Source organism: Ascidiella aspersa, chromosome 1, assembly GCF_963924565.1.
Source record: "Ascidiella aspersa chromosome 1, kaAscAspe10.2, whole genome shotgun sequence".
Taxonomy (NCBI): domain Eukaryota; kingdom Metazoa; phylum Chordata; class Ascidiacea; order Phlebobranchia; family Ascidiidae; genus Ascidiella; species Ascidiella aspersa.
Window position 1 is genome coordinate 19,203,272 of NC_139447.1, and position 140,833 is coordinate 19,344,104.

General features: G+C 35.6%; 2 protein-coding genes, 1 non-coding gene and 2 pseudogenes across 5 annotated transcripts; 3 read left to right on the forward strand and 2 right to left on the reverse strand.

Moving 5' to 3' along the window:
- Positions 1-14,137: 14,137 nt before the first annotated feature.
- On the reverse strand, positions 14,138-14,212 carry Trnap-cgg (transfer RNA proline (anticodon CGG)). The gene has a single exon. It is a non-coding gene; the product is annotated as a tRNA-Pro (tRNA).
- Positions 14,213-17,222: 3,010 nt separating this feature from the next.
- Positions 17,223-86,730, reverse strand: LOC146168176 (integrin alpha-6-like). 3 transcript variants are annotated; one of them, XR_014494551.1, is made up of 28 exons: positions 86,631-86,730; positions 76,794-76,892; positions 69,000-69,133; positions 67,274-67,353; positions 63,011-63,149; positions 61,196-61,327; positions 60,619-60,723; positions 57,825-57,935; positions 57,669-57,768; positions 57,484-57,603; positions 51,929-52,109; positions 40,636-40,787; positions 38,457-38,588; positions 38,317-38,398; positions 38,107-38,256; positions 37,891-38,046; positions 22,480-22,586; positions 21,708-21,873; positions 21,465-21,631; positions 21,247-21,404; positions 21,057-21,187; positions 20,643-20,769; positions 20,333-20,400; positions 20,150-20,266; positions 18,792-18,920; positions 18,626-18,724; positions 18,308-18,512; positions 17,888-18,272 (listed from the first exon to the last, which is right to left on the reverse strand). XR_014494551.1 is itself a non-coding variant. In XM_083382268.1 (28 exons), the coding sequence occupies exons 1-27, from the start codon at positions 86,702-86,704 to the stop codon at positions 18,405-18,407; spliced, it is 3,324 nt and encodes a 1,107-aa protein (XP_083238394.1). In that variant the 5' UTR covers positions 86,705-86,730; the 3' UTR covers positions 17,893-18,031; positions 18,384-18,404. The 3 variants fall into 3 exon arrangements, 2 of the variants coding, with proteins under 2 accessions (XP_083238386.1, XP_083238394.1); XM_083382268.1 differs by having other exon boundaries at positions 17,893-18,031; positions 18,384-18,512; XM_083382260.1 differs by lacking the exons at positions 18,308-18,512; positions 60,619-60,723 and adding an exon at positions 60,357-60,476 and having other exon boundaries at positions 17,223-18,031.
- On the forward strand, positions 26,800-29,410 carry LOC146168177 (uncharacterized; annotated as a pseudogene).
- An 8,109-nt stretch (positions 86,731-94,839) lies between the features above and the next one.
- On the forward strand, positions 94,840-101,360 carry LOC146168178 (uncharacterized; annotated as a pseudogene).
- A 17,315-nt stretch (positions 101,361-118,675) lies between these two features.
- Positions 118,676-119,080, forward strand: LOC146168179 (uncharacterized). The gene has a single exon (XM_083386230.1). It carries the CDS (start codon positions 118,676-118,678, stop codon positions 119,078-119,080), a length of 405 nt encoding a protein of 134 aa, XP_083242356.1.
- The last annotated feature ends 21,753 nt before the right edge of the window (positions 119,081-140,833 follow it).

Below are 140,833 nucleotides of genomic sequence, written 5' to 3' on the forward strand. Positions count from 1 at the left end.
ACTCTTATAAAAACATAGGATTTTCTCTGTTAAAGCCTGTTATAATCTATTTTTCGGTTTTCTTGTGGATTTTTTTTTATTGCACTAAAAAACTCATTGCCCTAAGTTAGGTCATTCCGCTCGTTCGTAAACTCCCAAATTCGCTTGCGCCCGCATTAGAGTGCTTTGGGAATTCCCCGGCTCTGACCAACTTACCACGCGCGCCTCTTGATTTCTTCTTGATTTTATTTTAAGGGGGGGGGGGGGGGGTCTTTGGGGAGGTGAGGTTAGTTTTCTTTTGTTCTGTGTGGTGGTGGTGGGCCTAAAAAACGTTTTTAATAGATTTTTTATCTGGCAGGTGCTGGGAGATATATTTTTGAAAGGGCACTAGAAGTTTGAAAAAAAAATTAAGAGTGGACAAAAATACTTTTTTTAAGACGGATTATGTTTACTTTGAATATTTTTTGGTGTTCCCTTAGGAACCTTTACTTGGGGTACAAAATTATGAAAATTAGTGTGCAATTTCGTTGTAATGTAGTGGGTTTTATTTCAGCGCTAAAAGTAATATTATTATGTTACGTAGCCTACTTATATTGTTACTATGCGGATTTATGCACGTAACCATGGTTAGTATTCCTTTTCTATATAAATTCAATGTTTTGCTCATAACATTAATACAAAAAAAAATATTTTGCATAGTATTTGCCTAAAGATCGTCACTCGAATTGTATCCCTTAGCACAGGGGTGTGCAACCTTTCATAGTGCCAGGCCAAATATGTTTATTCGGATGCGAATCAACGGAAAAGATTTTAAAATCACTTTAATGTGAGATTTCAAGCTGGCTTGCTCTCCCAACCACCCTATCCAGGTTCTCTTCAACTGAAGTTTTGGCAACTCGAAGTCAGGGACGTGCAGTCAGGGGAGGCAGGTGAGGCACTGCCTCACCTGGCAACATCTGACAAAGCAAATGTTACATCAAACAGATGGTTATTACAGAATATATATTACTTGCTAAAGTATAGTAAAGAATGCACGTTTGAGGTCCTTTAATTTCTATGAATTGCTGTTGTCGTACTACCTCTTCCCGCAAATTTTACGTTTCCATACCTAAAGCGTGGTTTATTTGTTTTCTATTTTTGTGGCGGTATTCATACCAAGCCTCACGCGGTTAAAATCGTTGAAATATTCAGCACCAAGCCATCTACCCAAGTGCCATCTACTGCATTATGCGTGTCTTTTCTTTCGCATATTCTCTCGGAAAACATGATGAACTATTTATAGGCCTACCATACGTCCTCTTTTAGGAGGATTTGTCTTCATTTTTCAAGAAAACTGAATGGTCCTCCGAGGACGCCGAAAAATGTCCAAATGTTCTCTTTTTTCGCATTTCGAGTTACTTACTTATACTTTTAACAAGACTTTTAGGCGAGACGTTTTATTTATTTACAAAAATACACTGTAGCCATGAAACATGCTGAATTGCTGGTTTAAAACAGGCTTTCCAACAAACTGCCCCCAGCCCTACCTTCTTAATTGTTATTGCAAACATTGCGCCAGAAAAAAAGGCAACAGAACCTCGCATCTAAACAGGCCCATTAATAAAAAGGTACCGTACTGTATGAGTTTTGTAGGCCTAGCCTATACCATCAGTGTTACTGTATGGTAGGCTCTGTTCTTATTTATCACAGAAGCTTGTCTAGTTAGTCTATAACAGCGGTTCTTAACTGGGAGGCACCAAGCAATTCTTAGGGAGGGGGGGGGTAAATTTTAATTTTTTGGCAATGATTCCAATGGTTTTGTTTTGACCACTCCTAGAGCGCTGTACAAATTCTTTTTTTGCCAACTTTAATATTGAAACTGCAAAAAAATTTCGCGCTACGTTTGTTAACGGCCATATTTAATAACAATTTTGCTAACTTTTAGATAAACGATAAAACTCATCCACCGTTCGAATTAACTATTTTTTATCCATATTTTATTAATGATAACAGGCTCGCAACGGGGGGACTTAAACTATTTTGCGCGAATCGATAATGTTTTTGGTATATTGCTGTTGTATTGTGCGTCGTCACTGAGTAAATAGTTTAGCGCCAATTCAACCAATTAAACTCAAATTTTTTCGCGCTTCGCGCCACCGACGACTAACTTTACTATTTTCAAATATTGAAAGAATTTACTGTTGCTGCGAGGCATTATATCAATTATAAAAAAAGGTTCTTCTGACAAATATTTATTCTGTGCCGACTTTCGATTACCTATTCGGGCAATCTTCTTCAGGGCAAATTAACTTGTAACCTTGCAGAAAGGTACGACGAAAAAACAAGATGACAAAACGAGGCGAAAAAGGAACCATGGCGCGAATAACGTGAGAACGCGATAACCGGCTGCAGCCTTCTAATGGCCGCTACTGCACAGAAATTTATAAGAAGGTGCAAGAAATGTGTCTTGCTTAACCGTTCATGGTGTGATTGTGTATAAGGTGAGGTGTGTCGCTTCCAGACACAGCTTTAATCCTGTCATAAGGTCCTCGTGCAACCACTGCGATCTATATTTGAGACTGTGGTCATTTTTCAGCCACGGGGACGTTGGTGAATAATGACACCACCTCGAATGACACCAGTGTGTCATCGGACGACATTGAAACGTTGGTGATAGCTTCTACAAACTCGGTGGAGTATCGGACGGTTCTGTCCGTGTTGCCGATAAGTGGTGAAATAATCCTAGTCAAGTATTTGGCAAAATGGTACGTTGGGCTGCCAACAAATGATACAATGGGTCGCAAGGCATAGGAAAATTACCAAAGGGGGGGCGCGGCCGATAAAATTTTAAGAACCATTGGGGTCATGGTACGCCCAAAATTTATAAATATTGTACTCTTAATAATAATTTGTTTTGTAGCATTTATGAGCAGTAGCCTACCACAACAGTCGATAACAGTTCTGGGCGATGAGGGGATTTCGTGAACCCCAGTTCGGAAAAATGTACACACGTACATTGAACCAAAGAGATTATAACCATGAGGACAAACTGTGACGTAGCCCATTGTTCTACTTTCGACAGCGTTCCGCTCTAGTGCATAATAGTAAAATATAAACAACTGGACTTGACTTGCATGTTGGTGAGCTAAAATTTTGGCGCAACAGGCTTATATATATTAAGGTGCGACATTTCTGACAGGTTAAAAGTTTTGGAATTGTCAATTGCCGTTTGGAATTGTCAATTGCCGAGGAGGTGTCAATTGTTCGTGTAAACACACCTAAAAAAGCCTGTGGGGCATAAAATATTAGCTGACCAAAAGTACTATATAATATGGTAACACACGGCGCGCCAACGTCGTCCAGTAAATGACTGCGGCAGCGTACAACGCGTTTCTGTAGAGTAGACCAGTGGTTCCAAACCGGGGTGCCGGAGAGGAATTTAGATTTTGTTATTATTACTTGTAAGCCTTTTGGTACAACTTTTTGTGTTCGATTATAGAGTACAATAAACAAAATATTACAATATTGTTCAAAGTTATTTTTATTGCCCCAGTTTCGTTTATTGTAGCACCACAGTAAAAAATCTTGTAATATATTTAATTATTCTTTAGTTTTGGTGTTAAGGAATATTAACATTACACATTTTGGTACCAGGTTAGTGGATAGGGTTCGGTGAACGCAAACTTAGTGTGTAATATTGTTCATTTATAAAAGGAAAGCACCATGCAGACTATATTGACTTGTATGCTTAGCAGCTTTGTAATCTGGTAAAATTAAATGTTATAATAACCTTTATTCTTTTACAACCAGCAGTTATCCAATAAGTTTTTAAATGAATAACGATACATTTAAGCTGTTTACAAGATGTCACCTACTTCTGTATGGTATTAGATATTCATTCAACTCCAGCAGTTAAGCTACAAATTTTATGATCAGCTATTAGGGAGAAAAGATGAGAAGCACTCAAGGTAAAATATGCTATTCGCAAACTTACATTGAAAATGATAAAATATATATTTCAAGCAGCAGGTCTGCGGAGTCGGTTAAAAATAACCCGAGTCCTACTCCGGTTAAAGTCCCGAGTTCGGCCCTGACTAAACAGGGGTGTCGTATAATTCATTCACTCATAATACATGGTTGGAAAATATTCCACCACATGCTATATCTTTGCAATTTTCAGTTGGCTGTCATATTAGTTTTAAAATTTGGTAATGCGCATGTCGGACGCTGGTAGTTTTACGTGGTCTTATTCGAGGCCCGGGTCCCGACTCCGACTTCAGCAAAACAAACCGACTCCTTGAGTCCCGAGTCCGACTCCGCAGCCCTGTTTTTAAAACCTGTACAATATGCTACCTAGTTCTGTGTGGATTTTTTTATTTACTCTAAATTAAGCCACTATACTTTGAAATTTATTTAGAATAAGTAATAACTCAACAACTCTTTTGACAACAAAGTAAAAATTTATAAATATTTTATTCATATAAAAAACGTTTACTTTCTAATACATACTTTGAAATATAAATATAATAAATCAGTGTAAAGAGATACCTGATAAAACTATAAAAAACATTTGTAATATATTGGTCGATAATTTGTGTTCTTACAGAAGCTGTACTGTATAGTTTGTAAACACTATGTATTAATTTTCAGTTTATGGTATCAATTTCAATGTGTCTAAATTTCTAACACTGGAACAAGTATAGGCTATAGAAAACTATTTAGAGCAGCAGTACAGCATAAATTTCATTTGCACACTGAACTGGCATACTAAAGAGAAATTGAGACATATGGAAAAATATTCTTTAGGATAAGGATACATTTGTGTAAAGAACATTTCCTAAATGAGCGATGCCTGTTACCATTTACCAAGCACAGCTAATTTGTTTATTTAAATAACTTGGTATACAACCAAATATTATTCCAACTAACTGTATGTAACAAAAGCTGGTAAATTATTAATTTTTAAGCTTAGTACCCCCAAGGGGCAGACAAATTTTGCACTAATTGTTCGCAAGCTGCATTGCAGCACTGCGCCCCATCGCTAAATTTGGAATCTTATAAGTAGTATAGAAGAAGATACATTTGTATTCCAATAGTAATGTAAGGCAGTGGTTCGCGAACTTTTTTTGCGACGCCCTCGAAAAATAATTTTGATTTGCGGCACACTCATCAATTTGGAATTCTACTAATTTTCAATAAATTTGTACACCAAAGCCAATTCATTTATTGGTTTGTTTTAACAAAAGTTGCTTTTTCTGTAATGGGCTCTGTACAATGTAAAATAAGTATATTGTTTACATTAAGAAGCTTACAACTTACACCGCTATACAGTTAACTTTAATGAGTTCGGCACCTTGAGTTTTACAACAAATTAAGTGGTATTCATTTAATTTATAAGGCAATTCCTCATATTAACGCCTACAAGTGGAAAGCAAGGCGCTCCATCGATTGGGTACGTAGAAAGTAACACAAAAAAACGGTCAACAAATACCGCATACTGCAACGCACATTATTTATTTGGGTTACGGTGCAGGTTCGAGTTTGGGTTGGTCGAGCATTGTTATTAATAATAAATATAAAAACACTTGACACAAACATATACGCTAATCGACAACCTAACCCAAATAATGTTAAACAGAAATTAGGACTAGGGGTCATTAAACAACAAATTACGCCAAAGCGTTCATTTTTATAACAGGCTTAAACAGTTGTGGGATTCATATTTTTTGTCAGGCGGTTCTATCTCAAAAGTCATATTTTTCAGCCGATTCTGTTACTATATTTTTTAGTAGTCGTCTGATGACTTGTACTTATGACGCAACAATTCGATTTTTAGATAAACAATCACAAAGGAAAAATACTATAATTATAAAAATTAACACAATGTATAACTGTTACGTGCAAACTTCACTATTGCATTTAAAAAAACACACTCAAAAATCGGTTTATCTGATAAGATGCAAAAATCCATTGACAGTAACCCGTAGGCCTTATTCTACCCGTAGGCCTAATTTCTTGAGCCATAAAACCGAGATAAGAACAACATAAACGTTAGAAAAAAAAAACTACAAGTAATACCTAATAAAATCGGAATAAGTCCTAAATCGGTCCCAGAGGCGTAGCTAGGGGGGTGCGGGGGGTACATATGTCCCCGGGCGCCAAGGTACAGGGGCGCCAAAATAAGGCTTACAAAATTCTATTTCACAACAAGCAAAATACGATCATAAGCAAGATCGCTCCAGCGGCTGCGTGGCAGACGACATCTGATACGCCACCCACACCCAGACTGATGCTGTTGCCAGCCATCCACAGCAGCCAAGATACTAATTCTGCGTGCAGCTGGTTTCCTCTAGCTTATGTTTTTTAAACTTTATTAAACCGAGCCCCCCTTAGGTAATTGTCATGCGCTTTGCGCCCCCCTACAACAACCAATTGGGTATTTTTTAATTACATATTAGTTAGACAACATAAAAAATAGTAAAGTGTATCGTTGGTCGCACGTAGCGCGAAAAATGTTCAGTTTATTTGGTTGAATTAGCTAAAAACAGGTTCGTGTCTCCGTGCATGTTTTTAGCCTGTTATCATACATAAAATAGTTGGAAAAGGGCATAACTTTTATCGTTTATCTATAAGTTAGCCAAACTATAATTTGCATAGGACCGTTATATCTTCGCAAAACATGCAAAGGTACTCACAACGACTTTGTGCTAAAAATAATTGTCAACGAAACAGGAAAAAAAACAAGTAAATAAAAGAGACCTTTTTTGAAGTTTTAATCGTAAAGTTGGGCAAAAAAACAGAGTTTGTACAGGCGTAGTAGTGGTGCCCAACCCAATTGCACAACTTACAAATATACCATATTGTTCCGACTAAACATAGCCGTAATTTGTCGTAAAATGTAGCATTCATAGTCCAGCAACTGAAAAACTATTAAAAATAAGTAGTGAAGCTCGCAAATCGCAAATCCATGAACAATGTCTTCAGTCATCTACACGTGTAATTTTAATGAACAGGATATCATAAAAAAACAGAATGAACAATTCCTCACCATAGAAAAACACAAAAAAAAGTATTATATATTTTTGTTTGTTACTTCGATGTACTCCGCTGACAAAAAAACAAACCTAGATGGAAAATAGTCGACAAGATTAATTAAAATACGTAAAACTGCAATAGACACATCTGCCCCAAAAGCCAAGACTCGGCGACGTAAGAGAATGCCTGGAGAACTGGCAAATTATGTAGGACCTTCATCAGAAGAAGAAATTGTGCGCGTTTTAAAGAATCTATTTGATCGGTTTCAACATGAGATGTCAACACGTTTTTCACGACTAAAATACCTGAACAATAAATTTGGATATCTGCTGGACGTAAATACTCTTCTATCTGACACAGACCAGGATGCAATATGCGTCGAAATTGTGCAGATTTTGCGAATTTTCACGAACATCAATGGCAACGATTTTTTCATTCAAATTGGTGATTGCCGAATGCTTACTAGTAATCGAACTGAAATTCTACCAGAAACTCCTTTTGGAGTCCTTAAGAGTTTCTTGGCTTTATTGTGTTTTATGGGGATGACGTATTTTCGAATCTGCGAATTTCACTACAAATTCTGTTAACAATAGCAGTTTCAATTGCAAGTTGTGGCCGGTCGTTCAGCAAATTCAAACTTATTTTGTTGTATATTTTTAAACTTATATTTTTTTGTGCAGGATTGTCTCAGTGATCTTGCTATTCTTAGCGTTGAAAGAGAAACATTGAAAACAACAGATTTCGATGACGTAAATCACCAGTTTGCGACAGTGTAATAAAGAACAATACATCTATCTATTGTAGACTATGTAAATCATTTTATGTTTGACAATGACTGAGTGAGTCATATGATGTAGTTTGCATAACGCTTCTTCTTTAAATACGGTACATTGTTCTACTAAAATTTGAATTGTTTTCCGTATGAAGTAGGGTATATTATGTTAATTTAATAAAAAATGTGATAAAACGTGGAGGAGGGGCGTCAAATTTATAGTTTGCCCCCGGGCGCAAAATACCCTCGCTATGCCTCTGATCGGTCCTTAGTACATCTCTAACTCATCTAACAATTTTCACTCTAACCATTTTCTTACCCCATCAATCACCCTAAATCAGGGGTGTCCAACAAGCGGCACGCGTGCCAAATGTGGCACGCGACCTAATAAAAAATGGCACGCAAGCCCTCCCCAAAAAATACTAAAATTGTTATTTAGCCAATTGCCAAAAAAGCTCAATTTGTTATTCAGCAAATTTCCAGAAAATACTAAGTTTGTTATACAGCCAATTGCCATTGTTTGTTCACAATATAAAACAATCGCGGCAATCACGACAACCAACAATTACTTTTGATATAGTAAACATTATACTGTGTATAGGCTAGCATTCACATAATATTATATAGCTTGGTGTGAAAAAACAAAAGTCAGCTTACCGAGAGACACTTTGATGTAGTGATGCGCATTTCTACTAGACAGTTTTTTTTTCAAGTTTAAATAAACGTTCTTATTATTGGTAAAAAAGCGCTTTTATGATTAAAAAGAATTGGTTCGGTTACGAAACTTTGGCACGGGAAGAAGTTACAAGTTAAAAATTGGCACGCCGGCATGTTTGAGTTGGACACCCCTGCCCTAAATAGAGCCAAAAATCCGGTGCCTTTTTTTACCGCGGGCCGCATGAGAAACAAAATGTTGTGACGGGCCAGGTCTAAAATAGGATCTCAAATTTACGTAATATGACGTCATACTATGACGCTATAAATCAAGTAAGCTAAATAACATGTTATTACGTTGGTAGTTGTGCGCAAATGTACAACTGTAGACGATTTGAAGGCGACAAGACATCGCGCGAAGCGCAAAAAAATCGCGGCTATTTGGTTCAAAATGTTGTAATTTAGATTTAGAGGGGGGCATCACACATTGATCACAGATAATTAAATATATGCACATTTCTTGATATGTTGGCATTAACCAAGTGATCAGGGGCGTTAAACTCATGCAGCAGCCCAAGGTTATAATACGTGAAAATTTTGCACACAAAAACGAAAAATGCCTTGTTTGCTTCTTGAGGCATAACGTTGCCGATGTGTTTGCTATACAATTTGACATTTTGCAAAAACGATATAGATCGGGAAAAACGAAAACAAGGCGTTAACCAATTTGTTTTTACAAAATGTCGGTATGTTTCAGAGGGAAAAACGGCAGGTACTAATTTTCAATGAAACTTATGTACACACATATGTGTTTATGGCTTTCAGTGTACTAATTTTGGTTTATATATTTTTAAGACGGAATGTTAGGCTAAAGTTTGACAAACTTTCGTTTACAGAGGCACAGTACAGGAACGACTTTGTCTAAAAAGACATCTAAAAACGCGTGGAACTTAGAGAAAAACAAAAGAGATTAGCGCGAAACGCGAAAACAATTTTCTTTTTAGTCTTTAAAACAGACTAAAATGGAGTTTGGCGGGATTATAGTTCCGTCCTGGAAAGAGTGTTTATTTATGTTACAACCAAACATGTGAGTCACCCTTGTTTATATTTTAAGAAAAATGAGCCGCGGGCCAGTATAAATGGCTTTGTGGGCCGTATTTTTGCCCAGGTCTGATCTATGGGCGTCCAAACGTCGACAGCAAAACGGCCGATGCCAGACCGACGTTCCCCGATCGTCCCAACCCACTACCTACAGTTTCATGCGTTATTTTTGCCATTTAGGCCATATTCAGATGCATATAGGACTTATTCCGGCATTTAGGTCTTATTTAGACGATTTTGATCTTATATTGTACTGAATATAGCCTATACTGCATATTTGACCTTATTATGGCGTTGGTCTATTACAGGGGTCGGCAACCTTTTGTATACAGTGTGCCAGTTTATGAATAATTTTTAAATATCAACAACTCGCGTGCCAAACATTTTTCTATATTTGGTTTTGGCAACCAGGGCCGCGGAGTCGGTTAAAAACAACCCAAGTCTGACTCCGACTCTACAGTCTGTATTTAACCCATTTACGTAACTAAATTAAGGTGAATATTCAGCCATCCACTTATAAGGGTCATGGAAAATATGCCACCATATTCTTCTTTTCAACCATAAAAATTTACAGTTTGCTGCCTTATCAGTTTCAAATTTGGTATACTGTACATGCGCACGTCAGACTCGGGTTGTCTTACTCGAGTCCTGAGTTCCACTCCGCAGCCCTGCTGTCATCTGACATCTAATTTAGGAATCTGTGGAGACGCCATTAAACATAATTTCATAAGTTAAATTCTGTAAAGATGCCCTAACCCTGGTGAATAAAACGAACTGTCACGAACACAATACTGTGCTCGCTATTTTGGAATATACTTCGAAGCTTTTGTTTAGATACCTGGAAGTGTTAGCTATCAATTTCGCTTTTAGCTTGGTTTCTCAGTAGCACAAAAGCACACGTGCATACCGTGCTTTAACGGCAGTAAACATCAAGCCAAATACATCGCATAGTGACGTAATACGAACGGTTAGTCGTAAACAACAAGTTTAACACGCACAAAAAATAATGTTAAATACAACAGTTAAGACACTTATTTGTGACAAGAACACTGCCAAAACATTTGGCGTGCCCTGAAAAATCATCTCGCGTGCCACTTTTGGCACGCGTGTCAGGGGTTGCCGACCCCTGGTCTATTAAATACTTTGGTTTTATACATTTTCTGCTTAAGGTATTGTTGCGTTTTTGGTCTTATTGTGTGTTCCCATGCTAACCGGTTCGCTGATCTCATATAATTTCGTGAGACGTTTCTATAGAACCTGTGCGAACCGGCTGAATACCACCACTGGCCTTAAATGGAAAAGATGATGTTGTTCTTATTATGAATCAGACCGTGACGGCTGTCGAAAGTAGAATGAATTGCGTAAAGGCAGAGAAAAAAGGCAAAAGTGAGAGTTTGTCCTCATGGTTATAATCTCTTTGGTTGAACCGAACAATGCCATCTTTAAAGCGACAATTTTTCTCAGCTGTGAAAACCTATTTTAAATCGAGATGTTTGCGGTAAAAAACTACTTTTTGAGTGCGCAGAGAGGAATTTTTTTTTTTACAATTCAAATGAATATTGAAATTGATTAAAAGGCAATGAAATTTCATATGAGCGAAAAAAATCAAACGGCCATTTTCTATTATGCTTTTGCTACATGGACCACAAATAGCTATTCAAAAGCATTTCAAGATAGATAGATTTTGTTTTTTTTTGAACCGAAACAAGAATAAAAAATAATTGCAGCGCTCCACTGCAATCCACCCAATCAACTTTCACACAACTTGTACACTTTCAGCAACAGCATCCAAAACACATTTTTGTAGTTTTAAATTATTAACAGGTCAGGTTACTTTCATACTACTTTCCCTTACTGCTTCCGTCAACCATCGATTTTTTTTTACTTTTTTTAAATTATGAACAATTCCATGGTTGTTTTGAAACAATAGCACAACAAAAGGATATTATTTCAAGCGATTTTAAACGTGGAGGAATTAGAATTTGCTTTACGGTCAAAATAGGAACAGTCAGGAAGTTTCAATATTTTAACAGTTACTCAGTTAACGAATGTTTTGTGTTGCGGGCGAAAAAACAAAGCACGCCGCGGGCCACATATTAGGTTCCACGAGCCGCATTTGGCCCGGGGCCGCGGGTTGCACGCCCCTGCCTGATACAATGAACCAAATTAAAATATATATTTTTTAATAAATTATTATGAATAAAGCGCACTGTCAAAAAGCAAAACATGTTACACCGATCAATGATGTATTAGGCCAGGGGTTCCCAAACTGTGGGCCATGGCACAAAGACTATTTTCATTGGGTCATAGAGCTATTTGAAAATATTGCAACTAAATATTGTATGTTTTACGAAAATATAGCTGTTAGCATATTTAATACTAATAGAAAGGAGGCCATTTTTTGGCTATTTGTAAACTATATACGTAAAGGCAAAATCTCACGACATGTTTGTTTCGCTACGCAGTTAGAACGGCACTTAAATTTAAATTCAGTTTATTTTCATCGAGATATTTAATTTCAATCTAAAATGAGCCCGAACTAAAAAAGGATTATTTGGATGCTGTTAGAATCAATGTGTTTATTGGGAAATTGTCCTACTATTTAGGCGTAAATTGGGATTACAAAAACGTAACGGCAAATGGTGGGCCACAAACTGTTTTATGAAATAAATTATGGCCGATGGGGTTAGAAAATGGGCTAGGGTTAAAATTATTTGGGGGTTAGTGATGTAGGCCTACTTAGGGGTGGAGTTTGGGGTTAGGTAAAGTGTTGTATATGCCTGATGCTGGCCATTTAGACCATATTCCGACGAGTTTAGGACTTACACCGATTTAGACGGCATACTACGACTATTAGGTATTAGCCTATATTATAATCTTATTCCGAACTATGTTTTATTCCGACTTTGATGTTGTTCTTATGGCTGGAGTCCGTTTTGAACTCGTGAAACGCAATCCACTATGATAGGCTAGTAAACCGGGTAAAAACAATTAGACAAATTGCAACAGAGGATTTTTTGTTTGATTCATGTCTCATGAGTAAGGTGCAAGGAAAACCCAATAAAACTTCGCGGAAAAATATTATCTCTAACATGACATAATGAGGTAATAATTATTATATACGGCTACAAAATTCAAAATACCGATAGACTTGAGATGGTCTGATTTGGAAAAATATACTCAGGGAAACAAATAAGTCAATTGGACCAATCGATTAGTTCAAGTTATGACATCATAAAGGCGTCACCAACATAAAGGTGCTATAAATGATATACAAAATAAAAATCGCTTTTTGCGAAAAATGCTATTTGTGGTTACATATTTTAGTTAAGCCGTATACATTCAATTGACATTCCTTATATTTAATGTTAAGTGGACATTTCGACAACATCGATATATATTTTTTTAGCCGGTGCTATAGGCCTACTTTCCACTAATTGTCGAGTTTGGGGTGTTTATGGTGCTCAGTCTTCCTGTAATCTACTGTATACTTCGTTTATTGCGTCATATTTAGGACTCTGAAAAGTTAGCCAGAGACTAGTAATTAAGCAAAGACTAGCCTAGCAAATAAAATAAAGTTTGGGTTATTAATAGTAACGTTTATCGTTATAGCTAAAATACAGTTATACGGTAAAACAAAACCGATTTGGCCATTAAGGGGCATTCCCTAAAATGCAATCAAAATTTGTTTTTGCATTTATCAAGCAATGAAAGAATTGAAAAACGTTCACTCCACAAATATAGGCTACTCATGTTTTCGGCTGGAATTTAGTGACGTCATATATAGAGGAAGATTTTAAGAACCCTTGTGAAAAACAAAAGTCTGCGTATATGGGCTATACGCGATATATTTCCGTTGCCCAATTGTGCTTGAACTTTAAAGATGTGTTCAGTGAAAATAGAGATTTAATGTTGTAGAGGTGCCAGCGTCTGTATTTGCTATTTACCGTGTTAGTTTTGCGTGCCCATTCAAAAAGTCTGTCTGTAAAAGGCGTTTTCCTTTTCCCTGTATCCTGTTCGTTAACTTAATCCCCAACTTATTCGTTTTTCCTGGACGTTAGTCTTATCCGAGTTCTACTGCAAACCAGTCGATGCACGATTGCACGCCTTACTGGCGACACATGTTTTTCCTGCGCTGTAAGCTGTTTTATTAAAGGCGAGCTATGCTGAATTTTTTAAATTTACAATAAATTTATAAGCGACCTGACAGTATGACCTTTGAAATCCAACGACAGTTCATTTAGTTTCGATTTAGTGTAGTTCAGATAGTACGGTAATCATGTCTCCCCTGTTGAAATATACATTGGTGACCCCGACGTGATGAACACGCAAAGTTAATGATCAACATAAACAACGAATAATTAAGATTATTACTTTGTAGACTACTATCTATAATCAGATAGTTCTTTATTTTTTCGAAAACGCAAGAACCTTGTTTTATGTGTTTTTAGTGTAGTTGTGCACAAATATTTAAATAGCTGCTTTAAAAGGAAATGTTAATCATTGGTATTTCATTTTTTGATTACTATAAGTCATTGCCACAGATATACACTGAAAGCCATTGCAGACTCCGAATCTGTCGACCAATGATGCAAGCAGAACAGCGTAGAAAACAACAGACTGCAGTGAGGTTCGAACTCACGACCTCCGGTTAAGCCGGGACCGTCGCTCTACCAACTGAGCTATGCAGGCACAGAGAGGTTGCCATAGATATGTTAGAAAATGTTTTGCGATTAATTGTTATAAAAAACATTGGCCTACTAGGATTGGATATTGTGCATCCGATTGAATGCCACATGAAAGTATTACTATGCTCAAATAAGCAAATTAGATTCAATTAAAACTTCTAAGATGATTCTTTTCAGGTGTGTTAATTAAAACTCGCTCTAACATTAAGAAATGAGTTCTTTCAAATTTTAACTTTCTATAAATTTACCTTAGTAGAAAAAACATTTTTAGAACATATATTAAGTGTCCCAGAACCAGTGCAGATCACAGTAGACTTGGACAAGTATTTGAGAGGTGTCCAATAACGTAGGGGAAAGTTTTTAAGATTTTTTTGTGATGGTAAGGATGAAAATAAAGGCATCTTAAGAGTTTTTTTCATAAAAAAGAAGATAAAGCAGATGATTCCAGGTTGTCATGGGACTGGCCCACAAATCTTTTTGTTTGACGTTAATTCATAATGACGTCATAGAAAAAGTAATGGGTATGACGTCATAAAATGGTAGTTCGTAATGACGCCACATTTCGACGCAAAGCAAACACGAGCGTCGTCTACACGCCTGCCAGGCGCCAGCTGCGAAACCGCTTTGTGTGTAATTGTTAACTTAAGGCGAGCAACTACACCAAGACCGTGAAATTTGTGCGATTGATTTTAGTAGAATCATGTTTTGACTATTAACAGCGCAGTTTTGATAAGTTCCATGTAAGGGACTTTTCCGGGTGTAATTACGCCACGATTAGCGCAACAGCTGTGTGCCAAGTTATTTTGCGGTAACTATCATTGCATAGAAATGGTTAATATCGCTTACGAAAAGGGGGGTTCGAACCATACGTGTAAAGCTTGAAAATGATTTCCATATAAAAAAAAAACAGGCCAAAACAGAGGTAAGGAATCCGTAGCTAGTAAAAGTGGCGTATATAACAACTAAAAAACATTATGCGCCTTACTGAACTAAAAGTAAACATTTCTCCAAATAGTTAACATTTTTTTCTAACGTGGATATTTCTTTCGCAGAAGTGTTGTCAAAATTACGCGCAGAAAACAACAAAAAAGTGTTAAAAAAAAGTTGCGGGCCAGATAAAATTGCTTAGAGGGCCATAGGCCCTACTTTGCCCAGGTCTGATAGAACATATTTTTTAAAACAAGATAAACGCAATGTAAGAAACAAATTCAAGCATTTTTATGTGGTCTCACTGTTGTGTAACAGACAAAGCAGAATCACTTTTGTTACGGTATGATAATATTATTAATTATCTTAGGTGGCACAAGGCACAGGGAAAGTACAAAAGACACATGATAGAAAAAAGTTATGATCTACTATGACAGCTTAGTGCAACAGTTTAACGATCTTTAAATGATTTAAGCGTCACCAGTATGGCAGCATTCTGGCGCCTTTGCGACTACGCCAGCCAAAGAATCAGCCATAAAACCGAAGAAATTGGTGCCAAAAAAATACCATTAACTTTTTTTTTTGAAAGATCTATTTTACAAAAAACTTTGTTGTTTCCACACATATTTAATTTTAAAGTGTACAGCTTGTGAAAGAGTTTGCGGGCAGGATGATTTTCACTGGAGGGCCGGATCCGGCCTGCGGGCCGAAGGTTGCCGACCTCTGTTTTAAGACACGATGTAACGAAGAGAACAACGTGCTTACGACGCTTTGGTTACAGAAATGGGATAAAATAATGAAAGAGAGTATTTTTTAAAACATATACCAAGAAGTAAACCCAGATTGCGGTAAGCAGATCAGTTTGGAGTGGTAATGGCCAAAATAGTCTTGGATTGCAAGCGCTCTTTGCCATCACCTGGATCGAACGAACACTCACGACTTTTTACGGGGCTTAGTGTATATATTTCGCGTGACAATTTTAGTCGCGCTCAAAGTAAGACGGCTCTCTTGTATACAATTCAGTGTACTTATGGAAACAATTAGAAAACTTAAAATATAGGCCTCTATTAACAAGCACAAAATACAGGCCTCCATTAATAAGGCTTTCGCGACCCAAACAGAACGGTCCCGCGACCCAAATTGGGGTCGCGACCCCGTATTTGCGGACCCCTGTCATAGATAACCTGTTTTTGGCAAACTTATGTGCAAACATGCTGCTTAAAACCAGTTGAAATGTCAAAGCACGAAAACAAAAGCTTTTATTTGGTTAAATTTGCCCCAAAAATTAAGAGACATATTAAGCATTTAATAACTGAGTTTCGCATATTGCTTGCTAAAGGCATTTATAGTCAAATTTAATGGAAATTAATTGTCAAAGTTCACACAGCACACTTTCACGCATTGACGAGTTGTCGAGACAAAGGCAATCACAAGCTTCACACTGACTGCTAAATGCATTGACTCTTATATTTTAAATAAAATATTTTTTAGCAAAGTTCATGATAAATAGGACAAAGAGGAATACTAGAGGCTGTATAGAGCTTATAATCGAGAGTTTAACTTCTGTTCAAAGAATTAGATTAAAATACTAATGTAGACGATATTTTAGCAAACTAAATTTGTAGGGGGGAATTAGATTTGAATAAATTCTAAAATGGTGCACAGGACAAAAAAGGTTTGGGACCACAGGCCTATGTGGAACAAAACTGTCGCACAATACCTCGTGGCTTTATATAAAACAAAAGATTGTAGTTTGCCGTGCGGAGAGTTAAAATTATGTTCCCTCCTAAAAATATCCTCCGAACGTTGAATATCCCCCAGGCATACAATTGGAGAACACGAAATTTGTATGACAACTGTAACTTTTTTAATAACTGCAACAGCACACAGTTTCTTAAAAAAAATATATAGATATTCAAGGACTTTTCAAGAATTCATTTTTAATTGTTTTAACGGCACTTTCGAAACACTTATCTTAAGCTGTACATAACATCTATTCTTAAGACTTAATATGTTTTTTTTTCAAAGACTTTGTCAACCCTGTAAAACATATTTTTAAATCCTGAGATAATAACAGCACGATATGGTTGGTATTAAAAAAGATTTTATTTGTTATTGGTTTACAGAGAATAAATTTCACACACCAAGTAAGCACAAAATGTTAACATAATCAGAGAAACAAGTTACATGCAATAATGTGCAAATCTTTTGACTGCAAATTTTCAATTGTATTATGATTATTAATATTACTTCAGTAAACCACTAAAGCAAGTTAGAGAGAAAAAATAACTAAGTGACATACTTCTTAAACTGGGGTCCATGGACCCCTTGAGGGTCCGTGAACTAATTTTAGGAGGTCCATGGAGGCCAAATTGAAATATTAGTATATATTTAAGATGTAATCTAATTTTCATAGAAAGGAGTTTAATTAAAAATCAAACGCTTTAGCACTGATATATTTTTGACTCCACAAAATCATCAGCAAATTTCTAAAGTCTATTTTTATTCTGCCGTAAATTTATAACGTCATATTTGACAAACTCTTGTGTACCGTAGTCCATGCGAAGCAAAAAAAAATAGGGGTACGCGGTAAATAAAGTTTAAGAACTCCTGTTCTATAACAAACACAAGTAAACTGGTTAGTTAAATTCCAATAGAACAAAAATAAAAAAATTATTAACAAACTATTAGCATTCCGCGGCGAAGTGTAAAGTATTTGCAACAGTTTTCAATCATGTTTTGTCAATAGCTGTTTTCAGTTGGAGTAAACTTGCCAAGAAGTTTGGTGTTGCAATATTCGTTGGCTCACAGCTCGATTAGCTTTTATATTGTCAACACGCGTTGCTTTGTGTGTCGATAAATTTTGGTAGTTTCGATTTCTTTCAAAAAATCCAACCTACCATAGAACTAACTAGATAAATCAATACTATAATAATTATACATCTATAATTATACATAATAGATGGTATAAGCGAAGTGACGCGGAAAATAAGTTGCTGAACAGTAAATAGCCTATAGTTTTATACTATACAGGTTTTTAGATCGTCCCTAAATAGTTAACTTGTGGGTGAACAGGTCAAGCTTACCTACATATAATGTATAAATAACACACCGAGATGTTGCTCATATTGTTCTGAAAGAACGCCGGACTAAATTGTTACTGAAGTTGGTTAAAACTTAAACGTGCTTAAACGTGTTGGTGTATGTAATTTTATCCAGCAAAAACCGAAAGTAAACGGCATAATTACCACAACGCTTGTAAGTGCAAATTAATACAGCATTCGGTCAGAAATCTCATCGGCTTTCTTGGATGCTTGTTTATGGCGATGTGCTTTGTGATAATCTCCAAAATCACGACGTCGTTTGAAGAAGCCACACTAATTATTTTATATAATTAAATTAAAAAAGAATAGTAAGCAGTTGTCATGCAATTAAAAAAACACTCATTTTATTGAACGCTACTAGAGCAGTGGCGTAATTGTTTCCTTACCCGCCATAGAACGAGGACAATAACAACAAGTAGAATAACACCAGCAAGAGTCGACACGGCAATAATCCACCATTTTACCTCTTGTTCAGGTGGAACGACCTATATATCGCAAAAACAGAAAATTATAAACCAATGTTTTTTTAGTTTAAAAATATGAAATCTTGACCTGTTCAGACAGAATACTGGTCGAGACTTGAAACGTAAGCACAGAAGATGAAGAATAAAGGATATTGCCGCGATTAACAGCAACAGTAGCACTGGAAAAAACTCTGATTTCAGCAACACCGTAGTACTCCTACAATTAAAACAAGGTGCCTTTGTTTGAACTTTGAACACATTTACGCCACCGCCGGTGTGGGGAAGCAATATATGATTGGGTATAACATTAAGAACAGTTGGGTCAAACAATGGAACCACAGTAAAAAAGTAGTTTATGGTTAAAACTTTAACCCTTCATATAAAAAAAAAAAAATTTTTTTTTTTTTTAAGAAAACTATTTTGGTTACATAAAAACACAGGGAGCTGCGTGTAACTTTAAATATTTTAATTCTATAACTGCAACCAAAGCTGTAGTGTACAGTTATCATTGAAAACCTTTAATACAAAAGGGTACAGCTCGCCAACCATAAATTATACGGATATATCCTGTCATCTATACGCCAGTGGTTTCAAACTGTTTTGATTTCGCGACAATCTTTTTAGTTTTTTGAAACTTCCCAATTTTTGTATATCTATAATAATCTATAAATATATTTGGTTAGTTTGTCTACAGGACGGCATTTTGTTCGTATAGCAAGAAATATAGAATTAGATTGAGCGTCAACATAAAATAGATTGAGAGACAACATAAAATAAGGCAAAATAGTGTAATGTTGGTCGCGCGTAAAAATTTCAGGTTACTTAATTGAATTGGCTAAACTGTAATTCAGGAGGCTTTTCGCATGAGGCGCACAAAAATTGCTCGTGCTCGACAAATTGATCATCACTTTGGATAGAACGCAGTGTTTTGCAGCCTCCTTTATAAGACCATAACATCAGCGGGGTTCACTTGACTACTGTGATTGCAAATACCGTATCTCAATTTATGGTTGTTTCTTCCTCATCAAAAGTTGCTAGTAGCTGACTAAGGGCGTCGGCGTTATTAATGTCGGAGGATTTTCCATAGTCAATATCGTAGCTGAATTGAGAAAGTAGCGCCCATATCGCCAAACGATTTGCTGCGAGCGTTGGAACAGCCTTCTTTGTTCTTTCTTTGGTTTGCTTCATGAGCCTTAACAAAAACTGTGGTCGGAACCCCCAACCCCCCCTGGATACGCCACTGATTTAGATGGATGAGTTTCGGGCGAACGCTCACCCCACTATGGTCCTAGCGTTTTCGAAAGAACTAGGTACAGCTTTCTACAGTTTTAAAATTTATTTATAATTTAACTTTTCAGGGTTGAGTTGTATGGGTGCGCTTCCTCTGTTGTATTGGATATAAATGTAAAATAAGTATAAATGTAAAAACAACTTCTGAAAAATTACCTCAATGAATGTGCTATTCCAAACAACAGCTTGCAATTTAACAAACACAGTTTCTTGAGGGGCCAGGCTACCAAGATGGCATGTAAAGTAAACACATCGTGCTAAATCGGAACATTTCTAAAAGAATTTAGAAGAATTATAATAGTTCAAAAAAACAGTCATACATAATATTCGTTGTATTACCAGTATTTCACTTGCAGAAACTTTTGTGTTTGTCTGCACGTCTCTGCTGTTCGTCTTAAGGCTGGGACCTGGATGGAATTTTATAGCTTAGTTTACAACAATATTTAATATTTACACCAAAACAGTGTTCAACTGGTTGTCAATGTAGTCTCTGTGGTTTATCATAATTAAGTTCTATTAATGAACTAAGCAACTACTAAAAGCTTAAGGAACAAAAGAGACACATAAAAAAGCATGTAATATTTCTATTTTGACAACTTTCAAAAATGGGCATTAGGTCTATGATGTGTTTTAAAAGATGCGGACAAACCTAAGTCTCGTTTTAGTCTTTTAGAAGTCGAAGAATGGCGATTAAAGGTTGATTTTAAAAGAAGGGGATTTGTTTCCTGTTGAGGGACTGCACATGTTGACACATTTTTTCTACCCGCTCCGGATATCTAAATAAGCACATTTAAGTGGTTTACACACCACAATAAAACAAAGGCTTCGCCACAACCATTCTTTAGCAAGTATCAAACTAAATTTAAAATTAATGTTATTAGGAAACAAATTTACATGATCTACATCCAATTTAACCATGGAATAGAGATAAATTATGGAATAAAGTATTAGCATTATAATGTAATGTACAAAATGACGTTTAGTTCTATAAATAATGTGGTTCTGAGATAATTGATAACTATCATCAGTATATAAGTTATTAAAGCCCAACAATAAGACTCACCTCTGTACCAAGCAAATAAAACAACCACTTTCCATTATGTATAAGTTGTGGCCAACTTACATTTACATAAACATCATTTATCTCACTTGTTCCAGTGTTTTGAATTTCATATGTATGGCCAATGAAAAGACCTTAAATAATAGGTTGAGATGAAAGGACTTAAAAAAATTGGTTTTATGAAAATGCTAACCTGCATCTTCTGGGTTGTTTACCGCCGATTCCCCAACAACCTTTCCACCAAAGTGTATCTGATCAACTGTTGTATAACCTTCCATGTTAACCTGAGCTTGCACTCTTACCATCACTTTATATTGATGGGTAGCATCTATACCTGGTTGTATACTTGACCTAATTGAAATGATTGAGTTTTTCAGTATCACAAAATTATTTTGGTATTAACTAACTTACGTTAATATTTTGATATCAGTAGAAAATTCACTAAGAGAATATAATCGTTCATCATTTTCAAGTCGTACAATCACTGACAATAAACTGTTAGTCCTGAAAGGATTACCAAGCTTGCAAGTAACAACAGACGAATTTCCAGGTATTGTGGTACAAGAAATAGTGGCTGCCTAAAATAATTTTATAATTAATTTGAAAATGATAAAAAACTTTAACTATACCAAGTAGAATGTTCAAACCACACACTGTTGCATTAGTTTCTGCAAGGCCAATATAGTGCAAAAAAGGGGGTAGAAATATTTCCATTTTTGCTTGATGTGCATCTTCACCACCAGGATTAGCAATGTTTATTTTCAAACCAATTTCTTTTTCTGTTCCCAAGAGTAACAACGGTGGTCCATTAACTACTTTTCTAATAAAAACAAGTGCAAAGTGTTGCTTAATTATGGGGCTATATTTTTGCTGTAAAGCATGTAAAACCATTTGCTGACTTTTGCTAAAAACAAATAATCATAAAAACTTGTTAAACAAGTAAACTAACAAACTAGAAGTGACAGGTTTAAGTTTTGATAGTTTCTGTAAATACAAAAAAGTTTTACATAAAGATGATAAAACTGTTGCAACCCTGAACACTACTATGGATACTATTCTTACAATGGCCTTTCAAAGTAATCAATTAGACTTGAGACATGAGGGTCTCTTTATGGATTGGGCATATTAACCTTGACTAATATTAGTTGGTGGCCAACAGTAGGAAATTTTACAATTAGGGCCCAAAGTTTAGTTGTTTTATGCAGTCCAGTGTTAAATTTATATTATTTCAACACAATTTTAGCAACAAATATATTACTTTCAGTGGGATGTAAGATAAATATCAAAGCAATACACCATAGTTGGCAGAATGTACAAATTAAATATTAAGGCATTGGTGTAAAACAACAATAGCATATTAGCACAAAAACTTTGTACTAAATAAAACTATCCAAGGTAGTAAGAGCTATTTTATATAAATACACACTTTAAACTATGCCATAGATCGTCTTCCAATAAAACAACATAATGAGCATTCATTTGCAAATTGCTTCTGCAAACTTCATCCGGTCCACAATCCTTGGAAATGTTGACCTTAAACACATTTACTTCATATTTAAAATAAGTAAAATTGTTGATTTATGTGCGGCAATCAACCTAAAAACAATTTTTTTTGAAGTACTGTAATGTATCATAGAATTTAATATTTATCTTCGGTTCTAATTTTTTCAGATTTCAAACATAATAATTTGTCTCCTTAGCCTGATTATTATTTTACAAAAATATTTAAATACAATACATTCAGTGACCACAGAAGTTTACAAATTTATTTGCATTCCAGCAAAGTAAAAACAAAATACTGCTCTAATCAGTTTTATTCAAGCTATATGGAAATAAAAAAAGTGCTCAAATTAGTTTTATGCAAGCAACAAAAAAGTTCCTAATTTAATTTTATTCACGTTTACCTAGTTTATCTGACGCCTTCATTGTAGCTTTTAATTATTCTTTTCATGTATGAGTTTTTATTTTATATTTTAATAGATGGAACTTCTTGTGTGGCTCAGTTTTTACCAGTTTAATTTTTACTGGTAAAAGACTGCTGGTGTGTCTTCTGACCCCCCGTTTTGTAAGTGATATTATTGTTTTCTATTAGTTATGTCAGGGTTTAACTCACTGCCCGAAGCGGAAATGTTTTTAATGTAATTGGGTCATGCATTTTAAGCTAATGCCAAACCAAAATTAAACGCAAAACGCCAGTTTTCGTCTTCTGTTTGCAACAGTGTTGAACATAACATCGTATATTTTTCTATTTTGCCTTTAGTTATTCGTTAGGTTGGGTGATTAGCAAGTGCGTGTTTAACAATTAAAGATGATAAGTCCAGCCTTTCTTTTTTTCTTTCTAAAAACATTGAGTTGGGTACAGCAAATGTTCCACACTGTTCGCTGTCTGCGCTAATATCAGATGTTAAGTACCAACCGCATTTTTCTCAAACAGATTGTCTTAAAAAATGTGGTCAACTGTGACTGTTGTCGTGTGCATTTTAAGGTCGCCATTTTGTAATAATAGTTACCTCTAAATTATTCTCCTCAAGCATATTCTAAAACCATGTGTTTAGTGTGCAGCTGACACAATTTATTTTCCTCAACCGTAACTTGCATTTTAATTATTGATACACAGTCTGTGCAGATGTTGCACTAATCGAGACAAAATAACATACGGGAAAAAAATCTTCGTTCAGTATTGCAGGTGAAGAAAGACATGCTTGTAATTTAGCGAAGCTCCGACATGGAACATGGGTTACTGTGTTGCTGATCTGTTTCTGATTGCACTGTAAATGTCATCACAGCAATAGGCACCTAAAAGTTGAAATTACCCAATATACAAATTAGAAGCCACCTCTGAAACGAAATGTGTTTTGCATGTCATTTACATGAGTGTTCAGACTTTTCGAAACACTCTTTAAATTGCTTATATGAAGTTTGAACAACTTTAAATGTTTTATATGAGGTTTAAATGACTTGCTTATTAAAAATAAGGTGTTTTACACAAGTGGCTGTAGGAGCAGCACACCAGGAACACAAAAAATGTAATATATCTGCGAAATAACTGGCAGGTTTAACACTAAATAAATGTACACTTTTTTTCATATTGGAGCACTTTGTGGAAGTTAGAAATTGCTAGTTGCCAACCACAAATTTTGAAAGTGCCAGAAACCAATAGAAGTAAGAAAAAGGAAGGTTGATTATGAAAGGCAGAAAGTTCATCAATGAGTGGTGTTTATCAACACAATCAAGATGTAGTTTGCCTGGTTTGTGCAAATGCTATCCCAGTATGAAAGAGTGCAATATAAAGCGACACTATTGTACAAAACATTCTGCTAATTATGATAGATTTGTGGGTCAATTAGGGTTGACAAAATGCACCAATTGAAAATCTTTAAACAAGCAGTACTTAATAGCGAAATATGTTTTGTTGTTAAAAAACTGAGCTGGAAAGTGGTACATTGACGGTGAACTCATTAAGAATTGTTTGGAGATGTTTATTGAAAATGTGTCTCCGGAGAAGAAATATTTAATTCAGCAAACAAGTCTGTCTTAATTTACAGTGGCTAGCTAAATAGATGATTTTTTGGAAAATATCAAATTTTTTTCAAGGAGAGTATAAGCAAATGCTCTACTTTCAGTGTCGCTTTAGACAAGAGTGCAGACCAGTGTTCATACGGAGGAGTGACAGATAATTTTAAAGTACTTAAAGAATTTTGGTCTGAAATCAACAACACTGGTCAACATATTTGCGAGGAGGTAATAAAATTAATGAAAAAATTGAAATAGATTCTTCTAAGTTGGTTGGTATCACCATGGATAGAGCTTGGAACACCATCAATGGTGGGGAGAACCAGTATGTTTGTCAAAACATTTTTGGATATTCAACACCCATGCTTTATCCCACTGGGAAACTAATTCTGCAGATGTCAGATCTGAAGACAGGCTTCGCAGCAAAATACATCGCCCAAGTTCAGCACAAAATGGTTGGGATAATTAAAAGATTGATATTTAGCTCCATTTAAAGAAAATCCTTGCAATTGAACTTTTTGTCTGCTCCGGCTTCTGTGGCTATCTCACGGGCCAAGCAGTCTTTAACTCGTACTTCGTGTTCTGCCGTTGCTCCTATTGCAGCACAAACTTCACCAAGTCATTACTTGCAAGTCACATGTCCTTTCCTGCATTGACTATCTTGACCATTTTCTGCTGGCTGAGTGTCATGTCATCATACTCAGCGCTTCTAGTGATGTTGTCCCTCAGTTATTGATTTTTCTGTCTGCATTGGACTGCGAGCAAGGCTATGGTTAATATCAAAGCGAACAACAGTACCGACTTCCTTTGTGAGGACATGTCATTTGATAGGCATCGACCAACTGGTAAAAAGTAAAAACAACTTTATTTACCATCTCAAAAATTCACTCTTATTGTCAGCATTATGTGTTCTGTTGGAGGCGGTGTTCCCTTTAAGGCAGTGCTTCACAACCATTTTTAGTTCGCGACCCACTTTTAATGCAAGTTTTATTGTGCGACCCACAATGAGACCCACAATGAGATATGACCAAATCGTTTAGCAATAATTATAAATACAACTAATTGGAAATAAGGTTAACAGTTACACAAAAACTTGCATCTCTACTATACTGGCGTACATACTAAGAGTTAATGCGGCAAAACACACCTAATGATAATGCAATAATTTACCAATCTAATAGAAAACTGCAACATATAGAAACACTTTGCGGCTCACCTGAAGTAGCTTTGCAACCCATTGGTTGGGAAGCACTACCATAAGGTGCGCAGCTACACAACAGAATTTGCACAGTGAAATTTGCTTTTCACTTGATAAAAAAACAAAATATATATTTTTATTTTTTTCGGCCCAACCGTTTTTAGCATTTGCCACCTGGCTTTAGATTAAAACTTGTACTAAATTGAAGTCCACAGGGCCACAAACTTTTGGAATGTCGTTTGGGTTGTAACACATTTGTCAACTATAAATTACCTGGACTAACTGGCTTTCATTATCCATGGGTTTCTTATCTGATGTGAAAGTGAAATGTCCATAGAGGCAAAGCCAAGCTAAAAGTAAAAAAAATAGATTGAATTGGCTTAAAAAACAGAAATTTATCGGCTAAAGAACAAACTTCTAGACTGAAATCTACCAGTATTCCGCATTGAAGAATGTGATAGTTTGCAAAGTTTGTCAGAGAGTGGCACCTGATAGTTATTTTGGAAAAGGCAAATAATGGATTTAATGGAGAGTGGACTACCTAAAACACCCTGAACCACAAGCTTCATAGCGAAGTATTCAGTGAATTGGCTCAAAAGTGAAATTTAGAAAGAGAGTGAAGTTTTATAAACTATGTCAAGTGAAATAAAGATCCTCATAGATAATGACCTTCTTAGTATCAAATTGAACTCATCAATATTGTCATGCCAAGTGATAAATATTCATATATCAAATTATGTTCATATGTTCATGGCAAAGTAAAAATTATGCTGCTGAGTTTCTTAAGAGCATAGACTATGTCACCAAAGAAGAAATAATACCAAGCAGAAGGAAAGCAAATGTTATACTCTGATTATTATTAATGAAAGCAAACGTATTTCATCTAAAATGTTTTTGAACATAAAGTTTTGTACAGCAGACAATGTCCTCTTTCTGGTTAAGACAATATTTGTAGGTTTTATAGTCCTTTCTGCTTGTCAAAGTCAAACTAATCTAGAAGAAAGCAATAAATTTTACAAAATGAATAACACTGATATGCAAAGAATGATAATGTTCACAAGTGATGATGCTGCAGTCATGCTTGGTAAGCACAATGGTGTAGCAAAATTATGGCAGAATTCCATTCCCCACCTGGTTGAACAGCACTGCGTAGCTCACCGCGAAGAGCTGGGAATCAACGATGCTTGGTCAAAGGTGTCTCTTTTGTAGGACATTGAAACATTGGTAAGAACCATCTACACCAGTGACTCTCAACCGCGGCTCTCAACTGTACATTTTGCGGCTCTCACTAACCGAGTGAAAAATCAGTTAGAAGTATCAGAATTGCAACAAAGTAAGTAAGAGAAATCAAGAATTAATGAATTACATCACCAAGGATCCCGAGTACGAAGTACTAATGTTACCGGGTACTTCCATCCAGCTCTTTAAAATAATTTTGTTGTTTATTACGTCACAATATATTTAGTCCTGATCGACAAGCTATGGCAAACACTGTTAATTAGTTAGCCTAGGCTAGCGTAATGTATATTTGTTGTTTTCTAGTTGCTTTCTCAATGTTTTTTAATTATATGCCTACTGTTGTTTTTTATGCGGCTCCTTGCAAACCTTAGGTTTGAAATGCGGCTCTTGCTCTAAAAAAGGTTGAGAATCACTGATCTACACTATGTTTAGCAGATTGTCAGTAAAGAAGCAAGGCTTTTAGTATATTGCTCAGGCAGCTGATCATAAACTAATTTCATTTAAAGCCATACATGATGTAAGGTGGCTGTCCAGTCATTTTGATGTACAAGCACCAGTAAGAAACCATGATGTACTTCTTGAATACTGCACAGAAAAAGGGAATCGTGATCCAGTGGCTGTTTTCTGCATTGCAAAACTGGAATCGAAGCAACTAAAAGCTGCTTTGTTTGTCCTGAATGATATTTTAACAGAGCTTGCACATTTATTAAGGACCTTCCAAAAAAGCAATAACACTCCTATGGAAGAACAAGCAGTCCCTCACAGCAAAATTGTGAAGTTTCAGGTGCAGTAGGCCTAATTAGGTGAACACAAACATTGGAGTGTAACTATTATAATTTATTAGTTAGTATAGAGCAGAGGTTCCCAACGTGGGCGGTACCGCCCCCTTGTGGGCGTTGGCGAGTTACAAGGGGGCGTTTTGGGTCTTTTTCTTATCTGGGGGGCGCTGAACGCACATAAGGGGGCGTTACATGAATACACTTATGGCAAAATTTTATAAAAAGTTCACATAAAATAGTAATAAACAGCACTGTAGAGAAATTTTAATCTTAAATGGCAACTTTCGTACTGCGAACTTGTAGTAGTTTCCCTACTATTGTTACGTAATAATTGGCTTTCTTTTGTAAAGGTGTTGGTTTCTGTTGCGTTTCACCGTTTTATACGCGGCAAAATATTTATATATTTAAAGCAGGGGTCGCCAACCTACGGCCCACGGGCCGGATTCGGCCCGCCGACCCTTTGACAAATAGACACGAGTCCATTTCAAGTACTTTTTCACTATTTAACTTAGTACAGGCCAAAATTTTTGTGCTTCGCGCAAATGTTTATCATAAGTCCGGTTTGTTTACGTTTTGATGCTGCCTTTTCAACTAGATCAGCGATTCTTTACCGTTGCACCGTGGAAGGCTGCAAAGTACGTCGCGCAAAAACGGAAAACGTATTACAAAATATTAGACATATATTTCTTAACAATTTTTGATTTTTTTTCGGCAATGTAATAAAACCTAGCAGGAAATTTTAAGAAATGCCGGTATACCCCCAAAAAATCACGCTCCCTTCGCTCGTCAGGTGCTCCCGGAATTCTATTAAAGTTACCGCGTTTTCTCAAAGTAGCTTTATTACACTTTTAATTAGTAGTATGGATGAAAAAAATCCTAGGCCCGCCTGACAAACAGTTGTCTTAACATTTGAATAACACAATTTCTTTTAACACAATTCACATTTTGAGACCTTTCAGTGTTTGGTTTGGGCTCGCGACTAGAAAAGGTTGCCAACCCCTGATTTAAAGTCTTGGTGCAGAAAGTTGAATTTTTCCTGGTAATGACATAACCTGGCGAATTAATGTATCTTTTAATTCCCATAGTCAATTCATGTCAGACAACCTCAAATATGACTGACAGCTTATCGAAACGAAAGTGAAGACAATATGATGTTAGACAACGATTAATATAATAATTTACTCTAAAGCAAGATGAGGGGGGCGTTATGAAATAATATTGAGCCCAAGGGGGCACTAGTGTAAAAAAGGTTGGGAAACACTGGTATAGAGCAAATTGCAAGAGAAGTTAGATTTATTAAACGACTGTTTGCTCATTTGACAGGTTTCCAGATAATAACAAACTAAATCTTACTGGTGTATATTTGACTACACCTGCCGATTTTAATTTTGGTCTAAATGAATTTAATGATCTCTTGAAGCAGTATAGCTTCTTCCTTCAGTGTCAAGGTCCTGGGAGTAAAAAGGATAGCAGAAATGCCTACGATAATTTTAAGTTTTTGGCAAAGGAAAAGTTTGAGTGCAGATTGTTAGAGAGGTTTTAGCCTAATGAACAGAATAAAAACACATAACAGATGCAGACAGGAGCAACATCATCTGGACCAACTCATGATGGTAAAATCTGTTTGACTTCCAAGTCAGCAACCCAGGATGATAAAAGTGATAATGAATCAACTCTTTGTCAAAATTTAGAAATAAACTTGGACAAAGTCTATAAACATTGGAAGAGGACAAAAAAAGAAGCTGTACGAATTATATAGGCCGAAAACTTTTTTTGAGACATATCTTGTTTTTGCCGTTATCAGTGTTTCCGCTAAGCGCACTTTTTTTGCACATTTGCGCAAAATTTTGGGCACTTGTGCACTTTTTTTTACAGAAGTGCGCAAGCAAAAAAATAAAATAAAAAGTTGTTTTTTTACTTAAATTCGACCTCCAGTCGTCTCCTGAAGCCCACATTATCACTATTTTGCAAAGATTATTACATATAATACCTAATGTACTCCATTTTTGATTCACGAAGTTTCGAAAAAGTGCCCAAATTAGTTTTATTCGATCTACGTACGGAACAAAAAGTGCCAAATGAATTTTATTTGATTTACGTAAGGAACAAAAAGTGCCCAAATCAGTTTTATTTAAGCTATGTACGACCAAAAAAGTGCCCAAATTAGTTTTAGTCAAGCTACGTATGACAAAAAAGTGCCCAAATTAATTTTATTCGAACTACGTACGGAACAAAAAGTGCCCAAATCAGTTTTATTTAAGCTAGGTATGGACAAAAAAGTGCCCAAATTAATTTTATTCGAGCTACATACGGAACAAAAAGTGCCCAAATCAGTTTTATTTAAGCTACGTACGACCAAAAAAGTGCCCAAATTAGTTTTAGTCAAGCTACGTATGACAAAAAAGGGCCCAAATTAATTTTATTCGAGCTACGTACAACAAAAAAAGTGCCCAAAGTAGTTTTATTCGAGCTACGTACAGAACAAAAAGTGCCCAAATCAGTTTTATTTAAGCTAGGTATGGACAAAAAAGTGCCCAAATTAATTTTATTCAAGCTACGTACGGAACAAAACGTGCCCAAATCAGTTTTATTTAAGCTACGTACCGACAGAAATGTGCCAAATGAATTTTATTCGAGTTACGTACGGAACAAAAAGTGCCCAAATCATTTTTTTTAAAGCTACGTACGGACAAAAAAGTGCCCAAATTAGTTTTATTCGAGCTACGTACGGCACAAAAAAGTGCCCACATTAATTTTGTTTGAGCTTTGTACGACCAAAAAAGTGCCCAAATTATTCTCAGGGCGTCGCAAGTTCTGCTATAAATATTTTATATTTTGTGCAGTAATTTTTATGGCTACATGTTATGCCTGGTATGATTTCTGCCTATATTCGGTGTCTTATCTTTTACTTTGAAATTACACGCATGTGTAGTTTCAGCCGATCTGTCAGAAATTAGCCGATCTGTTCAGAAATTAAAAAGGTCTACGACAATTAGGGCATCCAAAGGCAGGAGAGTCTGACCTTTAGACCTTGAGGTTGCACTAATTGGATCTTTAGGTAAACTTCCGGCAGATATAAATGAAAAACATTGGCTAAAACAAAAAACTATGAGATAGATTTAATAATACTTGACCCACCCGAACCCAAACGATAACCAGTTCCCTAACTCAAATAATGTGCGTTAATTTAATATATATTTAAACGCTGGGAAAAAGCCCAAACTCGGGTGAGCATAAGATAATTTCTAGTCCAGGTTATATAGGATTGTTACGTCACACATTGATGTATTCGGACCGAAAGTGTTTATTTTATTACTAAATCAATGCACATTATTTGGGTTAGGGTGCTCGTTAGCGTTTGGGCTTGGCTGGCAGGTATTGTTAAACTTCTTAAGCATATTTGTTAAGTCAAATTAGTACATTGTCCCAAGACTTCAAAGTCGAAAAGTCAGACTTTTCCATCCTTTGGATGCCCTAATTGCTGTATACTTTTACTTAATACTGCACTAATTCCTGACGGATCGGGTGGTAGTTTAGTAACTGTAAAATTTGGTTCGTGGTTTTGTGATTGGCAAGTTTTTGAACTACTAATTTTAATTAGTTCTCGGTTACTCTAATAGGCTCACTTAACTCATATTTAAATCTTTTACGACGGATTCGGGCTTAGTTTGTCTAAACAAGGTAGTGCAGTTGACTGGAATCTAAGATTTGCATAGAGGTTAAAGAAGTAGGTTAAATTTATGTCAATATGAACAGGAAAGCTGAAACACTTTAGAATAAACAGGAAAGAAGTGAAGGCCAAATTTGTCTCTAATCAAACTTATCGCTTTAAAAAATGCGTAACCCGTTTAAAAGTTAAAATACTTCTGCTAAAACCGCTGCACTACGTACGATAATTACCTTGACCATTAGGCGGTTACACCGCGCTACACTTCACTAAGTCCAAGCGAAATCACATCAAGCGAGCGCAATTATCCAAATAAAGAGACACATTTTTATGTCTGGGAGAAGTTAATTAAGATTATTGCGACGCCTCTCGTGCTCTCCCGCTCATATTGTTCCTCTCCATTGCAACGAAAGCATCCGTTCGACAAAGCTAGCAATAATTACAGATGATATTTATATTTACAGATTATATAAATACCTCCGAACTAATTATTATTAAGGACTTGCTAAATTGGCAACTTCGCGAATAGTGAAGACCAAAAAAAAGGCCTCCCGCATATCCAATTTGGGCACTTTTTTTGTTGACAATTTTGGGCACTTAAGAGATTTTATGAGTCTGCACGCTTAGCGACCTTTAATTGGGGGACAAAAAAACCTAAAATATTTGAGACATCGTTTTAGCTCTGTAGCTATCATGTAGCTATCGACTCCTATCTAGCGGTAGAAAAACTATAATACAGAATTCGGCATATTGGCTTGCTCTGTTCAGCTCGCGAAGCGACTGGATGCCTGCTGCGCTTTATTAACCCGCAGTGTGATTTTCAGTCTTAGCAATTCACAGGCAAAAGTATATTATACCATAAGCGTTAAACCAAATTCAGAGAATGATTATATTTGCTTTTTAAACATGTTAGCTGTAAAAAATTCAATAACATGGCCATACGAATTATCTTAGTAAATTCTATTGATCAAATATATTTATTGATCATTCCCAAAATACCTCCCCATATTTGACTTTATCTAAGCCATAAGTTAAGGCGGTGAAATTTCGGCCGATATCTGTAAGGAAACTATAGAACATGCAACGAATATACTAATCCACGAACCTAAGTAAAATTAATAATATTCAAAATTAACCCAGGTAAGTATCGCTATTTATAACGGCCACTAACACAAAATTTTAATTTGAAATAAAATAAACACTCAACCCTGAAAATTTACTCCCCGACAAAAATATATATACAACAAACTGCACCCCCGTCTAGTTAAATTTTGTACATAATTAATTACGTCACTACAGTTACTGGTTTAACAGCGAATAATGACAAAATAAGTGTAAATTTACAACTAAACCATTCATTCGCAAAGTGAACAACCATATGCACCAGAGGTTCTGTGCTGCGCAACGCGCTATAGTGGGTTGTTGCAATTTTCCAAAAAACAGTGGTTTTGATTTGTATCTAAACATAATTGTGATATAAAATATTCACAGACGTTTTTTTTTTGGTTGGTTGACAGCTATGAAGTTAAGAGATCGCAACAACGTACTTAGGTAGACTAATTGCTAATTTTTACATGTAGTTACACAAGTAAACAATATTTTAAAAGTAGTTGTAAACACAAGTAAACGATATTTTGTTTCGGTCCCACAAAACATCATTAAAAATACAAACAAATCAATAAATACAGAAAAGTAAAATATTCTTATCGCTGGGTACATCGCAAGTCCAGTAAACTTTTCCAAAGGCGTCAAAGACCGGGATAAACATTTAAAAATTAACAACGTTATAGTTAAACAATAAACCTCATAAGTTCATAACTATTTACCACTGCAGCAATGACGTCTTCAATTTGTTTGCCGGAAAACGATTTTTTTAAATGTGACAAAGTGTTGTTATTACGAGCTTCAAACAGGACTTCTATCAACCTTATTATTTGTATAGTGTTGAATGTATTTGCGCCTTGGTGTTTAAGGAAATAACTGGCGCTAAGTAATATTTTGTTGTTCTTAACACTAGTTGTCTTACACTAACTAATTAAATTTCATTGTGGAAGCAACTCGCCAGTAGGCGAGTGGGTGTTAATCAGCACTCGCCCAGAGCAATTTGCACTCGCATTGGCGAGCGAGTAAGTGCTTCATCCCAACACTGTTGTTTTACAAATCTACATATTCCTTGCAGGCCACATAAAGTGCTACATGATTTTCATTTGGCCGGGACATGAATTGTTTAAAGATGACACCACAAAGCATCAACAAAAAGTAACGTCTAGGGCCCGCAAAAGTCAATAAAGTTAAAAATTTAAGGACCTCGTCTGTCCACGAATCAAAGAATAAAGTTGTTTTCAGCACCTAGGGGACTGTTTCTAAGAAGTTTATAGGTCAAAATAAAGTTAGAATTTACAATAAAGTTAAATTTTTTTAATAAAGTCAAAATTTGTCAAATTGTGGCTTTTGACAAAGTTTTTGTGTTTCTTGCGAGTAATTTTTGTAAAAATTGTCGTGGAAGCATTGTAAATCAGGAACTGTGACACAATTAAACCATATTAACCCACAAAAGCAGGAAATATGTCACAATGCCCACTTGAATCAGCAGTAACTTTTATCGCAAATTGTCCATTTTTTATTTATTGTTACGTATTTAAATAATTCTTATAAAACACTTCATCTTGATAAACGTGGTCTTTTCGAAGATCAATAGTTCGGATTTTAGGAATAGCCTACTGACATTCTGTAATACAAAAATACCTAAGCAGTAAGCAATTTAAATATATCGCCAAAAAACCCGACACACTTTTTATAATCCATAGGCTAAAACTCCTTGACTTTGCGACAAAATATTACGTTTGGGTCTGAAATTGACAAAATATTATGTTTGGGTAACTGGCATCAATTCAAGGAAGGACTGTAGCCTCTACAAACAAGCAATTTCGTTAGAAATTAAGTTGAAAAATTTTTTTGTAGATTAAAATAAAAATGGCCCTAGTAACGTCGAAAGACACAGAAGCTCTCAAAACTTTCTACTACTGTCTACTCTAACTTGTGCGCAAATGAAATCGAATGATAATTATTATGAGACTGGCAAAACAGGGCTTGCAAAGCGCAAAAAAATTGCGTATTTGACAAAACTTTTAATTTAAGTTATAAGCGTAGAATGTTTTTAACTAGATCAATTTGGCTGAAATGACACCATGAAAGGGTCCGGGCGTTAGCCTTTAGTCATATTGAGAACAAAAATTTCAGAAGCGCTATATATTTTATTGTTTATTTACTTTAAAGTGGCAAAAATAGTAATTTATCTAGGGCTTTTTATATTATGTTTATATTAAAAAGACAGAAAACAAACGCCAGTATATAATTATTTAGGTTTGCAAAACAGACATTTTAGAAAGTTGCATATAGAACATACTGCGACTTTCAAACTGGTCTAACACATATTAAAAATTAGGTGTTCTTGCCACTATCTGGACCCGAATTTGGTGAGCAATAGGAAACTGGTTTATTTATTAGTGTAACCGGGAAAATGTGATCATAAGCAAACAATTGCAGTATGCTTGCTGATCGTTAGTCATTTTTGTTTCTTTGATTAAACCCTCAACTGTACGCATTACAATAATTTAACAGTGCTTCGCAGGCCACGAACAATGTTGTCGCGGGCCACATCTGGCCCGCGGGCCTGGGTTTGGACCACCCTGGTCCACATCATGAAGAGCATAAAGGCCCTATTCAAGTTACAAATTTAAAAAAATTAACAATACAAATGTAGGAATTTCTAGGACAGTTTTTGGTGAATTTTTTATGTGTGTCCATTGGACAGCACCGTGTGGACTCAAAAGTTATTAGAAATCAACGCATTGTATTTTTTTGCATTCACAATTTTTTTTTAGGTACAGTTGCTGTGCAGCCATATAGCTGTGAAGTTATAAGCCCAGTTTGATAAAAGCAAATAATCAAGTAATACATGCCTATTGATTGTCTGCCAAAGGCAACACATATCCTACTTGAAGTAAAATTTGGCAATAAGTGCAATTTTTTTCATGACGCTTGGTGCGATAGTCTTAAATAAATTTAAACTCTTAAACCTTGAAATGAATGTGTCTTGAGCTTGCTTGTTTGATGACGTCACATTTGTGAAGTCACCTCATTTTTTTACGACCCAGCCAGTGTTCCCTCTAATATTTTACCATTTGCTCAGGTGCCCAAAACTTTGCGTACAAGCCGAAAATAAGTGCGCAAAGTGCCCAAAATTTCCAACAAAAAAGTGCCCAAATTGGATACACAGAACACCTTTTTTTGGTCTTTACTCTTTTTAGTCTGGTAATACCGCGCTTTTTCACTAATAATTAGTTTGGAACATCCATTTGTTTATTTTTGGCTTGCTTTGTCCATCGGATGGATGTTTTCGTTGCAATGGAAAGACAGAGCAATATGTGCAGGAGAGCATGAGAGGCGTCGCAATAAACTTAATTAGTTTCTTCCAGACATAAAATGAGTCTCTTTATTTCCAGTATTACACTTGCTTGAGACGCGATTTTGCTTGGTAGTTTATGTGGCGGACTTAGTTAAGCGTAGCGCGGTGTAACCGTCCAATGGTCAAGGTAATTATTCGCATGATGCAGCGGTTTTAGCAGTAAGCATTTTTAACTTTTAAACGGGTTATGCATTTTCTTAAGTTGATTATTATAATTAAAATAAGGTTTCGCCCTCGCCTCTTAAATGCTTTAGGTCCCAAACCTCAATTTGTGATGTAACAATCCTATATAACATGGACGACAAATCATCCTATGCCCACCCGAGTTTGGGCTTTTTTCCAGTGTTAAAAAATAATTCTTAAATCAACTCACATTATTTGAGTGAAGGTGCTGATTAGCGTTTGGGTTCGCGTGGGTCAAGTATAATTAATTCTATTTCACATTTTTTTATCTTTTGTGAATTTTCAGCGAATATTCTCAATTTATCTATGCGGTGATTTAACCTATAGGTTCAATTTTTTGTGCATTGTCGTGACCTTGAGGTCTAAAAGTCAGACTTTCCTGACCTTGGATGCCCTAATTGGCATAGACCTTTTTGCTTAGAACGGCACTAATTTTTGCTGGACAGGGGTGTAAAAGTAAAACATAAGACAACGAATATAGGCAGAAATCACACCAGGCATAAGAACAAATTATGAAATATTTATGATGCCCTGAGAATTTGCCGGCGCTCTATTTAGAGAGCACCTCCCCTAGTTAAGAACCACTTTTTTCACACGTATATCTCAAATACAAAACTAATTTTGGCACTTTTTTGGTTGTACGTAGCTCAAATAAAACTAATTTTAGCACTTTTTTGGTTGTATGTAGCTCAAATAAAAACTTGGGCACTTTTTTGTACAAAGCTTGGATAAAACTAATCTGGGCACTTTTTGTTCCGAATGTAGCTCGTATAAAACTAATTTGGGCACTTTTTTGGTTGTACGTAGCTCAAATAAAACAAATTTGGGCACTTTTTGGGTCGTACGTAGCTCGAATAAAACTAATTTGAGCACTTTTTTTTGTACAAAGCTTGGATAAAACTAATTTGGGCACTTTTTGTTCTGTACGGAGCTCGAATAAAACTAATTTGGGCATTTTTTTGTCCGTACGTAGCTCGGATAAAACTAATTTGGGAACTTTTTCGAAACTTTTTTAAAGAAAAATGGGGTACCTGAGGTATTATTATGTAATAATCTTTGCAAAATAGGGATAATGTGGGCATCAGGAGACGACTGGAGGTCAATTTAGTAAAAAAACGACTTATAATTTTTTCCCCCAAAAAATGGGCTTAGGGGAACATTGGACTCAGCCATAAAATATACCTGCACACTAAAAATAATATTTTGTGCATTACAAAAATTTCTTACTGGTTTAAGGGCAAGATTCTGTTGTGGAGAAACGTACTAAGCTCAATTTAAATGCTTCGAATTACCTATCCACTATGGTTTCTAGCTTTAATCAAAGCAAACACTCTGAAATAGTTAAGCAACAACTTAGTTTTGTAGAAATTTTTGGAGGCAAATTGCTTTGTTTTTATGGCCATGCATCACTTACCAGGTGGTAATCAAGGTATATTATTTTTGATTAAAGCTTCCATCTTATAACATTGTCAAAATTAAGCACACAACCATTACAAAAGAGAGTATGAAAGCATTAATGTTAACAAACACTGAATAAGGAGTTCTGTGCTTTGAAACACAATAGTTAGTAAAAACTTAATGTAAACCTAAGAAATAACAGCATCTAACTATTGGGGGATACAATACAACTTCTTATATTACACCTGGTCAAGAATTACTTACCTTTCCTTCTTGTAAGAAAAATATTAAAAATCTTAAACTTTTTTAAACATTTATCAAATCTTTTTCTAAACATAAATGATACATAAAATAAAAGCTACAGATAAATATGTAAAAACATAAAACCATACTTGTGCCAAGGCAATGTTGGGTATTTCTAAATTCATAACTGGAAAACCATTAAGTGATGGCAATGCTGACCGAGAAGTTTCCGTTGAAAGTTTTTTGCCGATCACATCAAAGGTAGCAGACATTTTTATTGGTGAAAGTTTATCTTGGATATCATTCTGAAAACAATTTCAACTAATTGCATATTTTCTTTACAGATTAAAAGCAATTTTACTTACTGCCAAAAACACAGGCATCGTTGAACAGGCCGATTTTTTTTGCGACTGTGGGTAAAGCAACAAGACACCTGTTTTACTTCCCAACATATAGTCTAATGGTGTAAATGTTACACGTGGACGAAGATTATGCCGCTGCCTTGACAAGTCAAGCTAAATAAATTTAGTTTTAACCATTTATCAAAAAATTTAACAAACACACAATTTTAATACCTTTATTGTATATTGTATGGAAACCGACTCGTCAAATATTGTTGGTGTGGATGTATAATTCATACAAAGGGTAATGTTGTAGCTGTATAATTAAACTGTATTGTAAAAGTCAACGTTATTGTATCCTAATAATTACTTACGAAACAATTTGATGTGTTTTTCCAGTTGTTGGGTTGGTGTATGTCAATACATGTGGATTTCCTTCTGGTGTGATGACAATTTTTTTAACAGATGCAGAAAGAGCTGCATGAACATTTACTATGGGCCTTGATCTGACAACAAAATGAAAAAAAAATAGGTTACAAGAAAAAAATATTTATCTACTATTTTTATAAAAAAGGAAAAACACACTGAAATGTGAAAAACTATTGGCATTTTGAAATTGCAAAAGTAATGATTCAATGTTCTTGGGGGGACCAAAATAAGGACAGGAATACTTCTATATGTCAATAACCACAACAATAGAAACTATTTACTCTTTTACCTATGAATCAGTACATGATTTTGTGGCAGTATGGTTAGATTTACTGAGATTGGTTCACACAATTTCTGCCCCAGTTTAAGAAAATTCAGGAAGCAATATGGAGACATGGTGTATATTAATAAATTCGGATTGTTTGAAGCTGTTTTCTTATTTGTGGTTTGCCCATTTGAAGCTTACAAAGAGTTTAGTGAAGAGAATCGGGTCTCCAAAGCTTCGCTTATTATACTAACGCTTAGTATTTGGGTTGTGGAAAAAAGTTTGCGAAACCCCGAAATACAACTATGCAAAATACTAAAAAAGTGGTTACATTTGACAATTGAACATATTGAGTTTGTTTCGACATTAAAAAGATTGTAATACATTCATCCTAGTTAACTTATTTTTCAATGCATTTACCTCGTTTATCCAGAAAACCTATGATATTTTATACAAAATGTCTAAAAAAGTGCTAAATCAATTGCAATTAAATTGATATAACGAAGTATTAACAATGTAGTGAACACAATGAGGAGCGGCTATGAGAAACCATGTTCTAGATCAGGGGTGGGCAACAAAAATTTGCTTTTAGGTAGAAAAAAAAAATATGAGGAATGGCCTCGTGCCCAGTTTGTAAAATGCTGAATGTTAAATTGAATGCTTTCCCACAATAATATCTTAATATAGCAGTTGTATTTAATTTACCTTGCCAGAAGAAGAAGAATGTAGTCATTTACCAGGTAAAATTTGAACTGGTAAATACTGCATTTATTGCAGCGGGTTTAACAAAAAGTAATTTTTAAACTGGATTATTTTTACTTGGGATGCAGTTAAGTAACACACACCATTGCTTTTTGCTGTAAAAATACTTTGTACAAAGTAAGCTTAGAAGTAATGAAAGTTCTCAAGACAAAGAAATGAAATTAATTTTTGTCAGTCACACAGAAAATTGCAATAATAATTTATACCATGCCAGTCGATTTTATGCCACTTCCACACAGGCTTTATCTTTATGATCTTGTTGTGGGGAAGCACTTTACAATTTAGTATTTTGGTTAACAAGGAAATGGGATTGCTAAAAAGAACATAAGCCACTTTTTAATTTATCATTACCGTTAAAATAATTGTGGTGATAATTATCTTAGTAAGAGTTTGTGATATATTTCTATGGGACAATAGATTTATTGAGCTACCATTGATCAAAGCAGATTGGAAATGGGCAAGTGGGTGTAAAAATTTTGCAAGTAAATGGATAAACCGCTTTACTGGGAAATAAGCTTTTTCTGATGACAGGACAAATTGTTTCCTACTTTTGGTGTAAAGACAAATTCCCCTTAAAGGGTATGCAATTTGTTTAGAGTTCTAATCATAAATAGATTATGTGTTTTACAGTGTTGGATTGCCTAGTTTTGTGTTTTTGTAGAGGTTTGTTTTGTCCATATAATGGGAAAGCCTTAAAAACGTTACATTTTCAAAATGTGAACTACTCTAATGTAGATGTGTAAAGCCTCTAAAGCAGAAAAAGGGGATATGACACTAAAATTAAAAGAAAAACTATCATAAGCACAAAACAAGACATAAAATGTACTACCCAATCATATAACAGAGAACAAAACTATGAATGAGAGTTTTCTCAAAGAAATAATGTTAAAACCTATAAACAAAAAGCTTTAAAGGCTAGCAAGCAGCTCTTTAAAAAAAGGCACCTGCAAAAAATACTGACAAAAGCAATTTAATTTACAAATTTAAGTCTGTTATTGCTAGTTAATTTCTACGCATTTTGGAAGACTGATGCACTTCCAGAGCTACACAGACAAGTAATGAAAAGAGTTATTAAACAATTAAAACAAATTATATACCTGTATAAAACAACAGCATCAGACAATGAACCAACTAAAAGGTCAGGATACCCGTTTAAATCCATATCCAATCCACCATTAACAGAATATCCAAAACCAGAAAAGTTAAAGTTTACACTACCTTGACTTGTAAGGTTTTTAGATAGCAGAATCTAGGAGAATAAACAATAAACCACATGAACTAAGTAAATATGAAACATAGTATCTGTACAAATATATGAACAATTACCAAAGTATGTTATAGGCGGGAAATACAGCTTCCGTTTTTAAAGAATGTAAGTTGTAGTTTATTCTTCAAAAAAATGTTGTGACAAAAAAAAACGTTTTTAAAACAGTGACATAACTTTACAGCGCATATCCTAAGTCTAGTTGGTTTTAAGGTGTTTAAATCAAATTTAACAATAAATCAATGGTTACATAATTAAACATACTTATATAGTGCAATGGATTTCAACATGTGTGTGTTATTAAAAACAGAACGATTTACCACAAGGACTATAGGAACAGTCTGAATATCATTTTTGTGCTCATCTAAACAGGCAACTCATATGGTGGCCACTAGGTGCTATAGAAACTGGATGCTTAGAATCTAGATGTATATGTATTTACCATTTGCCTTTAAAGTTCACCTCAAGGATGACTTACAAATTTGTAGTTTAGTCCAACAATAACAATGTTAGGTATGTCTACATATGTTCCAAGCGGAATGAAACAATCTGATCAATGTTCAAAGCCCCGTAAAACTTTATTTTTATCATTAGTTCTTGTTTCCTTGTATAACATGTAGTCGGATTTCATTAGGATAGTAAAGTAGAACAAATCAAACAAATTTTAACCAAAGTTTTTTTATGGTTAGATGATGAGAAAGGTGTAGAAGCTATAGAATATTATTATGTCTAAGACCTTATAATGATGCCATCCATATTTGTTGTAGGCTACAGAATTTAAAATGCCTATTGACACTCGAGATTAGTCTCATATTAAAGAGTATACTAAATCAATTCAGACCAAATGAATTATTCCAAGTTATGAAGTCATTAAGGCAACATATAGACAATGTAAAATTTGCAATTTGGCATACAAAGTTTGGAGTGGCCACAAATGTTAGCTAAACTCAAGCACAGAAAACTAATTTGTAACTTGATGATACATGACTTCATTATGATGTCAACAATAAATAAAGTCATCAATTGACATTGTTTTTATTCAATGTTATAACTAAACATTAAGGCAACATTGCAATATATTATAATCAGTCTGTGCAACTGAGATTATCATCGAAAATTTCTTTTTGGACAGCAATACTTGCATTGACCACGATTTTTCTTGAAAGATAAAATTTCCCATTAGAAACAAAAAAATCTCAAGGACGTTCATTGACTCTTTTAGAAACCAAGACCCAATTTGATGGTTAAAACTATATTGTCGTCAAAACTTATTCTATAGCGTTCATAGCAACTATGCTAATTTTGACCAACACTTTTCAGGCGACATACTGGTATATAGTGAAGCCAGTTTTTGACAATAGCATCTAATTTAATATATATTACAACTAGGGATGATCAAACTAGAATATCAAATCCTTGGATTCGAACCCAAATGGGATTTGTATCCAATACTGCCGTTTATTTCTGGTAATCAGAACCGATATAATTTCTTTTTTTACCGCCGATGGTTGTACCTAATTAGACATCCGCGAATTGCAAGTTTAGATAAAGGCCTGTAGCGGTGGCGAAAGAATTACCGTGCTTATTGAAATGTAGCCTTGTAGTGCAGTGTCAGTGTTTTTTTCAGGCGCCTAATTACTTTAGAGTCTCACGATACCATTTCATGCGATAACCATAATTAAGTGTGAATCGAACATTATTGGGCTTGCGACTATCGTTTAATACCAGGTGCAGAATTTGCAATTTGCTTAAATCGGTTAAGTTACAAAAGTAACATTGCCCATAAAACGCGCAGGTCATGGACAAAATTCGCTACATGGTTACTTAAGGTTAACTTTGGGCAAATATTCAGCGAGGTTATGCACAGCGTAATCATTAAGTATTTGCTATGGCAAAAGTAACATTCTATTCTTTGCCGTACCATACTTGACTGCATAACAAAAAAGTAGAACTAACACAATAAGGTTTTAAAAACAAGACAGAATTGCTGAGGAGTTTATTGTGTAGTGTTGCATTGTATAAACTATATTGGCAAAATATTAGGTGTTGGCAAAAACCTGGACATCTATTACAGTTTACACAACTGCTTCAAATGACAGCAACTAAAGAATGTGTACATTTGGGAGATTATTTTTTTTATTACAAAAGACGCATGTTAACAAATTATTTTGTGAATTATTGCTGGGACTGTGTTACTGCGATATTGCGATATTCAGGATTCGTTATTATAGTTTCACAACCTAAAGTTCTAGAATCCCTTGGGATTCTACTTTGAACATCCCTAATTACAACCAATGTTTTTTTACTCAAACTTTCTCTGAAATAAATGTCACTATAGCAAAACATGAGCAGTTAGAACATATAAATAAAATAATGGATGTCCCTCAAAACTTATTAGTGATCACTGGACAACACAACAATAATTTTAAAAATTATTTAAAAAAAATCATTTTCCAGTAGAAAGGGATAAAAATAAGCTATTTTAATGTGAAATGTTGAATTGTTTCACATGGCTTCTGTGTGGCAATAAAGCCTTTGGTCAAAATTTAAATATTATATTTTTACAACATGATAACTTTTGTGTGATTACTTCGGGGAAAAAATTCCTTCAGACTATACTTATGGGCTGATTTATTTAGGTTACATGTTTTAAGACATGGATGACTAACCTTTTAGCAAAATATGCCTCATTCCAACTTTAAAAAATTTTGATGGCTTACAAAACTATTAAATTTAAGGTGATATTATAAATGTCATAATGTGACGCCATTAAACAAATTAACTTATATACACCCGCTCTTCGAAAGTAAACACGTGCGCAAATATGCAAGTAAAATTCGGCCTTATTAAAATTTAGTTTCATGCCGTAACATGCCGTGGTACAACAACTTTGGGCTGATATGCTCATTTCCTTAAAACTGTCCTTGCTAAACAATGGTGGTTCGATGGATATTGAAATGCGATATTAGACTCGATTATAGTCTAAAAAATATAAGATTACGCCTATCAAATACTGGCTTTCTACACGTTTTGATAATATTCTACACGTTTTGATAATAATAGACAAAACAATTGTTATAAATAAAGGCTACCAAAAGTGAGGACAAGTGGTGGGCCGCACATAAACATCAGGCGGGCAGCACTGTCGGTCGAACATTTATGTTTTAAGACGTCCTAATGACATACTTTTACTGATTTATTTGTAAGAAACCCATTCTCTGTCACTCTATTTTAGCATATTGTCAAGTAGGAAAGGTTATATCTGTTTGAATTAAATTGTTTGACGACGGATAAATTGGTATTGTATCATCAAGTGCCAAATTAATATTTTTTTTGAGTTAATGACGTCACAAATTTGTTTCAGCATTTTGGTTTAAAATACTTTTTTGCTACCGTTAGTATATTCTTTAATACAAGTTTAATTTTGAGCGTTTAATATTATTTATCACTTTTGAAAACAATAACAAATATGGATGACGTGATTAATAAGGTCTTAGACCTGCCAAAGGTTAATAATTTACATATAACTAATTGTTTATGATACTAAAAAACGTTTTTTTTTTTCAAACAATAAAAATAATTATTTGTACATAAAAACATGATCATTCATAATAATTGACCAAAACTGCTTCATCGCAAACATTTGTTTTGAGCCAAACTTGGAAGATTGACATTAAGCTTTATAGGAAAATGCGTATTACAGCTTTAAAGTGTCTGTTGGTGAGCTGAATGCGCAATTCAGACTTATCAGCTTTCATGACAGAGAATCCTTGTTTGCAACAGTATGTGCTTCCAACCTGTGTTACATTCCTAAATAGAACTGAATAGGTATTTTCCGCTAAGTGAGAGTAAACATATTGTATTAACTGTTCGGCATTTGTGTCTTTTCATAATTTAACACTTCAAACTGAAGCTCATGTTCTGCGACTTCTAACTGTGAATGGCCATTTAACATGGAGAGATATTTTCTCAGTTGTCTAGATCTTGTAAGCATTTACAGGGTTCGGATTTTGCACTCTCCCGCTAGCCAATGATAGACAAATCGCTCCTGGTGAGTCGTGATTACCACCCACTGACAAGTTTGCAAAAATTATTTAATGAGCCTTTGCAAAAATTACTTAATAAGTCATGAAAAACATTTTTAAACTTGCCTTTTCAGAGTGTTTATGGTATTACAGCAACATGGACTGTTACCAGAATAAATGAATCCTTAAAACTCTGTCCAGGTTTGTAAATAAATCTATTGGCCGGAATCAATAGCTAGTAATTATAATTAACAGTATCGTTAATTTATTCCACCTGTTTACTTGTGGGCATGGTAAACAAACTTTAACTTTTTCGTTTAAACGAGAATGGAAGTATTTCATCTTGGGTGGATTTTTCGCACTGATTTCAAACATACGTTTAGTTTGTTTCTAGCGCAGAACATTATTTTTTTAAATATCTCAAAATTCAATTTTTTTGAAAAAATTAGGGTTGGGCATTTGACCAGTCAAATAAAATCCCTACCGGTCAAATAAAAAATCGTTAAAAAGGTCAAATATTGGTCAAATACTATACATTCTATAAAAATGCAATTGAAGTTAAAAATAAACCTTCATTTTTAAATAAACATATGAACGTTTTGGCTCAAGTACAATGGTTTGTCCTACCGTACAAAAAAAAGCAATGCACAGCATATATGGCGCTTACTAATGACTAACATATTACTATTTTATACACATAACTTGGGCCATCACCATAGAATTTTTTTTCGGTATTTTCAATTATTCCCCCCTTCTACAATCCTTGGGGTCCATAACACATCAACAGATTATTAACACCTACCGGGAAAAGAAAAAAATGCATTTTCTAATACACAGTCACTCAATGTAAGCATACACAGTCACTCAATGTATGTTCATTCTTTGGAATTTTACTAATATTTTGTCCCATTAAGATTCCTTTTATTTTGCTTAGCTTTTTAGTAAAACCTTTTTGTAGAGAAATGCCAAACATAGGACTCCACTTTCCTATTCCTCGAACAAGAAAATTTTCTAAGGGGCGTAACGTTTGTGATATCACATACTTACGGTGGCAGCACAACTGTTGTAGCAAAAAGGTCTCTACTGTAGGTGCAAATTTTAATATAGTAATGTCTTATACCTACACCAATCTCAAGCAAGTTGTTTTATTTTAATCCTAATACAAGCTGTTCTGAATTTTCTTTTAAAAATAACACTTTTTAAAAATAATAACATGCCATAAGCCAAATCTTAGAGTTCTTATTATCATTAAGTTATATTACGAATTGATGAATAGGGTTTTAGATTAGCACGTTCTAGCTTTCGCATAATCAAATGTATTATTGGTTGCATAATGTAATGTTTTCCGTGCTGTTAGGCTGTTGAAGCAATTTCCAATTAATTGCGTTCGTGCATTGTGTCCCATAAGTTCTAATCTCTTAATCTACAAACAGTCCATAAATATAAGTTCATAAATGCTCTTTTACAACCTTTTAATTCCGATTGTAACCAATATACTTTTGATTGTGGAGTTGACAGGTATCATTTTTAAACAGACGTAACCTTTACCAACCAATAGAACTCATGCGCAGTTGCGCCGTTCTGAAGAACTGTATAGGGTTAGGCGTCAGGCCCAATACACATTCGCATAGTCTAACTTATTGATATCTAAAATGGTACTTCATCGCTTGTCTTTGGTCACACAAATTTGAAAAAGATAAGTAACAATGTTACTGATTAAAATCTGGCATTGCGGAACATTTATTTTTAACTTTTTTTTCTGCTGTAGTGCTACAGAGTGCTTGTTTAAACAACATTGATACTAAGGTTGGAAGCTGTTTTTACATCTGGAAATTAACTACTTAATGACGAAACAATAATTCAAAAACCTGATGTGCTACAAAACATGAGGTCATTTTTCAGAATCAGGGCCAAAAGACTTTTAAAATCAATCTATCACGTTTCCGATTAAACAACAAGTTGTAGGATAGAAATTTTGACCTGCCAGCATTTTTGGCAAGTGATATTTTGTCTGGACGAGTTCTGAATGGTAAACACTCGCACAATTGGCGAGTGTAAATTTCAAATCAAGGCATGGTTTAGCAGAAGATCTTTACAGACTTTAAAATATTTCGAAAGTCTGGAAGACAATCTATCTTAGTTTTTACCACAAATAAAGATATACACTTAAATTTAAATATTTGTAAAAAGCTTTGCCTGCACTAAACGTTTCTGGAAGCAATGGTTTATGCTGTTTAAGTGCTGTGTTATATCAACCTAAAAGATAAAGTCTAACACAATAAGATCGGCGTTAAGTGGCATTTTTAGTTACTAATTTGCAACACTTCTCACCAAAAGTTTCTTCTATCACAACTCAACCATCATACCAATAAATTGTAAATATGTTTTGTAAATATGATCTTTATATTCTGCATTCATGCTTTCCAGAAACAACTGAAATTCCCTGTGTTTTTAACCCCTTTGAACATATTTTTCACAAATTTTATTACAACTTGCATGACTTGCATCATTTTTATGGTTTTAGGACAAATTGCATCATTTTTATGGTTTTAGCACAAAATGCCTCTAGGTGAGTAATAAAATACACAGTTAGAATATCTGGTGAAAATTTAATTCTTGTACATAGTTTTAAAGGAGAGCTACCACACTTTTTGCGATGCCTATCATTGGAATGGAACCATCTGTTTTTAAACCAATTAATTTTTACAGTGGTGGGTAAGTAAGTCTAATTGCGGAGAAGTTTAAGCACTGCTTGTTTGACATCAAACCATGAGCAATGCATTAAAGCGAAACAAGCTAACAAGATCCTTCTGGAAGGTCATATCTTATCAACATTTGAGCAGTGTCATTCATGTCTGTGCTTTCATCAAAGGCAATATAAAAATATTTTAAAGTTATCTGTTTTTGACAAGTTGCTGTGATAAATCTTCAGCAATATATTTTATTTTTTTGCCATAGTGTTTCGAGAAAGACTAATGTCTTCAAACAAACATATTTTATCTGGAAGGATCACTTTTGCCACCTCCTTCATACACCCTCTAAAAAATTCTGTTAAACGGTATTGCACAGGATGAATTTTTTTCACAATGATATATGATGCAGTTAAAGACTTTTTTATCGATTGAATGCCTTTTTAAATGCTTTTGCTGTGTACAAAGAGAGCTTTCTAATTGCCTTAACTTTCCCCTCGACTTTCTAACAAATCCAAAATATTTTTCTTTATGTAAGGTTTTAATTTTCGCCTGAAGTTAACGATTGCACACTAATCGGCTTCGCAGATGGTGCCTGGCATGAGTGTCAACAACAATGCACATGTTCAAATTTGTGTCTAAAGGTTCGCTTTAGCTGGACGTTAATTGGGTTGTTTCCGACTAGTTTCCTTTATTTATGACGTCATTAACGTCAGACGGAAAAACATGAAATTCCCTAAGTTTAAAATTTGGGACAGCCCCTATTGGGATTTCTGGATACGCCCCTGATTACATTGTGAATAAACAATTTGGCAATATCAAATTTAATATTTTTTTTTGACAATTGGCTGAAAAACAAGTGCTTGCATGCCATTTTTTAGTAGGTTTGCATATTTGCAGCATGTTAGACACGCCTGTGCTAGACGCAATATTTTCTCAGGGGATTTTTTGACACTTTCCGGCACATTTCCCGTGATGAATAGAAAAAAATTGATGCAACTGCTATGGGGTTTAGGCCTTTTTCACAAAGACGTAATAGCCTACATGGGAAAGTATGATTGAGACTTGGCTGGTTTGTAGGTGGTGGTTGGGTGACCAATCCAGTATTGCACCTATGAAAAAATGTACCCAGTTTTGTATGAAATGTGTTAACTTGGACAATTATTTCTTCACTTGACTAAAAAGTGTTTTTTTGTCAAAATTTGAATGTTAGGTCAAAATAGTATTATTAGATTACGTGCCACATGTTGGACACCCTGGCATTAACCAATTCTAAGACATTGTGTTGCATTTACATACAGAGTCTCATTGAAGTCCAACTGTTCACGAAACAAATTTTTAATTTTCTTGTGCAGCATTTGAAGTAGGCAACACATAAATATGTATGTTGCTATTTTATACCAGTGTAGCTAAATAATTTGTAAACTTAAATGCATGTGTATTTCTAAAACATTTCTCACATTTGACTTACTTTTAGTTCAGCAATAACCTTATCCAATAAATTAAATGTACAAAATGATAAGAATGTCAGTTTGTGATAAAATCAAGGGTGACGCCAAGCATTAGGGATGTTCAGATTTAACTTTTATTTGAAAATTTATGCTTTTCTGCTCGATATCCCATTCTGTGTCACATAAAAATCAGTTTCATAAGTTTTCAAAACAATCAGACCACATTTAGGGGAATCGCAGACTCCCCAAATTTACCATACAAAAACCTTTAAAAATTTTTTTTTGTATTAAACAATGGTAATAAAGAATCATTAATCTAATTTATAGTTTTATGTAACATAATGTATTCTTAAAGCCCCTAAAGTCATACCATACCCCTTTTTTATAGCTGTCATTTAATTTATCACATATATACAATAAGATATATTTTAACAAATTGTTTATTATAAAATACAAAGTATTTTAATCCACAGTGGATAAAGAAGGAATATCACAAAAGTATAACAATGTCACAGTTGAATAAATGTATTAAGGAAACAGCAATGAATAGCTTTCTTCATTTTTTAGCCAAGTTTTTTTTTTAGAAAATCTGGGGATGATCGCCTGTGATCTTCAACAGGCTGCTGCAAGCTTGCACGTTGCTAAGGATTGTTGGCTTATATAGTAGCATAATCAGTGTTTATTTTACCTCTCTTTTTGCGGCATCATTCACAACTTTAACAGTAAGTATCAACAACTTCAATGTAACCATAATCTGATGACCGTGAATCAGAAGAATGCTTGAGCCAATCACATTCCTGATTGAGTAGCGCAAAAATAAACCTGGGCCAACCAAATCCTCTAAAGTGGTATAACTGTTGATTTACTAATGCAAAACTGAAATGCCTTAATTAAATTCTTCAGGTTTAGCAGTTGAAATAATTTTTTGGGCAATTTCTGCCTACTTGTCGTTGGTCATTTGTGGAACTTCAACAAGATACCAATGGTGACGATGAAGCTCATTAAAAGCAGCGTCGATGAAATACTTTAAAGGTTAAACACATTTTTAGCATTATTGTATAACCCATTTTGGCTTACAGCTAGCATGGAAAGTGGTGCACCAATCCAATGACTTGAATTGATAACAAAGTGGGTGAAGGTGCATTTAAAAAGCTTCATCGTCACCTTGGTATCTTGCTGAAAAATCTGTCATATTTTCCTTGTTTATTAATTATCCACAAATGACCAACGAAAAGAAGGCAGCAATTGTTCAAAAACTTCTCGCAACTGCAAAAGACTGAAGAGTTTCACCAAGACATTCCAGTTTTGCATCATAAAATCAACAGTTTTACAACTTAAGAAGATTTGGCTGGCCCAGATTCCTGGTTTATTTTTACACTACTTAATCGGGAATGTGATTGGCCGAAGCATTATCCCGATTTGTGATCCTCATATCATGGGTCAAAAAATTCGTTTGTATGTACTATTAAAGTAGTGAATGATGCCCCAGAAAGAGGGGTAAAATTAAACACTGCTTATACTGCTATATTAACGACAATACTCAGCAACTAGTAAGCTTGCTGCAGACTGTTGAAGATCACAAGCGATCTTACCTAGATTTAAATAAATCTTGGCTAAAAAATACAGAAAGCCATTCATTGATGTTTCCTTACTGCATTTATTCAACTGTGACATTGTTATACTTTTGTTATACTCCTTCTTTATCCACTGTTGATCAAAAAATATATTTTATTGTATATATGTGATAAATTAAATGACAGCTCTAAATTGGGGTAGAGTAGGACATTAAGAATACATTATAAGTTACATAAAACTGGAAAATAGATTAGTGATGCTTTATTGCCATTGCTTAGTATAAAAATTACAAGGTTTCCATGTTTCTAAACAAAAACACAAAGTATCATGTTAGGGGAAGTCCCGGGATTTAGCAATTTAACTTTGGGGAGTCTGCGGAGCCCCTAAATGTGGTCTGATTGTTTCGAAAACTTATGAAACTGATTTTTATGTGACACATAACGGGAAATCAAGCAGGAAACCTAAATTGTTAAAAAATGTTTAATCTGAACATTCCTAACCAAGCATATCTGTGCTGCCATGTGCTAGACATCATATTCTTTTAAATATTTTTTTCTGAAAACACAAAATTGACATCTTTTTCTTAAATGAAAACCAAAGCAGGTTTGAAAGTAGCACACAAAATACATTTAAAATAAAATACTACCATTTTAAAGTAAAAATGAAGTGACATTTTGTTGACCAGTGTAATCTTATGCAGAGTTTTGTCTAGCTAAGGTTGCCAGTTGTCTGATACAACCTTTTCGCTCTATCAATAAAAATTCTAATAATAGGAGTGAAATTCACAACTAGGGATATTCCAATATTGGATATTAAGGCAACATATTATGCCATGTCAAGTGTTACTATTGATGATCATTCAAGACAAGGGTGGTATCGGTTCGGATCTAACACCAAACTGAAATAGGTATTTTAGCCAAGGTTTTTCCAATGCAACAATAGTTAGCTTCATTAGTAAATTTCACAGAAAAAAAAACACTTCACATTTTAAGTTACCAAAGACGTGTAACGGTGAGAATAGTTGCTGCTAACTACCTGTAGAAGCATGTACAATTTAATTTAAAGAGATTAACATGTAATGGCGCCGTTTTGTTTAAATAAAATATATATTGTGTTAATTTTATTGAATGTTATGCTAAAAATTACATGAAAACCTTGTTTAATGAATACATGCACACACATATGTGTGTTAACAACTGTGATCTAGCCCTTCTAAAGCTGCTTTTTGAGCAGTCAAGTAAGTAATTCTGCAATTAGTAATCTAAACCACAGCTGATTATGAAAAAGTTTACTAAACTTACTTTTAAATATATATTCATATAATTTATATATATATATATAGTAAAAACTTTGACAATGAGTTTAACTAATGTGATTTATTTTACTTGATTTGGTTCCGATTGAATGCCAGCATTTGGATCACTGGTTCCATGGTAAATATACACAGCACCTGTACCTTCACCAAAACCTGGTGCACCAATAGCAATATCATTTGTTCCATCCATATTAATATCTCCAAGATTAGTAATAGAATTGCCAAAAGCAGAATCAATCGGTCCATACAACCTTCAAAAACATAAAATTGACATGAATAAATGTGCTGTTGTTTAGAAAAGTAACGGTTGTTTAATTAATTTTATGTTGCGTTGATTTTATGTAGTTTAAATGCCTAGGTTTGTACCACATCTTTAGAGATTAATGTTTGTCCTAAAGTAACCTTTGAAATCAGAAATAACATAATAATTGCTTTTCTTGCGAAACCTAGATTCAAGTTTCTATTCCTTCTGAACTCTTCTCCGACTTAAACTGAATTTTATGAAGGTTATGATGTCATAAACGTATTTACTCAACCTGACGTTTAGTTTTAACAATTGTTTGTGACGTAACTTAACCGAAGCTTCTCGTAGGTGGGAGAATATTTTTGGCATTATATAAGGCGGCATATTTTGAGTGTAAAAGAGAGGAAGAACAGAAATGAAGAAATACGTTGAAGTGCCGACAGTTGCTATCAAGTTTTAATGCGTTATTTATTTGACATTGTTCCTGCTGAACAAACCTTGAAAGTACTAAATGACTATCAAACGTTGAAAGATAGAATGACAATGCCAGAATTTGAGTTCTGCCAAGATTCCGGTGATGTCTGCAGAAAAATTGCTCGAGACAACGTATTCCAGCAAATGTTTCCAGAGCTGCATTGCATTGTCAATTCCTCTAGCAGCCGCCTGGCCAGAGCGAGGATTTTCGACTCTATGTCATGTTAAAACCAAGCAACGAAATAGGCTACTAGATATCACACTGAATGCTCTAATCAACATTTTGATAAACGGTCAGGAGCAGCTCACTGACGAGGATGCACAAAAGATAGCTGAGAAGTGGCAAAAAACAAAGGACCAACGAACAGTGACAGTGCGAGCATTGAAGGCGTTGGAATCTGCAAACGACGAAGAAATGGAAGCTGGCGGATGGGAACGGGATTGTGAATCTGTTTTGTTGCATGAGATAGAACCTGAAAAATTTGTTCTGTGATTGTGCACTGCCAGTAGCCTAATAAATAAATGTTTAAGCAAATATGGCTATTTTTTTTTTTTTGGTATAAAATGAAACACTTGCGGTCTCTTAAAAGTATTTAGCGATCACCCAAACCAAACCTTGCGCATGTGCATATTAGTAGTTTTCTTTGCCATTAAGTAAAGAAATTATCTAATCCCATATACAATTTTTTGTATCCTGTGAACCTATTCATGTTTTAAAAGAGAGAGTTGGCAGGGCAAAATGAAGCAATGTGACATTCTTGCTGGGCCATCAATGAAAAAAAATAATTGTCAAAATTGTGTTTGTTTTTTCGCAAAGATGGTTAATGCCCCCTCTCAATGCTTCAATGTTGATTTACTTAAAAGTTTGTCAGCATCATACTTTTTATTGTAGACATAGGGGGTCAGCGATGGACAACATCTGTTAATCGCCCTAAACCAGAATATGTAAACCTGATGCGACCAGTGCAATTGTCCATCTCAAAAAGACGAGGTCAGCCACATAAGAATTTTGTATTCGCTTTGGTGGAGGGATTGTGCAATTTCAATGTAGATATTTTGATAAGTTGTTACCAGTTATATGCTTCACTCTAGTCTCGGCCTTATCGCGCTATTCAAGCAAAATTGAGTTTACATGTTGTATCATGGAATAGTATGACACCTTTAAGCTAATATATTTTCTTCAAACGGTTTACAAAAACACACATTTGAAAAGCACACATCTTGCTTAACAATGATAGGTGCACAAGTGTTTGATGGATGTTGAAATGCGACATTATACTTAATTATAGTCTCAGAAAAAATATAAAATTAGGCCTACGTAAAATACTGCGCCACTCCATGTTTTAATATTAGTCGAAATGATTGTTTTAAATAAAGGCTACTAAAAGTAAGAATAAGTGGTGGGCCGTCTATAAACATCAGGCGGATTGGACATCCCTGGTCTAGACCTTAAAAATAGACTGCCAAAATAATTATTGAAATCGTTTCATGACTTTGTATTGCTCGAATCCCTTTAAAGTTTACCACGCAATTATTATAAAACATTCAGAAAATCTCCTATGTTCTGTAGTAAAATCAAGCAATATTCCTCATTTCGTACTGCTTTTTAACAGTTAATGAAAGATACACACACATACATGCTCAACAACTATGATCTAGCTGATAAGTATTCTACAAATTTGGTGGCTTTCAAATGAAATTGGCATACTATATGAAGACTTGCAAAGAAGAAAATCATATTGGTGAATTGTATAATTATATGACAAGCTGTGAAGAATATTTTCCAGCGCAAAATTTTGCAACTAAGCATATTAAGTGATTTGTGTAATTTGTTAGATTTTATTCGAATAAATACAGCTCATGCAACTTAACAAATATATAATACATAACTATTTGTGGTTTATTAGTTAAGTCGGTCAGCTTCTGTTACGCTCTTAATCATAAGAACTTTGACAAATGAATTCAGCGAAAACCTGCCAAGCAAATACACCGGCTCACATTTGGGTTATTAATTACAAAAGTTTTTAATAAAACAAAACTAAATAGACCATGAAGGGACATTCTTAAAATGCGAAAAGAGTACCAATTCATTTTACAGTTATTGGAAAAATATGGAAGTTGTTTCTTTCAATATTAAAGATGTTTTACAAGGGGCTAAAAACAGGCAAAATTTAAGATATGTTTCAATTCACACTAATTAATGTATAAGGTAATCAAAACTTTTTTTTGAATAAAAGAATCTGCCTGAATCTAAATGATGAAAAACAAATAATGCAGACAAGTTAAGTATGAATAAATCTTAAATCAACTTGCTTGGTGATTGATAAACATATTTCCCTCCTAGGAGCATCATCAGTATTATTTGAATTAATCAAGGTTGGGGAGCGAAATATTTTTATTGTAGAACACAAAAACAAACTGATAAAAAAAGTACTAAGGGGCATATTTAAGTTTAACTAAGGGGCATATTTAAGGGTTGTAGATCTGCCTGTTAACTGCAAAAGCAAATAAACACAAATATCATTTGAACAACCTTCCAATAGATAGTCAAATAAAGTACAACTGCACAATGGCTGTTCATAAAAACATAGTCACAACTGCAGTATAACCCCTTGGAACTTTGCAAAATGCACTCATCTACTCATTGCACAAGAGACATCATGCTGCCATGTGTTTAAAGAGTTATCTTATATTTTCTCCTTATGATCCTATTTTGTTTCAACCATTTATTATATACTGGAACTAAAGAAAATACCCAGAGTTAAAAGAAGCATTTCCTAATCTTAATACTATGTTGTCTTGAACTAGCTACACAAAATGCAACTTGGCCTACTGACTTTATCCTGTCCGGACAACGTAAACTAATTTTTGTGACAATAAAAGTGAGGTATATTTTTGTTATCTTTTAATCCAGTAACCGTCAACCTTTTTCTAAATATGAGAATACAAAAGAGAGTATACCCTCTTTAAAATGGAAGCTTTGAATCTGCTAGATTAGTACCAAATTATTAGTAATAAGCTAAGATGAATGGTATTTTAATGAAAACAATATATGCTGTGGCAGTAGATAACAGAGATCACACATAGGGGGTTGTAATGTAATAATAAGAAACTGGACATTTCAGTCAAACAGATTTTTCTTTCAAATAACAGAATCTGCCTAAATTTGATGAAGAAAAAACAAACGATTCAGGTTGCATGTCAATCATAAAGATTAAACTAAGCACAGAATTTAGTATTGTGAATATCAGTTTGTTTGGATGTTATATGACAGGGATGGTGAACCTTTTTAAGGCGCGGGTCACAAACCTGACCTTAATCCTTACAAAGTTCCCAAGTGGGTTGGTTAGGTACTAGTCCTATTTGTGGTCTTAGGATATGCTTATAAAGAATAATTTTGCGGTACCAATCATTACAGCTGCGCCTAACTCAATGTTTTCAACACTTTTTTCAAAAAAGTAAGGCTTGATTTTGCATTGTCAATTGTCGAAAACACCCCTGCTAATCAGCCAAGCTGAAGGAATAACGAAGGCTTGCGTTTACGGTCGATATCTTGCGTTTATTGACCGTAAACGACATATCTTGCATTTATGGTCAACCAAACAGGAGATGAAAAACGGCGTTTGATTTTGGTAATTGCATTAGCTTAAGACGCATGACCTAATTACATTAAAAACATTACCGCTTAAGACAGTGAGTAAAACCCTGACAAAAACGAACAAAAAGTGATAATCACTAACAAAAAAAAAAAAAAATAGGGGGGGGGGGGCCTAGACACCCAACCCCCCTCCTGAATATGCCACTGGTTGCTAATTTACAAATAACATTTAACAGAACTGTTTGCCATCGTTTCTTTACAATAGAGCCAATTTAGCAAGTTTTTACAAGAGGAAAATTCCCAAATTTTGATAATTTGCCTGTTAAACTTTAAGTCGCATTGAGCATTACAAAATTATGACCCAATTTCAATAATTTTTATGCTATCCTATTTTTAAGGTCCAAACCACGAGAAAAATTTTAACTAGCTAAAATCTGAACAACCCTAATCTGCATGTTATAGTCGACTATTAAAAAAATGAATCTTTACATGTAACATAAAATTAACTAAAAATAAAACACAAAATAAAGTCAACATGCTACCAAAAAGTAATGTTCTGCATAGCGTTACATTTTTAAAGAATTCTCGTGGTAAACAATACTTTATAACCTGGCTTGTCTCATTACATGTTGTGCAAAGATGTTCTTGTCACATCACATGTTGTGCAAAGATGTTTAACAAGTGTTTTATAAAATATTTAATGTCTAAAAAGATGCCTTCAAATAAACACATTTCCCTGGTTCTACACACCAACACAGACATAAAAAGTGAAGCTATCAGCCTTTCTTTAATCAATTGGCTAAACTTAGCTTGTATTAACTCTGGCATGATGCATATCCCTACATTTGTTCTGCATCTTCCATATTGCTGAACAGAACCATGTGCAGTCAGATAGCAAACAAACAAATATATATATATAAGATTTATATACTGCGGTTTCAGCAAATTAGAACCGGAATGGTAGAACACAATATATAATAGTGATTAAGAGGCAACAGCTTGAAGGTTTCTAATATTTTAATCCCTGCTAAATTGGGGTAAAGTGCAAAAAAGCTTATTGTAATGGTAAATACTGCAATAGAGCCTCTTTACAACATACCAAGAACCCATTATGACCACTATACATAACATTTATTTTTGGAAAGTACACAAAAAAAAACAAGCTTATTGCAATAGTAATTATTTTACATCCCTGGGACATATTTTTTTATACCAAGTTAAATGTGATATGGTACAAAACCAGCAAATACCTTTTTTAACCTGGGCAATGCCGATATTTTGTTTAGCTTACTACAAAACCACAACTTACACTTTTGTTGGGGTTGGTCCAATAGTACTTTGGCCTTTGTTTATATACACATATACAGCTCCACCATGTTTATTATCTTTGTCATAGTATTGTGGTGCACCAACAATTAAATCTTCTCGTCTAAATGTTTTTGGAAATTTGTCATATTCGAGAATTAACAAACGTATAACATTATAAGCACTTACCCATCACCAGTTATGTCAATGATTTGTACATCATAGCCAAATGCAGAAGCTAGACGTTCTCCAAATAAAATTTCTTTTTTTTTCAAGACTTTTGCAACTCCTATACCATGAATGTTTTTTAAGCAATGTCAAAATCACAATAAAATAGTTACTAACCTTGTTGCTCTTTTTCAAATACTACAACTATTCCTGTGTCATTTGCTCTAGGAGCACCAGCAACAAAATTTGTGAATTTGCCAGTAATATTTCCAGTGGCAACAGAAAAACCTTAAAAATGACACTATGTTACAAATTTAAACTCATATGACGTCAAGCCACCTTAACCACAATTGCCACCATCTTTACTCAAATTACCACCATAAATAACCAATTACATATATATATACGGCCAAAGCATAAGATTCAAATAAGAACCATGACATTTTAATCTTATCACACACATATTAACTGTTGCTAATAAGCATAACATTAATCAAAATGGTTCTCTGGTAATTATTATTTATATTTGCCTACAATTGAACACTTCCACAAGTCGCCTAAGGTTGAATGTCACTGAACACTTCTACATGTACAACAACACAAAAAAAATATTTCATGAAACCAAATGACTGCAGTCTCTTTCAGCAAGTGTTTGTAGCATGCAAAGAGAATCATGTCTGTTTTGATGTTTATGCTGTTGCCCTTCTGGTGAACATTCCATGATTCCGAAAACACAAGAAAAAAATAAAAAACAGTTCACAATAACACAATAATAAAAACGACTGCAGCCTTCAAGTATCCTCAAATGATTATGCATCTGTAGCATGAGAGCATCACATCTGTTTGGACGTTCATGGCATTGCCCATCTTGTCGAAATTTCCAAGTTTCAAAATTAATCTTTTGTGGTTAGGTTTCCGGGCTATAACAATCTCAAGACCAAAATGTTTGGGATATAGCAAAATTTGGCAACAAAAAAGGGTCTTCTTTTCTTTTTTCTTTTTGATTTAGTCATGTATTGTATATGTATGAGGATTTGTTATCATTACCCCGAAGGGGACTTGTGTTGGTTGTTGAAACGAAGGAAAAAAACTAATTACCAGAGTAGTTATTTTGATTAATGTTAGGATACTTATTTGTTGTGTTAAAGTTATTATAGACCGAAGCAAAATTTAAGTTACAATCATCATATAAAGGCATTACAGTACTTTTTAAACATTTTAATACCCTAATACTCCCCAGTTTTAATGGCAATATAAGTCTTAAATTCATGACAAAACATTTTCAGGTGAAACAACTTTTTAGAGATCTTGCACTCGCCCGCTAACAAAACCAACTGCAATTTGCTCTGGGCAGGTGCTGATTGATGCCCACTAGCCAAGCTGGCGAGGGCCTTAAATGAGAATTATTTGTTGTTATACTGTTATAAGAATGTTCATCTCAATTTTTTGATCGAAGGCCATACCAATGTTCAGCACCACAGACTTGCCCAAAATGACAAAGCTACAGGTCAGTCAGGGCTGTGAAGTTGGCTTGAAACAACTAAAGTCCGTCTCAAGCCTAGAATATAAAGTTTATGTGTAGAGTCCAACTTCAGACAAATAAACTGACTTGATTGAGACCCAAATTTGTACAACCACAACAAAAAATTAATGTAGAAAGGCTTAAAAGTAATATTTTACATATGTTCTTTGTTATCACAGTAGCGCTAAGGCTAAACTCATTCACATATTTGAACTGTGCACCGGTGGTTTTCATAGACAATAAGATTTATTTTGAGTTACAAGTCACTAATAACACAATTAGGGTTCTTTATATTACTAGTTTAATCAAATTGTTTATTTGAGTAGGAATGAAATTTTCATATAAAAAAGGTAATTATTGATAAACATTTTGGCGAGTGCAATTTGGTTAGGGTAAGAGCAAATTTTAAGTCAGTATCTAGCCCAGTGTTTCTCAACCTTTTTACTTGGGGGCGCACCTAGAGACGTATGTAAATGAGGCGGCGCACCTAGCGAGCGCGAAATTTTTTAGGTGTACCGATATTTCTCTTAAATTGCCTGCATTTTTTTATTATATGGGTTTTATAGTTGCATATCTTTAAAGGGACTTCCAGCCCTTGGAACTAAAAACGTTATTTTGTCCATTAAAGTCTTAAAACCGATTAATTTTGGACATATTTTGACATGTTTTTTCCAGCGCTCGCGGCACACCTAGCAGCCTTCCATGGCGCACCAGTGCGCCGCGGCGCACCGGTTGAGAAACGCTGATCTAGCCTAACATTACTAAAAAGCTTTTGTTTAATCTGTTACCCAAAAGAAGCAGTGTTGCAACTGAAGGAATATAAATCACTCCTCAATGCAATATAAAATACAAATTACAACAAACAATACTACATTTTACTTTACTAATATTAACGATAAGCATAATGATAAAAATGTCATTACAAGACTAGGTATACTTCAATAAGTTATGTGAAACAAATACAAATGACATACAACATGTCTATACGTTTGTCAATGCTGAAGCAGGCATAACACAACACATAGTTGAGCTGTGCCAGGTGCTTGGAAACAACAAAGAAAGACAGAAGTTCTTAGTTCCATTCTTTTGCATGCATTTTCAAATTATTTTTATGGTGGCAAAAATATGGTATATTACATGCAGTAATTTGGACTGAAGAAGTTTGGAATTGAGGATTGTATCATTACCAAGATAAGAATTTTGAGAAACCGGATCACCATATTTTCTTAAAGGAAACTCTGGTATCCAGGTTGTGGTAACTCCAGAAAACCATTGGTCTGCTTTAGTTCTTGCAGTGTGAACTGTGCCTTTAAATGTCACGTATGGAGTTCAAGGTAATTAAGGTAATTAAATGACTAATATGAGGTAATTTGTCACGGAATGAGCAAAGAAATAGACATGTTGTATGTATCAAATACAAGTATTCGTGACAGAAAAATAATAGAATACCCAAGTAGCTATTTTGGGGAACAACTCCCTTCCTATCATCATCTTTGCTCCATAACGAAATAGGAAAAAACACATTTTGGGACATCTCATTTGAATTTATGGCACCTATAAAATTATGTGGACAAATCTTTATTCTATAATACACAAAATTCAATACCCTCTAGAGTTGACACTACACTGTTGGTCTTGCAACTATTCAAAATTTGGATTGCAGTCAATAAAGTCATTTACCAGGCAAAAAGACAAAAAAATGGTTACAAAAGTTCCCTCTGCAACAACAAGTAAAAGTATGACAAACTAAATTTGCCAAACATTGATTTGACAGAATTATTTTTTTTATTTTGATAATTCGTAGAGCGGTGTCAAAATTTACACATTAGGCTAAAATTTGTCGAAATTATTTTAAGTTAAAATTGCTTACAAAATGCACAAAAATCGTTTACAAAATATTGAAATTTTTTAAAAATTGTCGTTTAGTTTACTATTTTATCAAATTTAGTTTGAATTACATTCAAGATACAACAACATTTTAACAAATGCACTAATTCCAAAAACAACCCTAAATTTTAAAATAAACCTGTCCAGTGAAATGGTCCAGGCATTCCAAATACTAAATCTTCATCTTTGTTATTTGCAAAATCAACTGACATTCCAGCTTGGCAATACCCATACCATTCATGAGAATATGAACCTCCAGGATTAAGTTTGCCTTGAATAAACACAAATAAATTATTATTAAATAATTTTTTTTGGGGGGTGGGCGTATATGAAAATAAATGTACCAAAACATTTACGCCTGGCAGGAGTGTCGAAGAAGCAGGTTGGAGTTTTGCATATACAGGTTCGCTTTAGCTGGACATTAATTGGGTGTTTTCTGATTAGGGTTTTTTCCTACTTGACCTCATTACCATCACTATCTTATACTGTTAATAATATTTTACGTCAAATAAAAAGGGGGGAATTTCTTAAGTTCGGGATCCGTTTTTGGATTTATGGATACACAGCTAGCTCTTACTGGCTGAGCTTTAGTGGAATATCAATAAACGCCATTGGACTGTAGCCTGCTGCATTCTATTAATAGAAACAATTTCATTAGGGATGCCTTAGTCTGGATTGCTGCCAATGGAATATACATGGGTATGTACTGTGTTTCAGCATTCTGTAGTAGTAATGACCAATGATTGCAGTATACCAATAATAAAACACTAGGTCTTTTTAAAAAGGCTACTAGTAAAATACAAGATTAGCCTGCATGGAACTTTCAAATCATGACCATGGCCAAACCAGCTTGTATGATGATTTCTCATGTTTCGACTACGGAGCATAGCTTAGTCAGTAGAGTGATAGGTTATAGCCCTTTGGCATAGATTATGAGTTTGTACCCCAATTAACAGCCGTAATTCAAAACCAGCTGTTAAACATAACATCTCAGTCAATATGCATGGCAAAAGTCTGTGACACCTTAACCGTGCTACACAAGTGTAATTGTTGCAAAACACTTCTTCATCACAACAATGAGACACCAGTGAAACTTTATAAATGAAGATTGTTTTGTAATAGATGCTTTCCATTCGAGTTCAACAGCATTTGTGTAGCGGTATAGCCGATGGGTTACATTGCACTTCAAACAGGAAAAGAGCAAAAGTCCCAACATGATGCATACTCATAGCCTTATTTAGGGAAAAATAGATGGAAAAAGGTGAAGGGCCGCACGTTGCCCACCCTGTGTATTAAATGGCTCATAACTTGTGATTGGATTTTATTTTTTAACCAGCAAAAGTATGCTGAATTGCAGGTAATCTGTAATCTAAAAAAATTAAATATGGCTAAGGGTTAAAAGGAGAGTGCTAATACGGCCATATAAAGGTAATCTTGTGGCATTTAAGTGTTTATAAATGTTTTTTGCGATATAACCCAAAAATTTACTGAAAGACATTTCCACAATAAGCAGTGCTTTGTTTTACCACTCTTCTCCCCTTGAAAATCATTACTCTCTGTTTCTAAACAAATGAGCTTTTAAATTATTTTGTGACATAAAAACATGTCAAGTAAATTTCGTTCCACACTGTGGTAAATGTAGTTAAGTTTAGTTCATTTACTAAATTGTGAATGCGCTAATGGGTCAAAACAGGAAGTGTTTTGACTAAAGTTGCAGATGGTTATGGCTTCCAACCCTAAAAACACATGTTTTGTCTTTTAAGTTCAATATTTTTATAGGTACGCAGCACATCCAAACATATCAGCAGATAAAAAAAATTTAAGAACCTCTGATCCAAAAGTATCAAATGAAATGTTCACATGAATACAATTATTATCTACACAACATATATATGTATTAGGGTATAATTATAACCTATCATGAATGGCAATTAAACTATAAAAACACATTTACCCATGCAAGGTATCCACTCATGTCGAAAGTGAGCAGGTTGTAAATTGCTCTCTAGTACATAACATCGTCCAAGTTCCGCTTCCCACATTATTCCAAGGACACCGCCACCGCCTCTAAGTGTAAATCTTGGTGCACAAACCTATCAATGCAAAAAACATATCATAGCAATAATATCATAAACACTTGAAGGGACGAGGTATTCCAGAAAAAGAAAGTTTTAAATCAAGAATAAAAAATTTGGAATATTAAATAATTTTGTGTATATTTTATTTAATTTATTCAACTATTCGATTATGGGGGAATGGCAAGAAGTGAATTTATTATATTAGATTCTTTAATGACAAAACATTAAATATTTTTAATCCTTTTCTGACAAATGCAGTTTGCATTAAACAAAATTAAAAACTGTTAAAAATAAAACAAGTATGCAGTTTAAAACCAATTCTAAAGAACTGAAAATTGAAACAACATAAAAAGAATGCTTATTGGCGATATCTTATATACATTTTAGAAAGTTTGTCCGCTGGTTCCCTCTAAGTTTTTACCGTGTGTGCAGGTACCCAAAATTTTGTGCACATGCCAAAAATAAGTGCTCAAAATTTCCAACAAAAAAGTGCCCAAATTGGATACGCAGTAAAACTTTTTTTTTTGGTCTTCACTATTTTTAGTCTGTTAATATCCGCGCTCACGGAATTTACCCTAAAAATTAATTATTATTTGCTTGCTTTGTCCATCGGACGGATGTTTTTGTTGAAATGGAGAGGAGCAATATGCGCGGGAGAGCACAAATGGCATCGCAATAATCTTAATTAATTTCTCCCAGACATGTCCATTTATTTGGAGAACTGCGCTCGCTTGGACTTAGTCAAGCGTAGCGTGGTGTAACCGCCTAATGGTCAAGTTCATTATCGCGCTTAGTGCAGCGGTTTTATCAGTAAGCATTTTCAAGTTTTAAACAGGTTACGCATTTTCTGAAGTTGATAACTTTAATCAAAAAAAATTTCGCCTTTGCGTCTTTCCTGTTTATATTGACATAAATTTAACCTACACCTTTAGTTGGCACAACGCGCAAATTTGCCTTTTTATAGTATATTATAATTTGCATTGTACACTGTTATTTTGCATTGTACACCGTTTTTAATAGTTTATCTAGTTGAGTGTTAATTAACCTTGAAGTAGAAGACGAGCGAAGTGAGCGCTATTTTTTGGTATACAGGCATTTCTTTGAAATTTCAAGTTTTTATTACTTTGCCGAACATAAAAAAAATGTTAAAAAATATATGTACAATATTTGTTAATTCGTTTTCCGTTTGTCCTCGACGCACTTGGCAGCCTTCCGTGGCGCAACAGTAACGAGGCGCTGATCTAGTTTGAAAGACAGCATCAAAACGTAACAAATCGAACGTAGAAAGATCATCCAGGCGAAGCGTGAAAATTTTTTGCATTTACGTAGTTAAAATAGTCAAAAAGTATTTGAAATGGACTCGTGAATAGTTTGTCAAAGAGGCGGCGGGCCGGATAAATTATATTGGCTGATCTGGCCTGCAGGCCGTAGGTTGCCTACCCCGGTTTTAAGCAGTAAAAACAGCATTTAAGCGTTAAAAACAGCTTAGAACTGCAATACCTCCTGGCGGATCGTGTGAAACTACACTTGCGTGTAATTTCAAAGTAAAGCATAAGACACCGAATATAGGCAGAAAGCACACCAGACGTAACATGTAACCATAAAAATTACTGCACATAATAGAAAATATTTATAGCAGAACTTGCGACGCCCTGAGAATTTGTCGGCGCTTTATTTAGGGGGAAGCGCCTCCCCTAGTTAAGAACAACTTTTTTCCACATAATATATAGAACACTTTTTTGCTCGTACGTAACTCAGATAAAACAATTTGGGCACTTTTTGTTCTGTACGTAGCTCAGATAAAACTAATTTGGGCATTTTTTATTCCGTACATAGCTCGAATAAAACAAAATTGGGGCACTTTTGTTCGGTACGTAGCTCTGCTAAAACTAATTTGGGAATTTTTTTTTAGGCACTTTTTTGGTCGTTTGTAGCTCAAATAAAATAATTTGGGCACTTATTGTCCCTACGTAGCCAAATAAAACTAATTTGGGCATATTTTAGTCGTACGTAGCTCGAATAAAACTAATGTGGGCACTTTTTTGGTTGTACGTAGCTCGAATAAAACTCATGTGGCAACTGTTTTGTCTGTACGTAGCTTAAATAAAACTGATTTGGGCACTTTTTGGCCGTACATAGCTCAAATAAAAGAAATTTGGGCACTTTTTTTTGTCGGTACGTACCTCAGCTAAAACTAATTTGGGCATTTTTTGTTCCGTACGAAGCTCGAATAAAACAAATTTGGGCATTTTTTTAAACTTTTGTTAAGTAAGAATGGGGTACATAAGGTATTGTATGTACTAATCTTTGCAAAATAGTGATAATCTGGGCTTCAGGAGGCAACTGGAGGTCGAATTAGAAAAAAAAAAAACATTAAATTTTTTTTGCTTGCTTGCACTGCAAATACGCAAAAAAATGCGCTTATCGGGAACACTGCATGGCTGACACACCATGTAATACTCGCCTAACAAAAGGACCGACAGAGCGTCACACTGGGCGCCGCCTAACAAATGGTCAATGTGCACTTGTATCTCCATGGGCGCGTGCGCGACATATTGTAAAACTCTTAACGGAACCGCGCAAAACTTTCAAGCGCAATTACCTGCATGGACATAAAAATCAAATTACTGCGTGGACATAAAATCAAATTAAATATATTGGCTTAATAAAAACAAATTTTACTAAGAAAAAATACTTCTATGTTTAAGAACTTTCTAATGTCTGTTACCGAGCATACCCCGCAAAATTTAGGAAAAGAATTCACAAATTTTCCCATTTAAGAACTTCTTGGAAGTTTGTTACCGTGCAAAATTTAGGTAGAGTTTGCAAAATATCACATTTAATGCAGCGGCTTTAATAGTAACTAATTTTTGTGAAATTGTTACAGGTAAATTTTAAATCATCGGTTATAAAGCGAGATTTAAGCACACTGACATGTTGTGAGTCAACATAATATGTTATGTTGATTAACGGTGAACAACTTGGCAACCCAAGAACGATTTGGCACCGGGATTACATATTTGTTTAAAATGTGACGCCAATCTATGATTCTACCAAAATCACACATATTTTTCCGTCTTGGTTTAGTTTTTTGCCTGAAGTTAACGATTGCACTCTAAGCCAGTGGTTCTCAACCGCCGGTCCTAGGACCGGTGTTCATCCATGTCAACTTTCCTGCCAGTCCGCCAATTATATTACAGAACTTTTAAATCTCAATTACAAAATGCAAGATGTTGAAGGCTTTTCCATCTAATTTAGAACTTCGCCAGTTCCGTAATTTGCAACATTGTGATGTAAAATAGAGTTAATGGTATGCTTTGGACCAGGGCTGCGGAGTCGGTTAAAAATAACCCAAATCTGACTCCGGCCAAAAAATAAACCCGAGTCCTGAAGTCCGACTCAAGTCAAATGTGCTTTCGTTGATTCCCGAGTCTGGCCCGAATTCTACACCCTGTATTTCACCAATTTACCTAACTAAAATAACGTGGATATTCAGCAATCCACTTATAGGGGTGTCATATAATTCAATCACTTACAATACAAGGTAGAAAAACAATTTACAGTTGGCGGCCATATCAGTTTTAAAATTTGGTACTGCGCATGCTCATGTCGGACTCGGGACTGGGGTAGTTTTACTCAGTCTTACTCGAGTCCCGAGCCCGAAAAACAAACCGACTCCTCGAGTCCCGAAGCTGGTTAAGTCTTAAATTTTAAGACCAGTTGTATGTGACAAAATTTAATCGAACCACGTATAACAAGTATGATATCAAAAAGACAGCATCACATTGCTCATTAAATTAAAGTTTCCATTGGAACTTTGCTTTTAAGTTGCATACATTTGTCGTAATTACATCTTGGGTTGATTTTGCATCTTAAAGGACCGCTTTTGCTGGATGTTTATTTGACAAGTTTTTTTAAATCTGATTTTGGCAAATGATGTTATATCTCAATTCGCAAATTATGTGATCGCCTAAAACAAATTAATTGTGTAACTCACTTGTTTAAAGCCAGCAATACAAAGTTTCAAAACATCCGCACATTCTTTTAGACTACTAAACATTTTTTAGTATAAAGAATCAAAATATATATAAAAAACAAATCAGAAGCGATTAAAAAAGAAGTAACACACAATTACTTACTGCGACCTTCCCACCAGGTTTTTGACGTTTTAATGTCATTCCTAGCCATTGGTTTGAATTATTGATTTCTAAAGAAACAACTGAAACAAAAAAGTATTACAAATTCAAGCATAAATTAAACAAAACAAAATCAGGCAACTAGTAAACTTTCCAGGGCAATTAATTCCATGAGAAATGGTAATTATGTATCCCAGTAAGCAAGGTAAAAAAAATCAAACAAATTGTAAATCCCATGTCTAACACAGCCTAATGACATCATCGTTATGCTTACAGTTACTCACGTTTGGTCTCATACTAAACAATATACTAAGGGTAAGAAAAAAGTCTACCGAACATAACAATGTCATTAAGTTAGTCATAAAAATGACATACATACCAAGAAATTGCAATTTAGCATATAAACTTGAGTAGTCACATTTGTTAGCCTAACTACAAATGCACAAAAAATTACTTGTAACTTAATTGATGTCACTAGGAAGATACCGTTTTGCCATTGCAAAAAAGTAAATCAATTCAACAAACTGCTTATATTCAATGTTAAAACTAGGCTAACCATTGGAAAATGCTTACATTGACCACATGCAAACCTGTACTGAAAACAATGTTTTCTAGACATACATCTTTCTAATAACTGCAAGGGGGTTTAGTGCCAATGCAAGTCCATCACACCAGGTTTTAAAGTTCCAAAGGTTTTTTATCACACTGTTCCCATACAGTGTTCCGAACTATTGTTAACATACATTGGATGAAACAAAGGTTTATTAGAATTTAAGTTAATATGAACAATAATTCAATTTGGCTTTTTACAGTCACACAGATAATTATGATCATTTGTAAAAGGCCAGTTGATTACATGCTGATTCCAGACATGCTTTGTTATAAGGCAGTGGTCGACAAACTGTGGGCCACGGCCCAAATGCAAGTTACTTTTGAATGTCTTGGTGTAATCATGTAGTTGTGGGCGGTGTGATAGCCATACATTTATTGCACTTTATTTTAGAAGTTGTTGTGGCATATAATTTTTAAATTGGCTTAGCTTGGTAAGGCCCACATGACAAATGTGGTCCTTAAAGCCTGTCGACAAATATTTTTTGCCAACTTTAATTGTATATAAAGGCAAAATTTTGAGCTTTGCATGTATATCCTTCTTTTATAGTATGTTTTACATTATGGCATGGCATTGCTTTAGGCATCAAGGCGCCATGAAACATTTCACTTTAAAACCAAATATCCTGAATCAGCCACTGTTTTCGAAGTTGTTTTAAGTGGGCCCTTTATAGCTCTGAAAAGAGTACTTTATGCCACAACAAAAAAGCTTGCAGACCACTGCTCTAAATCAAAGGTCCCCAAACTAAGGCCACAGGCCAGATCTAGGCCAACAGATTAATCCGGTTGCATCACACATTCTTTCTGAATTAACCTAAAATATTGTTATTAATACTTTATTACTAAATGTTTGTAGGATGCCAAACTACGCTAAATTTTGTTAACATTTTTAAACTAAATGACATATTAATATAATTCAGTACAATATGGGTTAAATATTTATTTTATCTTCCCTTCGTTTTTATTATCGGCACACAAACTACCAGTCCTTTTCGCAATCTGGCCCATTATAAAAAAATATTGGTGACCCCTGCCCTAAACCATTATGGAGGAGGGACAGTAGTAGGTGAACATAAACCTTTTATAAGAATACACAGATATGTAGATTGTAGAAAAATACCTGGATCATCAATTATCACAGGTTTGCAGTCATCCTTTAAGACAGTAACTCCACATTTGAATAAGGAACCAGGTTTATAGGAGTTTGCACCATGAAATGATTGCGCATCTGCTGTTGGAGCTCCAACCAAAATTCTGCCAAAAATTATAATGTTAAATAATGACAGAACAAAGATCAGCTAAAAAAAAGCAAATTTTATGGTTTATACAATCAACACAACCTAATTTAAAGGTGTGCAGCAGGTAACAGGATATAGGACAGTCGAGGTGTATAGAGAAGTCAGGAGTCTCAACCTCAGTGCATGCTACATTTTTCTAGCCATGTGCCTGACTTGGTCTGTAATCCTGATTCCGACAACTGGTTACAGTCACGCGCATAGCATGACATGCTAATTAATGGGGTATCACACAATCACTAAACCCAAGGGCATGCAACCTGCGGCCCACGGAGTGCTTTGGTTTGTGCCGGCACCACAAAACATTCAGGTAAATGTTGTAACTGTTAAATTTTGAAACTTCCTGACTACTCCTAAGTCTAGGTCACCTTATATATTATGTAAATTTTTAGTTTTTAAAATAACCACAGTATGCGGTGGGAAGCGACTTTCTTAAATTACCGCAACAGTAATTTTGACCGTAAAGCAAATTATAATTACTCCAGGACTAAAATCGCCTTAAACGACAACCTTTTGTTGTGCTATTGTTTTACAACTATGAAATTATCGCTGCAGTAGCTGTTAACAGTTAATTACTATAGTTTGTTCATAATTTCGAGTCGAAAGTTATAGCAAAATTCAATGGTTGACGCAAGCAGAATGCAAAAGTAATTCCAAAGTAATGTGACCTGTGGTAGTCACTAAATCTGGTAGTCGACGAGATATATGCAAGTGGCCTGTGGTCTGATCCGAATACACATATTTGGCCCAGCAGTATAAAAGGTTGCACACCCCTGACTAACCCTATAAAAGTATCACACAATCACCAAACCAGGCATAGCCCATTCTTTATGTTTTGTGTATTGTAGATGCTTAAAACATCAATTACAATAGGAGCGTGAGACTGCAAAATTGTCTACTTGACACGAGAAAAATGAAACGTTTAAATCACATTTAAAGGTCATTAGGCTGTTACACTTAGCTGTCAGTGAAATAAAGAACGTTTAACAAATACCCGTTTGAATGGAGTGTAACTTCATAAATGCCCATTTTTATCAAGATATCTGAAGTGCTGTTATACCAAACATTAATGTAATGCTACAAATGAATTGTATTACCCCCCAAAAATGAAACAAATAGTGCCTTAGAGTTCAATATAAACATGGATCAAACTTTTTGACGCGTTAAAATAGAGAGGCTTTTGAAATAAGAAATTTTGTTAGTGCTTATGTTTCCAGGAAAACAAATTATTTTTTTTTGTTAAATCTGTGAATGTCAGGCAAAAAAAACAAAAAAAAAAAAACTTTTGTATTCCTAAAAATCAGAACCGCAACGGCCTTCTGTTCCTTTTCAAGATTGAGGCAAATCAAAAACGTTCACCTAAGGCGAAGAGCACTCGAACAGCTTTGACATCTGATGTCAAATATTCCGAGAATAAGATTACACTGGAACACTATATACGGATCTGTTCATAAGTTTAATGGTGAAAATAACGGCCCAAATAGACGTTAAAAGCGCCATGCTTTATTTTCAAACGTTTCGGCAATTTCTAATGCCATCATCAGTGATATCTGATATCACTGACGAAAAAGAAAAAAGATTACACTGAATATATAAAAAATGATATATTGATTTAGTATATAATTACATGCCTGGTTTCTACGTTGTTGGTAGGTCATTTCACCAATTAAATTTTTTTCGTTATCATGCCTGTTTGAGATTACTTGGCTCAATAACAAGTGAACATCTTAAGTAAACAACGATAAAGAACGGCAATTAGGATATGGCGGTATAAAGACAGACTTCCAATGCAGGTGCAATGTTGCATGTCTAACCTTGCAGAAATCACAGTTTTAGTTTTTGTGATCATTGTTTACTGAGATTTCAAAGGGGGTGTCAAGACTGCTAGGAGTACTAATTGGAACTGTATCATTGATGTAAATTAATTACTGCTTCAATAAGGTAATTATAATTGTGGAAAATCTACTCGAATTTTGTGTGGTAAAACAAAAGTAAAAATTCATCAAGCATAACTATTGCATATTACGTTGTAATATCTCCATGTAAATTTATTACCCTTTTGTTTTACAAAAATATAAAAATGAATGTGGCAAATACCAAGTAACCAAAAAACAATGTGACCTCATCTTGGTCAAAGGCCTAAATAATGCAATATTATTGTTTGAATGGCATTACACATAACATTGTTACTTATGCCTAAACTTTGCACTACATGGCGCTACCTGTTCGATAAAGAGCAATTCTAGAAATTTATCAAAACCGAAATAAAACCATGATAAGACATTTTTTTAAGGACAAAAACGGTTTCGCAGCTGGCGCCTGGCAGGAGTGTCGGTGACGCACGTGTTTGCTTTATGTCTGAAGGTCACCTTTGCTGGACTTTATTGGCGATTTCTATTTAGTTTTTTTCCTATGGAAGACGTCATTACAAATCACTATTTTATAATGTCATAACTGTCGCTATTTTATGAGTCACTAGTAATCAATGTTCTATTAGTATGGATAATGATGAAAGTGAAATTAAATAGAACTCATGAAAATCTGATGTCCAGCTGAATTGTCACTTTGCAACAGTCATGGTACGCAGGGGCGTAGCGTGGGGGGGTATTTAGGAGTCTTGACACCCCCCTTTGAAATCTCAGTAAACAATGATCACAAAAATTAAACCGTAATTGCTGCGATGTTACATCGGAAACATTGCACCTGGCATTGAAAACACGTCGGCCGCCTAATCAGGTCGGTGCTTATCGCCGTTAATCACTGCTTGTTATTGTTGTTTCATTTGGCATTTTGCCTGTCACCGACTCAAGTAATCTGAAACAGGCCTTTTAACGCATATGTATTTTATTGGCAAAACGAACAGACTTCTCAACGACGCAAAGAAAACGGGCGTGTTAAGCTACAACAACGTGCTTTTTAAACAAATTTAATTCATTCTTCTTGCTTTTTTATATGAACTCCTGTATAATATCATCCACAGAGTAGTTAATATCCCAGTGTACATTGATTAGCGTTAAGCCGATCAAGCGCTCTTCGCCTCAGGTCGCTCTATAGAACGTTTTTATCAACCTCAATCTCGAAAAGGCGAAAATCAAACTCCAAATCACCAAATTTGTTGATAAGCAATTAAAATTAAAAACTCATGACATTCAGACGTGAATGAGTCAACGCGGTGTTGCGTTTTTCTAGCGAACAGGCAATTTTAAACAGCCGTAAGCTACTAATAATCCCGGTTTTCACTGTCTAGAATTACCCAAACGTAAAAATTTTCGGGCTCCGCCCGTACCCCTAGGTGTTCATACCACCAGGGTGTACAAACTGTCCGGACCGGCAATGTTTTTAATGTGACTAGGTCACGTGTCTTAAGCTAATGCGTAACCAAAATAAAACGCAAAATACCGGTTTTTCGTCTTTTGTTTGGTCGACCGTAAACGCTGGAATATTTTCTCTTTCATTATTCGTTTAGGTTAGATTAGCAAGTGCGTATTCAACAATTGACAACGCTAAAACAAACCTTCTTTCTTTTTTTTCTTGCTAAAAAAGTCAAGTTAGGGTGCTAATGGTCCTCGCTGTTCACTGTCTGCGCTATTATCCAAAGTTGGTGTAGCAATTGAAGCAGTTCCTTAAAGGTGAACTGTGACTGTCTTGCGCGTTTCAAAGTCGCGATTTTGATGTTATGATAATTACCGCAAAATTTTTCTCTGTAAGCATACTCTAAGACTTGTAATTTAGTATACTCGTAAAACCTTTTACAATAAGTGTGATATACTTTAGGGCAGTGGTTTTTAACCTGGTGGTCGCCGTGTAGAATTTCAAAAAGAAAATAAAGAATTAGGCAATATGAACTAAAAGTTTAGCAGTATCGAAGGTGCAAAAGCAACCGCCAGTCTAACATTTTTCTTTGTATGGCTTTTGCTGCAGTGAACCTGTCACGTTTATGACGTCATCATTATACTTTCAATTAATGAATCAAGCCTAGCTTCAGTCAAACGATGTCCAAAAAAATGAATGGACACTCAAACCAGGGTTGCAAGAAGGCCTAAAATTTGAACCAAAATCGATAAATTGTCCTAATTTTAACTACGTGTCCGACGGTTTGTAAATCATTAGGACAGTAAAAGCCTTCTGTCCCAATTTTGTCGAATTTATTTGGAACATTGGATGAAGTAAAACCATGGGCTCATGAGGCCTCCAAAATGGTTTGTAACAACTTTACCAACGTAAGTACAAATTTTATTTATTTTTTTTATTTTTTTTTTTTTATGCGTGTTTCTGCAATAATTCTATGCAGCACAAAAGCACCAGGTGTACTCTAGGGTGCTTTAGTTCTAAATTACAAACTTACAATAAAAATTGTGCTAGGTTTACAATAGGTTACAGGCAAAGTATTTTTACTTTTAGGCAGTATCATAACTCTTTACATAGCCTTTTCTAAAACATCCATAGAATTCCTGTAATAAAATTTTGGTGTTGCAGTTTTGGCAAAAGGAAATAGAATTTACAGAAAGCTTTATTATTGCACTGCTGTTAACGACTAACCGTTTTGTAAATTTGTAAGGAATTTGGCTGCTCATGATGAAGATTTACCTCCATTGATTCCCTTTAGTCTCGCACTAGGTACATGCTAATTATTATTTGACCTAAATTGTTCTAATTTCACACCAACAATGTCCTAATCCTAAACCAAGCATCTGGCAACCCTGGCTCAAACTTTAGCTTGTTATGCATAGCGCATTTTAGCCAAATTTTGATACAATCATAGTCCAGATTTTTTCCCTATTTGAATTTTGCCAATTTTGAAGTGTGTTTCTTATTTAGCAGGTTTATGTATCGCACACTATAATTGAGGGGTCGCACAAGTTATCGAAAACTTAAACAACAATAATGATTAAAATCTGGCATTGCCAAACATTTATTTATTTTGATATTATCTGACTGTAGTGCTACAGAGTGCTTGTTTAAACAACATTTATACTAAGCTCGAAAGCAGTTTTTACATCTGGAAATTAGCTCATTAATTACAAAAAGCATTGATAAAAGATCTTTCCTAGACTGTTTTTTAGAGATGTAAGAAAAATCATATAGAATGGTGCAAGAATCACATCAAAATTGTATATTTTCACAGTGCGAAAGTGCCTATATTCATAATACCGCAATACACTGAAAAAATTAAAATCCAAATATTTCAAAAACCTTATGCGCTAGAAAAAAATGAGGGCAATTTCAGAATCAGTGCCAAAAACACTCTAAGAACTAGACGGGGGTGCGGTTGTTGTATATTTTGTCGGGAGTATAATTTTTGGGCTTCGTGTTTATTATTTTTTTTTTCTAATTTTTAATTTTCTACCTTTTTTTTTTAATTTATAATATTTTTAATAGATTTAATTTATTTTTTTTTTATTTTGTTTGATTTATTTTTTTTTTGTTTTAATTGTATATTTTATTTTTCTTAACTTGTTTCTGCAAGCAAACAGATATGGGCCGAAAATTTTTCCACTCAACTTGTGGCTTTAATGCAAAAGGGGTTCAAATATGGCGTAGTATTTGGAGAACGATCGAAATATATATGATTGATAAATATAATTTACGTCAAGGGTCTTAAACTCAAATTGCTCTGAGGGCCAAATGAGGACGTGTAAAATGCCCAAGGGCCGCAATTCACAATAAATAAGAACACAATATAATATAAACACATGCAGGCTGATTTTAGGCTACAGTTATTAGTTCTGGCTACTTTACTGGCAGCGTTTTTCAAGGACAAGAATCTCGATATTGGGCTTCAAATTGTCAGCAGAAACAAATCTTAGAGTTGCTTGCAGATGTGGACTGCCTAATATTGGCAAAGAAACTTCTTTTTTTGCAAAATGCTGGTTTAACTTTTTATTTTTTTACTTTGACCTGGTAAGCATATTATTTATCGCGGTTCATTGTTTCGAAGTGCAAACCCTTGTTATACTTCTTCATAATAGCGATCTTCTGCCGGCAAATAAGGCAATAACTAGTACCTCTGACCGCGGTGACAAAATATAACTCCTCCCCTTTATCTTGAAAAACTTTTCTTTCGTCTGTGATTTTTCTCATTTTTGAAGCAAAAGACAAGTGTAATTTAGCTTTTTAAGCTATAGAAATTTATTTCAATACTAGGCTAGAACAATCAAAGCCTACAACTCGACAATCAATTTATACATTATGAGATGACTGACGCACTTTCCAGCGTTATTGTGACAACTGTACAGAGTTGAATAGGCAATGTGACGTAATAGTAGATCAATATGGTTAAATACTTGGAAATCCAAAATTTCTACACGGGCCGCACAAAATGTTCTCGCGGGCCGCGCAGGCCGCGTGTTTGAGACCCTTGATTTACGTAGATAATGCGTACGGCCATGTTATTACATTCTGGCCAGATAACATGTTTGAAAAGCCAATATTATTATTATTATTCTCCTCTTTAAATGATTTAACGTCTATGATTTGCTATACTTTGTCCAAATTTTACCGGTTAAATTTTAACCATGACTTGGTCCGAGCAATCACTGTTGAAACAGACTTTAAATCTTTAGTTTCGAGCAATATGCAAAACACATTTATGTGCCTAACAAGCCACCTTTTATATTGAAAGTTTTGCAAATTTAAATCCAATAAACACATTGTTTTTAATATTCATTTTTATATGACGCCATGCTATGACTAGCTTTGTAACATTGTCGCTAAAAATGCATTAAACTTTAGCATTTTGTTGTTGCAGCCCTTGTACAATTTTATTTGTTTAGGCCTGGTGTTGATATGTTTGCAACAGGTGCTAACAGAAAGGTGTACACTGCCTCCAGAATTCGCATTTAAATTTGCGGCGGTAAAATATGTTTTGTTGTAAGAGCAATAAGTTTTCTACTAAGAGAAGCCTCTTTCTAAAGGCAAGTCGCATGCGCCTAGTTTAACTAGGAAAGCCACTTCGCACAATGAACGATGCACATGCCGAACTATAAAGCGCAGCAGGATGCTAGCAGCCGCCTTGTCCCTACGCAAGCCGAATTAAGCAATTGAGATGAAAGCATTCTGTATTGAATTTTTTCTGCGGCTAGATAGGAGTAGATAGCTGTTATGAACTAAAACAATGACGTCACACTTTTGTTTTTTGTCCCCCAATTAGAGGCCCCTAGGGGTGCAGCCTCATAAACCTCTATAGCGCACCTACATACCACTCTACGTCATGTCTAAAAATTTGAAAGTTCTACGATGTCTACTTTTTCTATAAAGCTTCGGACTAAAATCGGTCTGAAACATACCAAGCAAACCATATCAACCCATATCAACCAAAAAAGAATAACGGCAAAAACAAGATATGTCCTGAAAATAAATTTTCGGCCTATCACACCTCATTTTCGGCCTATCAATCTATCACACCTCCATTTAAAATTTTCTGTTGTAATATTTGCGTATTGCTCGTAGCAAAGGAAATGTTAAGTTGCAATTGGATTGGATTGATATATATATATATATATATATATATGTTTTAATTAGGATGTTCGCTTTTGCTAGAGGTGTGTGTCACAACTACAAACTAAAAAAGTTGAAAAGGATTACTACCTAAGAAAACATTAGCTTTACAAAAAACTTACACAATATCATCTAAGGTTGTGGGATGAGATGATACATGATGCTCAGCAACCGAGAGACCAAACAGACTTCCTTTTGGTCCCACCTTTATTATAGGGTTTCTGTAAGATGTTCATATAACAATAAGAAATTAAATCAAGAAAGAAAAGGTTGAAATTTCTACAAACAAGGGCAAGAAGTATAAAACAATCAATCAAGTATCTGAGTGTATGATTTTGCTTTCTGTAGTATTTTCAGATTCAACAGAGAACACAATTACTTGCAATGACTAACAAGTAAAACTCATAGTTAAAAACATGAGTAAAAACAGGATCAGACGTTTTGTTTAAAAGGAAAATATATTTCGCCAAGTGGCATCATCAGTTCCTGTAAGAGTACAAATAAATAAATAAATAAAATCAGAGCGCAGCCATCAACAAACCAATAAAAGTAAACAATAAAATATTAAAACATGATAATAGACTAAAAACGCAATGAAAAGCACTACAACCTCGCAGGCAACACGACTGGGACAAATGAGTAGGCGACGCAAATAAGTGAAGGAAGGGGAAAAAATACATATGCGCAGTGCGAGATGCTACATGGTAAAATGCGGCTCGAATGGGTAGTGATAAGATAGCGGTTTATCTTATTCGCGGTACAATCCTTTTTTGGATGTTAATGATTGCGTTGACTATCTTTAGCCACTTAGCTTCACATATGTCCAACTTTTTCAAAGGTGTTTTTTCTAAAAATGTTATGCTGAAACACTCTGCAATGGTAGGCCTCTGCCTCAGCATGGACACGAGTTTTACTTGTTAATATACGCGACAGCGGAGCAGTGATCGACTGGCTATAACCTGCCGCCGATGGTATGGATTCTATAAAGATTGACCCTATTGTTGCAATGACTAGGGATGTTCTAAGATTAACAGATCTTTAGGAGTCATATTCTGAGTGACTAATTTTGATAAACTTGTATTGTTGTAGTAAAATATTTACCCTGAGCACTGATTTTAGCATAGTCCAGTACATGGAAACTTCGCTGCTGATAGTCGAATTATAATTCTACAATCACAGGCATTTTCACTGTCTTGTTTTAGTTTTTCGCTCAATGTTAACTATTCCACACTAAGTGGTTTCAAAACTGGCGCCTGGCAGGAGTGTCAATGACTCACATGTTTGCTTTGCATCTAACAGTAGGCTTTTGCTGCACGTTCATAACAATCACTATTTTATGCTGTCATTATTCATTAACTTCAGACAGAAATAAGGGAATCCCCTAAGTTGAAAAGTTGGGACCAACCTTTTTTGATTTTCTGGATACGCCGCTGGTTAAAATAAGGAGTCTTATAGATTATTGCTTTACTTCTAATAATAAAGATGTAAAAACATAGCAAGAAAGGAATAACCAGTCGACAGTTACAATGAAAAAGCAGTAATTCAACAAAACGAACCCTTCGGCTTGCTGTGTTTTCTGCCAGGTCATATACAACAATTTATCAATGGAAAAGAAAAAAAACTGTAAAGGCAAATAGACACTAAACATTCTGAACACAAAACTAACTGGACATCCATTTTCAAACAGCAAACACACAAATTCGCTGAGCAAAAGCAGCAATCCAAGCAATTGATATGGTATCCTTGAATCCAGCCCGTATTGCATCATCACTAAGAAAACTCATGCCTTATATCTAAAAACAAGCCATTTAATATGGCCTAACTTAAAGCATCATAAAACTGTATTTAGAGATAGTAGCGCGGGGGATCATGGTAGCATTGTCTTACATATTATAATATGATGCAAAGGAGATGTCCAATGATTTCTGCATCACTAAATAAAATTATTCTAGCCAAGCTTCGTCATGCGCCTGCTTCAGATTTAAATTAGATTTCAAGACTAATATTACCCGTTGAGCTCATTTGATTGTTTGTGTTCGCTTTCCAGATACAGAACGCATGAAAATTGTATATTACTATCTGTTTTGTCTTTATACTGACATAAAGACTACTGTTATGAGTGTATTTTTAGAGGTGGAAAATTACTTCTCCCAACATAGAGTGAAGTGGTTGAAGTGTAATGTTGTATCCACCGAAGATTCCAGGGCTAAGGTTGGATGATCTTGTCAGAGAAATGGTAGGTGATGGTCTTGTTTATCATTCCAAAGTTAGGAAGTTCTCTTGTGGAAGATTAATGTAAAGAGTATAGAAACTGTAAGGGGAACTTGTTATGTGGGTCAATGGACAAGATGACCATAGAGCTAATTTGATTCAAGATTTGTGTTGGCTAACCAGGCTACCTTATCTTGTTGACATATTCCGTATGCTTAGTGAGCTCAATTCCAAATGGGAGAGTTGACATATTCAAAGCTACCCTCCAAAATTGCAAAAGCAAAAAATTCAACGTTTGAAAGAAGAAATCTGCAGTAACAACAAACAGTTTGAAGACCCTGCATACCTTCATGTTTGCATGTAAATAGAAAGAAACACAGTAGAATCTGGAACGCCCTATCATCAAGGCAGCAGCATAACATTCGCAAAAGGAAGCAATATGAAGAAAGTATAGCATTTCCAATTACCCCAAACAAACGGCAAAATTAGATTTCAATACCTCAGGATTTGAATCAGTAAAGATTAAATATTTCCCAACAAAATTTCCTATGTGCATTGTGCAACCTCTGGCCAACAGAAGAAACACTAATGGAAAACTGACACAAATAGTCTCAACAGATAGTTTCATGGACCATTTAACAATCAATTTTTAAAGATTTTCTGCAAATCTTCTGGGAATAAGAGCCCTAACTCAATTTCATATGATGTTGTTTACTTGGAAATTGCTTTAGTATATGGCCTTTCGTTTTAGTGGATCTTTTTTTCATGTGAGTGTTTTCCAACCAATTGTAAGCAGACCACTAGTGGTCTATGACAACATTCCAGTTGGTACCTTTTCATATTTGCTGAAATAGTTTGTATTAAAAAAATATGAAGTAATCCCAAAATGTTTGGTTGCTTTGTAGCACTCAACAGGTCTAGTCGAAGAACAAACGTAAGTTCACCAACAACCTTAAATAAACAATATGTTTTTGTCTCAATATTATTACTTTATAAAGAAAATAAAGGTAATGTTAATACGTTTGCAAACAGATCTGCTAAGGATTTGAGGCATACTGCATCCTGGAAGAGGTCAGGAAATGTCAAAGCATCATGTGATATTTCCCTTGCACAGATTGCACAGAAGAAAAAAGTTGCAACCCATTGTGGAGTCTTTTATCATGCCAGCTACAAAGATATTGGTTAGAAATAAATCACAGAGGAGGCCAAGGCCAAGTTTTTCAGTATGTCCATACAACACTCAAAAATAGTTTGTTGAGAAAAATCATGTGACATGGTTTGAGTGAACTTTTTTCTTTCTATAAACAGTTTGCTCAAACAAAACAAACTGGGTTGGGAAAAGTCTAACGGCTGAATGACAGATGGTGCTCCAGCTATGTTGAGCTATAAGTCTGGATTTCCAAACGTCGCCCTTGTTCATTGTTTTGTACATATTTCCACTCTCTGTGCTAAGATGCCACTTTCAAGTCTGTTGGCAATGTATAAGAAATGTTTCTAGACAAATTTTTGGCCTAAAATGCAGGGTTGGCCTTAAGCACTCGCCCGCTCGCCAATGCGAGTGCAAATTGCTCTGGGCGAGTGCCGATTGACACCCACTCGTCCGACTGGCAAGTGGCTCGGGCGAGAAAATTAATTAGTTGGTGTAGGACGACTTTTGTTAAGCACCACTACTAAGCGAATTTAGCGCCAATTATTTCCCTAAACACTAACACACAAATACCGAAGGGTTAATCGAAGCTTCGTTCGAAGCTCGTAATAAAGACTCTTTGTCCCGTTTAAAAAAAATCGTTTACCGGCAAACAATCAAAGACGTCATTGCTGCAGTGGTTAATTTTTAAATGTTTAACCCAGTCGTTGATGCCTTTGGAAAAGTTTATTGGACTTGAGATGTACCCAGGATAATAATTCTACTTTTTTTTTTTTTTTTTTTTATTTGATTGTTTTTATTAGGAAATTAAGAGCAATTGATGCAATTTTTGCAAACAATAAGTTTGAATGCAAATGTCTTATAATAATATTTGTGAGCAGTGTTTTTTTATGTTTTGAGGGACCAAAAATATTGCCTACTTGTGTAACTACAGCTGAGAATTAGCAATTATTCTACGTAAGTATGTTTTTGCCATCATCTCTTAAAGTTCAAAGCGGCAACCAAGACAAAGCTTAAAAAACAACTGTTTGTGAATATTTTATATCGCAATTATGTTACGGCATGCTAACATATTTGTCGAGCGTTATTTCGTCTGGGCGAGTGGTGATGGATAGCCGCTCGTCCGACTGGCGAGTGTAAATTTTTGCTTAGGAACAACCCTGAAATGGCTGATTGCAAATCCCCAAATATGAATTTTCCCCTCTGCATGGGTGTGTGAGAAGAGAACTTATGCAATAATGAGCATAAGGTCAAACACTAGAACTACCTTGCCACCCCATACATGATATATGGTTCACAGAGAGCAAAATGTAACCCAACATTAAAGGCTCCACTTTCTGTAGTTCAACAGTTTGCAGGAGCAGTTAGCTGGCCCATGAGGTGAATGCCTTGAATGCTGCAGAATATTATGCTTTCTACAAGAGAGACAATAAAGTTTTTTTTACAGGAAGCTATTGTTGAGGTGACACTATAATCGCTAATTCGTTTTGTATTTTTTGGTTGTTCGAGGCTAATTTATGGCAATTTTGATTGACAACTAACACTCATCGTGTCAAAATACGTTGTTTATTTTTATTTACTTTTTGTTTCTTTCTTTCTAGGGTGGTCATGTTTCAAAAAAACTCGTTCTTTCAGGGACAAACTTTCAAATGAACAATATTGATACTTCTGTTTCCCTACAATATAAATATTACAGTAACATTTATAGCGCTGAGGAGATATATTAAAATGTTGGTGAACTATAGCTTCCCATTAAAGTGATAATAAATCTAGTCAAGTAACTATAACCTTAGCAACAAGCAATATTTTGTATTTTTCTCACATAGTTTTAGCTGAATATTTGGGAGATTTTTAAGCCGCGGTTTATACAATCGGCAAAATCAAACTGCCAAACCAAAATTATTATTTTTGCTTTAACCAAACATATATATATATACATTAGATAAAGTTATTAAGTGCCTTTACTCATATTTAATGATAAAGTAAACATTAAGTTGTTTTGACCACATGCAACAGTTGCATTGCGTTGTACACATACATTTCACAATTGTTGAAGTTGCGTGGGATATTTTTCACAGCATAGCAACACAGTGTCCCAAACAATTATTATCTCATATTAGATTAAAGTATCAATATAAAATTCAGGTATTTTTTTAATGGTGATTTGCTATACTTGAAATAACATTTCCCGTATTTCCGGGATCAAGAAATTTGTATGAAAATAACTTCTATATAAGAAATTTTAAGTGAAAAAAAGTGATTTATTGGTATGTTTAACATCAGCTGCAAATTTTTGAAAACTATTTGTAGGCGAATATCTACAATGTGAAAAGTACTATTTTTCTTGAAATCTAAAATTTTATATTAAGAACAATAAAATCTTAAGTAAGTTGATTGAGTCTATCAGAAACGAAGATCAAAATTGATGGTGAAACTTAATTTTGACTTAAACTTGCAATTTCCCTATTGACTATCAGAATTGACCAACACTTTTCATACGAAAAAAGAAAGCTTGTTTGTTGCGCTTTATTGTTATATATTAGGCTTCGGGGCTTCGGCAAGGTGGCTTTCGGCGAGAAATTGGTTAATGGAAGTCACGTTCAAAGCTCGTAATTAAGACTCTTAGTCCCGTTTAAAAAAATGGTTTACCGGCAAACAATCAATAGTTATAAGGTTTATTGTTTAACTTAAATGTTGTTAATTCTTAAATGTTTAACCCGTTTTTTGACAACTGTATTTATTGAATTGTTTGTATAAGCCACCAGTGAGTTCTCAATTTGGGTATTAAGTAATTTAGTAATGAGAGTTTATATTAAAGATCACTACAATTAATCCAATGTACAGATTTATTAGATGCAAGAGTTGTAAATATACCACAACACAAACATGAAAGAGTTGTAAATATTAACACACCACAAACAATTGTTATACTCGGACGCAATTACTTACAAACAATCAAATGGCAGAGCATATAACACCGAACGTCTTACTCGCTAAATGCGCCAAGCCTCACCCAAACATCTACCACTCTCTAGGGGGCCGGTCACTCATAAATATCTCTATACAAAATGCTTTCTCATGGGAACCGACGCCCTGCCGGGAACCCACAGCCGCTGGTTTACAAGGCGGTCGTTTCGTGGAAAGATTGCATGGCGGGCCATTTCCTGGGAAGGCAGGCCCGACGAGATACGGGCGATAATAATGGGCGTGAGATTTACAATTGTTTTCAGAAAATAACAGGTCCATAGTCCAATTTTAACAAGCAAACCGTACAAGGGAGCACAAACACATTACGTCATTCCATATGTCGCGAAATGCGAAAACTTAACTCCTAACCTTATATTCAAGAATAAAGGTGCAAATTAAGAATGAATGTTAGAATCTTCAGTCGGCATAATTAGCAACCGGTGATAATATTTTAGTGTTTAATATAACACATAACAGATATGGCCCTCTAAACACTACCATATTTTAAAATATCGCCAACTTGTGTAACTACAGCTTAGATTTAGCAATTAGTCTGTGACGTAAGTACGTTGCTGCGATCTCTTGAAGTTCATAGCGGTCAACCAAGCCAAAGCTTAAAAAATAACTCTATTGTTGTTAACCAGGCTGGCAGAATCTTGCCAGCCTTCTGGTGACAAGTATTTTTGGCGTAAATTCTTCGGTTTTTTGGTCGAGCCCCTACACTGAAATTATGTGTTCGTTAAAGGAATGTATCAACCTTGCCATGTTTAGACGATAAACAACACTATTAAGAAGTAAATGAATTAGCAACAACTTTTTTTGACAAAAAGAAATACATATGGGGTAAGCTGAAGTACATTTTGTTACTCTAACACTGTTACATATATAAGCTGTTTTGGAGTGAATTCATGTGCACACATGCAGCTTGAAGTCAGATTGAAAAGCGAGAAAAAATTCTTAAAATTGGGAGAAAAAAAAAATGGTGTGGTATAATCCAAGTAAATAAAAATTGTTTTCCTAAACTAGAGACACAGTGGAGCGCAACATGCCAAAATATGCATAATACCACTTGGGTGAATAAATATGCTTCAGAAATACAACCATAGTAAAATGAGGCCAAAGTTTGTGCGAAGCGTGAAAATAGTTTGCGTTTACGTAATTAAAACAGCCAAAAATACAGTTTAAGCCTTAGATGGAACAGCATGGCCTAGTACATCCTCGTTATGCCCATGCAAATGTCATATCTGTTTATTTAACAGGGATGGCGACTATCATGATTGCTTTTTTAACTCAATAAAGAAGTACTTGCCAATCAAGTAAAACTGCAAATACAAAACAGTTCTATAGAAATTTAGTACTTTTAAACTAATAAACAATCTATATGCCTAACACTGGCTTTTCCCTGCTTAACAACGTTACATGCTTCGTACTTCCCTAACTTGTTTTCAGAATGGCACAAAAAATTATTTCCTGCCAATTTTAGTGCATAAAGTTCCTATATATTCAGCATTTCAAAAATATATATAGGATTGAATGTGTAGAACAAGCATACGTCTTTTTAGAAAAGCGATCTTTAAAAATAATTTTTTTTTTTACAATTTTGTTTCGCACAAATTTTTTCGGGTTTTTGTCTGTATCTTCGGCAGACATAGTCACCAAGTCGCCAGCTTTCTGACATACTGTTGTTAACTTTGCGAGTGAATAGTTTAGTTGTAAATTTGCAATTATTTTGTCATTATTTGCTGTTCAACCAATAACTATGTTAGGCGAAAGGTGGCATTTTGTTTGTGGTGCGAAGCAACCTGAGTCGAAACGTCCTTCAAGCACAGAAAAACCAGAATACGAAAACTAGAGAGCTTGAGGATTTTTACAAAAACAGAAAACAGGCAAGACGTAGCTAGCTACCAAATTGCCAGCGTTATTTTTTCACTAAAGATTGTAAAAAATATCTCTTAAGCGCAAACTGCTTTATAGGTCATTAAAATATTTTTATAGGTCATTAAAAATTTTTACCATGCCTTGGTCTGAGCAATCACTGTTGAAACAGAGTTTAAATCTGTAGTTTTGAGCAATATGCAAACGCGTTTATGTGCCTAATAAGCCACCTTTTATATTGAAAGTTTGGCCAATTTAAATCCAATAAACGCAAGATTTATTTATTTATGACGCCATGTTATGATGTAGCTTTGTAACGTCGTCGTTAAGAATACGTTAAACTTGAGCTTTTAGTTGTTGCGGCCCTTGTATAATTATATTTGTTTAGGCCTGGTGTTGATATGTTTGAATGGTGCAACAATTACAACAGGCGCTAACAGAGATGTGTCCACTGCCTCAAGGATTCGCATTTAAATTTGCGGTGGTAAAATATTTTGTGTTGTAAGAGCAATAGGTTTTTTTACTTAGAGAGGCCTCTTTATGAAAGGCAAGTCGCATGCGCCTGGTTTTACTAGGCAAGCCACTTCGAACAAAAACGTTGCACGCGCAGGACAATGAGGCACAGCAGGGATGCCAGCAGCCGCCTCGTCGCGACGCGAGCTGAATAAAGCACGTGAATGAAAGCATTCTGTATTGAAGTTTTTCTGCCGCTAGATAGTAGTAGATAGCTGTTATGAACTAAAACGATGACGTAACACTTTTGTTTTTTGTCCCCCAATTGGAGGTGCCTAGGGGTGCAGCCTCATAAACCTCTACATAGCACCTTCATACCACTCTACGCCATGTCTGAAAATATGAAAGTTCTACGCTGTTCACTTTTTCTATAATGTTCTGGACAAAAATCGGTCTGAAACATGCCATAGCAAACCATATGAAACCAAAAAAAAAACAAAGGCAAAAACAAGATATGTCCCGAAAATAAATTTTCGGCCCATATAAATATAGTTTAAGCCTTAGATGGAACAACATGGCCTGGTACATCCTAGTTATGCCCATTTGAATGTCATACTCATACCAGTCTCTTTAACAACGGCGACTGTCATGATTGCTTTTTTAGCTCAATATAGAAGTACTTTCCATATGTCAAATCAAAATAAAACTGCAAACACACAAAAATTCTATGATAGAAATTGAGTACTTTTTTTAAATAATAAACAATCTATATGCCTAACACTGGCTTTTCCTCACTAAACAAAGTGCTTCGCACTTTCGTAACTTTTTTAAAAATTGCACAACAAAATTAATTCCTGTCGACTGGAGTGCGTAATGTTTATACATATTCTGCAATTCAAAAATAAGTGTGATTAAGTATGTGTAGCAAGTACAAGTTTCTTTTGTGTGAAATGGATCTTTCAAAAAAAATAAATAAAAATTTTTATTATTAAAATTATTTTTGCACCCATTTCTTCGTTTTTTTTTGGCTCATTCTTCGGCCGATATAGTCACCAAGTCGCCAGCAGTCTGCCATTCTGGCATATTCATAGAGACATGTCAATGAAAAAATGCCATAAAATTAAAAATTAATTATCAGAAAATAAATTTAATTTAAGCAACATACAATTGTACTTTGGATTAGTTTGTGTTTAAAGAAAATACTAATGAGCCGGACAATAAACATACTTTTATATGGAGAAGCTACTTTTGTTATGCGATTATTTCATCTTTATAAGCGTAGTCAAAAACAGAACAATATGCTTACCTGTCATCAAGATTAAATGAGCAGCACCCCAATATACGATAAAGTAGAAGAATCACAAAAACCTTTATAAACATTATTTAATTAATATTTAACATTACCTAAAAAAATTAAAATTATCAAGTTGTCAACATATACAATTATACATACTATTTTAGTTTGTTACAACCAGCTCATGTCACAACTAAATTAAGTCTATAAAAACTTGATCCGACTATTTAAATTTGGATTCTGCTGATCGGTTATTCCACAAAAAAGTTTCTCAAACATTTTTGAATAGTATGACAATACAAAACGTTTTAAATACCTAGTTATTTCCCAAAATTGGTTTAGAATTTGGAATAATGAATTCATAGGAATTTTGTTTTCTAATTTCACAGAGTTACTTTTTCAAATGAAGTGTGATTTATCATGAACATTAAAGGAAACAACTGATTATAGTGATAATAAGTAAGTACATATATATTTAAAAAAAATCACCAACCATTAATTTTCCAAGTCAACCAGCATTGGTAAATTAATTACAGTGTCAACTAGACAGGGTTGCGGTTGTTGTATATTTTGTCAGGGGGTATTTTTACAGGGCTTATTTTCATTGAAGGTGGTCTGTCAGTGTAAGTGGGCCACTTTAAATTGGGTTATTTACCAGATTAACTTTTTCAATGTTATATATATTTCACTTTATAGTTTGTTTGTTAGGGTATGTTATGTTGCACTTGCCCCTAACTTGTTTCTGCATGTTACTTACCTGACATCAGTCTTCACTGATCAAGCTGTGAGTACTATCCTGTATTTTTACTATTTATACTGACATTTACACTATCACTTTCAGCAAAAAGGAAAAATGTAAACCTTTCGTCCTTGCACAGTTCAAATCTAGCCCTACCTCCAAGTGACTGCACTGACTCCTTAAACAGAGATTATCTTAGGAGTAGGTCTAAACAATTACTGAAGTTAATATAACCATACGCATTATATACATAAAGTCTATTTATTAAATATATTTTTCGATCATTTCCCAAATACCTCGCCATATACCAAATACAGGCCCATATGTGTTTTTGCTTGCAGAAACAAGTTCAGGAAACGATAGAACATGCAACGTATATGCTAAATCACAAACTAAAGTGAAATGAATAATATTTAAAAGCAACCCTGGTAAGTAAGGCTATTTATAACGGGCCACTAACAAAAAATGAAATAAAACAATGAAATATTCACTATGCCATTTATTTAAACCCTTACTCCCCAACAAATTTATAGCAAGCGAGGCATCGCTGGAAAGGTGAGATCGAGGCCTATACAATGTTTTTGGTTTTAACATGGGAAAACGACTTTTTGAAGTAATTTTGGGGTGATATTTTTGAGGTAAAAAATCGCAATATTTCGCCTATCAATATAATAATATAAAACTTTTCTAATTTGTTTTTGTTCTTTGCCAAACTACGCCTTACAAAAGAGTGTGTAAAAGTTTCGCTCGATTGTGATTTATATTGAGCGTACTAGGGACTTCGAAAAATTATTGCGATATGTTATGAATATTAATATAGGTTATTGTCGATTTAAACCCTTACTGTCCAACAAATTTATAGCAAGTGAGGTATCGTTGTAAAGTTTTTTTTCTGCGCTACCCAAAAAATCTAGTTTCTTGTAAAGAAATTTTTTCTTCAATCTTTATGGTGAGTATTAATACTGAACATTATTTTTTTTTCAAAATTTACAAAATATAGACCAGTCTTAATATGGTGGCAATTTTTTTTTAAATATACATAAATAGGCCTATTTCCGCAATTATTTTTTTTTTAGCTTAATAGCCTTTAGTCAAACATTGTGCATTGCGGGTATTTATAGACAGTTTCTTTTTTATTTTGGTTGCTTTCTACCAGGAAGTTGTTCCGGAACCGACCCGTTTAATTAAGCACATTTATGTTGTGTAGTATTGCTTCTGCAATCTTATTAGACCTTCTCGTATTGAAGGCTGCACCCTTATTTGTTTTATTTAAAAAATAAGCTCATGCAGGACACATTTTTATTGTAGAATAAATTTAATTAGGTTTTTTTGCGCTGTTAAGAGCAAATAAAGCAACTCAGGCAACGACTTTAATAGGTTTGATGATATTTTTTTCTTTAAATCAGTCAAAAACAACAAGTTGTTTTTTAAGTTTTGCTATGTTGCCAAATAACACGGATTATAAAAAAATTCCCAAGATTCGAGGGTGGTACTAAATATACACCGGATGGTACCGAATGGTCCCGAATGGCACGGAATGGAACCACATAGGATCGAATACTAACGAATGCCAACCAAACTAAACGTCTGTTTTACTACTAAATCTGATTTAACTTACACTGAAGCCTATCATGTCGCATGAAAATATTTAAAAACGTATGAGACCTTAAGGAGGGTTGCAATGAACACAAAATGGCACTGGTGCTGGCAAAAACAGAGCCAGGGCTGTGGAGTCGGGAGTCAGACTCAGGGAGTCGATTTGTTTTTCTGGAGTCGGTCTCGAGACTCGGGACTCTCGTAAGACCGCATAAAACTACCGGAGTCCCGAGTCATACATGCGCAGTACCAAATTTTAAAACTGATATGGCCGTCAACTGGAAATTGTAAAGGTGGAATAGCATATGGTTAAATATTTTCCAACCATGTATTGTGAGTAAATGAATTATATGACACGTCTATAAGTGGATTGCTGAATGTACATGTTCAGACTCCGCGAGAAGGGTTGGTAGCCGATGTCGCATATACAGGCGTTTACATTGCATATACGAGCGGCTGTAGGTTGCATATACGGGCGTTTGAATAATGTCTCCTATACGGGCCAATTTCTCTACCTAACATATTGTGTGGTGTGCGTCCAAAGGACGTTTGAACATATTTTAGTTGGCCAATATTAAGTTTTTAAGTTGGCTGACAGTTATGACGTCATATCATATCATCATCGTGACGTCATACTAATCTAAACCGCCAATATTTGGCTAGGTCGCTTATGCAGGCGAATTTTTCTACCAAACATTTTGTGTGGTGTAAGGCATCGGAATGGCGTTTGAACATACATGATATGACATCATAAGTGTTAGGCAACACAAAAACTTTATAATGGCCAACTAAAATATGTTTGAACATCATTTCGACGCCTTACACCACACAGTATGTTCGATAGAGAAAGTCGCCTGTATATGCAACATTATGCAAACGCCCGTATATGCGATCCAGCCAAATATGAGCTATTTACTACACCACTTGACTAGTATGACGTTACGATGAAGACATGATACAAAGTCATAAGTGTCAGACAACACAAAAACTTTATAATGGACAACTAAATATGTTCAAATGTCATTCTGACGCCTTACACCACACAATATGTTAGGTAGAGAAATTCATCCGTATATGCAACATAAACGCCTGTATATTCGACATCTCTAGTTGGCCACTGGACGCGGTAAATTTGTCAGAAATTCCGCGTTCAAAATATGGCAACCCTAGGTTATGCTAGGTTAAAAACAGTTTCATCCTTCGCATTGATGTAACTTACCAGAAAATTTGCATGTAACTTACCAGAAAAATTGCTGTTATCCTTTATGTTTTTTTGATTATGAAACAAGGTGGGGCACGAATTTGGATAAAATTGTAAAAGGGGGACGTGTCTCGAAAAGTTTAAGAACCACTGCAATAGGACCTAATGTAACTCGTAAGATGATCATTAAATACAAAATGGAAACCAGTAGAACTCATAGGAAGTTCACTAAATACCAAATAAAACTCATAGGAGAATCACTACATACCAAATGGTACCGAATAGAACCAAATGGAACATAATGGAACTCGTAGGCCAGATTGGAAACTTTGGATATTGCGCGGGGGAGATGTTTTGCAGCTGAAAAAATGCGCGGCTGAAAATAAAATTTCGACTTGAACTTGCGCGGCTGAAAATAAACCATCAGGCTACCGAAAGTTGTAAATTGCGAATTTATATTAAACTTACAGCGTTCATAGAATACTTGAATCACTGCGCAATTTTTGGTTGGTGTGCGGGCGCAGTGCGCAGGTAAATATTTAAAAAGTTGGATAGTATAGCATTTAACATGCAATATTACTCGAAATAGCCTAATTTGACGTCACTAAACACGTGACCGTTGTCCACTGATGCGTGACCAAATCGCTAAATTGCGCGTTTTTAGCGTTTCGCAAGTGATTCTATATGATGCATTATATTATATACGTCTTATAAACTAACGTTAAAAAATGTTATGCAACTTCAGTATGCGGCCCGACAATTTTTTTTGTGCTGGTTAAGTTTCATACAGAAGTTTGCGCGGCTGAAGTTTTGCGCGTTTGCTCGAGTCAGATTTGCGCGGCTGAACACATTTTCTATAAAATGCGCGGCTGTGACCGCGGCTGAAAGTGCTACTGCGCGGGGGATTTAGGCCAAACTTTCCAACCTGGCTCGTAGGCGTAGGAGAATCACTAAATTCCGAAAAGTACCGAATGGTCCTGAATTTGAACTTGAACCAAATGTGTCTAAATCGTAATAACTATAACTGGCTTAGTTAGTCCGCCGCGTCTTAAACGAATGTTATCGCAATACTTTTTGAAATGACTATAGCAATTTTCACTTTTAAACGGTCACGGTAAATGTGGTCAGCCATAAAAAATCGCTCAAATGCGCAAAAATATTGTCGCGCTAACATTTTTCGGTATAGTACTCCATTTTCAGCAGTGCAAATGTTACAAATAACGTTATTACAGCGCAAATTTGGACATTAATGGTATTTCAGCCGCGCAATTTCAAGCTGCAAAATCGTCGCCCCCGTGCAAAATCCAAAGTTTCCAATCTGGCGACTGACTATATAAGGACTAATTTTATTACACTTATCCAGTTTGTCGGTTATAACTGGATTTTCAAAACGACAAATTATCTAGGTAAATTCTATTTATCTAACATATGTTTCGATCATTCCCCAAATATTACGCAATATTTTAACCCCTTTCGCACCAAAGCTATAAGTTAAGTGGGGAAATTTTCGGCCCATATCTGTTTTTGCTTGCAGAAACAAGTTGAGGAAAAAAATAAAATATCAAATATACAATACAAAATATAACATAATAAAAATTAAAAATTAAGCAATAAAAAATATTAAAAATTTAAATTTAAAAAAATAAAAATTAAAAAAAAAATAAACACCAAGCCCTGAATATACCACCCGAAAAAAATACAACAATCACACCCCCGTCTAGTTTACTATACTATACTCGCGTCCGTTGGTTGTCCATCAAGGCTAATGTTTTAGTTAGAGTTTTTGAACTGCGGGATCAATTAAAAGAATTTCTTAACAGGCAAGGAAATAACCAATTAGAATATTGCTTTGGTGTTATATTACCTTCTTATCTAAACTTGCTTATCTAGTTGATATATTTGAACAATTGAACCGCTTAAATCTCAAGCTACAAGGAAGAGATACAACTGTAATTGATTTTATGGACGCCTTAAATGCGTTTGTGGAAAGCTTGAAAACTGGAAACGAAAAGCTGAGAAAGGAAATTTTGCTATGTTTGAGACTCTTTCATCTTTAATTGAAGACAACATGGACACTAATCTATTGTCTGAAATATTGCAACATCTTGTGAAACTTCGAAAGTAATTTTTGTCCTACTTTTCCGAAATATCTGCTTTGTGTTTGGAACTGGTGAGAAAGCCTTTTTCAAAACCAATAGAAAAAGTGGCGCTCTTTTACTTATGTACGTGAAAATTAATAAAAAAAAAGTTTCTTCAAATGCCGCATATTGTTTGGGTTAGGGTGCTGGTTAGCGTTTGGTTGAGGGTGGGTCAAGTTATTATTAATAATAAACATAATATTACTTGACCCACCCTCACCCAAACGCTAACCCGCACCCTAACCCAAACAATATGCGTTGTGGTATGCGGTATTATTTTGTTTTGTTTTTTGCATAACTTTCCACGTTACTAAGTAAAAGAGCGCCGAAAAAGTTCATGATGATTTTCAGGACGAGCTTATTGACTTAAGAAATGACTCTGCCTGTAAAGACATGTTTGAGACTTTATCGATCTGTGAGTTTTGGGCAAATGTTGCCTTTCAGCAGTACGTATTTATGCGAAGCAGGCTTTTCCACTCTGTTTCAAATAAAAACTAAAGCTCGAAACCTATTAAATGTGGAAGATGATATGCGTTGTGCACTCTCTTCAACCCCTCCAAAAATTGATGAATTGATCGATAAAGTTAGCAGCAAAAATCTCACTAATGCACGGTTAAATAAATACAATGTCTTGAAAAGCCCTGTTTCTGTTTGTGCTAACTAAACTTATTTTATATACTATTTTCTTTCATAAAAATTTACTGGGCCACAAGAATTTTTGTAAAGCGAAAATGGGCCATGAGAAAAAAAGGTTGAGAACAACTGACTTACACTTTAGGAGGGGTCGTCACTTTTATGACACCATGGCAGTGTCATCGATTTTGTGACACCCTGTCACTGATTTGGTGACACCGTGTAACCGATACACTGCAGTGGTTCTCAAACTCTTTTGAGCGCGACCCAAATCTGAGTTTTATGAACATCTCACGACCCAAGCCTCAAATTAAAAAAATATGTTTTTATGATATGCATGGAATAGAAAAAGACACAGACAACAGATGTAGTAGCCTACACAGTTCTATGAAACAAATGATTTATACAAACAAAAATAATTGATTTTAACTTTAAACAATACTACCTGCAACTAATGACCTAGTTGAAAAGAACAAACCTATAGCTACGATCGAAAGAAATAAACCGTTAGCTCGAAGTGAAACGGATGAGTTTCTGCTCAGGACCTTGTAGAGCAGGGGTCGGCAACCTACGGCCCGCGGGCCGGATCCGGCCCGCCGATGAAATTCATCCGGCCCGCCGCCTCTTTGACAAACTAGGCACGATTTCATTTCAAATACTTTTTAACTATTTTAACTACGTAAGTGCGAAAATTTTTCGCGCTTCGCGCGAATCATCCTCCTCCATTGGGTTTGTTTACGTTTTGACGCTGTCTTTTGAAATATAGATCAGCGCTTCTTCACCGTTGTGCCGTGGAAGGCTGACAAGTGCGTCCCGGACAAACTGACAAGTGCGTCCCGGACACCAATATTGGACATATATTTTTTAGCATTTTTTTATTTTTTATGGTCGGCAATGTAGGCTAATGAAAACTTGCAAGAAATGGCGTTATATCAAAATAAAATTGCGCTCGCTTCGCTCGCCAGGTGTGCCCGGACTTTAAAAGGTTGACAAACACTCAACTAGATTAACTAATGTTATTGCGTTTCCTCAAAGTAGTTTTATTACACTTTTCATTAGTAATATGGATGACGACGTGTGAACTCGGATTTTAAATCAAACAAACGCTTTTGATTCGCGCTTTGCGCCAATACTTTATTACTGCCTCCTTAAATGTAATTAAACACGTTTTCAGGCGCAAAAAATATCCGAGGTCCGCCTGATTCACGGTAGTTTTAACATTTTAATAACATAATTCTTAGTTAACATTTTGTGCGGCCCGCAGAGACCTTTCTGAGGTTGGTTTTGGCCCGCGACTACAAAAAGGTTGCCTACCCCTGTTGTAGAGAAACGACGCATGTCTGTTTGTGATTGTAATTATAGCGTGTTCGCCTGGTAAAGTGTTAAATATTTCACCTAGATACTAATTTCCTTTCCTGGCCGTTCTGGCAAATCCAGCCGGCATTTCGGCTTAGCTAATCCCCAACGCAGTCGCTCTTGTGCTATATAGTCACGCTGCTGCCTGAACAAAAACTACAGTCAAGATGCATGCCTTACTTGCGAGACGTGTTTTTATTGCGCTGTAAGCCATTTCAATAAAAGCGAACTATGCTGAATTATGTGAATGTACGATAAAACTATAAGCGACCTGACAGTGCTCTTTGAAATGCTGCGACAGTTTGTTTAGTTTCGATTTAGTGGAGTTCTGATAGCATGGTGGTCATGTCTCTCAAAAAAGTTAGTTTGCACAGGATTGAATCACCATAGAACGACCAATTTTTTGCCCCTGCGCGACCCATTTTTGGGTCGCGACCCATACTTTGAGAACCATTGCGATACAGTGATATGCTGTCACCGATTTATTGAAACCCTGTCACCGATCCGATTTGGTGACACCCTGTCACTCTTTTTTTTTCAATATGGAAAAAGTTTGCAATGGTCAACCGCCAGGGACGTGCAGTCAGGTGGGGCACTGCCATCATCTGGCAAAGCAAAAGTTATATCAAAGAGGTGGTTATAACAAAATAAATAATATTTGCTTAAGTAGTAAACAGTTCACGATCTTAGGTGCTCCCGCAAATTTTACGTTCCTATACCAGAAATGTGACTTAATTTTTTCGATTTATGTGGCGATATTCATATCAAGCGTGTAGCCTACGTGGTCAAAATCGTCAAAATACGCGAAGAGTGGCAGCGCCAAGCTGTGCCTCTCTTCAGATCACAACCCTTTTATACACTGTATAATGCTCGCCTTTTTCTTTCGCAAAATCGCCCATAAAATATGATGAATAAGGCGATTATTTTTTTACCTGAAAAATGAGAAATTTTGACCTGAAAAATTTAAATTTTGACAAATTTGTAGCATCTGGGGTCATTTCAGATATTTAGTTGAGACTGTGGGTGTCCGGACACCCCCTTTTCGTTAGTGATATTATCGTTTTTGTCAGGGTTTTACTCCCCGTCCAAGGCGGCAATGTTTTTAATGTAATTAGGTCACGGTCTAACCTAATGCGAAGCCAAAATCAAACGCAAAACGCCGTTTTTCGTTTCACGTCTGGTCGAACGTAAACGCAGTTTTTTTTTTTCTATTGTTATAGGTTCGGGTTGGCTGATCAGCAAGTGTGTTTGACAATTAAAACGTTTTTTCTTGCTAAAAACGTTGAGTTAGGCGCAGCTGATGTTCCTCACTGTTCGCTGTCTGCGCTAATATCCAATGTTGGTGTAAGTCTGCAAGACGTGCTTGTATTTTAGCTGACTTGGCACACAGTCCGGCGCAGATGTCGCGCTAATCGAATGACACCCGGGAAAACAATCTTCGTTTAGTATTGCGGGTGGCGAGAGACGTGCTTGCAATTTAGCGTACTCCCGTTCATGGATTTGCCAAAATCAATCACACATAAGTTTAATGGTGAAAATAACGGCCCAAATAGACATAAAAAGCGACATGCTTTATTATCTCGCTTCTGCGCATCTTTTTATCTATCGTTTTTGCGACGCTTGAAGTGTATATAAACGGGTGTAACTGATGTAGCCTTTATATCACTGATGATGGCATGAGCATTTGCCGAAACGTTTGAATAATAAAGCATGTCGCTTTTTATGTCTATTTGGGCCGTTATTTTCACCATTAAACTTATGAACAGATCCGTATATAGTGTTCCAATCACACATATTTCAAAAAAATATATATATGTTTATATATATATTGCATACGAAGCGGTTTTGCAGCTGGCGCCTGGCAGGATTGTGGACGACGCACGTGTTCACTTTGCTTCTAAGGTTTGGCTTTTGCTGGACGTTAATGGAGGGTAACTAATTATTTTTTTATGACTTCATTACAATCACTACTTTATAACGTCACACCCGTCATTATTTTATGATGTCATTAACATCAGACGGAAAAACGGGAAATTCCCTAAGTTGAAAATTCGGGACCCCCGTTTTTGGATTTCTGGGTAGGCATACGCCCCTGATCTAAAAATAACTATACTAATGCAACTTACTTAAAATTACTTGCAGGCTTCACTTGGAGATTTTTGTTGTAAACCGTAAATTAAAAAAATCTACATGTGTCACTGCAATAAGAATTATTTTACTAAACCTTTTAACAGTCACAGTGCCGACTAAACCATAAAAAGCCATGAAACAATCTGTAGCCATGCCCTTCCAAAAAGAAATTAAAATTGACAGAAAAAGGCCGACCAAGTCACATTGCGCCATAACTCACGTTTAAATAAACTTTTGGTCGGTAACTGTGATATTCATAGTTTGGTTTTGCGATCCGAACAACCAATCAGGGTATCTGTTTTCCTCATGGCCCACATTTGATTTCGTTAGCATCGGCTGTTTTGCTAAGGAGTTTTAGCGTGGTCCGATCTGAAGTGTTACTTTTCTAAATACGGCCTACCGGAGTTCCGGTACGGTGGTACCTTATAACAGGGTTTCCAAAACTGTGGTCCGCGACGACTGGAAATATGACAAGAAAGTCAAAAATCGCACGTATACGTTGTACAGTACGTACCCTTTCAAAGATAATTATACCAGGGGGGGTATAGCGCATGCAGTTCTATTATATTATACCAGGGTATATAGTGCTGTTCTACTATATTATACCAGAGTATATAGTGCGGTTCCGCTATATTATACCAGTGGGGTATTCCCTAGTTATTCTATATTCTTTGAACGGGTCTTATTTGTCACTGTCCATATTCTCCCAATGTTGTGTTTTCTGTTTCGTGCTTTAACAGGCAAAAGCGGATGTGGCCCCAAGTTGTGTTGATAAGTTGAACTTTCACAAGATAGGTTGCCAGTGGTCTTTGTCAAAATTTTACTGGGAAGCAATCCTATAATTTGTCTTTTTAATTAAAAAATATTTAACAATTCTTGTCTTGCACCCCTATGCGCCTCTAATTGGGGTACAGATGTCAATAGTGTGACGTAATCGTTTTAGTTCTTTGCAGCTATCTACTCTATTCTAGCGGCAGAAAACCTTCAATACAGAATTCGTTCATATCGCTTGCTTTATTCAGGTCGCGACGCGGTTGGCATCCTGCTGTGCTTTTTTGTCCCGCGCGTGCAACGTTCATTGTGCGAAGTGGCTCGTCTCAGTCAAACTGGGCGCGTGTGACTTGCCTTTTAGAAAGAGGCTTCTTTTAGTAAATTAACTTATTGCTTTTACAAAACAACATATTTTAACGCCGTAAATTTAAATCTGGAGGCAGTGTACACCTCTTTGTTTGCACTTTTTATTCTATCAATAAAATCACCTAAATTTTTATATTTTGGGTTAATTATTTTCCCCCATAGGGTAATTATTTTGAGTTAATAGGTTAATTATTTTTGACCTACAATTTGTCTTTATAATTGAAAAATATTTAACAATTTTTTCTTTAATTTTTAGTCACTTCCAAACACCAAAAGAGCCGAATTTTAATATTTACCCCCCCTAAAATACTCCCCTTTTTCCAAGAGGTTAAATGTTTATTGTAACATCAGCTTTAAATGGTTGTCTAACATTTTTGTGTGTGTTTTTACGTCATTTCCTTGTAGTGTAAATATATCATTGAAATTCCCTAAAGTGTTGTGCATTTTGGCCCCCCGGATGAGCATTTCAGGGGCAAGGTTTAAAATTTTGTTACTTAGCCTTGTATATGACATGCATCAATCATTCACCATAGTGTTATAACAAACACAAGTTGGAACGTCAGAAAAACATTTCCACTTGTAAAAAAATTAAGTTTTAAAAAATATTATCAATGTCAACATAATCAAACAAGAGGTTCAGGAACTCTGAAAACAGACACGGGGTAATATTTTAATTGTATCAGCACTGTACCTATGTAAACTTTCTATGAATTTTTTTCACTTTTCTACTATAAAAGACACACAGACAAGCTTGTGACAAAATACCCATAGTTGCCATTCTAGATTATTTTAATCTAGATATAGATGTTTTGGTTTGAATCTAGATGTAGGATAATGCAATCCAGATGTTAGATGTATTTTTAGATTATTATAAAAAAAATATTCTATAATCTAAATTAGTTACAGATTCGCTATCGACAATAAATATTTCAGTAATTTCAGTAGTTTTAAATTTTTGCGATTGAAAAATAAATAATGAGGCATAAAATCAACAAATTCAGTAACTGTTCATGTTCAGTGAAATGTTTTATAAAACAGAAAATCTTAGTTCTAAAGCTTCAAGCAAGACCCTTTATGTACTTTATATGGCATTAAGCTTTAAATGTTGACGTTTTTGGCCAAAAGTATTGAATATTTTCAAAAATCCTTTTTAGATTATTATTTAGATTTCTTTATAAAAAATCTAGATGTTTTTAGAATAAATTTTTGGTAATTCTAGATGTTTACCGTAAGAAAAAATGGCAACTATGAAAATACCCCTGCATTGTGAAATTTATTAATCAACACAACCATAGCCTGAGTTTATCGGATGTTTTGGAGCAACTTAAATTATTTAATAGCACAAAAGCTCCATATACCAAGTATTTTGAGAGTGGCTTTACACCAGCTGCAGCAATTCGACATCATGAAACTAAATTATTAGCTACACAAGGAGTGAAAGCACTGGCAAACAACAGGCTAAATCCGACTAGAAGGTTAGGTTTGTCTATCACATTTGGCAAAAGTGGCTGCAGTCGTCTTGTGGAAAGTACACAAGGCATACCATGTTTACAGCAATTGAAAAATATGCATCTGGTGTTGATGCCAAAATCAAACTAAAAAAAATAGATAAATCTGTATTTGTTGTCTGCATTTTAACACCATTGATGGAAAGGGTTCATCAGACCAAGTAATCGAGTGAGATAATTTTTGTGGATTCCACATCAAATCTAGGTACTATATTAGAATATTATAAAGTTAATTACCTAAATTAACTTATTTTATTGTAATGTATATTTTAAAGATCAAACCAATGCCACATTAACAGTTATTTTATGTGGGAACCCCATGGGAGCAATGCCCCTGGGGGCAATTATTTCAAGTGGACAAGATGAAACGTGTTACAAGGAGGGTATGAATAGATTAAAACAGTTAAATTTTACTATTTTCTGGCTTTTGAAATCTTACTGAGAATGATTTAACAAAAAAAAATAGCCACCAATTAACCTTTGGGTATTCACCAAGTAGATATAACAAGAACTGCACTAACATTAACCAACAGGCTATATTTCTATTTGAAGGATTTTCACTATTCAAAGAAATGCTTGGAAGGAACGCTTTTTATGGGAAATTATCGTCTCAAATTTTCACGACTGAGGATGGCACTGCAGAGAAAAATGCTCTTCACAATGTTTGGCCAAATGCGGTGCAACTTTTATGTGTTTTTCATGTGCTACAAGTAGGAAAAATATAATTAAAGTTATTGTTCCATTTCCCTTACATTTAAAAACAGTGTATGCTGGGTTTGTTTACATGGTTTACATGCATTTACTCATGGATTCAGGCGGTTGTTACATAGTTATTTTATTGGTAAATGTTGTATTGTTCGTTTTACTTATTATAATATAAAGTTTTTAACTGGTTATTTTTATTAGGTATGTCAATGGTTTAATAAATCGTAAAGAAGAATGGTGCCTTGCATTTCGCAACAAAAATAACCTTTTAACTAGAGGTCAACAGACTAATAACTGTTGTGAAGCAACTATTCGTATTGTCAAAGAGATTGTTTTTAACAGGTGTGGATATATCAATTTTAATGACGTAGCTTTTTAAACTGTTTGTTTTAATTAAATTTAAGATGGCGTTGCTTTTGCCTATATGAATTTTTAGCCCATAGCATGAATATAAAATAAACATTTGTAAACCTATTGCTAAACTTGAAATTTTTCTATTTTTGTATAATGTGGTAAAATAAACAAGTTGGGTCTAGCATATTCTACAATAATGTGGTACATTTAATTTACATTTTCAGGTGCAAAGTTTACAATCCTTGTCAACAGATTCACTTCATTACAGAAATTTACAGTCCTTACTTTTTCAACAGAATTTTGAGTAGAATATGAAACCGATCCAAAACAGTAATGCTGCTTCAATCCCCTATTCCATCCGCATTTATTACAAAAATTAATGAAACTCAATATATAGTAAAAAGTGAAAAAACAGAAAATGGGGAGTATATAGTACAAACAGATGAAGGAATGTGCTCACTGCTCATGTGTTGACCGCATGGGGGGTAAAATGTGCAAACACCTAAAGTCGGTTATTTTAACCAAACAATTAACATCAAATTACCTCTATCAGTCAACACCACAAGAGAAATATTTTATGTGTGTTTGGCTCTTGGTACAGAACGTGCTCCCAATGTTGAATTTTTTGAAAATATGACCACTTTTCCAGACGATAAAGATATCAATACTGAAACTAGGGATGGTAAGTATATGGTATAAATATGCTGTTATACGTTGTCAATTATTCCCACATTATTTTACCATTAAAATTTTTGTGTAGGTGAGGTTTTTCAAAGTCGTCAACACAAAACAACTCCACTACATGCTGATATATATTCTTCAAGTGAAGAATTTTTTGAAGAACAACCTAGCAAAAAGATTAAAACATCCTATGTGAATAAATATTCTGGTATACAAAAGGAAGCCAATATTAAATCATTGACTCAGGCATTTGATACTGTAAAAGAAAATCTAGGAAAATCTATTGAAACCGAGCAATGTCAAGAAGCACTGGAGAGTTTTATTGGGACTTTAACTAAAATAAAAACTTCATCACAAATGATGACTTTTATGCACCAGCTAAAATCAATTCCTGTGCTTGCAAAACGGAGTGGAGGGCGAACCAAAATTTTGTGCCAACCGACTGCAATTCAGAAAAGGCCTCCAGGGGTTCCAAGATGTGCAGCCCCCCTTTCTAAGGGTAGAAAACCAGGATCATTAACTAAAAAACGAGTGGCTAGAGTTATATTTTTTTGTGATGTTTAACATCGTATTTAATGGCAAATTATTTGCAGTTAAGCTTTAGAGTTGTAAAATAAAACAAAAGTTTCACCAAGCTGTGTTGTGTTTTTGCATCGAAACAGCATTTAACAACCTTTAGTACAGTGGTCTCCAACCCTTTTTATTAACCGACCCGAATTTAAATGAATACAAATCAGCATTTGCATGCGACCCCAATTTGTTTTAAAAAAATGGATTTAAAGTTAACACATGTAACAACTTACACTTAATATACATATTACTAGGGCCATTTTTATTTTAACCTAAAAAAAAAAATTTTAACTTTATTTTTATCAAATTTGCATTTATTTTAACCTAACGAAATTGCTTGTTTGTAGAGACCACAGTTCTTATTTGAATTGATGCCAGTTACCCAAACATAATGTTTTGTCGCAAAGTCAAGTTGTTTTATGGATTATATAAAAAGTGCGTCGGGTTTTTTGGTGATAGATTTAGCTTGCTTAGGCATTTTTGTATTACAGAATGTCAGTAGGCTATTTCTAAAATTCAAATTGTTGATCTTTCAAAAGACCACGTTTATGAAGATAAAGTGTTTTATAATAATTATTTACATACGTAACAATAAATAAAAAAATGGACAATTTGCGATAAAAGTTACCGCTGATCTAAGTGGGCATTGTGACATTTTGCCTGCTTTTATTGGTTAATATGGTTTAATTGTGTCGCATTTCCTGATTTACAATGCTTCCACGACGATTTTTACTTCAACTTTATTAAAAAAATTTAACTTTATTGCAAATTTTAACTTAATTTTAACCTATAAACTTCGTAGAAACAGTCCCTTAGGTGCTGAAAACAACTTTATTAGTTTGATTCGTGGACAGACGAGGTCCTTAAAAAATTTTAACTTTATTGACTTTTGCGGGCCCTACATATTACTTATTGTTCAAAGACAAAACTGACGCCACTGAACAGCTGATTTAAACAGCGGCTTTCTGATTGGTCAACTGTTTGGCACAATCGAGCGTTCCTATTGGTTAATATTGCTATAGGTGCCATCCAAAGAGTTTTTATTCCATGAGTTGAAACAATGACGTAACAATGGTGTTTTAAAATGTTTACTTCGGCCTGGTCACGGTTGAATGCACGACAATAAAGCACAAAGTCGTCAGTTTACAAGACTGCGAGTGACAACGTATTTCATGCAATTTTGACCGTTACTTGCAGATAACAGCAATAAGTATTAGTCAAACTAATAATGCTAAGTTTAAATTTATTGTCCAGACGTTGTTAGGGCAAATATGACCTATGAACTATCTTGCCAGGTAAATTTGGAGATTTTATTTGAGACGGAATTGGACGAAGATGGCACATTTAAGTAAGGTTTTAAAGTTAATCGGCCTAATATCTTGAACAGAAATGTCCTAATACTTAATTACTGACTGCGTAACAATTTTAGTTAAAATACAAATACAGTCATTAGGCTACATATTTTTGTTTTTAAAATTAAAACATTATAGTAAATAGTTGTTTAAGTTAGGACTATAAATAACTGTTACAAATAACGTCATCGCCGACACATTAGTGGGACTCTCTGCGTTGGCGTTTTAACCAGTTATTTAATTTTGTTTAACAGATGTCAATACTGCAAAACGGAAGTAAAAACACAGACAGGCCTAGCATGGCACAAGAAAGAAAAACGTGGTAATTTCAGAATTTAGGTATGAGAAACTTATATTAGTTTAAATAACACTTTGTCTAATATAAAAAATAATATTCAAGTTTTCGAGTTACATTAAAATTACTATATGACAATTTATTAATACACACTGGTAGATGAGATATTAGCTGGTATAGTTATTATCATATATATATAATATTTTTTTCTTGTAAACAATATGTTTCAAGTTTTAAATATTATGTTTAAAATTCCTAGGGTCTATACCTACATTTTAAATCACTAAACCCTGTATAATTGCAGGACTATCAAGAGAAATACATAAATGTGAAATCATTACCTGGTGGTGTAAGGCTGGAGGCAAGGAATATTTTAGAAAGACATTTGAAACTATTAAAACTGGACATATCCTCTTCCACAAATACTCTTGTGATGGATTAAGCATTATTCCAAATTTGTTTGATTTACCCCGTAATATGGCATTGCGCCTAACCCGTAAACTATTTGATCAATACTTAAATTTTATATTGACATTAAAAGTTGAGACCTCTCATCCAAAGCAAGACACAACTGTCACGAAAGATGATATCTCCATTATTGAATATGTCGGTGGATATATTTTACAAAAATTAAAGAAAAAGTCTTTATCAGAGTCACAGTTCATTATGCTTAATGATCTTACAGATGAATATGCTACTGTTGCAGAAGACACATTAATTCATACAATGAATAATAATAACTTTGGAACCTTGACTGTTCCTTAAAAAAGAAATAGTTAAACTTTTAATATATGTAGAAAGCAATTTTAGGCAATTATATAATAGTAGCAATATTCATGACAAAATATTTTCTTCAATCGATTTTTCATATGTTCAGTATTTATTTCCAATGTCTAATGCTTTTATTATGGATTTGCTAGTTAAAATATGTCATTTCTATCTAAAAATCCGTTGTTATAAAAAGGCTAAATGCATTAATTCAAACCTTAAAGTAAAATTTGATCAAAACGTCAATCAACGAAAAGCATTAAAAAATTAAAATAACAATATTTCATTGTTTAAATTTATGCATGTATACTTGATAAACATTTTTGAACTTTAATTGCTTTAATGTTTTATGTTGTTTAATTATTATACTGATAATATAAACAAACAAAAATCAGAGTGATATGTAAATTTGTATTTTTTGTTATACAGCATTCATTAAATAATTTTTTTTGTATGTACTGTAGGATTTTAAATCTAGAGAAAATGTACAAAAACAGTGGGCAAAATACAAATTTTAAAACCACAACAAATTTTCAAGGTGTATAAATTGGCGCGTGAAAAGGCACAACATAAATCAACAACAACAAGTAGACAAATGCAATTAGTTGGGTTTTTTTCGTTTTGCCATAGATTCATTTGAAACCGGGCCAGTTTTCAAGTTAATACTGTGCTTCACGTTAAATCCTTTTAGGGCCCTAATTTTTTTTTTGTGACAATTATATTCTCGAATTGGGCATATTGGTTGAGATCTGGCATTTCATTGCGCTTACCTAATTGGCGCATTTGACCAAAATACGATTCAAGGGGATCTTGATTTATTCGCTTTGTTAAAATGTAGCTTTCTGGTGGACTTCGCTTTAGCAGAAACTGCACGAGCTCAACTATAGATTTCGTTGAAATTATTAAACCTTCGTATGTTGACTGACTGAGAAATTGCTTGGCTTGTTCGGAAGGCGTGCCACTTAGACTTTTTTTCCAATTTTCTAATTCTTTTAAAAATATTTCTGTAAGCCAAGTAAGTTAGGGGTCATCTAAGGTTCTAAACGGTTGAAGATCTGGGTTGTATCCCGCACTTAATCTGGTGTTCATGATATCATACCATTTGTTAAACAAATCAGCAAACCAGGCGGACTCTTCATCAACTTAGCCACTGAGCCAGACAGCAGCTGAGCGGCCAGGCATACGCGCATTTTGGCGTAACTCTTATGCGAGAAATGGACGTCTGTCAATTTGCAACATCTTAATTCAACGCTTTTGTAAAGTGACGGAACTCGACAAAAGTGTTCCCACAGTATGAAGTGATTATTATATTTTAACAAACGGGTGCCATTTGGCCTGCTTGACTTAACGTTGTTACAAGCAGTTTTAACTAGATGCGGTGGGTCACTTATTAAAAATATAGGAGAATTCGTTTTAAAAATATTTATGCATTTATATGGGACATCCAAATTCATGTTATTAAGCATACAAAACATTTTACGATTTATAGGTGCACCATCAGCAACTAATGCGACAACTTCAAAATTACAGGTTATTAGCGAATCAACTATCTCCCAAAACATACTGGTAAGGTCAGCAGCTGTTGTTTTGTGGGTGCAGCAAAAAGCAATCGGGCGAGAAAAATTTAATAAAATTGACCGAGCGTAAAACTGAAGAGCATGTGAGGCAGCTTCTTCTGTAGAGTGTTTTCTAGAATCACCCAAGTCGGTGAACCCAACCATTCGATCACTTGATGCATTGTAAACAATGTTTTCTTTAACTAAACAAATATATTAGTTTTTTTACATTTAAAATCAATAAACGAGGTTCTGCTAATAACACATTTGAGACAATTTTACCTTTCATTTCATCCACTGAAATAACCAACAGCCGTTCATGCTCTTTCATTTGTGCACTTTTTTACCTTAGTTCTGTAAGCACATGATCTTGGATGCCTGGGGCGGTTTGATAAACGTTTCTATAACCAGTAAAACAATTTTAAAGAGGAAAACTAATACGACAGTGTTAATCATATGGATTTGGGAATACATTTATAATCGAGAACAAGTAAAATGGTTTAAAATGTTTTCTGGTAAATAATTACCTATAATCATTTAGAGTACGAGAACTTGGAAGTCTGAGAATGCCACTGTCTCGTAGCTCCTCATATGCACTCCTGCTTTTGGCAGTAAGGCTAAGGCAGAATCTAAATAATAATACCATAAATATTACTATGTTTTACCACCAGTGTGCTGATTTAGTGATTTTTACCTAATCAGTTCTGGGTAATATCTTTCTGCATTAGCTTTACATTGATGTAGTTTTATTTGCTCTCTTCAAAATATTTGATAAAAATCATTAACTCTTGTGCTTGCTAAAGCTGTAAAAAGGGCAACATTTTAGTGTGGTCTACATACTGTATTTGTAACGACTATATTTGTATATATCAATATTATTCTACCAAAAACTATAGAAATAACTATCAACAACCTACCAAGCTCCATTGTTTTTTTTAAATCATCTGATATTTCAGGCCCAACTGATTGTCCTTCAGCACTTTTTATCATTTTTGCTGCTCTCATTTCCAACTTTTTTATTCTGTAATTAATTGTAACTTCAACAAATACATAATTCTGTTTTACTGAATTATGTATTTAAAGTTTTACTAGTTCACTACATGACTACACATAATTACAAGTACCAAGTTGGTTTAAAAATTATAATATATACATGTATATCAAATCATTTGTATAATATACCTTGCATTTTGAGATTTAATTGTGCATTTCATTCTCAGTGGTAACGAATGGCCAAATCGAACTTTTGCTAGGGGTAACTTTTTCTTTGTAACTGTTTTTTTTTTTTAGTGGACTTTCTCTTTCTTGCCATTTCCAACATTTTGCATTTTGAACATTGTTGACCATTTTTCAAAAATATTGAGCAATTCAAGGATCTAAATTTGGAACCAATTTTATATGTCAATGACATATTAAATTTTAATTACACAATATTCAAACCTGGTTGTTAATGTTTTGACATCAGGGATCAAACACTGGGTCTGTAGGTCAGCTGATTTTGTTAAATAATGTGACACTGCCTGGGGATTGTTTAGATTTGTGCCACAGCAAATATTAGACGATTCAATTTTTTGAAGTGTTTTGAAAACGGTGCACTTCTTTACATCAAATGAGCAAATGTAACATTCAGTTGGTGCTCCCCAACCGTAATATGAAGCATTTAATTTAAAGTCTTCAGCAATATCAACTCGAAATTTGGCTTGATCATAATCATTATAACAAAAAAACGAAATGTATTTTTCTTTGACAAATTTTGTCCAACCTTTCGGGGCATTTACTTTCCTTAAAGAGGTGAAGCTTTTGTGCACATCTTTTACACATAACAAACTGCGCTCTTTTGGGGGTGGTCGCATGCTTTTGACTACTGTTTTTGGCATAAATAATGTGGGCAATGCTCCAACACGTAATTATTTTCTACTTCCTCCTAATGAAATAAATACTTTAAATTAAGAACGCAATAAATCAAAATGAAAAACAAATTAAAGTCCTAATATAATGTCAAACTTACGAAATACAATATCCGTTGCATGGAAATGTCTGTCACATATTTTTACAACATCTCGCAAATATAATTTAACAATTTGCTTATCTTGCCTGCATCCCAATATGATCTTTTCCAAATCGTCCGCCCATTTAAGTAAATTACTTTTGCATACCTTTAAACAATCAAATTATTATTTAGGAAAAGCCAAAAATTACCCAATACGTTGTTATGTGTAAAATTGATTTAGGCTATCATACCCTTTTAGGTGGAACATGGAACAGACTTACATCTGGCGATCTATTGTCGCAATTCGGAAGACAGCACATTCTTGCCGTGTTTATAATTGGAAATATCTGTTTTTACTACCCTTCAGTGAAAAAAAACATGTTTTTAGTTAAATAAAAGAAAGAAGTTTTGACACATAAAGTAACCTAGGCTATAACTCAATACACGTTTTTCTAGTATCAAACAATAAATAAACAGTACTTTTCGCCAATAAATGTATCTTCTTTAAAGATTTTTTATTAATTGTTGTAAATTTGCCCCCTTTTCTTTCAAAATTGCACGAAATTCGTTGTCACTCGCAACCTTGTAAACTGACGACCAAGATGACCTTGTGTTTTATTGTCGTGCATTCAACCGTGACCAGGCCGAAGTAAAATAAAACAGGATATATGCGAAATGACGTCACAGTTTCAACTCATGGAATAAAAACTCTTTGTGCCATCAGAGCCTACACTATGTAAATATGCGTCCCGTTCAGTGCAGGCACATCAAGAGAGCAAATTGCTTCCGTCTACTTGAAAATCAGGAATTGTGCCCCTTTGTCGATTCGTACTTCAAGGCTCGTGCAATAACTACTCAACAGATCAGACTACAGGACGGCTCATTTGAGGCTATTATAAAGAGGACGGCATTCGACCATTTTGCTATTCCTAGCATCAGCGAATTTCGGCATATCAACGATATAGATAATCTTGGAATTACGGCTGTGCATTCTCTGCAAGCCAACGACAAACCGGGAGACGTGTTCGTGTGGCAATTAAGTCATACTCCAACATCTATTGAAGGCAAGGTCTTGATAGAGGCATTCTTGGCACTAAGAATATTCCTTAGTGTTCCATTACGTCTTATAACAAGTCTTGTAACTTCAGTAGAAATTCCTAGTAATGGTAAGCAATGCTTTGTTTCTGCATTGCTGGTAGAAAACATTTCTTTATATAAAATTCAACATATACATTACACTATTTTCCTAATATGCAGGGTAGAAATTTTTTTGTGAAACTCAGTTTAAAGTTTCTATCACAGAATATTCTGAGCATATTTTTAAGGTTAAAAGGCAAGCATTTTCTTCAAAGTTTTCATCCTTTCTGATTTGTTTGTGCTGTAAGAAACCTATTGTAATTTTCACGCATGTTGTAAACGCACCTTCCATAATGCATGATACAGTAAACTATCTACATAATAAAAGAGAAAGTTTGTGAGTTCAAACCTCACTGGTGGAAAACTGTTGAAATGTTCACTTTCTGTTTAAATGTGTTGCATCCCAGTGTTACGTCACACTCGATGCGATTCACAAAATGTTACAATGCAATTTCCAACATGGTACAATGCTACCAAGATTGTGTTTAAGCACGTATCCCAGGCCCCAGCGTTAGTTAATTTAATATAGGTATATTTAGAAGTTTTTGTGTTAAGCAGAGTTTAAGTAAAAGATAGTCCAAGTTTAAGGTATCCGCGCAACACTTTTTTTCAAGCGCAATTACCTGCCGGGAAATAAAAAAATAAAAGTAAGTATATTTCCTTAGTAAAAAAGTAAAATTTTAATGTTTCCAACTAAGACTATTATGTTAAGGAACTTATTGATGCCTGTTACCGCGTAAAGTTTAGGTAGAGTTCGCAAATTTACGAAGAATTGAATTTATATTTTAAAGTTGTTTGTTAGCGATAGTGATTGAGGCCAAAGCCTAATGACTTCTTACAATGTGTTTACCCACGCAATACTTGGCAGAGTTCGCGAAAAAAAGCTTTATTGCAGCAGTTAACAGTAAGCATTTGTTTTTTCAATGAGGATTTTTCTCACGTTTGACGCAGTTATATTTTACGTACTGCGACAACAAACACGATATTTTGCGAACTCTGCCTAAATTTGGCATTGTTAAACTTAAGTCTTTACTTGGAACGTTGCACACGTTTGTTAGCATAGTTTATAACAGTGGATCTCAACCGGGGTTCCAGAAAAACTTCTAAATATAAGGTACCTATATTAAATTAACTAACGCTGGGGCTTGGGATACATGCTTAAACACAATCTTGGTAACATTGTACCATGTTGGAAATCGCATTGAGTGTGATGTAACATTTCCATTGTGATGTAACACAAATATATTGTGAAATGACTGTGCGAACATGTTGCCACACACACACACATCTCACAAACTTTCTCTTTTATTATGTAAAGATATATACAGTGATGGGATTCAAATTGTTTGTCAGTCGGTTCTATCATAAAAGTCATAGTTTTCAGCCGGTTATGTTATAAAAATTTATATTTTTCTGCTGGTTCTGTTAAAAAAAAGTCGTATTTTCAGCCGGTTCTGTTACAAAATCCGTATTTTTCGGCAAATAAACTTATTCATTTTTAAACAGGGAGTCGAACCGGAACCGAAACTTTATGAACCGGTTTTGGGTCAATTCTTTCCGAACCGTACCCGAACCTGAACCGGTTTTTGTAAGATTTTAAGGAGCCGAACCGGAACTGAACCGAATAATTTGAAAGTACCTGAACCTGAACCGAACCCGAACCTGTAAACAAAAGCGGTTCGCTCCAGCATGACGTCACAACTTCTATTTTACAGAGTAAAGTTACGCCATGTTCGAAATTTTATGAAAAAATATGAATATTGAATAAAAAAATCGTTCATTTTTTATTTTTTAGATATTTCAATATTGAGCTGCTGTTTTTTTAATAAGTCACGGAACTTAGATTAAATGACTTACAATTCAAAGATTGTTCCCTACATTTATCGACCCACATTTTGAGATTTAACGCCTTTGAAATAACGATGTTCGAACCGGAGCTGAACCGGAACTATTAAATTACTCCGAACCGAAACCGGAACTGAACCGGATTCCGAAAAAATCCTTGATCCCGAACCGAACCTGAACCGGAAAAGTCAAACGGTTCGACTCCCTGTTTTTAAATATACGCCAGCACTTCGTTTTTGCGAAGATAAATTAAACCAACGCCTATCTATAACTATACGCCTATCCATAAAAACAATAAAACCGTAAATAATTGCAATATTGGTTTATTCGTTCTGTTGACTGGCATTGGTTTAAAGCTATTGCACCACGCGACGGTTCCAGTCATAGCAATGGTGTTTTTTTTAGTAAGCAGAGAAACCCTTGGTTTGGACACAGAACATACCCAAACTAGGTGAAAAAACTGCTGTCCAATTGAGGCAAAATACAGAAAAACTGTTCTGTAAGATGGGAGATATTTCCTGTAGGTGTAGCCTTGCGCTTTAAGGACCGCATGACATTTACAGTGTGCATGCGCTGGCTAAATTCTGGCATATTGGGGTTTCTACTACAACCTCCTTGTTCCGAATATGTCCAAAAAGGCCTCCAAGATGTCTTGTGAAAGTCGCTTTAGAATGACATATTTTGCATCAGAATTCAACATAATTTTAGTTACACTCACCAAAGAGATTATAACCATGAGGACAAACTGTGACGTAGCCGATTGTTCTACTTTCGACAGCGTTCCGCTCTAGTGCATAATAGTAAAACGTAAACAACTTGTATGTTGGTGAGCTAAAATTTTGGAGCAACCGGCTTATATATATTAACGTTCGACATTTCTGACAGGTTAAAAGTTATGTTTGAATTAGGTGTCAAACTTTCATTGCCGAGTTTCGTGTAAACACACTTAAAAATGCCTGTAGGGCATACAATATCAGTTGACCATAAGTACAATATGGTTAACACACTCGTTGGCGCGCCAACGTCGTCCAGTTAATGACTGCGGAAGCGTACAACGCGTTGCTGAAGAGTAGACCAGTGGTTCCAAACCGTTTTTTTATTATTACTAGTAAGCCTTTTGGTACAACTTTTTGTGTTTGCTTATATAGTACAATAAACAAAATATTACAATATTGTTTAAAGTTATTTTTATTGCCCCAGTTTCGTTTATTTTAGCATTACAGTAAAAAACTTAAAGAAAATTGGAGTAGGGATCTTGTAATATATTCAATTATTCTTTATTTTTGGTGTTAAGGAATATTACCATTACACATTTTGGTACTGGATAGGGTTCGGTGAACACAAACTTAGTGTGTAATATTGTTCATTTGAAAAAGGAAAGCACCAGATTATGCAGCTTTGTAATCTGTTGAAATTAAATGTAACAATAACCTTTATTCTTTTACTACCAGTTATCCAATCAAGTTTAAACTGAATAAAGATATATATATTTAAGCTGTTTACAAGATGTCAACTACTTCTATACATGGGCTTTGACATTCATTCAACTACATCCTTCAGCAGTTAAGCTCCAAACTTTTGTTATCAGCTATTAGCACTCAAGGTAAAAAATACTTTTCGCAAACTTACATTGAAAATGACAAAAAATATCCATTTCAAACAGGGCTGCGTCGGTTAAAAATAACCCGAGTCCGACTCCGGTTAAATGTGGCAATTCATTGAGTTCCGAGTCTGGCCCTGACTAAACAGCCTGTTTAACAATGGATATTCAGCTATACACTTATAGGGGTGTCATATAATTCATTCACTCATAATACATGGTTGGAAAATATTCCACCACATGCTATATTCCACCTTTACAATTTTCAGTTGGCGATCATATCAGTTTACTGCGCATGTCAGACTTGGGAGTCGGGTAGTTTTACATGGTCTTACTCGAGTCCCGAGCCTGACTCCAGCAAAACAAACCGACTCCTCGAGGCATACTCCGCAGTCCTGATTTCAAACCTGTACAATATGCTACCTAGTTCTGTGCGAATTTTTTCATTTACTCTAAATTAAGCCACTATACTTTTACAGTCTATAATTTATTTCATGAAATTTATTCAGAATGAGTAATAACTCAAACTCTTTTGACGACAAAGTAAAAATTTATAAATATTTTATTCATATAAAACAAAACGTTTACTATGTAATACACACTTGGAAATATAAATATAATAAATCAGTGCAAAGAGAGATAATTTAATAAAATTATAAAAAACATTTGTAATATATTGGTTGATAAATTGTGTTCTTACAGACGCTGTTGACCAGGTACTACACAAAAGAGTACAATACTGAAATGGCCTCTGGAATCTGGTGTCAATAAAGAACTTTATTCATTCCTTAAATTGATTGATTCCTGCCATGCTTAACCAAATAAATTTTAAATAAACATTATTTTGTTTTGCTTGCCTGAGTTTGCATATTAGGTATACCAAGAAGTAGGAAAATAATGACACTTTTAACAAGAATTGATTACTTAAGACAGGGTGGTCCAAAACCCAGGCCCGACATCATTGTTTGTGGCCCGCGAAGCACTGTTGAATTATTGTAATGCGTACAGGGTTTATTAAATAAACCAGTTTACTATAACTTGGCAAAAAAGCCTAATTTTTTGTATGTGTCAGACAGGTTTGAAAGTCGCAGTGCGTCCTATATGGAACTTTCTAAAATGGCTGTTTTGCAATGCAAGTTATATTTTTGTTCACTTATAAATGCAGTCTTTTTCGAAATTAAGTGTTGTCAAATATGCAATTTTGCGTGTTTGGAGCGCACCATTCTGCCAGTCTGATTATTATCGCTCGATTTTATTTGTGCACAATTTGGTGATAGCAGAAAGTTTGTGCAGTTTATATATCTTTCGACAGTTACTTTTTGACAATGCTTTGTGCCGTCATCTGTAAACCCCTTCATGCTCCGACCTAACGAAAATCGTTTATCCGCTCCTGGCATGCATGTAGCCTGCTTTGTGGCCCGTAAAGAATATGTAAGAAATATTGTGCAACCTTGGACCACCCTGACTTAAGAAATCAAAATCAAAAGCCCAAAACAATTGCCAGTAGGAATTTGTGTAAAGCAGTGTCATATGTTATCCACAAGAGAATAAAGTTTCACATTAATTAATAGGCTTCTTGCAGCACAACAAATGGTAAAAGGGTGAAAAATTTGAAGGAATTTATTGTGTTTTACTCTTTAAATAATCTGTTTATTCTGAGACCAGAACTTTTTATGTGGAGGTTCCCAATCAGTTTTCCAACCTGTATAATAAGAAAAATAGTGTAACATACTAAAATAAAAAAAGATTTTAAATAAATAAATACTTAAAATATGACAGTAAGTCACAAACAAAAGTCAAAACATTGGTAAAAGTACTCGGAAGTTTTGTATAACTAGACCAGGGCTTTCCAAACTGGGGGTTGCTCATGGAGTTAAATTTTATACAAAGTGCTAAATTTATAAAATTGTTATTTTTTTGTTTGGTATGTTAATGGCAAATTATGTAATGCACATTACTTCAATAAATACATGCCAAAGCAGACATCAAGAAATGTTATGTTTTAGAATGTTAAACCTAGTGGGTCAAAAAGTTTAATACAATAAAAGCAGTCACAGACTGAAAAGTTTGGGTAGCCCTAAACTAGATAGGCCTAAACTTTACCCATGGACAGATGGCAGTTTAAAGTTTTGTTTATAAGTAAAATAAATACTCTATAATGGTTTGAATAACGCTATGATCTCATTGTCACAATAATCTTACCAGAGATTTGTTGTATCTTTGAGGAATAGACTGACTATTTTTTTATTTTCCCAGTGTACTGCTGTAGAATTTAGCCTACTTTGACGTCACTATACACGTGACCGTTGTTCACTGAAGCGTGACCTAACGCCGAATCGTGCGCTTTGATCGTTTCGCATTCATTCTATGATATACGTCTTACTAATAGCGGCTTGAATCACCGCTCTGTTTATCGCTGTGTTTCTAAGATTTGTTAATATACTCGACGGGCAACATCTACTGAGTGAAGTGTCTTTGCCTAAAGTACAAGAAGTTAAGGACAGGTATTCTAGCGGCCTGCGCCTTTGGAGTCGGATTAAGAACTTGTAAGAGACTAGGCAGCCGTCGGCTCTCGTCTTCAGAGCCAGCAGCCTTCTTACCCCTAACTAAACACCCCGATCCGCCACACTGGTGACCCTCTTGTTCTTCAGAAGGTATCGAAGAACCGAACACTGCAACTTTAAGAAGGCAAGTCTCAGAAAAGCATACGGACTTAAATTTCGACAACCAGAGAGACGACAGTCAATCGTCTCTCCCCGAAGAAGATACATCGCCTTTTCAACGGCCCCCGGGAAAATCCTCTCGTACGAACAGCCCAGGATTTCTTCACATTCCCCGCACCGGCAGCGTGCGACCTTAAAGACGACCTAGCGTCAAAGGATTATTTTGGAGGAGCGGAGCAGGCATCGTACACGATCTCGTCCCGAGGGAACTTCAGAAGGACGTGCGATTTTCTTCACATCACAACTATTAAATTAGTAAGACAGACAAGGGATTTTCGTTCGAAAATAACTGATAGTTCGCAAGTCATATTTTCGAATATAAATCGTTGAATTTTTCTGCAAAAGTATTGTGTTAATTAATTGAATAATTTGCATTAATTAGTTCAAGACCAATGTATGTTGTGCGTTGTGCGTGAATGAATGTTGGATTGGCACTGTATATTTTAAGTATACTGCTGTATATTAAGCGCATAGCTGTCGCGTTAAGCTTAGCAGAGTTTTGGCTAACACAGAAATAGCATCCGGTTTCTCACGGCATAGATCGCGCGAACTGAGACCGGTTTTCTAACCGCTGTAGCTAACAAAAAGCCCTCTGTTTTCTGTCATAAATCGAACTCTGACCTAACCTAAACTAACCATTTTTTCAATTAACCCTACTACCCCCTTACACACATTATGTCAAAGACAAGCGCTCAGTCGTCAACTGATATTGACGGAATGGAGCCGGCTTTGCTGACAAAAATCCAGTCACTGGACAAGCATCCCCAAGATGCAAAGCAATCAAAAATGCAGGTGCAAGATCACAAAGAGCAAGCGGAGAAAGCACTGCAAACAGAAGGACATCACGACGACATCGAAGTAGACCAACTTCGAGCCTGGTGGAGTCCTTAAGGACCAATCAAGCACATCTAGACTGCAGAATATTGCAGAACTAAGCCTTGAAAAAGACGAAGCCAGTCGAACAGAGGTGTTGATGCCTGAAAAACAGACCTCCCAAGAAAGGCGCAGAACAAGAGACGCCTCATCTGACGAGAGTGACGACACCTCAACATCATCTGAAGAAAGAAGAAAGTCAAAGAAGTCCAAGACCAGCAAGAAGCCGTTCAAGCGCAAGAGGGAACGAAAACCTGACTACACAGTGCCCGATATGATAAAAGGGAAAGTAAGACAATGGTTTGACCTACGACATCTTTGACCGACACAAAGTAACCGACGCAACGCGATACAAACAACTGTCAGAAGCTATGCCTCGTTCCATGTTTTGGACGCTCGTACATCAAATTAAGAAAGTGGGAAGGCAAACAACTGACAAATACGGAACACTAAAAAAGGCAACGTTAGAAGCTTTTAGCCTCCAGGATGAATCAGGTTGGTTGGACAGACTGACCAAAACAAAGCGAAGACAGAAAGAACTACCATCACATTACGTTGAAAGGCTCATCAGCGTGATAGGAGGAGAGGACGAATTAAAGATCGACAAAATCAGGGCTTCAGTCAACAGACAATTCATCGACGAAATTCCAAGAAGGTGTAGTGGATTCTTTGGAACTCTGTGACCCCGTCAACTCTGTCCATTCTATGAACAGCCTGCCGGCTGAATCGCTCATGCTGTCACTTTAATTTCCCGTCGCGTATTGTAATTTTGTTGGTCGTATGGCCGATTTCCTAAGTCGTGTTTTGTGTCGCGTTTTCTAACGAATTGGTAATTACTCACATCTGTCCGATGTAGGCTATATAAGAAATGTTGTAAATCGTTAATTTAGCAGTTCCACTGTTCACTTAGCTGGAGTCAGATCGCTACGTACCGTACACGGAGGTAATTTATTGTATGTATCGTAAGTACCTGTGTAACTACTGTTTGTCGTTTGTTTAATTGCAATAAATATCATTTCATTGTGCTAAAACCCACAAAGGCAACGCGCGACCATAACTGCCATGGATCCGAACGACTTGGCCGCAAGAGCACACAAATCGGACCAGCTTTGCAAGAAATTCCGCGAATGGAATAATCAGAACAGCGAACAAAGCAGCGGCTCTGATGACACCAGTGACGACAGCAGTAATAAACCAAAAGTAAAGACGAAAGGAGAAAAAACTATACAAAAACAACTCTCCCAGATATTGTTAGATATCACACGAATGAGAGAAGAGAAGACTACAACTCAAGTTCAAGAATCTGACAAGCCCAATACTAGGCAATTCTCCACGAGCAGCAATTGGAACCCAAGAAGAAACAGAACTTCTCAACATCAAGCAAGAAGAAAAAGGATTTGGACTCAGCCACAGACATCAAGACGCCCATTCCAAAATAACTCCCGTTATTGTTGGAAACACTCAAAATTCGGCGCGCAGGCGAGAACCTGCGAAGCTCCCTGTTGATCACTCTACAAAGGAACAGTCGGTCAACCACGTTTCCAGAAACGAAACAGCTGTTTACCGTTTGTAAAGGACACAAAAACCGGCCAACGATATTTGGTCGACAGAGACAACAGGCGTGATTTCTCCACTACGACGGGAACCCCAATTAACACGTATCGACAGAAAACTCTTTAGATTTGGGATTTTCCACGGAAATGACACATACATTTATTGTAGCCGACGTCGCCTACCCAATTATTGGATGTGACTTTTTAGGCAAAAACGCACTTGATGTCAGCATTGCCGACCAAAAACTACACATCAACGAATGAACTTATTGACATGCAAACGGACCAAATGGAACCACACAGCGTGGTCGAACGACGATTTGCCAGAATTCTCAGTTCTTTTCCAGAACTGATAAATCCACAGCCAGATTACCAAAAGCCCCCGATACACAAGTACCCGATCAAGCTGGAAACAACAGGAAAACCATTTCAAGGGAAACCCAGGCGCCTACACCCAGAAAAGTTCAAAGCGCTAAACGAACAACTCGATACTTGGGAAAAACAAGGCCTAATAAGACCGATCGAGTCAGAATGGGGCAGCCCTGTAAATTTAGTTTCCAAACCAAACGGCAAATATCGCGTCACAGTGGATTTTCGCAAACTGAACTTAGCCACAACAAATTCGAGCAACAACAAAGCAATCCCAATGATACAAGATTGTACAGATTTCCTCAGAGGATCGACAATATTCTCGAAACTAGACTTAAAAGACGCATATTACTCCAAGACCAGCACAAGACGGCCACAATTGCGCCAGGCAGAAAACTATTTACTTGGACGAGACTTCCACAAGGCCTCAAAAACGCTGCAGGATGCTTTCAAACATTTATGAACGACGTGCTCAAAACAGTACCAAACTGCCTGGTATATTTAGACGACATCCTAGTATTTTCAACAACCGACGCAGAACACGAAACCGACTTACGTCGTGTGCTTGAAAGACTCGCCGAATACAACCTTTATGTCAACACGAAGAAATGCGAGCTCGCAAGACGGGAATTGCAATTTCTCGGACATGTGATTTCAGGCAGAGGAGTTCGACCGCCAGAACGCAGAATTCAGGCGCTGCAAAAAGTTTAACTCCCAAAGATCCAAAGGCAACTGCGACAGCACTTAGGAAGCCTAAACTACTTTAACCGTTTCCTACCGAAGTGCGCGGAAACTCTAGCACCCTTGTATGCAATGCTAAAACGCAAAGGGACAAGACAAGCTCTGACCTGGACCGAAGAACAGAAACAGGCCTTTCAAGCTTCAAAGGACAAATTATCAGACGCCGTTGCACTTTGTCATCCGTTATTAGATGCACCTCTTTCAATCCCGAGCGACGCTTCAAACCTAGGATGCGGCGCGGTTCTACAACAACGTGTAGACCAAAAATGGGAACCTTAAGCTTTTTTCTCAAAAGCCTTCAACAAAACTCAACAAAAGTATTCCGCGTTTGGACGCGAATTACTTGGCATTTACCTTGCGGTGAACACTTCATATATTACATCGGAGAGAGAGAAACAACGATTTTCACCGATTATCTTGCTCTCGTTCACGCCTTCACATCAAACGCAGATCGCATAATTCCGCGAGAAGCGAGACACTTGGCCTTCCGCCGAATTCGCCACATCTATGGAACATGTAGCAGGAAAGGATAACGTCGTAGCCGATCACTTGTCTAGAAACGCGCTCAATCACGTACAACTCAACACGGAAGCGATTGACTGGAAAGCCATCGCACAAGCGCAAGAAGAAGACCCAGAATTGAAAGCCCTATTGGACAACGGCACTGGCATGTCACTACAAAAGCTCACTCCACCAACCACGAAGACGAAATTGTGGTGTGACACTTCAAGCTCTGTGCCAAGAATATACATTCCGCAAGGGTTTCGACATCACGTCTTCCGGATTTTACACTCTGTGACCCATCCAGGAATCAAACCCACCATCGAACTAATCGCCAAACGCTACGTATGGCCACATATAAAGAAGCATGTTCGCATCTGGACCAGACAATGCCACGAATGCGCGACTTAACACGACACAATTTCACTCCAATTGGACGATTCCAACCAGTTGAGAGGAGATTTGAATGTGTGCACGCAGACATAGTGGGACCGTTAAATAACAGCAACGGTTACAGGTACATTCTAACCATGACAGATCGTTTTTCTAGATGGACGGAATTTGCACCTCTTGAAGACATAACAACAGAAACCGTGTTAGAAGCTTTTCTGCACACCTGGATTTCAAGATATGGAATATGCAACACTTTGACCACACACCGTGGATCTCAGTTCACATCACACCAGTGGAAGGAACTAATGGAATATTTGGGAATACAACATAACAAAACCACCTCGTTTCATCCACAAAGCAACGGCCAAATCGAAAGATTTCACAGACAGCTAAAATCGTGTCTAAGAGCACAGACTTCAGCAGAAGACTGGTATTACAACCTGCCACTCATCATGCTGCAGTTGCGATCAACGTGGAAAGAGGATTTACAGTGCTCGCCAGCTGAACTTCTCTACGGGCAAACACTAAAATTGCCCAATGACGTTTTTGCCACTACGCCGCCAGAAAGCGAGGCAACAGCAGGAAGCATTCTTTGCAAAATTCGCGCCTACATGGACAAACAGCGATACAAGCCGACACGGCCGCGAAACAAAAGGCCCAACTACGTCGACAAGGCATTGATGACCTGCAAACACGTCTACGTGAGGAACGATTTTTTAGCTGTTAGCTACTTCTGCAATGCTAGACGACTCACTCCTATGCCTTCACAAACACAAACAACCCTATTCCCTCTAACGAACCCCTAACCCCTACCAGACCCTCCTTACTAACAAACTAACCACTGCAGCGTTACAGCTGACAGAGTTGGTGTCTGACAGCGCTAACATAGCGATACAGAGGCCCAAATTATATGTTTGCTAAATACCTTTGAAGCCAAACGCTAAGCTTACCGAACTGTGCATGAAATTTATCGCCATGTATCTATTATTCGATTTATCGTATTTATCAATGTACGTCATAAATGTATTCGTTAAAAGGGTTCGTTCAAACAAAACCATTTATTGTTTACAAAACAGACAGCCATTAGCTGCCCATTTCAGTTGTTGTGACCATAGACGGCATAGCCAACACTTTATTGCTACCTGTATTGTATTTTATATCGTTTGTGTACAATCTTTTACAAACTCGCCACCAAAAAAATTATAAAAACACCCATAAAACGTTGCTCTGTTGAGTTATAAATATAGTGTTGTCTTATTACGCCACATATGTGTTTCGCTTGCTACCTTTTGCATGCTATGTTTCTTTGTATCTCAAATTTTTGACAAGCACCCAAACCATATGCTAATATCAATCTTTCAGATCTCTTTTTTTCATAAATGAACAACCCTTCTGTTACATCGCAAATCTACATTTTTGTAAACTGTTCCCCTTTCTGTGTAATTTAAATGGTTAAAAACACCGCCTCATGCGGTCACGATGTCGCCTCGTTTTTTGTTGGAAACGTAGCCGTTTTGTTTGCTGAGTTTTTAAGCTGCTAATGTTTTATTGTTAATGCCTTTGCAGAAGTAATTTAAAACCTAAATTTGACCTAACTGTGTGAAGTTACATTTTCTGTGTATTTGAACGCAAGCTGATATTTTGGTAAGTGTTGTTGTTGTAAGTGTACATGTAAACATAACTCAGTGTGTAGTAATTGTAAGAATTGTCATTATTGTTCATTGTTACGGCAATTGTTTTCATTGTGCCAACAATAACTAACCTAAATATCATGTTATTATTACAGTTTGGCTTCGTACCGACACATATTTAATTGAAGACCCAGGCACAAACGTTTCGGTGAGATTTGTGCTATTTGTTGTTTTTTGTTGATATAAATATAATTTGCCTATTCGTTGATTTTAGAAAACCGCTCACTCGCCTACATAATTGCTCGTCCTGCCATTTCAAGCCTTTAAAGCGTGTCAATAATAAAGTTTTGGTTAGATGCTTTTGTGGAGTCTTTGGGGGAGAGAACTGTGTAGGAGGGCGCGTTTTTGAATCGTCAAACCTAAAGTACCCGTTTGGGCGTCTGCGTAGGCCTGGACGCAGAAGTAGACACTACATTCGAAGTTTTCGAAACGTTTTTTGTAAACGTTTTGCACCGAAGATTTTGAAACGTTTTTTGTAAACGTTTTGAACCGAAGAACAGGCCATATTGCCCACGATGCCTGCCCGGAAGTGAGAGTGGACATTCCTATAGATCTTCTCCTATGCATAGGAGAACAGTACAGCTAACTAAACATGCTGTACCTTCAATGCAGGAACTTGAGCATGATAAAGATCTGTTAAATGACTGGTACAGAACGGCCGAAAATGCAATGATGTATAAGGATGCATCATTGGTTAAATCAGTTAGTAAACGATTGAAGAAGTTTCAGTGCGTCTAATGAATAATTATTCAAAGTTATTGGACTGGTTACCACCTGGCGAAAAACGTGATGATTTCCAGCAGCAATTAGATGGAGTCATTCATGGCAAGATGGAAATGGAAAATAGAATTACGCAGTTTGAACAAAAGCTGATAGATAACATTGGTCATGACCTTACTTCGAGTTCCTTGACATGTCTAACATCTCCTGTTGCTCAACGAACAATTTCAGCTGTGAAGCATTTACCTGTTGCAAGTGAAAGCTCACACTCTTTAAAGTCTACTCGTCCTTCTGGAAGTGTCGCAAAGACTCTGTCAAGTACCTCATCCAGTACAAATAGACTGGAAGCTAAAGTTAGACTTGAGAAGGCACGCGTAAGATCATCACATGTTGCAAAGAAGCAGAAACTTGAAAACGAAAAGCTGAAACTTGAAGCTGAAAGTCGGAAACTAGCAGCACAAAAGGAAGTTGAAGAAGCAGAAGCTGAAGTTAAAGTGTGGGAGACAGCGTCAAGGCTGTCTGTAGAAGATCATGTTGAAACACATGTTAATACTTGTGATCTTCCTGTTTTAGAACCACCTAATAAAATCGTTTCTGAAGAGGAAGTCCGTTCTCCATTTAAACTGGTTCTGCCTCAGTCTACCGTTACACAGGAGCACAAACATGATTATGATCCCCCAGCTAAGGAGAAAGTGACACAAAGGGAAAGTAATGCTGCAGTTCGTGGAATTATGACTGCAGTTGGAGAAGCAATGTACACCCCCAAAACGGATGCTGTAAAGTTTAATGGAGAACCAATGGAATATTGGCCATTCATCAGAAGTTTTGAAACAATGATAGAGAAGAAGGCACCATCTGACCAGGTGAAATTAAATTATCTGTTGGGCCATTGTAAAGGAAAAGCATATTCTCTTATAGAGCATTGTACAGTTTTACCCCCAAGTGATGGATACAATGAGGCTCGATCCATATTATATGATAATTTTGGTAAACCTTATATTGTTTCGAGGGCGTTTGTCCGCCAACTTACCAGCGGACCTAACCTTAAACCTGATGATTCAGATGGCTTGCAGCATTTTGCTACTTCATTGCGAAAATGCCTTTTAATTTTGAAAGGTTTAGGAAATTTCAGTGACCTAAATACTACTGATCGCCTAGTAGAGTTAGTACTCAAACTACCCTACAGTTCACAGAATCTGTGGAAGCGACGAGTGGCTACCATTCTCAGGGAGTCTGGTAAAGAAGCAAATTTCCAGCATCTGGTGGAATTTGTTGAAGAAGAATCCGAGGTTGCCAATACTGTTTTTGGAAAGCTGTTGGTTTCTCGCAAAAGAGAAGAAAAGAAGCAGACAGAAAGACAAATGAAAAAGAGCTCTGTTCACACCGTTGTAACAAAGGTGGACAGAGCGCCAACCCAGCCCGTTTTTTGTTAGGCCAGTACCAAGATGCTTGTTTTGCAGTCAAGGACATTTATTTGTGAATTGTCCATGTTTAAAGGCAAAGACAGTTGCGGAAAGAGCCGGCTGGCTACGTGAAAGGAATCTGTGCTTTAATTGTTTACAGAGTGGGCACAGAGTGGACATTGCAAGACTCTGTAGAGAAGCTGTTACATGTACTGTTCAAGGCTGTGGAAGAAGGCATCATGCACTGCTGCATTTGCCTCCGAAAAGCATTCCTGTCTCAAGAAGTCCTGAAACAAGAGAAAGGCACCCTGAAAATGATGTGCCTTCGACATCCAAAGTGAGTTGTAACAGAATAAAGGACGGACACAGCGCCTATATGAGTGTTGTCCCTGTCAAGTTTCTCGCCAATGGCAAGGAAGTGGAGTCCTATGCTTTCCTTGATATTGGTTCAGATTTAACGTTTTGCCATACCAAACTGATAGAGACGCTTGGCTTATCTGGAAAACAAAAACGAGTACAAATGGATACACTTGGCAGAAGACCAAAGATACTAAAAGGAATTGGAGTTGATTTACAAGTTGTGTCCATGGATGGAAAGGAAGTCATTGATATAGAAGACGCAATGTCAGTGGACCATATTCCAGTTTGTCCATACACCTATCCTACTGAAGAGCAATTACAGCATTTACCTCATTTAAAGGGACTGGATATGCCAAGAGTTGATAGCCAGGAAATAATGTTGTTAATTGGCACCGATACGCCATATGCTCACCGAACCTTAGAAATTAGAACTGGAAGAAAGAAGGAGCCATTTGCAGCTCGAACACCTCTAGGTTGGTCTCTGATCGGTCCTTCTCCAGACAAGGGATACATTAAAGCAAACCGAATTCAGACAGTGGAGCTTGATCACCAAATACAAAGATCGTGGTATCAAGATTTTCAAAAGGAACCTGGAGAACTAGAAATCCCAACTTCCAAGGAGGACAGAGAAGTTTTAAAGTTGATGAAGGAAGAAGTCCAGCATGTCAATGGACACTACTACCTTCCTCTACCATGGAGGCCAGGCATGAAGGAACTAGAGAGCAATTTTATTATGGCAGAAAGAAGACTGCAGTATTTAAAGAAGCGCCTGCAGAGATACGAAGCGCTTCGCAATAACTATGTGGATAAAATCCAAGAGTACATTGAAAAGGGCTATGCCCGCGAAGTGCCGTCCCACGAGCCTGTCACAGGACAGGAGTGGTATCTTCCTCACCACCCAGTTTACCATCCACAGAAGCCGGGAAAAGTCAGAATTGTATTTGACTGCACGGCGAAGTACAAGGGCCTGTCTTTAAACGACGCCCTCATGCAAGGCCCTGATCTCGTTAATAGTTTGATCAGTGTTTTGACCCGATTCCGCCAAAATCCGATTGCGATTGTCGGTGATGTGGAAGCGATGTTCCACCAAGTTCGAGTCAAAGAGAGCGATGCCAATTCGCTTAGGTTTTTATGGTGGCCAGAAGGCAACATGGAAAGAAGACCCACTGTTCACCAAATGTTAGTTCATATTTTCGGAGCCACATCATCTCCATGCTGTGCCACATTTTGCATGAAGCACACAGCCGACATGTTCGGACACGAGTTCGACAAGCATGTGTCTGACATAGTGAAAAACAATTTCTACGTAGATGATTGTTTAGCATCTGCTTCCACAGAAAAGGAAGCCATAAGCACTATATCCCAACTGAGTCAGTTGTTACAAAAAGGTGGGTTCCATCTAACAAAGTGGATTTCAAACAGTCAAGCAGTTTTGGATGACATACCTGAAACAGAAAGGGCAAAGTCAATGAAGGAAATATTTCCACAGGAGGGAATTCAAGAGCGTGTGCTTGGTGTGTTCTGGGGTGTTTTTCGAGACACATTTGGATTTTGTACAAAGGAAACTAAAGAGGAAACTACGCTTACCAGAAGGAAAATACTATCAGTCATCAATTCGCTGTATGACCCACTTGGTTTTGCAGCACCTGTTATTCTTGTCGCCCAGAAAATCCAGCAAGAGGTCATTCAGATGAAACTAGGCTGGGATGATGCAATCCCAACGCCTCTCTTAGTAAGGTGGAAGGAATGGTGTTGTCAACTTCCAGAGCTAAAACACCTGACATTGCCAAGGTTCTTTACTCCACCCAATTTCGGCAAAGTGATAAACCGTCAAATACATTACTTCTGCGACGCATCTGTTAACGGCTATGGTTTTGTTGCTTATCTTCGTCAAGAAAATGATGCTCATGATGTTTATTGTTCATTTCTGTGTGGAAAAGCCAAGGTCACGCCACCAAAGAGTGAAAGCATTCCAAGGTTGGAGCTTGTTGCAGCTGTTCTTGCAATCAAGGCTGACAAGTGGTTAAGAAACAATTTGGATGTCTCTGAGTGTGAATCTGTTTTCTGGACAGACTCAAACGCTGTTTTATTCAGCATTCGCAATGAGCGAAAGCGATTTTCAACTTTTGTGGCAAATCGATTGTCAAAAATTCACCAGCAAACTACTCCATTTCAGTGGAGGCACGGGAGGACTAAGCTAAACCCTGCTGATGAAGCATCACGTGGGGTCACCGTGAAGAGGTTGCTAGGATCCAGTACATGGCTAAAAGGTCCAGCATATTTATGGAAAAGCAAAGAGTTTTGGCCATGCACTTCTAGCTCAGAAGAAAATATACCGGACGAATTCAAGCCCATAGAAGCAAAAACGTCAATGGCAACCTGCTGCGGTTCTATAACGCCATTGGAAACCTTTGTTCAAAGATATTCATCTCTGAATCGCCTAAAAAGGGCAGTAGCGTGGCTGTTGCGCTACAAACGTTTCCTACGTTTCAAGAAAGGAGGAGTTTCACAAGGAAGACTTACAGTTCAAGAGATTAATGAAGCAGAGTTGGAAATTGTGAAGTTTGTTCAACGCTCCGCTTTTCCAGCTGCATTCAAGGCACTATCAGAGTCAAATTCAAACGCTGATAGGCAGACTCGCCGTTGTCTTAAGAAGTGCGACCAAACGAAGTGTTTAAATAAACTGAATCCCCTACTAATGAATGGTGTCATAAGACTTGGAGGAAGATTGGACAATGCACCTATACCATTTGAGTCCAAGCATCCGATTATTCTGCCCAGCTACCATCATCTTACGAAGCTGATAATAACCTATTATCACAAAGAAGCAGGTCATTCCGGAACTGCGCACACCTGGACGTTAATTCGCCAAAAGTATTGGATTATTAAAGGCGGTGCCGCAGTTCGGAGCACTCTGGCCCATTGCATACTATGTCGCAAGCGCAATGCGCCGCGCAGCCAGCAACTGATGGCAGATCTACCCGTGGCTCGTTTGAAGAACAGCGAACCACCGTTTGCGCACACTGGAATTGATTATTTTGGCCCATTTATTGTAAAACGTGGCCGCAGCGATGTGAAAAGATACGGCTGCATTTTCACTTGTATGACTATGCGCGCAGTGCACATTGAAATCGCTGAGGATTTATCAACTGACGCATTTATTAATGCCTTACGAAGATTCATTGCAAGACGAGGAAAAGCCAATTCAGATATACAGCGACATGGAACCAATTTCGTTGGCGCTGAACGTGTTTTGCGCGAACTACTGGAACGAATAGATGAAAAGGGGCTGGAAACGCACCTTCAGCAACAAGGAATCAAGTGGTCGTTCAATTCGCCTGCAGCCAGCCATATGGGCGGAATATAGGAAAGGATGATCCGTTCAATTAAAAAGATTTTGATCGGAATGTTGCATAAAGCACCTAGCATCAGCGAGGACACTCTTCACACGCTGATGATAGAAGTTGAGAATATCCTCAACTCGCGACCACTGACACCTGTCACGTTTACCCCCAGCAACGTAGAACCGCTGACACCAAATCACATTCTTCTGCAAAGGCCCAGTCCTGTAATGTCACCTGGGCAGTTTGATGAAAAGGATAACTATACAATTGACGTCGCTGGCGACAAGTTCAGTTTCTAGCAGACGAATTTTGGAGGAGGTGGACGAAAGAGTACCTGCCCACCATCGCTCTCCGACAGAAGTGGCCTGACAAAAGAAGAAACCTCGAAGAAGGAGGTATCGTTCTCATCGTAAACGAATCCATGCCCCGCCGTGGCTGGGACATGGGTCGTGTGATCAAAACCTATCCGGACAAACATGGAGTTGTCCGACATGTGGATCTAAAAACGCAATCGAGTATCGTAAAGCGACCGATTGCAAAATTATGCCTCATCGTAGAGGCGCGCACCGGCGTGCATCCGACACGCTCCGACAACTAGTCGTCGATTACTAGATCGGAGTGTGGTGCACAAAAGAAGGATGATATGGAAACGAACGCTCTGCTGGTTCACGCTTGCTCAAATACAGGCGTGACTATCGCGATTGCGAATGTACATACAGAGAGGCTTCGGTCTTTCGACTTTGCGTTGATTTGCGCCGTTTTTTTCGATGTCAATTGAAATGTACTGTCCTGTGTCGTACATTTAGGGGGGAGAATGTTACATCGCAAATCTACATTTTTGTAAACTGTTCCCCTTTCCGTGTAATTTAAATGGTTAAAAACACCGCCTCATGCGGTCACGATGTCGCCTCGTTTTTTGTTGGAAACGTAGCCGTTTTGTTTGCTGAGTTTTTAAGCTGCTAATGTTTTATTGTTAATGCCTTTGCAGAAGTAATTTAAAACCTAAATTTGACCTAACTGTGTGAAGTTACATTTTCTGTGTATTTGAACGCAAGCTGATATTTTGGTAAGTGTTGTTGTTGTAAGTGTACATGTAAACATAACTCAGTGTGTAGTAATTGTAAGAATTGTCATTATTGTTCATTGTTACGGCAATTGTTTTCATTGTGCCAACAATAACTAACCTAAACATCATGTTATTATTACAGTTTGGCTTCGTACCGACACATATTTAATTGAAGACCCAGGCACAAACGTTTCGGTGAGATTTGTGCTATTTGTTGTTTTTTGTTGATATAAATATAATTTGCCTATTCGTTGATTTTAGAAAACCGCTCACTCGCCTACATAATTGCTCGTCCTGCCATTTCAAGCCTTTAAAGCGTGTCAATAATGAAGTTTTGGTTAGATGCTTTGGGGGAGAGAACTGTGTAGGAGGGCGCGTTTTTGAATCGTCAAACCTGAAGTTCCCGTTTGGGCGTCTGCGTAGGCCTGGACGCAGAAGTATAGACACTACATAAGTGTCCGATCATGGTTATATAGTATCATTGGTTATAGCGACATGGACGCCATCTTGTTTCCCAAATAACAATAGACGCTTATGGCAAAAAAACAGAAAATCGCAATTTATTAACGATTTTGCCGAATAAAAAACATTTGGATGAATGGCAATAATTAATACTAGTCAAACCAGGGAGTCGAACCGTTTGACTTTTCCGGTTCAGGTTCGGTTCTGGTTCAAAGATTTTTTTTGAATCCGGTTCAGTTCCGGTTTCGGTTTTGAGCAATTTAAAAGTTCCGGTTCAGCTCCAGTTCGACCATCGTTATTTTAAAACCGGTTCATAAAGTTCCGGTTCGGATACAATATTAGTTGCGTTAAATCTCAAAATGTGGTTCGATAAATGTAGAGAACAACCTTTAAATTGTAAGTCATTTAGTCTAAGTTACGCGATGTATTAAAAAAAAAGCAACTCATTATTGAAATATCTAAAAATTAAAAAATCTACGTTTTATTTATTTAATATTTATATATTTTTCATAAAATTCGAACATGGCGTAACTCGACTCTGTAAAATAGAAGTTGTGACGTCATGCTGGAGCGAACCGCTTCTATTTACAGGTTCGGGTTCGGTTAAGGTTCAAGTACTTTTAAAATATTCGGTTCAGTTCCGGTTCGGCTCCTTAAAATCTTACAAAACCCGGTTACGGTTCGGATAAAATTGACCCAAAACCGGTTTATAAAGTTCCGGTTCGGTTCCGGGTCGACTCCCTGAGTCAAACTCAACATTTTAGATCAGAATATATAAAATTTGCGTAAAAATGGCCGAAATATAGTCGATATTAGCGTGTCATGTCAGGATCATACTTTGTCGTCCACAATACTCAATGCAAACAAATATATCAGTAACTAATGTAAAGTGTAATGAAAATAAAGAAAATGTTTGATTGTTACTATTGGTTGAACAAGCATTTAAATTTTAAAGTAACTTTTCCACTTTATAGCCTGCATTAAGGAGACATAATACGTTAAAAAAACACTTGTCCATTGGAATTGGTTTGTTAATTTGGTAATAGATAAGAGCTTTGTGTATGTTGAAAGCAAACTTTTATTTCCCATCTTTTTACAGCGGGATTGTAAAATCAATGGATTTACAACTTGATATTAGGTTGATAGAAACAATATTTTTTATATAAAATTTGTCTAAAAATGAAACAATTTTGAAAACTGAATTTATGGACGAAGGTTAATAACACAGTGTCTTCTGTTCCTAGTCAACCTTTGCAGCATATTTTTCTGTCCAACAAGACTTTTATGGTTATTGGCATAACTTTGCCCTTTGAAGTTTAAACTGAGTGGAATTAGCACAGCACAACACTTCTGTACAAGGGTGTGGCTAAAGCAAGCATCAAGTAATGGAACAAATAGACCCTATCACTAGAAAACATTTTCTCAACTGAGGTCTGAGGACAATGTTAATTTCTCCTACACCAAGCTGAAGTTTCAATTTTGTGGGTTTACTTTGCCAGCTATGCTTGTTGTCAACAAAGTCTATTGCAACTGACTTTATCCCACACCACTTCTGTAGGCCTAGTCATTTGGTTTCCCTTTTTTCAGTATGTTTGTGTTGCATTATTTATTTTGTGCATTGTTTTTATTATTTGTGAAAGAATGGAATTTATAATTAGTGAGAGTTTGTCCTCATGGTTATAATCTCTTTGCACTAACTAAAGAAAGAGCTGTGAAAATCAATCCATTGTGAGTGGGGCATGAGACAACTTTATTGTTTCCTTCTCAATGGATGTAAAGATTTCACCATTTTTCTTGCGCCTGTTGTTGACCGTTGCACTCCAGCTATTAAGATGACCAACAAAATCTTCTTTAAGCCAATTTAACCTTGGATCATCGGTGGTGTGGAAGGGAGCCTTAGTAGGAATACTCTGACCAAGTGAAGAATTGCAAATATCAAAAAATGTGTTCATCATGGCCATGAACTCTCCTAAAACTTTGTTACCACTATACTTCGTTAGCAACAGAATTGGACAAAACTTGAGCTGCAAAATTCACCTTCATTTTGTCATATGAATTTGGATAGATGTGTCGAATTGACAGCTTTGGCAATTTGACAAGACATTAGGGTGTATCACAACGTGATTCATGAAAGATATTGGCAATCGTTGACCACATCATGTCTTCACCATTGCACAAATACTTGCTCCCCCCAGGACAGCTGCTCCACAGATTATTTCTAGTGGTTTTTATCAGGTGACTGGGGTCACTGATAAAAACAGCTTTCTGAAAATAAATTAGTTAAAAAATTGTTGGTATATTACTGTAACAAATGTTAATAGTTAGATTTTTAACATACTTTGTTGAATCTAAAGGATTTGGAGCGAAGTGTGGAATGGCACTTTTTTCTGGAGTAGCAGACAGCAGTTGAAACAGCTGTCTGTTCATTGCACATCCATCACCTGGAAATAAATTCGTTTCTGTGTGTTAGTATCAGTTAATTAAAGGTTTTGAATAAACGTTATTACTTAAATTACCAATTAATACAAGGTACCACAAGTTTGCAAGATGGTACAACATACTAATCGCTTTAACAACTAGTGCAACTAGTTGTGGTCCATTTGCTCCTGTGGTTGCAAAGTGGCCAATCATGGCGGAAATCTTTGAATTGGTAATACCGGTACAGCATAAGTAATAAATATTTTTTTAAATGAAAATGGTTGCAAAATGATGAACATGAACGATAGCCCAACCGCTGCTAATGGGCTATTTGTATTTTCAAAAACAAAGTCAATCAAAACCTTGAACAAAAACATGTAGTAAACCAATTGTGCGGGTCTTGAACTTTAAAAAAGATATCTCGTCTCACTGACCAATTTGGCCACCCCTGATATAAAACAACAATAACACTTTTAATTTGGTGTCAAACTAATGTACCTTTAACATAAATTCCAAGAGCATTTGTAGCAAGGACTTTTTTGCTACTGGTGTCTCCATAGTCCACATATCCCAAAAATTTGTTGGTTGACGATTGAAACACCAACTCCTCTAAATGTTTTATATGGTATAAAATTAGCAAGATCAATAAACAAAATCTAGTATACAAAAATCACCTCGAATTTTCATTTCATCAACAATAATCATAACTTGATTTTGATGATCAGTAATGACGCTGTCCTGCTTCATTTCTTTTAACAGATTCACATCAAAACCAACATCTGGCTTGATTGCATTTCTTTAAAGTACAAGCACGAATGACAACAACAAAAATATACCCTGGACTCTTCAGCATTTTCCACATTTAGTCATGTGTAAACAAATTTGATTCGTGCCACAATGCAATGTTAATTCCCCAAAGGTCAAATACATACAAAGGGAAAGTTACAAATAAATACCTGTTACGTCGTATAGTGCGGAGCGAAGGCAAAACAAACACATTTGATTGTTGTAGCATTCGATATGCTTGTGGATCACTGGAGTACAACAGCAAACAGTACCTAAAAAACAGAGATCAATCGATATCACTTTTTTGGACCGATAAAGATTCCCGATTTTTTTACAATTTTGTCAACCAATACCCGATACCGATTTTTTTTATATACCTGGGAAATGTTCAAAACTTGAACTAATTGAAAATAAAATGTAAATAACGTTTTAGTTTGTATACCTTTATTAATTTTCAGTAGAAAGAGAGTGGCCCAAATAATAGATAAAAGATTCATTCTTTTATTAGCAAACATTTCGGCAATTTGAATCTTTTATCTATTACTTGGGCCACTCTCTTTCTACTGAACATTATGAACAGATCCGTGTTTAGTGTTCCTTTATTAATTATTATTAAACTACTATTTTACATATTAACTTGGCGTGATGCTAAAACCCAAAATGGGTAAGTTGTTTATTGTAGAGGAAAAATTAGATCATATTTTTGTACTAAAATATCGGCCTACATTTACCGATACCGATATATCGGTAGAAGCCAAATATCGGCTGATATTGTCCGTAAACTGATATGTCGATCTATATCTACTAAAAATATCGTTTGGATTGCAATAGCGGATTTATTGCATGTCAATTGTCAGTAGTGTATTTACTTGATCAAATCTGGATGATATCGATTATGTATCTGATCTTTTTTGTTTAATTTCAACTTCTTAAGTGCTCCAAAATGTTTTGTGGAAGTCATCCATCTGACCTGCCTTTTCAACTGTAGTATAAACAATGAAAGCCAGATTATTTTACTCTTAACATTTCGCTTGCCATGCATCTACAGTAACCTTCTTTTAAGCAGTTATCCAGGTTGTTTGCCTCGCTTGGTTGTAAACAAACAAGCTTAGTTTTTTCTGCAAGCAGAGTTTCAACTGAGCATTGCATTTCATTTATCCTGCAATTAATTTAATAAGTTAATCTATTTTTACATTTCACATCTTGAACTGTACAAAAACTAATTTAAACCTAGCATAACCTTTCATTTTTTAAACAATTGACTGCTTTATTCTTTGCTTGAGCTCTCCCGAAACAAAAATACTGCACTTTTCAGACATTTGCAAAAATTAAGTTAACTATTAACTTATTGTAATGTTATTAAAATTTAATATATAATATTATTACCGTAGAGCCAATCGGTTGACTTTTGGTATTGAACCTTTTTGAAATGGAACAGATAGGGTGGTCACAATATGCGGCTTCCTATTTGTTCCATCTTCTGTGGTAGTACCAATACAAGTTTCCAATGAACTTACAAAGTTTAGCAGTTGAAAAAAAAGTGTTGTTTGCAACACTAAACTCAGAAACCACAACAGATGATGAGGACCAACCAAAATATTGCACATCCAACTCCAATTCTTTATTCACAAATATTGCATACTTATCCTGATCGAACAGGTCTGACAGATAAGCTAAATGTACATAATCATCAGATTGACGTTTTATGTACCATGGCTGACAAAGTCGACCTTTGATTGAACTAGTAAACTGTGAGAGGGTGGCATGTTTCGCTTGTTGAGTGAAAATACGAGGAGTTGGAGCCCTTCGCGGAACTTTTGGTGTAGATAACTTTGGCATGTTGAGACTGGGCAGGGCACCAACTCTCAAACAAAGCTGATTAGCAGCTGTTCAAACATATGGTAAACATTATTTGAGTACTGGTATTTTATCACAAGATGGTAATACATACAAATACATACTTACATGAAGTAGTAAAATCACTCTTTTTAAAGTGTAGGCCTATACCACAAATTTTCACTAAATCACGTTTAAATAAGTCATGAATAGAGGTATCAGCACGCAAGCCCAAAATAATACATTCCAGGTTATCAGCCCACTGCAATTTTTCCCCTAAACAAAATTTCTTCCCGGGAACCTTGTATAGTGGGGTTGGGCGTTTGCTTGGGCAACCGGGAATGCAGCAAATTTTCGATATTTTTCAAGGAAACTATTCGTCAACAAACTGACAAAATTACAACATTCTGCAATATAATGACATGACATATTATGGAAATCTATGGTAAGACCGTCAGTTATAAAAATTTTAACAGCAGAATTTATCACCACAGACCCTGGATAATGCAAATGATTAGTTTTATCATTGGTCATAAACAGTTCTGAAGATGCGAAAACAACTCATTTACATTTTGCCACCTAAGTATTGGGCTTAGCGAGTAAAATTTAACAAACACCTAAGTTTTGCCCTCTAAAACGTACTTGCTTATCCCTTTTTCCGCCATTCACCGACGATTCTAGGTAATGCGACCAAGCGTGAAGCTGAAAGGGCTATTTGTCACGTGACATATTTAAGCGTATAGGAGACAATCACCGTGTCCAAGTGTGTTATATACAGGCGTTGATCAAACCGACTGAATTCCAACAGCCATGCTAAAAGCAGCAGTCGTCTCTTGACTTGTACTTATGACGCAACAATTCAATTTTCAGACAAACAATCACAAAAGGAAAATTGCTACAATTATAAAAATTAACACAATTTATAACTGTTACGTACGAACTTAACAATTTCACATTTAAAAAAAAACAAATGAGCTACTTGGATCTCAAATATCGGTGTATGAGATAAGATGCAAAAATCCATTGATAGAAAGCAGTATTGCTAACCGGTTCGCTGATCTCATAAAATTTCGTGAGACGGTTCTAGAAACCGGTGCGAACCGGCTGAATTCCACCACTGTATATATATTAGATAAATATTTATTTTTATTTTTTGCAACTAAACTCAAAATATGTAATAATAAATTTAGCATTAATGTTAAAGTTTATTCTGTGGTTGATATCATATGGAACTACTTCGTAAACACTAACTCCTACTGGAAATTTTTGGGCTTTTTAGTAATTATGATCTAATTTGCATAGTAATAAAATAATTAATCTAATCACACTACAAATGTTCTTTATTGTTTACAAAGGCCACTTAAATATATCTTTTTTGTGCAGTAACTTGTAAACAGCTTTGTAAAAAAACAGCTATTCAACCCATCATAATACAAATGTATTTAATATTATGTTTTTATATTGATTTATTATTAATATTAGGCTAGCCAAGTTTTAAATTTATTTTTTATTAAGAATAAAATTATAAATTTGTATGCTAATTGAGGTTTAACGAGTTGTTTTTTCCTTTCTTTATTCTGAATAAAATTTAGGAAATAAATTATAACAAGCATACTGGTTACAGGTTGTAAATAAATATCGAACTTGGCGCGCCGGATCGGTTTTGGGCAATATCTCCGAAAATTGTGACGATACAGAGTTGAAATTTCTACACAATCCTTATATTGTTTTCATCTTTCCAGCAAACAAACTTCTAGTGAAAAATATTAATATTCATTTTTATGAATATTAATATTCAGCTATATTAACTCCTAATTGTTGAGCGTTCTGGCTATTTTTCATGGTGTTGAAGCAGGCGGTTTTAATTGCAAGTCTCATTAAACTAATTTGCCTCGACCAATCAACCTCGCTATTACTTCAAGGTATTGTTGTAGTCTGATTACAAATCCACACAGTTTTTGTTGGCTGGTGTTGAGCTGGTCAGCCAGAAGCTGGCAAGCAACACAACCGCTTACTGTATTAACTAGACAAGACTGGTCTGGTATATATTGATATAACGCGCTGCTTATAAAAGGTGATAGTTTGCATGAACAAAAACAAAGGCGACACAGAAAGGCGGAAATGTTTCATATCCCGAAGCCCTTTTGGCAGCCAGGAACTGTTACAATAACGCGTTCCCACAGGTGAAATACTTTTATCTGTAACGGAATGTGTCACGATATACATTAATCAGATGTGAAACAGCCAAATGTTTTGTTCCCAGAATGACAGCGAGTGTTTGGTAAAAGGCGTGAAAAAGTAGCAACATTTTTTATTATACACATTCAATGAAGAATACACACTAAGCATTTTAAATCAATAAAACGTCTTAAAAATGACCCTTACGCTACAGATACTCCCGCGCTAGAAATTAGGCCAGGGTGCATATAAAGCCCTGGATATTTGTTTTGTTGTTTGTGTGTTATGTTTTGTTGTTGTGGAATGATTGTGAAACGTTGGACGCGAATGCGAGAATTGTCCGATCGCTTGCGCAATTTGTGCTTTGTTTTTGATTCCTGTTCGTTGAGAAATTTCTCTTGTGTGCCCTGTTGATCCAAGTTCTTTTGTCTTGGGAGACGCTGAATTGATGTCCGCTTTCGCTGGATGGCGATCTCGTTGTTTCTTCAACGCGCAGGCAGAGCTGTGTTTAGGTGTTGTAGACAGGATTTTTGTGAATAGGGTGGGGAATCCCCTGTTCGGTGTTCGACAATTCTGCCGTCACCGGAAATCATTGGCTGCACTGCGCACTCGCACGTCGTCCAACGCTTTGTTGTGTGTTGTTTTCTGAAATTTAAAATAATTTTCGGCAGATTTTATGTTCCAAATTTCTTGAAAGTACCGTAGTCTGCTGCATTTCTCGCCATTCAGACATTTTACACTTTGATTGCGAACATATTCTTTACTCTTATTTAATATATATATATATATATCAATTTTTCTTTTTGGTTTTGCATTATTTAATTTTTTTTTTGTTTTATATATATATAGGCGCTTTAGGTTACATTTGAATTACGCACAAATTTGTTATTGCAATACATTATTATTCATATTACAGATCTCTTGCGATTCAATGCAATAACACATATATTTTATAGCGATTACACATTTACTCAATCTGTTATATGCGATTAAATAGGCGATAAATGCAACGATTTTGTGTGAAACATTTATAATTAGTGCTCGTGCAACGTGTATTTTCATTGAAATTGGCTTCATAATTCGATTTTTGCGCGGCAACTCTACGATTTGTTGGTTTCTGAAGTAAGGAAAAACGTTGGTGGAGGTAAGTCTCCAACCATTTTGTAATTGCGGCCGCATATAGGGCTAGGCGGATAAGAGTAATTTTCTTATCATGAAAATGGCAGAATTAACCACCAATAGTAGTAATAGGTTATTAGGGTCAACGTAGCAAGAACATCACGCTAGCGATGGGGCCCGTGACCAGAGCAAGCAATTTTGTAACGTGAAATACATTGGGCACTTGGTGAAAGTTAGTTTACATCGTTGATGCTGTGCCATGTATTCTTTTGAAAAGATAAGTAAAATTTATCTTGAAACGTAGAATTTTGCTTTACGTTTCTAGATGTGGAATTTAGTACTAGCGTCGAAAAGCGCTGGTTTACTGAAACGCCACTAATGGAGTTGGTTGAATTCGCGATTTTCCTACCTATTCCAAAAGCGGTCGAGTGGCAACTAAGCCTTGTAAGCCAGGCACGCCTTGGCGTAAGATTACAGATGAACAAGCTATTTTTTAGATAAGGTTCAGGAGTCCTTACGGTACTTTTGTATCCTTGTTAATTAGAAAGTTTCCGCACTTACTTGCGCAGATTGGTTCATGAAATAAAGTAATATAATACAGACGTTGCAGTGTACACTGGAGATTAGTCAATTTGACTGGCTTGCGTTTTAAAAGTATTTGCGAATTCGTTTCTAGAAACGCTGTTTGTTTAAGTGAGGGAAATGCGGTTAGAACACAATCGTAGAGCGCCTTAAGGAAATCGCTTGATTTCCGCTTATTTTTTTAATTTTGAATTAGTGTTGAATTCGGGGAGCACTAAAGTAAGCGATGCATTGAAATTCATTACATAAAATATTTAAGACATTACAAACGTTAGTAGGGTTTACTCCTAAAGTCGCGTTTAAAGACTTACACGAATTGAAACATATAGTTTGCGAAAAAATGAATTACTATGATTTTAAGCACTTCCGACTCGCGTGCAGCGTAGCCTATACAATTTAGAGTTTCCTGAACTGAAACTCAAACGCGTGAATTGTTTAAAACAATTTGGAAACTATACAAAATTAAGTCTTTTTGATATATGCATGATTTGCAAAATTCGACACATTTAAATGGTTTAAGAAAAAGTCGCATAAAAATAATTTACAGACCTTTCAGTCGATATTTTTACTTATTATATATATATATATATATATAATTTTATTTTTATTTTTAAATATAATAGATTTTTCACCTGATAAACTAGGCAGAATCAGTTATTGTGAAATCCATGATTCCAAACGGTGGTGATGTCTTTATCGGCAACGCTTGTTTATATTTTGTGTTCCGTATTCCAAGCAAATACTTTGCTGACGAGATTGAGCGTCTTTCGACGTATCTTTCGACGAAATCAATTCTTCCAAAAAGCTTCTTGCAGGTGTCAAACATAACAGTTTTTAGGCGGTCGTTTGTGGTTGGTCCGTACAGATTAAGGCACATCTTTTCTTGAGCTTCGTTCGTCACTCGGAGGGCATCATTTTGTTGAAGTGGTTGATAATGAGTACTCATTTAATAGTCTTTTGTGCCTCGGTGTATCAAACTCACAACTACAATGTAGATACTTCATTCAAATTGAATTGTTCATCTTCTGCTTCATACTTCTAATATGCTTCGTATTAAACCTTAGCTCAGAAACACCCGATCCGTTACAAATCAGTGCATTTCTAAGCAAAAAGGTCTACGACAATCAGGGCATCCAATGGCAGAAAAGTCTAGACTTTTAGACCTTGAGGTCCTGGCAATGCACTGATTTGGACCTTTAGGTAAACTCCCGGCGTAGATAAATTAAAAATATTCATTAAAAGTTCAGAAAAGATAACAAAAAGTATGAGATAGGATTAATAACACTTGACCCACCTAAACCCTAGCGCTAACCCGAATCCTAACCCAAATAATGTGCGTTATTTTAATAATTCTTTAAATGCTGGGGAAAAAAGCCCAAACTCGGATGGGCATAAGATGGTTTCTCGTCCATTGTATTTAAGATTATTACGTCACAAATTGAGGTATTGGGGCCTGAAGCGTTATAATTATTAAATTATCGCACATTATTTGGGTTAGGGCGCTGGTTAGCGTTTGGGTTTGGTTGGGTCAAGTATTGTTAAACTTAATCTTCGTATGCACATTTGTTAATGCAAATTAGTGCATTGTCGAAGACCTCAAAGTCTAAAAGTCGGACTTTTTGATCCTTTGAATGCACTGATTGTCGTAGACCTTTTTGCTTAGAACTGCACTCTTTTATCTGTAACGGAATGTGTCACGATATACATTAATCATATGTGAAACAGCCAAATGCTTTGTTCCCAGAATGACAGCGAGTGTTTGGTAAAAGGCTTGAAAAAGTAGCAACATTTTTGATTATACACATTCAATGAAGAATACACACTAAGCATTTTAAATCAATAAAACGTCTTAAAAATGACCCTTATGCTACAGTGTAAACTACAAGGCATACTCTTCAAAAAGAGCCATCGCTTGTAGTCAATATAAATCGGGCTATGCTTTTAATATTAAACTTAAGAGAAACTGCTGGAGGTTGCAGTTTAATGAATACCAAAGCCTGTACAATTCCTTTATTAGGAAAATACTTATACTGCTGAGTGTTGAAACTGATTTTTGAGCGAACCCGTGCTCACCAATGCTGCTGAAATCCAGTCGAATCGCACGTAACGGAAAAAAACACGTTAAGTGTTTAGAATTGGCCAAACTTTTAAATAAAAGGATAGAGAAACCATCAGGCTCATAAAAAATACATTTTGCGGCATTTATAGTATAATTTAATAGACATTGTACTTCATAGAGTTTGTAAGTCAGGGATGGCCAACCTCTTTTTACCGTGGGTTCCCAATGAAACATTAATTAATAAAAAAATAAAAAAGTGGGTCATACATTAGATAAATATACCGGTACATCTATCACGCGATCTACAATCCAATGATTAAACTGATATAACAATAAATGTCTCGCGTCCTACTAAAAATTGCTAAAAGGCCCACAGTTTGTTGAGCAGCACTTCCTTCGTGCAATAAAAAAATCCTGCTATTCCCTACAGTTGTTTGCCCCGCGCAGGAAACACACTTAGAACAAGTTACGTGTCTATTGTCCAATATGTTTTGTATTACTAACATTTACTACAGCATACGCCATACAGCATCATTTATGGTCAACACAACACCCATCAATGAAATGTTTTCCAAAATTAACTACTTTATACTCACCCTTGCAAAGGGATCTAAGTTCCCTTGCAAAGGGATCTAAGTTCCCTTGCAAAGGGATCTAGAAAACAACAAATATTTTAAAATCATATTAAAAAGTTTTTGTATATGCAGGCCAGCATCTCTGATATTAAAATGTTGCATTTTTTATAACTTCATTAATGTAGACCAGTGCTCCGCAACCTTTTTTCACTTGCGGCACACCAACAGAGTTAAAACAATTTGGCGGCACACCTACGAACTGTATGTCGATCGACAAATGACAATATCACGAAATGTCGTATATGCAGCCAATCTAAATAGGCACGACTTGATCTATGATGAAACGCGCTGAAGGCGCCGAAAATTTTATGTATTACATTCCTTTAATTTCTTATTTTGCGGTTTTGCAGACTTCCTAAAATTTCTAACCCAGTCAAAGTTCTAAAAATTGTACCCCCCTGCAATACCTAATTAGAGCAGAGGGCTTTTAATAGCATTCGAAAAATGAACCCTGACCTTGGTGCTTTGTATTTTTTTGCTTAATTTATTTTTCGAAACCGGCTGCCAAAACTAATTATTAATTTTACAGTCACATACTGCCAATAACGTATTTACAATGATGTTTCATAGGTTTCGAGCGCACGGTTAATCTCCCTTTTACACTTTCGCGTAATGTTTGAAAATATTTATCGTTAGTCTGTACTCCTGGTGTAGTTCCTGGAAGTTGAGTCAGTCAAAAAAACTATTTTAATACCTAATTTCCGATAAAAAAAGGTAACATAGGTTTTAAAAACTGTTTGAACGACTATGAAAAGGCCATAATATTACACCTGGATTTTAGCATAAGTTTAAAATAATTGCCATGATGCGATATCCAGTTTTTGCGTTAGTTGTACTGATTAATAAGTACCCTTAAAAACGCAAGTAACACAGCTCCGGGAACGACCCGGCACACCTGGCACGGTCTCGCGGCACACCGGTTGCGGAGCACTGATGTAGACTTAAAAACTATGCACAAATTGCGCTCTCTTCCAATGTATATAAGTTTCAGACATTTAATATGTCGTTAATTTGACATTTCGTTTGTTTCAACAAACGAAGGTCAGGATGGGAGAGCGGGACCAATATTTCAAAAATATTTAAGCTGTACTGTCTTGCTATTTAATAAACAA

Coding starts and splice junctions, on each gene's coding strand:
- LOC146168179 (XM_083386230.1), top strand. CDS start 118,676: ATGGAACATGTAGCAGGAAAGGATAACGTCGTAGCCGATCACTTGTCT.
- LOC146168176 (XM_083382260.1), bottom strand. CDS start 86,704: ATGTTTATAAAGGTTTTTGTGATTCTTCTACTTTATCGTATATTGGGG. Junction 38,047..38,106: donor CGATGCCTGTGTTTTTGGCA/GTAAGTAAAATT, acceptor AATTGTTTTCAG/AATGATATCCAAGATAAACT. Junction 21,632..21,707: donor TTGCAGAAACTAATGCAACA/GTGTGTGGTTTG, acceptor AAATTATTTTAG/GCAGCCACTATTTCTTGTAC.